This window comes from Lissotriton helveticus, chromosome 1_1 (assembly GCF_964261635.1).
Source record: "Lissotriton helveticus chromosome 1_1, aLisHel1.1, whole genome shotgun sequence".
NCBI lineage: Eukaryota > Metazoa > Chordata > Amphibia > Caudata > Salamandridae > Lissotriton > Lissotriton helveticus.
This window is the reverse complement of record NC_136057.1, coordinates 90091927-90229080: the sequence shown is the minus strand read 5'-3', so window position 1 is coordinate 90229080 and position 137154 is coordinate 90091927. Positions and strand designations below refer to the sequence as shown.

The following is a 137154-nucleotide window of genomic DNA, read 5'->3' as shown; positions in this document are numbered from 1 at the left end:
TTAATTAAATGTATGAGAATATGTGTTAGTGGTGCAATTAAACTGGACAGCTTATACATTTTTCATGTCATTTTTTTAACGCTTCATTTATCGTTTTTTTTTAGATACACAGCAAACTAAATAGAGAAAAATACCATGCAATTTCATACACCAGACCAATTACAGTGTGGCATAAGTCATCAGTGGTGTAACGAAACTTGAGGGGGTCCCCCTGCAAAGTATGTGTAGGGGCCCCCTCCAGACTCAATTGGGAGCTCTTCAGGCAGAGTACTCCTGCTGAGGTGACCCCCTGGAGCTTGGGGGTTGCGGGGGTCTGCACTACACCACTGCAAACACCCACAGAGACCAACAAACACTATCACACAATGACTAAACCCACTATCAATCACCCGAAGTTAAGATACCCTACCAGCTACCCAGAGAGCAACAAAGAATATCACACAATGACTAAACCCACCATCAAACACCCAAAGGTAATATATGCTACCAGCTACCCAGAGACCAACAAACACTATCCCACAATGACTAAACCCACTATCAAACACCCAAAGGTAATATATGCTACCAGCTACCCAGAGACCAACAAACATTATCACATAATAACTAAACCTACCATCAAACACCTCCAGAGACTAACAAACACTATCATACAATGACTAAGCCCACAATCAAACATCTGAAGGTAATATACGCTACCAGCTACCCAGAGACCAACAAACACTATCCCATAATGACTAAACCCACTATCAAACACCCAAAGGTAATATACGCTACCAGCGACTCAGAGACCAACAAACATTATCCCACAATGACTAAACCCACTATCAAACACCCAAAGGTAATATACGCTACCAGCGACTCAGAGACCAACAAACATTATCCCACAATGACTAAACCCACTATCAAACACCCAAAGGTAATATACGCTACCAGCGACTCAGAGACCAACAAACATTATCACACAATAACTAAACCTACCATCAAACACCTCCAGAGACTAACAAACACTATCATACAATGACTAAGCCCACAATCAAACATCTGAAGGTAATATACGCTACCAGCTACCCAGAGACCAACAAACACTATCCCATAATGACTAAATCCACTATCAAACACCCAAAGGTAATATACGCTACCAGCGACTCAGAGACCAACAAACATCACACAATGACTAAACCCACCATTAAACACCTCCAGAGACTAACAAACACTATCATACAATGACTAAGCCCACAATCAAACATCTGAAGGTAATATATGCTTCCAGCTACGCAGAGACCAACAAACAGTATCCCACAATGACTAAACCCACTATCAAACACCCAAAGGTAATATACGCTACCAATGACTCAGAGACCAACAAACACTATCAAAGAATGACTAAATCCACCATCAAACGCCAAAAGTTAACATACGCTACCATCTACCCAGAGACCAATAAACACTAAAGCACAATCGCATCATGCGTTTAGCCATTGATATTAGAAACCAGCAGTAATGTCAGACATCCAAATTGCAATGTATGTATTCTACAAGGCACTCAGTCAATAATACACACTGTCATACACCTAGACATGACTGAGACTATCAAACACAAACAAGCCAATCAACAAACAGTATTAGACAATGCAAAGAATAACATACATACTTAGAGACAAAGATCGAATTAGACACAGACCACTAGAAACTATCAGACAGTCGGAGTTTAACCTTCAGCAAAGACAAACATTCAGGCATCCATCAAACACACAGCCTGAAAAACACAGCACTCAGGCAGCAAGGACCCAGCAGACACAATCAAGTTCAAAGAGACCCAAACACACCATCAGACACTCTGAAAACAAGGCATGCTTTCAGTTACCCAGAGAGGAGTCAACACTAACAAACACCCATTGGAAAACAGACACTGTCAGAGACAAACCAACACTGTCAACTAACCATAAAAAACAGACACTGTCAGACACCCAGAGACAAACCAACACTGTCAACTAACCATAGACAAACAGACTCTATCAGACACCCAGAGACGAACCAACACTGTCAACTAACCAAAGACAAACAGACACTGTCAGACACCCAGAGACGAACCTAAACTGTCAATTAACCATAGACAAACACACTGTCAGACACCCAGAGACGAACCAACACTGTCAACTAATCAAAGAAACGGTTGCTATCAAATACCCATTGACAAACAATCGCTGTCAGACACCCAGAGATAAACTGTCACTAATAACTACGCATAGACAGACACTGTCAGCCTTCCGGAGATGAACGGTCACTACCAAATACCCATAGACAGACAAGGTAAGACACCCAGAGATGGTCTGTACTATCAACTACCCATAAACAAACGAGACATTGTCAGACACCCAGAGATAAACTGTCACTAATAACTACCCATACACAAACAGACACTGTCAGCCATCCAGAGATGAACTGTCACTATCAAATACCCATAGACAGACAAGGTCTGACACCCAGAGAAGAACCGTCACTATCAACTATCCGTAAACAAACAGCTACTGTCAGACACCCAGAGATAAACTGTCACTAATAACTACCCATACACAAACAGACATTGTCAGCCATCCAGAGATGAACCGTCACTATCAAATACCCATAGACAGACAAGGTCAGACACCCAGAGATGAACCGTCACTATCAACTATCCGTAAACAAACAGACATTGTCAGACATTGTCAGACACCCAGGGATGAACCAACACTATCAAAAGCTCTAAATATTGTGCAGAGGAGGGTTGATGCTTCGGGGATAGTGGAGGAGAAGGGAAATGGTGGATGGCGGTGTGTAGAGGGGTTGGTAGACCAGAGGGTTGACACAGGTCCTTGTAGTGAGGAACTGAAATCTGAATTAGGCCCTGTGAGCAAACCAAAGACACATAGTGATAGCTAGAAATTAGCGTGATGTACCTATTTAGTTCAGTGAGAGTGCTTGGGCATTAATAAACTTGCACACATAGTAACTTGGAGATTGACACACACCTTATATTACTTTTCGTCTTTTGTCGAGCAATATAGATTAGCCCGAACAGCGCCATTTTGTGGCCTAATCTGTTCGTGGCATAAGTAGAAACCTACCATTGCATTTAGCGAGAGGCGTTCTCTTGAGAAAGTCTGACAAATGTAACAAGCTGCCGCTTCTGCGTGTTAGGCCTGTCAAGGTTATAGGTGGGGGTAGCTTGGATAAGCACATTCCAGGGGGTGCTGTACGGACTCTCCTAAAGCTAGCAGAAGGGAGTCACCCTCATCGACCTTGCTATAACGAGCTGAGCTAAACTGAGGATGCTTTGTGTCCCATATATGGTCTTTCCTTTGCAACAACCTGTACCAACTTGTATTTTTCCTTCTTAGGTAACGGTTTCGAAATGTAACAGTATATATGTGATCTCCTGATAATGTGCCCACAGTCTTCTCGGCGGACCTCGAGGGGTTAGGTCACGAGAGGCTCCTCTGGCAGAGTTGTTGTTTAATAAACGATTGAACCTTCTACACTGCCAACTGACTGGTTATTGGTAATTGGTATTGGGGGCTATTAGTAAGTATAGCTCTATATGGTTTTATTTATTTTTCGGTACTTCAGCTGGCGACTCCGCCGGGACTCCGCGTTGGGGTCGGCCCTCCATAAACGGAAGCAAGCAGGACATTGGGAAGGATAATCTTGGTCAAGGGGGAGGACTGACCGAAGTTTGAGGGTTACTCCGCTCTCCCGATCAGGAGAGCCCCAGCTGCTAGTGACCCCATGCCGAAGTCCTACGGGTGTAACCCGGAAGCAGACCGTGTTGGTCTTCAGGAGTTGGCAGTGGAGAAACTTGCAATCGAACCGGAGTGCACCAGGTGAGTGATTCGTCTTGTTTTGTATTGGATATCCCTTTGGTTTTGGTTTGGAGTATTTGGTGGTTTAAGACCACAGGGAACTCGAAGGGGGTCTGACGGGGCAGTACTGAGACTGCACGGGCAGACGCTCCTGTTTTGGGCAAACTTGGTGAATAATAGAGATCTGAACCAGACGCCTTGGTGTGACTTGTGGAAGAAGTTTACATCCGGCCGGACTGCTCTCGGGAATGCTGGCAGTCACGATTGGGTAGCCCCTGGACAGATCTGGAGCAACGCTTGAAAAAGCGGGCTGAACCAGAATAGTCCGGGAGGTGAACCATGAAGGCTGCCGGATGGCCCATAGGTCGGTCTGTGGTTTGAAAACCTGTGTGGCTATCTCTAGGTAGTCTAAGGACAAGACTACTTGATTTTGGGCTTTTGAAAAACTTGGAAAGGTACACGAGTTCTCCATAGGCAGGAGTCGACGTGCTCTGCTTTTTGCTTAAGTACAAAACTTGTTTTGTTTTTTATGTTGTTCAAAAGATTGTTGTTTGCATTATTGTATGTGTGTAATTGAAGTTGATTTGAACATGGCCATGTGTATGAAAGTATTGTAAACAACCTTTTTCCTTTGCAGCTAGAGAAATTAGACTATAGAAAAGACAATGCAGTGCTTTAGCAAGCTATGTTTCGGCTGTATTTGCTGGAGGGGTACGAGACTGGACGAAAGCCAGCCGGCCCCTCCGGAGGGGAGCCCCAGCCATGATATGTATTGTAAGCATGGGATTGCACCACTCTTATTTAATACTTTATGGCATAAATACACCAAAAAGAAAAACACAGGAGGCCCCCTTAGGTAGCAATAAAGGGACCAGGGGAAATAATGCTGTAAAAATCTAGAATGTCCCTACCGCATATATCTAATGGACAGCTGCTCTAGTCCAGAAGAATCTATGCTTCCAAGATTGAAGTAGTGAATAACTCTATTCTTAAGGGTAACCAACCAACCACTAATATCGTAAACTTACTCATAAACAGGGGAAATGACAATACCATGTCTAACTTACTAATGTTGGCGAATTATCAACACCATTCACAGAACACAAGGTATGCAGATAAACAGCAAGTCTTTACAACAATAAATTTAAAAAATGAATTAAAAAATTATATTTAAAAACTTTTATATTTATTCTGCTTCATGCAAATATATTCATACACAGTTAAAAATACATACATTGATCAATTTCAATACATCATTATAGTTATACAAGATATTTTAAAAAATGTACACAACCATGTTTTTAAATTGTTCAAGAGAAGCAGAATAAAACTTAAATCTTGCAAGCATAGATTCTTCTGGACTAGAGCAGTTGTCCATTAGATATATGCGGTAGGGACATTCTAGATTTTTACAGCATAAATACACCAAAGACAATGTTGAATTGCAGTGGCCGCTGACAGGGTCCTTTGATGAGAAAAAGATCCAGTATTTACAGGACCTTCTGTTTGCTAAACGAAGCAGACAGGCCATGTTTGACTCTCTCAATACATGGCAGAAAGAAGCAAAGCGGAGACGGATTAGAGCAGAGAAATTAATAAAGATAAAATAAGGACAGACTGTGACGCAGAAAGCCATTGCCTATGATAAACATCAGACTGAGCAGAATATTGATTGTTCGGATAGACAGTTTAGGTTACAGGTAGACAAAAGGTATGTTACTCGAAATGAAGCTGAAGATGAAATAGAGGATTTATTAAACGTTCGACCTCCCCCTCCATATGCGCCACAACGTATATACCCCGCTGTACCTCTCCACCCGGCCACTACCCCCTTGGCTTCAGCCCCGGAGGTAGATGTGTCTCTAGCCCCTACAGGTATGTCTCGTGCCACACCTACCTCATTGAGAGACACGGCTACCCTTATCCCTGATACACAGCAGCCCCTGGGAAATTCTCGTGTAATTCTGGCAACTCCGAGTCCCATATGGACATCTCAATCGGCTGGTGCGACCCCTGAAATGGGGGATCGTACCCCGTTAGGAGATCCAAGCGGGCTGAACGCTAGGCGATTATTTACAAGATCATCATTGGGTTATGGTGAAAAGGAAGCTATTGCTGAACAAGCAGTTGAATGGATGCGGAAAGATATATATACAGTGGCTGACTTATGGGGTACTATAAGAGACCTTGAACCAGTTATGCAACAGCATGCTTTGCACCAAATGTCTCGCTACCTCATTGAAATTTGGGAGAAATGTTTTCGGGATGGGTTGGCTCCTCAGATACTGTATGATATCTTGGATCGAACTCACAAGTTTGATTTGAGTCCGGCAGAAGTGTATAAGAACGTAGAAATGGTGGTAAAGTATTGAGGTAGAATGTTTGTGAAATGTCCCAACCTGGATTCTCAACATCCCATGAGGGAAGTGCATCCCATTTTTCACCGTAATGATCAAAATATAGTTACAAGAGACCGAGTAGAGGCGTGGTTTCAGGAACAGTGGGTATACACGCCATGGAAGAGAAGTGAAGTCTTGGCTTTAAAATCACAGCTTCCTGACCCTCGTAAGAATCCCACAGCTTACTGTAAGGAATTAACTGAAGCTGCAGCCTCAGCTGTAATGACTTTGGCTGACGTTGAATTATTTTTCGGATTGTTGGTTCATGTAGATATATGGCGACAGGTTCACGACACTGATCATGCAGCGGAGTTAGGGGGGACCTGGGAACAGCTGAAAGAATGGGATCAGGATTGCAAGCCCAGGGACAAGCCGAAAAATGAAATAACTACCCTTCCAGCCAAAATAATTGCTTATATACACACCTTGATTACCCCGCGAAAGGTGGACTGGGATAAGCTGACCGCATGTAAACAGAAGAAAGACGAAAGTGTTTCTGATTTCTTCACTCGATTTGAAGGCACATTTATTGATTTTAGCGGACAGGACCTTGCCACGGAAGGCGGGATCCGGTTGTTTGTGAATCGTTTTGTGACAAATTTATTACCTGAAGTCTCTACCCGGCTACAGGCCGCCGAGAGCACCTGGACTACCTCCACTCCTTCGGTAATATTGAGTATGGCTCAATACTATGAACACCGGGAAAATGAGAGTAAGGATAAAATGGAAAAGAAGGCTAAGGACCTTAAGACTCAGGTGTTATTACAGCAAGTTGTTAGAGGACAGGGAGGAGGAAGAGGAGCCCGGGGCCAGTATCCAGAGGGGTGGGGACAGGAAGAGGTGGAGGCCCGGCCCCGTCATTGGGAATAAACCAGTGTGCCTATTGTAAACAGGAAGGACATTGGAGGGCTCAGTGTCCATTACTGTTAGCACAAAACGGGGCTGTTCGAGGCCGGGGACGTGGTCGAGGTGGCCCAGACCGAAGTGATATGCCTAGAGAAGAGGCAGCGCAAGGCAAGTCTGAACGGAATCATTTTGACAACCCTCAAGGTAGGCAATATTTTAATGAGGACTATGCATTTGGAGAGCAAGATGGGTATGTTTATACATAGGACAGCCAAGGACAGAGTAGTGGCCAAGTGTCGATACCAGTCAATCAACAAGGACCCTATGTGAAGGGGGAATTGATGGGGACTTCCGAGAATTTTCTAATTGACACAGCAGCAATGAATAGTTCCGTTGCTCGATCATTGGTTCCAGGGGCGGCTCTGTCCGGGCAAAATAATGTTTCAGTGGGATTTTCAGGAGTTCCGGTGGTAAGCCCCATTTCTAAACCACTCCCATTCACTATTGGTCCAGCGACTATTGACTCCCCCTTCTTGTTGACTTCACATTGTGGTAAAAATCTATTAGTTTTAGATATGTTGAAGAGATTGAATGCGAAAATGTACTGTTCCCCTGATGGTGTTTACTTGACGATACAACCCCCTAATGAAAATATGAAATAGTACTTTGCTAAAAATGAACTTCTTCCACCTGAATTTGATGCCATTCCTACTACGTTGCAGGAAACAGGGGATGCGGATGTCGGCAAGTTAGACATCCCTCCCGTCCATTTTACGTTGAAGTCTAGTGTAAAATTGCCTCGGATACCACAATATAAAATTTCACCGGCTGGTGAGCGAGCTTTACTCTCTATTATACAGGATTTGATGGATAAAGGGGTGGTTGAGGAAACAGCTGCAAATATTTGTAACAGCCCTATTCTCACGATTTTGAAAAATACTCCTGATTCTGGAACTTCTGGAAATGTTGATACGTATCGCTTTGTAATCGACCTGCGGGAGGTTAATAAGATTGTAGTACCTCAGTACCCTGTGGTGTCTGATATCACTACTATACTTACAATGATCCCACCAACTGCTAAGTATTTCTCGGTCATTGACCTGAAGAATGCTTTCTTCAGCATCCCAGTCCATCCTGATAGCCGTCAGATCTTCGGCTTCTCGTTATCTGGCCGAAGCTTTAGATTTTGTCGTGCACCTCAAGGCTATACTGAGAGACCGAGCATCTATAGCCAAGCCCTAAAGCGATTTTGGACGACTTGGTTTTGCCCAATGGTAATGTACTCCTGCAAAATGTGGATTATTTGTTGATTGCGTCAGACACCGAAGAAGGATGTCGAGACGTCACTGTTAAGCTATTACACCATCTGGCTGCGAAGGGTAATAAGGTGTCCCTGTCCAAGTTTCACTATTGTCGACAGGAGGTGACCTACTTAGGTCATCAGCTGTCGAAGGAGGGGAGGCGCCTGACTCCAGAACGTATTACTACTATTTCTAACATGTCTGTGCCTTGCACCCAGCATGAAGTTCGTGCTTTTCTTGGCATTAACTGGTACTATCGCCAATGGATTCCTATTTTTTCTCTTCTTGCTAAACCTTTGCTACATCTAACTACTAAAGACGTGCATGAACCTCTTCCATGGACTGATGAATGTCAGCATTCTTTTGACTCTTTGAAATCTGCTCTTTGTTCTGCACCCGTCTTGGGAACTCCTGATTACTGTAAACATTTTGTACTCTATGTGCATGAGGTCGACGGTTGCTCGCTTTCAGTGTTAACGCAAGGATTTGGTGGTTGTGCTTATTTCTCGGCCACATTGGATAATGTTGCCAGAGCGCTTCCTAGCTGTCTGAGGGCCACTGCAGCTGTAGCGGTGGCCATCCGACAGTCGGAGGGCCTCGTTCTAAATTCTAGTCTAACGGTGATGGTGCCTCATGCTGTGGATGCATTGCTAAATAAAACAAAAACACAGCATCTCACAAGTGCACGCCTTACTGGTTATGAATTGACTTTGTTTGCCTCGCATATTACAATTAAGCGATGTGCCACTTTAAACCCTGCCACATTGCTACCTCTCCCTTCAGGTGGAACTAAAAATGATGTACACGATTGCATATTTCGGACTGAAGAAGAAACGAAGGGGAGAATGGACCTCACCGACATTCCTCTATCTGACCCCCAAGGGGAATTGTATGTGGATGGGTCTTGTTTCAAGTTAGCAGATGGCACAACAACAGCTGCATATGCAATCACCACGCTGAAAACGATAGTTGAGACTTCTCGAGTTCCCTATCGATCAGCTCAGGCTGCTGAGCTAGTGGCATTATTACGAGCCTGTGAATTGAGCGAGGGGCTCGAGGTTAACATCTATACAGACAGCCAATACGCCTATGGCGTGGCCCATAGCCTTGGGCGGCTGTGGAGAGAACGAGGTTTTCTCACCTCTCATGGTCAGAAAATACAGAATGGTCCCTTAGTGGTGCAATTACTTGCTGCTTTGACTTTACCCAAGAAAGTAGCCATAATAAAATGCAGTGCCCATAAGGCAGTGGTGGATGAAGTGGCTAAACAGACAGCCCAGTCCACACTGTCGACTATGTTTGTAACCTCTTCTGCAAGATGGGTGCATAGAAAGCATGCAAGAAATACAGAAAGAGGCTACCCCAGTTGAGTTGGTACGATGGGAGCAGGAGGTGGGAAGATTGGATGAGAATAATTGTTGGGTTGATTTGACGGAAAAACGAAGATGGCTGCTGCCCAATGCTCTGGTACAGGCCGTTATAACTATGGACCATGGTCCAGCTCATATTGGAGCTAAAGGTATTTGTGCTTTGCTGGACCCGGTATGGAATAACCCCAATATCCAAAGGACGGCTGTCCATTTAGTCCAATACTGTATGGTCTGTTTACAACATAATCCAGGGAAAGGGGAAACTGTTTTGAGTGGGAACTTTGCGCCCCCGACCTTGCCGTTTGAAGTGCTCCAGATAGATTACATCCACATGGAGCGCGTCAACAATTTGAAATACGTCTTAGTGGTGGTTTGTGCCTTTAGCAAATGGGTTGAGGCCTACCCAACTAAGGAGAACACTGCTTTGGCTACATCAAAGGCCCTCATCAAGGAGTTTATCCCGGGGTATGGATTTCCCCGTTTGATTTGGTCGGACAATGGGGGACATTTCCATGGGGCCCTTGTGAGACACATCTGTAATGGTCTGCAAATACGACAGAAATTCCATGCAGCTCGACATCCCCAATCGGCAGGATTAGTGGAAAAGTATAATGGAATTTTGAAACTTAAGATGGCTAAGATTCAAGAGAGTACTGGATTAAAGTGGCCTGACACCCTACCTTTGGCCCTTATGTCTTTACGAGTTACCCCCCATTCACGTTCGGGACTCTCACCTTATGAAGTAATTTTTGGGCGGCCCGCTAATGTGTGGGGAGTACCCAGACCAAGATCGTTTACCGATGTTGAATATCCTTTGTTGATCGATTACCTGTATACGTTGACTAAAGATCTCCGTTCTATTCACCAGCAGGTAGCATCGGTATTGCAGCCCCTGCCAGAGGGCCCCGGACATCGATTGGAACCTGGCCTATGGGTACTGGTCAAGAAGCACGAGCGAGACACCAGCCTGGCTCCGAGATGGTCTAAACCATGTCAGATCCTTCTGGCCACGCAGACGGCAGTAAAGGTGGACGGAGAGAGACACTGGATCCATGTGTCTCATCTGAAAAAATCGCCACTTCCGCTTCCTTATGAACGGCAGCATCCTGATGGAATTCTGACACAGGAAAGTGAGAGAGTCACTGCATTTGTTCCTTTTTCCGACTCCTGTGAAGTAGAGCAAAGGCAAGAAGAAGGAGTGACAGGATCGGGCGATGCGGCCACAGAAGAATACGCAATTGCCCTTAACCCTGTCACTGACACTCCGGTTGACGGGGCTCTGATGAAGGAAACACACCTTCCCCTGTGTTATTTGTTGATCAGGAAGTCCCGGGTCATGTTCGTTACAACCTGCGGCCAAGAAAACATCACGGTACCTCACACGACACAGTTAGGAGATAAGGAAAGACTTGAATAAACAGGGTTTGTTAGATTCTTGTCTGAGGTACTGAGCGAGACACTGGACTGAACTCGTTGAGAGCTAGAACTTTGATATTGGGCTCTGTTCAGAAAGAAAGACTTTTGCATACGAAAAGGCCAGGTTGTACATCTGATTTCTGAAAAGGCATTTTGTTTTCTTGAGATGAACGATAGGAGTCTGCCTGTGAGACTCTAGACGGACACAGGAAGAACAACCCTCTGGCAGGACGGTCTGGTCTGGCCCAGTATAGTTGTGGACTTTTAGTTAGGAATGTACCCTTTTGGTCGTATTGTACCTGAAGAAGATCGCCCTTTTGCTCCACGATATTTACCTTTTTATGAGCCAATGTTTTCTGCTTGGACCATGCGTGTGAAAGTAGCTTTTGTTTTAGTGATCACAGTTATATTAGCAATTTTTATGAGTATATTCATATATTTAGAGTACAAACATCCAATGCAAGCAATGACGACATCTACTGTTTCCCCTCCAGAGCATTTGATGTTTTCCTTAGCCCTCCATAAAGAAAGACATCGCCAGACTCATGCTAAGAATGTATTTGTAGAAATGCTTCATCAAAAGCATAGCACTACCAATATGACAGATTGTTGGGTTAGCGGGCTTTTGCCATCAGTCATGCATAAACATGATCTATTCCTCTCTCTGCCTTTATCATATTTAGGAAGCTGTGAAGCCTGGTTCCAAATGTTATCAGCTATGTATAACCATTATGTGGAGAACCCCAAACAGTACTCAGAGAAAGATTATAACATGATCTTGGCCTATATAGAAACCCACCAGGGCTTTGACCCAGCAGGAAATGAGGGGGAGGGATCGTTGGACCCAAATGCCTGTATGAATTTATATACTACTAACGAAAACAGTACTTGGTTGCAAGATGAACTTTATGACTTCACAAACTTCAATCATTCACAGTACTTCCAGCAGTTTATCACAAGGAACGTCACTAGTGAACGCATTATGCCCATCCCTATTTTAAATACCTCCTCTGCTTTCTGTGTGCAAGGAATGGGCATGTGCAAGTTGGGAATAGTATCTGTAATTATACTTATAGAATGAACATTTTTAGCAGTCCCCCCTTGTTAACTCCTCCAAATGTATATTTTATATGTGGGAAAAAATGCTTACACCTGGTTACCGCGGGGATGGGCAGGCCAATGTTATTTGTCTTTCTTGTACCCCCCTGTATATATAGCACCTTCAGACTATCACAAAACTCATCAGCTATATGACACTAAAGTGGTTCCCAAGAGACAACGGAGGCAGCTCGGAATGACTGAAGTGGACCAGACTGATACCTCCTTACAACAGTTCACTGATTTTGCTAAAGGATTGGTCCCATTCTGGGGTCCGATATTCACAAGTAGAGAAGTTAGACGATTGTCCATGGTAGTGGAAAATTTCATTAATATCACCACTGATATTATGACAAATATAACGGAAGAGCTTCAGGCCACGTGTCTCGTTTCCCTCCAAAATCGAAAGGTTTTAGACGTTATCTTAGCTGATCGGGGAGGAGCATGCCGGGTGATCGGCAGCTCCTGTTGTGTTTACATCCCAGACTCCGTCCCCACAGTCCATTTAGCTATTCAGAAGCTACATCGCATTGCTGCTGAAATGCATACTGACAATGGGTCCTGGTCACTCTCTAGCTGGTTCTGGGGCGTTCTATCTACTTGGGGGTGGAAAATATTGATGATAGTGGCTGGAGCTGCAGGCATTCTCTTTACCTGTTGCCTTTGTATGCAATGTGGTCCAGCCTGTTGCTCTTATTGTGCTACCAAAATGACAGCTATGATCGTCCCTTCTCCTACCTCTTCCAAGTCTCAGATGCTCCAACAGGAGATTCGTGAGTTAATGGCCATTGATGAGGAAGTTTTCCAGGATTAGTTCTTCTTTAGTTAGCTACATCACGCTAAAAGGAGGGTTTGAGGAACTGAAATCTGAATTAGGCCCTGTGAGCAAACCAAAAGACACATAGTGGTAGTTAGAAATTAGCGTGGTGTACCTATTTAGTTCAGTGAGAGTGCTTTGGCATTAATAAACTTGCACACATAGTAACTTGGATATTGACACACACCTTATATTACTTTTCGTCTTTTGTCGAGCAATATAGATTAGCCCGACCAGCGCCATTTTGTGGCCTAATCTTTTCGTGGCATAGGTAGAAACCTACCATTGCATTTAGCGAGAGCCGTTCTCTTGAGAAAGTCTGACAAATGTAACAAGCTGCTGCTTCTGCGTGTTAGGCCTGTCAAGGTTATAGGTGGGGGTAGCTTGGATAAGCACATTCCAGGAGGCGCTGTACGGACTCTCCTAAAGCTAGCAGAAGGGCGTCACCCTCATTGACCTTGCTATAACGAGCTGAGCTACACTGAGGATGCTTTGTGTCCCATATATGGTCTTTCCTTTGCAACAACCTGTACCAACTTGTATTTTTCCTTCTTAGGTAACGGTTTCGAAATGTAACAGTATATATGTGATCTCCTGATAATGTGCCAACAGTCTTCTCAGCGGACCTCAAGGGGTTAGGTCACGAGAGGCTCCTCTGGCAGAGTTGTTGTTTAATAAACTATTGAACCTTCTACACTGCCAACTGACTGGTTATTGGTAATTGGTATTGGGGGCTATTAGTAAGTATAGCTCTATATGGTTTTATTTATTTTTCGGTACTTCAGTAGCTCCTTTGGTGCAGAGAGGGGGGCCTTCAAGTGCCCTATTCAGCCCAAAGCCGATGTGTGTTTGTGAGACATTAGTGAACCAAGTCCCTTATCACATTCAGGAGGGGGGGGAGGGGTGCATCATTCTGCATTGTGGCCCTGGGGCAGAGGAAGGTGGTGAGGAGCAGAGATGAGGACAGATGCAAGGTGTTGAGGAACAGATGTCAGGGGCTGGAACCAGGGCTCTGTGAAGAAGAAACTGTGAAAAGGACTAACAGAGGCCCTTGGCTGCTTGTCTACAGCAGGGGGGGGGGCTTTAGGAATGGCAGGTCGTCAGGTGTCATTTGCTTGCGACCAGCTGTTGATAATTACTTAAACCCTGTTTACTTTTGCTGACTCCAAGGGAAGCCATCTTGTGACGTGACCCCGGTGACGCTAGTCACGCTCTTCCTGGTGCACAGGAGAGGATGAAGGGAGAGGCAGCAGTCAGTCTGTGTTTTGCAGCACACTCGTGTATGGAAACATCTGCTTCACTTACAGTGCAAAACATTTTTTTTTTAAACAGCAACATTGAAAGAAATGGTGTGAGGGAGAGGAGGTGGAAAAGTGAGGTGGTGGAAGGGGCGGCCAGAAGATGAAGTTTGGGTTGTGGAGGGCAGAGGATGAAGAGTGAGTGACCCGGGGACTGAGGGAGAGGGCAAGGTGTCCCTCGCAGCTCACTCATCATCTCCTCTGGTGCCTTGAGGCCCGGGAGTGCGGGTAGGGTGTCCCTCGCAGTTCATTCACCATCTACTCTGGTGCCCTGAGTCTCAGGAGTGAGGGCAGGGTGTCCCTCACAACTCACGCACCTTCTCCTCTGGTTCCCTGAGTCTCAGGAGTGAGGGCAGGGTGTCCCTCACAGCTCATTCACCTTCTCCTCTGGTGCCCTGAGTCTCAGGAGTGAGGGCAGGGTGTCCCTCACAGCTCACGCACCTTCTCCTCTGGTGCCTTGAGGCCCGGGAGTGAGGGAAGGGTGTCCCTCACAGCTCACTCATCTTCTCCTCTGGTGCCTTGAGACCCGGGAGTGAGGGCAGGTTGTCCCTCACAGCTCACACACCTTCTCCTCTGGTGCCTTGAGGCCTGGAAGTGAGGGCAGGGTGTCCCTCACAGCTCACTTACCTTCTCCTCTGGTGCCTTGAGTCCCAGGAGTGAGGGCAGGGTGTCCCTCACAGTTCACTCACCTTCTCCTCTGGCGCCGGGAGTCCCAGGAGTGAGGGCAGGCTGTCCCTCACAGCTCACTCACCGTCTCCTCTGGTGCCCTGAGTCTCAGGAGTGAGGGCAGGGTGTCCCTCACAACTCACTCACTGTCTCCACTGGTGCCCTGAGTCTCAGGAGTGAGGGCAGGGTGTCCCTCACAGCTCACGCAGCTTCTCCTCTGGTGCCTTGAGGCCCGGGAGTGAGGGCAGGGTGTCCCTCACAGCTCACTCACCTTCTCCTCTGGTGCCTTGAGTCTCTGGAGAGACGGCAGAGTGTCCCTCACAGCTCACTCACTGTCCCCTCTGCTGCCCTGAGTCTCAGGAGTGAGGGCAGGGTGTACCTCGCAGCTCACTCACCTTCTCCTCTGGTGCCTTGAGTCCCAGGAGTGAGGGCAAGGTATCCCTCGCAGCTCACTCATCGTCTCCTCTGGTGCCTTTAGGCCCAGGAGTGAGGGCAGGGTGTCCCTCACAGCTCACGCACCTTCTCCTCTGGTGCCTTGAGGCCCAGGAGTGAGGGCAGGGTGTCCCTCACAGCTCACTCATCTTCTCCTCTGGTGCCTTGAGGGCAGGAGAGAGGGCAGAGTATCCCTCACAGCTCACGCACCTTCTCCTCTGGTGCCTTGAGGCCCAGGAATGAGGGCAGGGTGTCCCTCACAGCTCACTCACCTTCTCCTTTGGTACCTTGAGGCCTGGGAGTGAGGGCAGGGTGTCCCTCACAGCTCACTCACTGTCTCCTCTGGTGTCCTGAGGCCCGGGAGTGAGGGAAGGGTGTCCCTCACAGCCCACTCACCCTCTCCTCTGGTGCCCTGAGTCTCATGAGTGAGGGCAGGGTGTCCTTTGCAGCTCACTCACCTTCTCCTCTGGTACCTTGAGGCCTGGGAGTGAGGGCAGGGTATCCCTCACAGCTCACTCACCGTCTCCTCTGGTGGCCTGAGGCCCGGGAGTGAGGGCAGGGTGTCCCTCACAGCTCACTCACCCTCTCCTCTGGTGCCCTGAGTCTCAGGAGTGAGGGAAGGGTGTCCCTCACAGCTCACTCACTATCTCCTCTGGTGTCCTGAGTCTCAGGAGTGATGGCAGGGTGTCCCTCGGAGCTCACTCACCTTCTCTGGTGCTGCGCTCAGTAGCTGGTGATGTCCGCAGAGTGAGACCCTCAGAGGTCTGCACAGAGCATCCTTCGGCTCTGAGGGTCCGGAGGCTGAGAGTCCACTCTGGTGAGTGCAGCTCACAGTTCAAACCTGTCCTCAGAACAGGGGTCTGTGTGGCTCAGGGGTCCTCAGTTAACCCTTGACCCCTCACCCCACTTACTGGAATCCGTAGAGCTATCTGGTGTTGCAGTCCCAGCGGTCTGGCCGGGACCCGCACCTGCGCAGCAGTTGCACGCCAAAAAATAAACTAATACAAGTTTTGCACACTACTTGGAACCAGGGACATCCTTTACAGTGAACGTTAGGTCCCCAGAGGGCTCATCTCTGTTGCTGGAGGCCAGTGCACTCTTTGTTTTCCTGGCACAAACTTCTTACCTTTGTTGCATCTATCACAATTCATCGTTTGTGGGCATATCCTGTAGACCATGTTCTTCTGGGTTGCATGGTGGGATTCTCCATGCCCTCTCTCGATGCCGCGTGCATTGCTCCGGCTGCAGGGGGACATAGCGGGACACCACAAGCAGACAAGGCAACATATTTGCTCCCTTTGATTTCTAGAGCAGTGATCTGGGCCTACAGTGCAGTAGTAGTACAATAACATAATGTGAACGTGGGAGAAAGGCTGGTGACACAAAAGGGACAGTATGAAGTGCAGCTTACAGAGAGGGCAAGTGTACAGGAATATTAACGGTCCAACAAGCAGTTTCCCGCAACCTGGGACAGGAGCGCGCTAGTGGCCATGCCCTGATTTCCTTACTACATTCTAGCTGGACATCAATACTGCACATATACAGAACTAAACATCACTACTCACCTGCGTCTGGAAAACAGCATCTCTACTCAACTGGAATCATTTAGGTGAGTTGCAACATCACAACAAGGCCGCTTAGGCCGTCCATCGGTCAGTGCCAGGGGGCAGTGGCAAACATGGTTCTCAGGGCAGAACTAGAACCGCGCCTTCAACCATGAACCGGAACGCTGCGACTGAAGGCATTAGGGCATGAAGAGCGAGCCTCTGAGGCCAGGCCGGGGCAAAGGCGTGCGCGTGCGTGCCATGCGCACCATTTAACTTAATAAGAGGCAGGGCGTGGCGTGCGCAGTTGCGCAACAAATTAATTTATGATGAATTGAGGGGGCCCCTGGAGGGCGGGGGTCCCCCGCAACGCGGGTGCTGCGGAGGCCTGTGTTACGCCCCTGTAAGTCATAAGTCATAAGTCAAAGGGAAAATTAAAAGAACAGATTTTTTCTAATCTTCCTGTGTTTTTGGGTTATTCCTTATCAAAGCTGCCAAGGTTTCAGATTGCTATGAGTGACATTTCAATGACAATGAGTGACACTTTCTGGCCAGCATAATAAGGCGAAGAAGAAGAGGAAAGCATATAAATATCAGAAATCACACCCATCTGAGCAACAAGAAACTAAAACGTTAAGTGCTTCAAAGCACCAGAAATGGAAGGGTACTAACCTAGTGCCCTTGTGAAGTCAGATGCACAACACTACTGTTAACTGCTGAAACCAGTTAAAATATCTAAACACTCCTAAAACAATTCATAAGCAATAGCTGTGTCACCTATGGTTTAACCATTCATTTTCGCCATGCGTGCCATGATGTAAAGCAGTTTCTGTGATATCGAGTGATGGAGCTAAATCTGTTTGTCTATTTCTGCATTACACATGCAGCACAAATGGTGTATTTCATAAGGATTCATGCAGACTGCTGTGATTTCTGTCTCCAATCAGGAGGCACGCGGGACGTGAGAGGAGCTCTCGGAACTGGTGGATGTCACCAGCTGCAAAGTACTAGTGTGTGTTGCCAGGCGACAGCAACAATTCCAGGGGCCCGGGCAGGTAGGAAATTGAACTAGGGACATGTTGCCACCGCCTTAGATGGAGGATGGGCCGGTGTTCTATGGGCACAAAAGACAGGGAGCTCATATCAATGTTACACCCGCAGAAAAGCAATTAGTCATTTCAGCTTTCACCAGCCTTAGTACACCCACTGCGCCCTAGGCTTTTTGCTGGCAATCAAGCGAGGCAAAGGAGAAACATCACTGGCCAGGCGGCTCTCTCTGTCCCACGCGGGACCTGGGTCCAGTCTTGCCGGATGTGAGATGCCCGAAACAGATTTCCGCTGCCTCACCCTTCATAATCATAGTCAGCTAACAGTAGTCAGGTCACAGCCTGGCCGGCTGCTGAATTTAAAAAAACACACTCACTGACAACTCACAGAAGCAAAATAAATATCATTCATTATAGCTGAAATTCAGACTTGCACGTGAGCCGGCACACCACACCCATAACCTCAGTTTAGTTGCATCAGTATTATCAGCCCTGCCACGTACAACGCATTTGAGTGTGGTGGTCCGCGTCACCGCACGGAAATGCGAAGTGACGCATTATAGCGCCTGCTCATCTGCTATAATGCACCATGACCAAGTGGCAATGCATGTTGTGCGCTGTTCCTGCTAGGTTTCAGGGGCGTGCTCATGATCTGCTCATCGCAGCTCTCTACTTTGTTACAATGTATTGGGACTGGACACACCACGGGCCGATACGATGCGGCATCACTGAGGAGTCACTACCCAATCGATTGGCTACTTAGATACTTAAAATATAAATGTGAAGCCTTGAGACATTTTAATAAGTGGGGGTTGAGTCACGGGATCAGTCCTGCAGTGCTGCCGGCCCGCGCTACCCGCAGCATTGCGAGTGCGTGGCATTTCAGGAAGTGTTCACTGTCACTTGTCAGTGTGTTGGACAAATTAATGGTAGCTCAGGTCCTCTTTGCCGCTCGCACCACGGCATTGTGGATGAGGATCGATACCCAGGCCCAGAGTTGGCCCGCTTGACTTGCCATTTTGGTGAAGCTGGTCAGCACTGCCATATGCTCCCCAGCCCAGCGGTATGCATTCCGTGAGTTACCATGTCACACACAGGCTGAGCCCACCAGCGCCAGCAATAGAGCTGATGCTAGTCCGAGTCAGCAGCCTGCCCCCTGCCAGAGTGAATACTGTCACCGCAACAAACACAAAGAAATAGGAAAGTGGATAATAAAAGTTGGCATGCACTCAGTGAGAAAAAACTGCCCTCACTCACAAAATTGTGACATGCTTCATCATTGGGCTTGCTTACTAACAACCTTGTGTTCCATGATGCCACCTTGCCCCATGAGCATCTATCTGTGAATAAAACTAAATAAAATATGAGAAATACAAACAAATGAACATGCTGTGTGGCTATGGAAAAAAGTTGATGAACTAAAACGTAGGAGAGACACGAGTTAATGCGAACCTTAGTTGTAACCACACAGAAGTACCATTAGATGCCAGAATTCCAATACAAAGTTTACTACACACTACCTAGAGGAACACCACACTGTAAATGACCTATCCTGGACGGTGTTGGACTAACCGAGAATCAGACCATGTACAAGAGATAAAAAGAGATGACTCCTGATGAGGGAACAGAAGTGGGTGTACAGATTAAAAAGCCAGGTGGTGGGATTGAATGATGATATCCCTTGGAACACCCTGAATATATAAAGTTGACAACTATATAGATTCCAGTTTTGATTAGTGGGCCCCTTGCCCCATGAGCATCTATCTGTGAATAAATTAAATAAAGTATAAGAAATACAAACAACTGAACATGCTAGGCGGCAATAGAAAAAACTTGATTAAGGAAAACGTAGGAGAGATACGCGTTAATGCGAACCTTAGGTGTAACAAGGTTCCCTACATTTAACATTATCTATGTATTATATCGGTTTAAACATGTATAGGAATTATCCCCTTGTTAGTTCGACTAATAGACTTAATTACACATCAGGTACTGTTCTTATAATTTATAACACTACAATGGGTCACCCCCAGCCAGAAACAACATTCCTCCCGAAGGGAATCTGTATATTACATTCACGCTTCCAGCTGATCATAATTTATCGGCAATGAGCTGGGGTACATATATGTTTTATACCGCCATGCAACCTTGAGGAATAGACAAGCATTCAATATAGTTATCTTTCCAACAACCTGTAAAAAAAAATCACAGTATAGATCTGAAGATCGGACGCATAACGCCATAAACGTTGAGATCATTTGACGCCTACGTCCCCCACGTAACCGGAACTTCTCCCGTCTTAGGGTAGGAAGAGGACAGCAACTCGCCACCTACATGGAAAGAGTTGGAGAATGTCCAGGAAGTGTACCCACCTTGACGAAGTAAGGAGCTAGGGGTAGGATTCTGTGGGATGGAACATCTACAAGATGTGGACATAGATTACGGTACTGGGTGTGCAGATACACAGACAAAGTAAATACGTGATATTAATTATGACTATGTGTGGTGGTATACACATGTATATCATGAACTGGAGCATTTCCAATGTAATCTAGGCATTTTTTCAGCATCATGACCCTTACGACTGTGTGAAATGACACTATTAGTTGCTTCCGAATTAATTTATTTTCCACATTTATACTGGGTGTGCAGTTACACGACAAAGTATAAAAGTGATTGCTTACTTTAACTTTGACTATGTATGGTGGTATACACATTTATATTGTGAACTGTAGCATTTCCACTCTAATTCGGCCGCATGGTGAAACCCAGTAAGTGAGATTTTCTTGCTCAGCGTTAGTAGGTGCATTTGATTGAAAAAGATTTTGGTGATGGTAAAAGCATTTTCCTGAGTGTTATGTGGTGTGGACACTGTTCCACGATGAATGTTTAGACTGATTTGGACGCGATGCTTGAAATATTATTCCAGTAGGGTATTGTGAGCTTTGAGGGAAGAAGCACCCAGGGGTTTGGATTTTCCACTCCCTTATACTTTGTGGAGGATCAAATGAAATCTAGTAATAATTCTCTCCCCTCCGTGTGCTTTTACCACAGATTACGAAGTGTGCGTGAAATAGGGAACCCCATGTTGAAAGGAGTGCATTCCATGGATACCTAAGCCAGGATCAGAGGGTACTGCGTTTTGGGATCCGGAGGGTACTGATGAATGCCGGAGTGACCTGACCGTGTGGGCACGATTTAAATGGCAGAAACATGTAGACGCCTTGGCAGTAAGGAGGGGTGAAGGAATCTTAATCTTCTCCTGTCACCACCATCCTTCACGTTTTAAAAACTAGCCAGACGACCCAGGAATAAAGTTTTGAGTGGGAACCCATCCAAGCTAGTTTTAACTTTCACTAGCTGCACTTTTCTTCGGTGAGCCCAAATTTTCATTGTTTTCCCCTCCCCTTTGCTCCACCCCAGGCTTTGGTGTGCGCAGGGGTGTTATTAGCAACCCAATGATGAAGCATGTCACAATTTTGTGACTGAGCACAGTTTTTTCTCTACCTGAGCACGTGCCACCTTTTACTATCCACTTCCCTACTCCTTTGTGTGTTGCAGTCATAAATTGGGGAGGTCGGAATAGGGATTTCACCTCTCCCCCCTTCAGGTTGTGTTAAAGTGAGTGCTGTCACCATCGGTGTGTGTACAGTGGCACATGACCATGAATCATGCAGGGGTGGTGTTGGTTGCACCACAGTCCCGGGAGTCCACGACGAGTTGTTGCAGGCTAGCCATGCAGGGGGTCCGTCTGTTGCAGCAGCAACAATGTTCCGTTGTAGAAGTTAGTAACTGAGAGCGAGCCAGCATTCATCCGTCTTCATGTAAACTTGTGCCATATCTGGTATTTGCTTTTAAAAGACTATTCATCCATAGCTACCAAGGTTTCAGGTTGCTATATGTGACATATTTCATATTTTCTGTGTAATTATGAGTGACATTTCAATGACTATGAGTGACACTATCTCCGTCACCACTGACCAGAGTCACCCTACGTCACCCCTGCAGCCAAAGACACTTCTGATGCAGAGAGACAAAAAATGAGCATTTGAACATGGCATTTCTTGAGACCAGTTGTGAGTAGCCCTGTAGCTTGTCCCATTTCTCCTCAGTGAATTGTTTGCTCTATATTTCCTCCTATGTTCTGCATTTGAATCACCTGGTATAATTCGGTCACAGCCTTACATCCAGTGACCAACATACAGGTGGGCTTACTGGTGGGCTTTAAGTAGGGTATTTGTCACACATTAAATAAAGGCATTTTTTGCTTAAAAAATCATTAGTATTCCACCAGAATCAGAACTGTCGATAGGTATGTGTCTGTTCATTGGTCAGCGCATTCTGCCCTGTCGTCTTCCGTTAATTTCGACCTTCCTTGAAGCATGCCATGGTACTTGTGTGTCCTTCCACTGTTTGAGTTGTGGGATCTACTTTTCCCTGCTATCTTGAAGTCTGCTTACAAACACTTTTAGCCTCACAGGGATACTCTGTGTGAATGTATTTAGTTACCAGAGGCTTTATTTCTCTTTTTAATAATTCACTTTATAGTTTTCTTTTAATGATATTCATGTATATATTTTAATCTTGCCTTGTAACTAGCCATTAGCAGATGCACATCCAGACCGCATACTTTAAATACTTTGCTCAAAATTCTTTGTTTAAGTCTTAATTTCAATCAGACGTACACTTTAAACTCTCCCTGTGAATGTATGTCATTGACAGATGCACATCCTAGACACATACATTTCTGTCAACCATTTAAAATAAATGTTCATATTATATATTTTTACGGACTTGAATTGCAACAGATTTTTACTTTTAAATATATCTACTTACACAGCTAACCAGACTTATAATGCTACATCTTACCCCAGCACCCGTACTACCAACCTGCTGTAAGAAAATAAAGAGCTATGACGCAGCCAGTGCTTGCCACGTCAGAGCTCTTTTTTCCTAACTGTACTATTTGGTTTAGTTTTTCATGAAATCGGTGGATGTTTTCACACTTTCGAGACAACAGTGTTGCGTAATAAAAGTGTTTTTCATAAACTGATATATGGTTTCTTTGCTGCTATATGATAACTTAAGTTTGTTTGACAAACTCAATATATTTTCAAAAGCTCACAAAGTATTGCAATCTGTTCTTTCACAAACTTTTCCTTTCATTATTTTAACTGACCTTACTGCTGCAAAGAACCTGAAATATAAGTAAGGGCACTCGTGACAGGCCCCTGCGGTGAGCGGGCCTGAGCCAGCTTTATGAAACTGAACAGAAGTCAACTAGTTGTGCAGACAGTCCATGACTGTAGAGCTCTGAGCTGTGTCACTTTCACAATTGCTTTAGGATCTCCCAGCTGTGAAGTTACTTTGTGCAGCTGCCTGCATACAAGATAATGCAGAGGAGCCTCTCAGTTAAACTAACACTTGCAGGCGGAATAACTAAGTGGATTTGGCATCCCGTGCTGCAGGAGACAGTACGGGCTACAAATCAGGTTGAAGATGCAGTCCCTCCTCCAGCAGACAACAGGTCTCCTGGGATTTGTAGTCACTTTAACAGGCAGCTACAGTGGTTTGGCGTCCTGCGCTGTGGGACATAGTCCAGCGCTATATCGCGCATTGAAGATATGGTCCCTTCTCCTCCCCCAGCAGACAACAGGTCTCCTGGGATTTGTACCCTTTACCAAGCAGCTGCAGTGGTGTGGCGTCCAGCACTGCATTTGTTAGTCCTGCCCTATATAGCGTGTAGAAGATGTGACCCATCTTCCTCCAACAGCAGACAAACAGTTCTCCTGGGACTAATAGTCACTTTAGCAGGCAGTCTGTTGACAGTGTGCATGGCTCTTTGTCGATAATTAATGCTTGCCACAGTGGGGTGCTCTCCAGACCAGGCCGAATGGGGCTTTACGGGTGGTCAGTCATAGCTCAGATCCTGTGCTTTCCTGTCTCCTCTGATTCTGTACTCTTGCATGGACACATACTGACTGGGTTACTACTTTGTCCCTTTACCATAGTACAGCAGAGCCACAGAAAGCACAGTCCCTAGAGACTGCCTGTGCCTAGGGGCGATAGCCAGGCTAAGGTGTCAAGCACAGGAAATACATGCCTATAAGAAACACTTTGCTTCGGGGGTCGTTCCCACCACTGGCCCAAGGGTTCCTTTGCTAACAGTCCACTCTCTCAAACTCAGATGCCTTTTTCAGCACCTTATGTACTACAGCTGCCTCCAGGCCTCCTTCCTGTCATGCGGGTTCTCTCTCTTTTCCCACAATGTAGGATACAGACTTGGTATACATAATAACCTACCAAGTGTCTTTTCTGACACTGAAAGTCTCAGTCTTATTAAAGACAGCATTACTATTCCACTAACGTGACTTATAGTGGTAATGCGGTCCTTGTTGTTCAGAAATAAAGACTTGATAATAATTCTGTGTTCGTCGGAAGACTGCGGACGTTATCCTGACAATAAATGCGTACATTAAATAACGGTACACTTATCTACACTAATCGTAGGCTGAGACATAATGCAATAATTAATTATACACAATATAAGTTGGAGACTCTTACATTAATTCAGCACAAGTCCGTCTCCAATAAGAGTAGGAGTATTGTCAATTAAAATAACCTATAAGAAACAGGTATAGGATTTTTCTTTTAGCAGAGTTTACATTTTTTCTCTAGAAGTTAGGAGTAGGAATTCAGAAAACTCCCAAAATCTTCGATCACTGAATTCTTTATTATTTCAATCTTTAAAAAAGCCTCAGCCAACGCGTTTTGTTCCACTGGAACTTCGTCAGGGCTCGATAATCACTTGAAGTTTAGTACATGAGATCCCAGGTCAGTCTTTTTCTGAGTTCCCGATACGATAGTTCGCATCTTCAGGTTGAGATTGGATGGTCACATGACTGGGGGGCCTTCCGGGTGTACACATCTTTGGGGATTATAAATACTTCTACTCTTATTGAAGACGGACCCTATTTACTATTTCCTTGAGGGCTTACTATTGCTCTTGGAGGACCACGGGCCGAATTGAACACTATAGCCCATCAGAGTCTTTTTCTTGAATTATAACACCTCATCAGTTCTCACAAGATTGCCAAAGGTCTATGTGCGAGAACTTGTGGTACCTATGATACTTGCTGATGAAATAGATGCAACCTTCCTTGTTTACTAGTAACAAGACTTGAGAGAATATGAATATGTATGGTCTAATCTGACCTGGGATCTCATGTACTAAACTTCAAGTGATTATCGAGCCCTGATGAAGTTTCAGTAGAACGAAACGCGTTGGCTGAGGCTTTTTTAAAGATTGAAATAATAAAGAATTCAGTGATCGAAGATTTTGGGAGTTTTCTGAATTTTGCGTCTTGGTGCACCGTCCTTTTTGGAAAACGTCTGGTATCTGTTGATCAGTGGAGCATATGTGTGGCAAGCTCCGGACGTGCTTTGCACATAACAAGGACTAATTTGGTGACTGTAAAATTGAGGAGCCTAACCAGGGTCAGCCATACGGTTTGTTTTTTGAGGAGTAGGAATTCTTAATTATTCATAAATTCTTTATTTCGGCTAGTTTCGCCATAAAAGAGTACAAGATAAAAACATTGATTAAAAGGAGATTATGCATAGAGTTCATTCAAGTTGGCACAATAAGTTATAAATTTCATACAACGTATAATACACGTATTCACAGTACAATAATCTTATAAATATTTAGTCATTAACATTCATTTGCGGTTAAGTGCCGTCGCTTAAACCACATGGCTAACAAGTACTTAGAAAGTGCAAATACAATGTGTCCAGAAGTATTAGTTTTAAGAATTATAAAAGCATATATACAATGTAGAAAACCCAGATTTTTACATAAAGGTACTAGCCAATGCTTCTTGGATTTACTGTACGCTGGACAAAAGAAGAGGACATGGAGTTCATCCTCTACGTCACAGCTACATCCTGGGCAAGACTTATTTATAGAGGCTGACCATTAGCTTGTAAAAGCTCTTAAGGGTAAAGTACCGTATCTCCATTGTTTAAAAAGTTTCCTGGCTAAAATCGGATAAACAACATCCATAAAATCCTCAAAAAAGTAGGAAACCTTGAATAATAAAAGGAATTGGTCAAAGTGCCAGCATGGGAGTCGTACAAAACAGAATTACGTTTTTTGTCCATAAAAATCCTAGTAAGGGACTTACCCGAAACCTCGCAACAGCCTCTTTCCGGATCATGCAACAGGGCAGGTAATCCCAATCTCTCAAATTCATGTTTAAGGAACATCAACCAGGGAATTTTTGCTGCACTATTATAACTTAGTATTTGCTTAAGCTCTAGCCTTTAATTCAGCAGATCTGGCGTTGTCCAGAGGCTGCGCCAGAACCTAAGAGGTTTGAGTGCCAGCTCATCTTCTATGGGACTCAGCCCTAGATCTAGCCTTAGGGGGAGAAGCGGGGTGCTTTGCGGAAGTGTTAATAACTGTCTTATGAATTTAGTTTCCGTTTTAGGGATTTCAGACCTGCATGAGTGCCCCCATAACTCCCCACCATAGAGAACCGCAGCCCTCGCTTGAGTCTTATAAATCTCCAGTGCGGGGTTCACTGGTTTAAAGGTCGAAGTGTTGGAGACTCTAAGAATGCCCCCCGCCAGCTGGGACAGTTTCATTTGCGATTTTACTTGTTGGGGTCCCCAGGACAAATTTTCATGCAGTGTAACCCCTAAGTACTGGAAAGTCGTAACCCTTTCCAATCTCGCAGAACCCAGAATAGGATTAGGACGGGAGGATGCCGGAGGATTAAATATCATAAATTTTGTTTTGTCAACATTTATCTCCAATCCACGGCATTGACGGAAATCCCCAAAGCCGTCCAATATTCGTTGGATCCCCATAGGGACTTGGAAAGCAGGAGGGTGTCATCAGCTAACATAATCGCCGGCACCCTCCTGCCTGCCAACCTTGGCGCATCATTATTAGGGACATCATCCAGATGTGAGATTACGCCATTTACGTAGAGGCAAAACAGGGTTGGGGCCAAAACGCACCCCTGCCTCACCCCCCTGTCAACTGGGAACCTAGATGACAGCGCCCCATTCCTCCCACATCTTACCTGTGCATAGTTCCCCGTATGTAACCTCATCAAGACATTCAGGAGTTGGGACGGAGTCCGTGTCTGCCCACAGGAGCGGGCAGACCAGAATGACAGGCCGGCTCCCGCGGCAGCACGGAAACGTGCAGGCCAGTTGGGAAGCTGTGATTGACTTGCATTGATCATGTTACCAAATATGATATGTACCTGTCATTCCAAGTGATGCTTAGGCATGTATTCTTGCTAATGCGTTAGTTGAACAACCAGACTGTCAGCCACTGTGATTTAAATATGTATACTGTATGGTCAGTATGAGATGCTCCTCTGAAGACCCAGGGATAGCCAGGTTGGTGGAGATCACTAAATATGGTGGATGGTAGTCCAACGGGGTAGTGGAAGTTGTTACGCCTGCTCCTCTGGCAGACCGTGGGCTACCTGTCAAACTATAAATGAGGGGGACAGTCTTCAAATGTAACTCAAAATAGACCGGCTGGATTCAGGGTGTGGTGCACAGGGCACTCTATCAAAAACGCAACTAAGCATTATATCAGCCAAACCAATGGTCCACCCACCAGCCCTGTTTAGAGGTGGACGGATTGTCAGCCTTTAATCAGAAATCCCATTGGGTATGTCGATGGAAAACTTCTTCCGAAGGAGAAAGGGCTTTCGAAGAAAACCCATCAGACATTAGATACATAACCTTAAAAAAAATGTTTTAAATGTATTTGACAAATTCATGTTTAAAGCCCTTGTATGGCAGACTGCTTTCAAGTACTAAACATTCTGTGGTATTTTTATGGATTATTAACAAGAGAAGTGACAGACATATTTTCAGCACCTCTCACTCTGAGAGAAGGCACACTGGCGAGAATAGTCCCCTCTAATGCCACCTGTGGCAGACTCCTGCTGAAAGCAGTCATGCTATTAAGACTAGGCCCCTCTAATGCCACCTGTGGCAGACTCCTGCTGAAAGCCGTGATGCTATTGAGACTAGGGTCCTCTAATGCCACGTGTGGCAGACTCCTGCTGAGAGCAGTCACGCTATCGAGATCAGTTGACCACTCTAGGGCCAAATAAACTAGGCTCTTTGCTGACATCACAAATTATCTTTATAGTTTAGGAACTAAATCACATTTAAGTTTTCCTATACAATCAACAGTCAAATACCATGAATTTAAATAAATGTGTTGTTTTATTACATATCAAAAAACATACATTTCTTATTAACATGTAAAATCTAGTCATGATTGTGTACATTCCATAGCATCATGATTGTTCTTGTTGTATCATAATTTAGTTCATGTTAATGTTAAAGTAAATCCTGGTTCACACCTCTGTAGTGTGTTTTTTAAAGGCTCTTGGATGTCCATACATGGGTGGTGTTTGGATGTTTGGTTATGTATCAGTAATACAGATCTTTAAATTACTGGGTTTCAAATGTATTATGCCACTAATGGCCGTACAAACCACTTGTTCTTGAATATAAATTGTCCAGTTTAGAACTTGTTGCTGTTGACATGAAAGTAAAGTGAGTTTGACCCTGGAGAAAACCCCTGTAGCGTGTTATGTATAAGGATGGGTGTGCTGAAGAGCAGTCTTGGTGCTGTTCCTCAATGGCTGGGTGGTGGTGATGATGGTCGGCAGCAGAAAGAACTTCCCGGACTCAGCACTTTGTTAAAATGAACTCAGTGTAAAGCATTCGTTTCTACTATCTTTGGCTACTGAAGATGTATCCTTTCTTCTGATGTGCATATTATATCGGTGAACTCCTTCCTCTACACAAGGCTGGGCTACGAGAGCACTGTATTTGGCAGCTACAGCAACACAAAAGCACCTTACAGATGATTCAGAATGCTACGATCTATCTTATTTGTGGTCCGAGGACGTCCCAACTGCATTACAAAGTTTCACTGCTTACTCACGAGGCAGCACATACTTTTTATGTCCATTCATTCACCGGCAGTTTATAAAATGAGGGTATCTTTTTGCTTGTTATGTTATGTTAATGGGTTTTATAAAGCACGCAGTTGCCCCAACAACGGACATAACAGCGCTAAAATGTCACTGCCATAAGCAAGCCAAGAACACCCAGGAGGCAATTATGCAGGGAAGAGGTGAGTTTTTATGTTTTACGGAAAAGAGAACGTTTTTGAATGTTTCTAATATGTGCAGGGAGGGAGTTCCAAAGCTTAACCGAGGAACAACTGCTAGATGCTGGTCCTTAGAGCGCAGCTGACGGGTAGGTCTATAGGACGCCATGAGGCTAGCCAGAATAGCAGGAGATTGGAGAATCATGAGTCTGTGGGCAATACAGAGAGTCTCGGGTGCATTTCTCCACCGGCAGCCAATGTAGTTTGCGGATGGAACAAGCAATGGAACGGATTCTCGGCAGACCAAGGAGGGCCCGGGCTGCTACATTTTGTGCCTTTTGTAAACACAGTATCTCTGCCCTATTGGTCCTGATATATAGGGAGATCGCATAGTTCAGTCTAGAGAGTACTGTGGCCTGAATGATTACCTGATGGATTGTAGGGTCGAAGAAACCCAGCAAAGGATTAAGCCCACGTAGGAGCCTGAAACAAACTCCGGCTACTACCTTAGTCTGGGTTTGAAAAGAAGGTCTATCCAGACTCCTAGATTTTTTACTGCCGTTTTAAGAGCCGGCGGAGGGCCCAAAGAGGACAGTTACCAGAGGTCACTCCACAGATGGATATCTTTGCCCACCACCAAGATCTACGATTTGTTGCCATTGAGCTGAAGACAATTTGCCGTTATCCAATCTGCAATAGCTGCACAGAGTCGTCAGATAATGCCACCACCAGCTGTGAGTCATCCGCGTAAGATACCACAGCTAATCCTCTGCTCCTGGCCACTGTTGCCAGAGATTGGATATAGATGTTAAAAAGAGTTGGGCTTAAAGCTTGTAAATGAAAACCTGAATATCATTTGTGTCAAAACTCAGTATCTTTTGTGTTCCTTTACTTATGAATCCAGATTTCTTTTCCAGTGCAAAGGATCAAGAAATGTAAAGCAGCAAGTCAATATTTCTGGATTCCAAGAGCTGAATTATTTACTGCTAAAGATTCAATCTTTACCTAATCGTCAAGCTTTCAGAAACCTATTAAGAACTAAACTTTTCAAATGCTTTCTCTCTGATCAATAATGTTGCCATCATGCAAGGATTTTGTCCTTTCACCAGTTAGGTGTTGGTTGGGTGATTCTCTGTAAATAAGAAAGGTCTAAAATATAATCAGATACAATTAATCTGGCCGTGAATCATTTACAGTCAGCGGTGAGCCAGCGAATTTCCCAAGGCTCCAGCTTGATATTGGACACCTCTGGGGAAGTGCCACTATGGTGGGCGCATTAACAGATGGATTTGATGATCGTAATGAGCATCTTTTGCACTGCGTCAGGGCTTCAGAGGTAAATGTTGTGTACTACAAGTACTGTTTCTCACAGTTAAAGGTCACAATTTACTTTTACTTCTTCTGCCTTTGAACGTTGTTCTCTAGCAGCTGTCATTGAACCGGTTGTTGCACAAAATGAACTAACACCAAAATCAGCTAGAAATATTCTCCAGTCTGTGCTTGTTAAACTTGTTCAAGTGTGTTGTGTTTATAGGTTTTATCACTAATCCCTGTAGTTTGTTGAAAATCCTTCCCACAACTACTTCCAAATCCACTGCAATGGTATGGTTTCTCCCCTCTATGTGTTTGCTTATGTCTTCGTAGAATTGATAATCGACTAAAGCACTTTGCACATTCACCTCACTTGAATGGCTTTTCCCCAGTGTGTGTTCGCTGATGTCTTTGGAGATTTGATAACCGACTGAAGCTCTTCACACATTCACTGCACTTGAACGGTTTTTCCCCTGTGTGTGTTCGCTGATGTCTCCTGAGATGTGAGGAATCGGTAAAACTACTTCCACATTCACTGCACTTGTATGGTTTTTCCCCAGTGTGTGTTCGCTGGTGGCTCCGGAGGGTTGATAAATGACTGAATTTCTTCACACATTCAGTGCAATGGTATGGTTTTTCCCCTGTGTGTGTACGCTGGTGGCTCCGGAGGGTTGATAACAGACTGAATTTCTTCACACATTCATTGCAATGGTATAGTTTTTCCCCAGTGTGTGTTCGATTATGTATTTGTAGGTCTAATAACCGACTGAAGCTCTTCACACATTCACTGCACTGGAATGGTTTTCCCACTGTGTGTGTTCGGTGATGAATCCTGAGATTTGAGGAATCACTAAAACTACTTCCACAATCATTGCAATGGTATGGTTTTTCCCCAGTGTGTGTTCGGTGATGTGATTGGAGATGTGATAACCGACTGAAGCTCTTCACACATTCACTGCACTGGAATGGCTTTTCCCCTGTGTGTGTTCGGTGATGAATCCTGAGATTTGAGGAATCACTAAAACTACTTCCACATTCATTGCAATGGTATGGTTTTTCCCCTGTGTGTGTTTGCTGATGTCTTTGGAGTTGTGATAAACGACTGAAGCTCTTCACACATTCAGTGCAATGGTATGGTTTTTCCCCTGTGTGTGTTCGCTGATGTCTTTGGAGTTCTGATAACCGACTGAAGCACTTCACACATTCAGTGCAATGGTATGGTTTTTCCCCTATGTGTGTTTGCTGATGATCTTTTAGGTGTGTTAACTGACTAAAGTTCTTCATACATTCATTGCAATTGCATGTTGCTTCTCCTGTGTGTGTTTGCTTATGGTTCTTTAGTAGTGATGACAAACTAAAGCTTTTGCTGCATGTGTATGATTTTCCTTTCTTGGTCAGTGTCTCTGGGTCGGGTTTATATTTGTCTGCATCCCATGACTGGGTTTCCTGAAGAGCTAACATAGTTTATAAAGCACATGTGTTATTCTCACAATCCTTGTATGTGTGTGGTATTTTGGATGCTTGATTTCAGATTTCACAATGAAATACAAAACTCACCAACTACATATATTATAATTGTGGCAAGTACATTTCTTTGTAGGTGGTTATGTCTTTAGATTGTGGAATGGTTTTGCATGTTTACGGGTAAAGATTAGTCTTCCTTCAGGTCGATGCAAATTGGGACAGTCTGTTGTAGATCAGAGACCCTCTCTTTCCTTTACCCTTCAGTTGTCTGGCTCCACTCCCTTGTGTTTTTCTCGTGCTCATGTGGTTTGGACAGAAAGAGTTTATAATACACCTAGCGTGCTGAATGGTGGTCTGCCATCATTACAGGAAGCATAGCAATGCTGTATCCACCTCATACCGAACACATGATCAAAGCTGATGGTGGAGGCCTGTTTATACAGGAAGTGGTTTGTCAGTGGTGTTGCCTTAATTTTCTAGAGATCATTTCTTAGTCCTGTTGCGTGGAGCTTCACAGCTCAGGCTCTTAGATCCACTGAATTGCTCTGGACTGCTTCTTCCAGGATGTATCAGTTCATGTTCAGGTTCCTCAGTCTCTGACTGTGCAGATCTTTTCCTGAATATTGGATCTCATTTTTTCTAACCGTTTTTTTTAGATTTGCACGATTACTGTCATTATTCACGATCATTTGTGAATTCAAGGCTGGTTTCCTATTGGATGTAAAGAGATATAAAATCACTAAATGGAAATGTAAGAGAATGTGAATACACAATATTTAACTAGTTGTAAAATACATCTCTTTTTTACCATTTTTTAAAGTTACCAAGGGCTATTTCACCATACACAGATATTTAACTAAATCTTCCATTGAACATGTCACTCTTACCTAATTCAGAAAAAGAGGTGATTTTCAGAGTAACTTAGTACAGAAAGAGCACTCATGGAGTGCCCGCTTGCTAGAGGTACAGCTTTAGGAAGATGCCAAGATTTCATTTAAACAAGAAGGGATTGTGGAAAAAGAGATGGATCAGGATGTGCTGCCGTCACTTCAGTTTCAGGAAGTGTATAACAGCAGTAACGCTTTCAAGACTACATGACAAAGAAAACTCTTCATGAAGTATATAATAATGGTAACGCTTCAGGAAGTATATAAGAAATGTAGCTCCTTTCACACTCTTCTTGACAATACTTTCCAGTTCACACTGGAGCAGCTGAAGTTCCAACTCCTATCTTTACTTTTCTGTTTGTTAAGTTATCTTTGCCACATTCCTAGGGATGGTTCAAGCATTTGTTGGAAGATTGCAGCATTTTTTATAGAGATTCCACCACAACCAGTAATATACCTGCGATATCTCTGCTGCCAATACATGTCTGCTTTTTGTCTTTTTCTACCTTACCAGGGTATCTGACAATTTTTTGCATTTGGTGCCATCATGCTTCTCTGTCGGTGGATAGAGCATTGGCAGAGTGGGACAAGATGTCCGTTGCTTGAGGGTGAGTGCAGCATTTACACCCCTGCACATTTCTTACATTCAGCTTTACCATACTCCCTGTTCATCACCTTCCATACTCCCTTATGTCTGTGTACTCGCTCATCAGGGTTCATTGACAGCTAAAGCAGGGGAGTGACTCGATGCACACAGCAGACATAAGGTAATGGTCTGATAGTCAAATGCCATGGTTGGCAGTACAAGGATCACAAGCGTAATTAGAGAAGCTCGCCCGGGGCATACAAACGGAGGAAGTACACAGGTAGATACTTATGAGGTACAAACAGAAGAGGCGAACATGTAGGTACACGCTCCTTTATTTGGGTCTGTTTCAGGCCTTTACTGGGCTGGGAATTGGTGTGCACTGTCTCTTATTTCCTCTGCTGATAATGGCACTTAATGCATGGGTGTTAGCACTTTGACCCTTTACAAGAGGGGAGCAGAGCCTTAGAATGCACAACACCTGGAGACCTCCTGCCTTGAGGGGAAGGTGTGTGTCTAGGTGTCAGACAATATCAGCAAGGGACATAAAAGGATCCTAAGAAAAAAAGCGGCAGAAAGGCGAAATCATCAGCCCAGATGGAGAAGAGCCGGGTCTTCCACTGTTTCCGAATCAGTAAGTGATATTGAATCTTTCTAAGGTTAAGGGCATAGAATTCCATCTGGTCAGAGCTAAGACATGAAAGGAGCAACCTCTCATTCTGGCTCTGCTATCATGAGGGATGTGGGCCAGGTTTAGATTAGCGAAGCGCAGTGTAGTGTTCTGGAGGGCATGTAAAATTGCATCTAGGCAGCTAGGCTGGGTACTCCTTGGATCTCAGTTTTTTTGGAGTTAAGTTTTAAACCGTTGGTATACATCCATCTGGCCACCACTGTGTTAGACTTGGCATCTTTTGGTGTGTTTCCCCCGAGTTTTTGCTTTCTGCCCTCTTGGTTTTGACTTTGTTTTTGCTGGTATAACGTTTCTGTGCGCTTTTCGCACTGCTGATCAGTGGTAAAGCGCAGGTGGTCCTGTGGTAAATTGTGTTATGATTGGATGTGTGACTTACTTGTCAGTCCCCAGTAACGAGCACTGCGGTTGCTGGGGCTTGTGAGCCCACCGCTACTCGTAGGCCTGCAGCACGGATTGTGCCACTCGCGTACGTAGCCCGAGAAAGGTATAAGTGAAGGAAGTTTGGTATGCCTGAACTCAGCCTCTAAAGACACAGCCTTTAGCGAGGGTACCCTTTTCCTTCTGAGTTCATAAAGGCCACTTTTACAAAGTGGGTATTATTTTGCTCGGTCATCCCATGTGCCTCTGCTGGAATGTGCATTGCCTGTCTGGTTTTTGGACGACAGATGGCTAGGGAGCAGGGGGGCTCCCGATAGTTTAGGTAGGTCAGGAAAAGGCAAAATAGCCCTGGGTTACGACGGGGGAAGAGGGAGGAGATTTCCTTACACCTCAAAGGGCCTGGTCTGCCTCTGACAAAGCCGTCTCCACTCCTGCCAGGAATTCACGCACAAGAAGGCCCAATTGGTTCTGGCTGGACACCAACACCCGCTGCCTTGCAGGTCAAAGGATTTTTGTGTACAAATGCTGGGTCCCAGACCCCTGAACTTTAGAACTCATTTGGATCAAGAAGACTGCACAGAAGGAGAGCCGAAGAAACTGTGAAAGGACAGACCGCTTTGCTGCGTGCTTTGCTGGGCTGACCTGCAGTGGCTCCTTCTGTCTTGGGCAGTGAAACGCCTAGACTGGATTTCTGCAACCAAATTGGTGAGACTCTCCAAGGGCTTGAGTAGAGCTTGCCCCCTGTTCACGAAGTCTCAGGAACAGCAAAGACTTCATGTTCTTCGACCCGCAGCAATGGGGACAGTGTGTTTTGTGCTGCCACCCAAAGAACGCCACCCGACGACGTCTACCAAGATCCTACTGAACCCGTGTCCTGAAGGCAACGCAAAAGGCACCGTTGCAATGCCACACCACAACTCTGCTCTCACCGACGACGCCTGCTGATGCCATCACCGAGCCGCTGCTCGCACCTCGACCTTTGGGCCCGCACTCTGCACCAACTCGCTACAAGAGGACATCGTGCCCTTCCTGACGCCGCCACTTCCAGCCGAAATCAACGCCACTGCCTGCACCGTGGTTTGGGGGCACCACTTGTAAGTTACACGACGCACCACCCTCATCCCACACCGCAGCCTTGGCCTACCGACGCCGGCGCCATCGACTCCACTTCGTCAGCCGACGACAGTGCTTCAGCAACAACAATGCCGCTGCTTGCACCATGACCTGCTAGCACCGTGACGAGCACCGTCTATATAATCCACATATAATATATAATCCACATTTGTAAAGCGCACAATCACCCGTTAGGGTCTCTAGGGGCTGGGGGCTGTCAGGAAGATTAAGTAAGCTATTGCCCAGAGTCACATGGTGCTGGGCTAATCTGCCGCCGGTGCCGGGGATCGAACCATGATCCCCAGATTCCGGAGTCAGTTCCCTAGCCGCGGCACCACACCTCTTCCTCCGCCTCCATCTTGCACCGCGACCCTGGTCTCACAGACGACACCATCTGAAGCAGCCACCTAGCCGCTGCTCGCACTGCGACCTGAGAGCACCACACGCTGCCCTCCCCTGCTTCGCTTCACACCACAGCACCCAACGCCTGTTGGCGCCAGCGCTCCGGATCTCATCTGAAAGGAGCTCAATCTGCAACACGAGTGACTTCAAGGGCCCCATCGCCCTGCATCTCTGAAAGGCACTGTTTGAGGGTCTTCCCAACCCCGTAGTTGGCCTGCGACCCAGCGGTCAGCCAGAACTGTTTTTGGATTTGTTGTTCATGACGTCGTGATAGCCCCGGATGGAGCTATCGACAACAAGGAACTATTTTGAAAGCATATTTTGAAAAGTGGCGATTTTGAAGTATAGAATTGTGGATTTTTATCGTATTTGGTCTTGTCTTAAGTATATCAACATTGAATATTTTTCTAAACTGGTGTGGCGTCCTTCTGTAGTGAGTACACTGCTTTACCGTTGGTTATGTGCAAATGCTTTACACACTGCCTCTAAGATAAGCCTCTTTGCTCGTGCCAAGCTACCAAGGGGGTGAGCAGGGGTTATTTTAGAAGGGTAACTCCCTTATCCTGACTAGAGTGGTGGTTTCTGTCTCGCTTTGGCGCAGGTCTGATCTAGCCATGAATCCCATTTCTATCACTAGTTGTCAGCGGTGAGGATCGGACTTGCATTTGCACTTGACTTACAGTGATTGGTGTGCACTACTGCCATATCACAGACCATTACGTGCCACATACTAACCTGTTTTCTTATTGCCCAATTTTTGTTATCTTGCCAGGTGAACTTTCTGCTTCATCATGCCGGAATCAATAGCATCATCCGTTGCATCCATGGACATTGCCTATGAGGAGGATAGGTTGGAGCTCTACTCAGTGAGAGAATTGAAGCCTTTGTGCAAAAACCTCAAAGTCCAAGTCAGAGGTCTCACTAGGAAGGACGAGCGACAAAAGGCGCTGAGGGCCTGGGTAGCAGCCAGAGATGCAAGTGGGCAATCTGGTGACCTTAGTGGAGAGGTGGGGGAGTCTGGTTCTAGGATGGATGTGCTTTTGGGAGGGGGGAACCCTTCCGGCCAGGCAGCAGTGGCCTGTCCCCAGAGGAACTGGAGGACAGGTAGGAGGCAAGGAAGTTTGAGTTGGAAAAACTCAGGATGGCAAGTGAGAGGGAAAACAAAAGACTAGCCATGGAAGAAAAGAAAATAATGTTAGACCATGAGCAAGGTCTTATGGCGCTGGAATTAAAGAGTAGACCCGGCTCAGATGGTGGCGGCAACTCGTCAAGACAGGCAGACAGAATCAGGCACATCTTTAAGAATGTGGGCAAGTAATTCAAGAAAGGGGATTACATACAAAGGTGGTTTCAGGGGTACGAGGCAGCAATCCACATGAATGGGGTCCCTGAGGAGAATTGGGGAGCAGGATTGTGACCTCGCTTCCCTGAAGAAGCGAGGGACACTTTAATAGCTTTGGGTAAGGGGTATCACCTCACCTATCCAGACATGAAGGACGCCTTCCTCAATATGGTCTTAATCCTGAAAAGAACAGGGACCAGTTTAGGTCCAGTAAGAAGTCCGATGCCAACACATGGTTGGAGTGTGTGGATGTGTTTTGCCGATCATTGGATGGCTGGGTAAAAGACAGTAATGTGACAGATTATCAGAGGCTCTATAATTTGATTGCATGGGAGCACCTGTCCAGTCTATGTTTTGCAGATCTACCCCAGCACCTAGTTGATAGTAAGCTGACTGTCTTCAGGAAGCTTGCTATGAAGGCGGACTGCTGGGTGAGTACCAGGGTCCACAAGAAAGCGTTTGGGAGAGACTCAGCCAAAGGGGGGGCCGGGTCCCCAGCAGAAAGGTGGGGGGACAAGGGTAAAATGCAGGAGTTCTCTAAAGGGCCCCAAAATAACACCCAGAGTAAAGGTTCCCATCTCCCCGGAGATAAGAAGCAAGTGGTCTCAACCGGAAAGCCGGCTGAGACCGGCCTCGCAGATTTTTTGCTTGTGACCATGTAGGGCACATGAAGGGGGACCTCAGGTGCTCAAAGGAGACGCAGCCACCCACTGGTGGACAGTCCAAAGTGTTGGCTAGCGTAGTGCTTGGGGAGGAGGAGTACCCACAGGAGGGTGGGGACCCCGCAGAAATGACTCTCGTCTCACTAGGGGACAGTGAGATGGTCCCAGGAGCCCAGGTGCCCCCTAACACAAAGAAATACAGCACCTGGGTGACCATCAACGGGAAAAGGGTGGAGGCTCTCAGGGAAAATGGAGCCAGTGTAACCTCAGTCCGGTGTCACCTGGTCGCTAAGACGCAGGTAGTCCCCGGGGCATTCAACCAGCTTATCGCAGTCGACAATTCAGAGCGCCAGTGTCTAGCAGCGCAGGTTCCCTTTGAGTGTGGGGGGTCTCAGGTCCCTTGAGGGTAGTTGTGTGAGCCCTTCAATGCCTGTCGATTGTCTGCTCAGTAACGACCTGGAGCAGTCCTTATAGAAGGATATTGAGCTCAGGTCCCACTTGGAGATGTTGGGGTTGCCAAAGTGGACATGCGTGTCCACTGGGTAGATGGTGGCCTGAGAGGGGGATCACAGGGACCCGGAGCCTGATACAGTGGCCCAGGTCCCTACCAAGAGAAAGGGCAAGGGGCACAGGAAAATGGCCCCCCCTGAGGTTCTCACGGGAGGAGGCGGACCTCAAAGGGGAAGCCCAGGTGCCTACAGAGGAGCAGGTAGCCGTACTGAGGGACATCTCTGAGCTGACCCATTGGCAGCAAGAAGGGGGCTCCACCAAGGAGGAGTTCTGCCGGGAGCAGAAAGAGTGCCCGTCTCTGGAGGGCCTGCGGTGGCAGGCCGCAGCTCAGGCGACTGGTGATCAGTCCGGATCACATTGGATCTATTGAGAGAATGATCTCCTGTACAGCGACCCTAAGGTCGTGGAAAATGGATCAGCCCGTGTGCTGGTGGTACCCCAGCGCTACCGGACCTTTCTACTGGGTCTGGCTCACGACGTGCCTTTGGCAGGACAAGACTGTTGACCGGCTTGTCACCCACTTTTTCTGAACTCAAGTACGAAGGCAGTCGGATGTGCATTGTCGGTCTTGCCAAACTTGCCAGGCGAATGGTAAGAGTAGGAGGAAGGTCAAAGCGCCTCTCCAACAGTTCCCTGTGGTGGGGACACCCTTTGAAAGGGTGGGGATGGAAATCCTGGGGCCACTGGATCTCAAGACAGCCATGGGCAGAAAGTACATCCTTGTCTTGATGGACCATGCCACCAGTACCCGGAGGCAATCCCTCTCAGGACAACGACGGCGCCAGTGGTGAGCCGAGCGCTAATGGGGATCTTTTCCCACGTGCGGTTTCCCAGAGAGGTAGTTTCCGAGAGGGGGACCAATTTCATATCAAACTATATTACATCCGTGTGGAAGGAGTGTGGTTTTTAGTACAAGTTCACCACCCTGTACCGCTCCCAAGGTAACAGTCTGGTGGAAAGGTTAAACAGGACCTTAAATAGCATGATCAAGTGTCTCACTGAACCCATGAGGCGTAAGTGAGACGTCCTCTTACCATGCCTGCTCTTCGCATACAGGGAGGTACCCCAGAAGTCTCTCAGGTTCAGCCCCTTCGAGCTTTTGTACTGTCACCCCGTGCGAGGACCGCTCACTTTGGTGAAGGAGGGCTGGGAGGCCGCTCCCAAGAAGACAACCCAGGATGTGTTCAGCTACGTGCAGACCTTCCGCAACCAAACGGCCCGCTTCAGGAAACACGCTCAGACGAAACTCAAGGCCAGCCAGGAAGAAATGAGGCAGTGGTATGAACAGAATGCCACTCTGGTAGAGGTTCAATCTGGACAGAAAGTGTGGGTTGTGGCCTCTGTGGAACCTTGTGCCTTGGAGAACAAGTGGACAGGGCCCTTTGAGGTGTGGAGCACAAAAGTTAGGTCACCTACCTGGTGGATTTTCAGAATCCTTGGAACCCGTTGCAGGTCCTCCACGTGAACCACCTCAAGCCCCACTTCAAAATGTCCGAAGTGAGCATACTCTTGGTGACAGAGAGAGAGAGAGTGAGCCTCTCCCAGACCTCCTTCTGCCAAAGAGGGGGATGGTCCGGTGGATGGTGTTACCCTCTCCCTGGCCCTGACCGCGGAGCAACAGAGCGAGTGTCACCAGTTGTTGGAGCAGTTTGCCTCCCTGTTTTCCTTGACCCCCGGTGTTACTCACTGGTGTACCCACGACGTGGATACCGGTGACAGCCCCCCGGTGGAACATAAGATTTACCGGTTGGCTGACCAGGTCAAGGCTAGCATCAAAGAGGAGGTCTGGAAGATGTTGGCGTTAGGGGTGGTTGAGCCGTCCAGCAGCCCCCTGGGCCAGTCCCATGGTCTTGGTCCCGAAGGACACGGCACCCGGCGCCGCCCCGGAACTGCGGTGAATGCCGGACTATCGGGGCCTCAATGTCGTCACGCGGACTCAAGTAACCCCATCCCCGAGCCGATGAGCTCATCGACCGGTTGGGAACGGCTAGATTCCGGAGTACGTCCTAACCGAGGGGGCCAAAGAAAGATTCGCATTCTCGACCTCACACAGGCATTACCAGTTCTGCGTGATGCCCTTCGGCTTGAAGAATACCCCTGCCACGTTTCAGAGGTTGGTCAACCAGGTGTTGGCCGGGTTGGAGGAATTCAGCGCCACATACCTGGATGACATTGCGGTGTCTAGTTCCAGATAGGACGAACACCTACAACACCTCGGGGAAGTGTTGAGGACACTGCAGACGGCAGGCCTCACGATTAAGGCCAGTAAGGGCCAAATCGGGCAGGGGTCAGTGGTGTACTTGGGACACCAGGTAGGGAGCGGCCAGGTGGCACCCCTACAGCCCAAGATCAACACCATTCTGGCTTGGGAGCCCCCCCAAGACCCAGACCGAGGTGAGGGCCTTCTTAGTACTCACCGGATACTACCGGAGTATTGTTAAGGGATATGGCATAAGGATATAACTGAGCTGACTTCCAAGAAGCAGCCGAAAAAGGTGATCTGGACTGAGTCCTGCCAGAAGGGGTTTGATACCCTGAAGGCCGCCATGTGCACGGCCCCCATGCTCAAGGCCCCCAACTTCTCCAAAGAAATTGCTGTGCAGACCGACGCGTCAGAGCATGGAGTGGGAGCGGTGCTCTCACAACTGAACGAAAAGGGCCTAGACCAGCCAGAAGTCTTCCTTAGCAGAAGACTACTCCCCAGGGAGCAAAGGTGGAGTGCCAAGAAAGGGAAGCTTTCACAGTGGTCTGGTCACTGAAGAAGCTGAGGCCCTACCTGTTTGGTACTCACTTCTAAGATCAGAACGACCACAGACCCTCAGATGGTTAATGCAGATGAGGGGGAGAATCCAAAATTGCTGAGGTGCTCCCCTTAAGGGGAAGAACTTCATGGTGGAACACCGTCCTGGGACAGAATACGCCAACGCAGATGGCCTGTCCCTGTTTTTCCGCCTTAATGAGGAAAACTCCCAGGAGTGTGGGTAGTTCCCCCTACATTCAACTGGAGGGGTCGTGTGTTAGACTTGGCATCTTTTGACGTGTTCCCCCGAGGTTTTGCTTTCTGCTCTCCCGGTTTTGACTCAGTTTTTGCTGGTATAACGTTTCTGCATGCTTTTCGCACTGCTGATCCGTGGGAAAGTGCTGGTGCTCCTGTGGTAAATTGTGTTATGATTGGATGTGTGACTTGCTCGTCAGCCCCCAGTAACGAGCACTGCGGGTATCGGGGCTTGTGAGTCCACCGCTACTCGTGGGCTTGCAGCACGGATTGTGCCACCCACGTACGTAGCCCGAGAAAGGTATAGGTGAAGGAAGTTTGGTATGCCTGAACTCGGCGTCTAAAGACGCAGCTTTTAGCGAGGGTGCCCTTTTCATTCTGAGTTCATCAAGGCCACTTTTAGAAAGTGGGTATTATTTTACTTGGTCATCCGGCTTGCCTCTGCTGGAATGTGGATTGCCTGCCTGGTTTTTGGACGACAAATTGCTAGGGAGCAGGATGTCTCCTGATAGTCTTGGTAGGTCAGGAAAGGGCTAAATAGACCTGGGCTGCGATAGGGGAATAGGGAGGAGATTTCCTTGCACCTCAAAGGCCCTCGTCTGCCTCTGACAAAGCCGTCTCCATCTCCTGCCAGGAATTCACGCCAGAGAAGGCCCAACTGGTTCTGGCCGGACACAAAGACCCTCTGCCTGGAAGATCAAAGGATTTTTGAGTACAAATGCTGGGTCCCAGAACCCTGAACTTTAGAACTCAACCGGATCAAGAAGACTGCACAGAAGGAGAGCCAGAGAAATTGCTGAAAGGACCGACCACTTTGCTGCGGGCTTTGCTGGGCTGACCTGCAGTGGCTGCTTCTGTCTTGGGCAGTGAAAGGCCTGGACTGGACTTTCTGCAACCGAATTGGTGAGACTCTCCAAGGGCTTGACGTAGAGCTTGACCCCCTCTTCACGAAGTCTCAGGAACAGCAAAGACTTCAGGTTCTTCGACCCGCAGCACTGGGGACTGTGTGTTTTATGATGCCACCCAAAGACTGCCACCTGACGACGTCTATGATGACCCTGACGAACCCGTGTCCTGAAGGCACCGCAGAGGGCACCGCTGCAACGGCACACTGCGACCCTGGTCTCACTGACAAGGCCTGATGACGCCATCACCGAACCGCTGCTCGCACTGTGACCTGTGGGCACCGCACTCTGCACTGCCTTACTTCATGCGAAGCTTTGGCACCTCAGAGGGCACTGCCACCACGCCCCTGGTCTCACCGACGACACCTGCTGACGCCATCACCGAGCTGCTGCTCGCACCACGACCTGTGGGCCCACACTCTGCACCACCTCACTACACGACAACGCCGTGGCCTTCCTGATGTCGCCACTTCCCGCCAAAACTGATTCCACTGCCTGCACCACAGTTCGGGGGCACTGCTCGTAAGTTACACAACGCACCGCCATCATCCCACACCACAGCCTTGGCCTACCGACGTCGGCGCCATTGACTCCAGTTCATCAGCCGAAGACAGCACTTCAGCAACGACAAAACCGCTGCTTGCACCGTGACCTACTAGCACAGTGACGAGCACCACCTCCATCCCGCACCGCGACCGTGGTCTCACCGACAACACCATCTGATACCACCACCGGGCCGCTGTGTGCACCGAGACCTGGGGACACCGCACGCCATACCGCAGCGCTTCACACCGCAGCACCTGATGCCTGTTGGCGCCAGCGCTCCGGATTCCATCAGAAAGGAGTTCGACCTGCAACACGAGTGACTTCAAGGACCCCATCACCCTGCATCTCTGAAAGGTACTGTTTGCGGGTCTTACCGACCCCGTAGTTGGCCTGCGACCCCACTGTCAGCCAGAACAGTTTTTGGATTTGTTGTTCACGACATCGTGATAGGCCCGGATGGAGCTATCGACATCAAGGAACTTTTTTTAAGGAAGATTTGGATAAGTGACAATTTTGAAGTATAGTATTGTGGATTTTTATCGTATTTGGTCTAGTCTTTAGTATATAAAAATTGGATATTTTTCTAAACTGTGTGTGGTGTCCTTCTGTAGTGGGTACACTGTTTTACTGTTGGTTATGTGCAAATGCTTTACACACTGCCTCTAAGATAAGCATCACTGCTCATGCCAAGCTACCAAGGGGGTGAGCAGGGGTTATTTTAGAAGTGTAACTCCATTATCCTGACTAGAGTGGTGGTTTCTGCCTCGCTTTGGAGCAAGTCTGAGCTAGCCAGAAATCCCATTTCTAACACAAAGTTTTTAGATACGCACAAAAGCCAGTCGACTGCTGACAGGGAAATAATTACACAATACTTACACTAATCGATCCTTAGCCATAGCTACACTTGGGAGAATGCATTTAGCTCAGTGAGAAGTGAGTGGTATTTCTTCACATACTGAACCACTGATAATTCACTGTATCAGTCGGGTGGGTGTGGTTAACCTTAAATCTCACCTTTCATTCTCCTACGCCCATGGCAATTAATTAATTAATATTGCTGAGTTTAGCGCCTTCTAGTGCGCTATTTAACTTTTGTAATATATTATCTATTGATTCAATTTCCTCTCTTATAGAATCACTTGCCCCACTTCACTCTCTGCGTCCTGATGAAGACCCCGTTTTAAGCTCTCATGTGTACCTAACCTGCTAATTGGGGGTCGAAACGTCGACGGATACCACCTTCAACCAGCTTGCGCTCCCAGCATTGAATATATTAATATATGTGCTGCCGGCATGGTTATTTGACATTGTATTGAGCATTGATTGCTTCAACTGCGCTACTGGCTATTCTTCCTTAACCAGACTGATCTGTTGTATATTTCATGATGCATTAATTGTTTATTTTGCACAATTGACCAATTCTGCACATTCCTTTTCTCACATCACTTTCCCTCTCACCCTTCCCACCCCTGGGGCACCATTACGATAGTATGATTATAAATGATTTATCCTCCGCTAGAGGTCTGAAAGAAATATTAAAAAGGGCAGGACTGAGGTCCGAACCCAGAGGGATGCCAGGAGCCAGTCCTCTTTGGGATGAGGCAAAGGGAGGGGTGTGGGGCATAAATTGAAAGGACCGCTCCTTTAAAAAGGAGGTAAACCAGGCCAGACCTTTGCCCTGTACCCCCAGGTCGGTGAGAGAAGTTAATATTATTGCATGTGAGACAGTGTCGAAGGCCGCACTTAAATCCAGGAGGTGCAGAGCCTGGGATTTGCCAGCATCTGCTGTACAGCAAAGGCATTCAATAACTGTGAAAAGAGCAATTTCGGAGCTGTATGATCTAAATCCATTTTGCGAACAATCTAATATTTCATTATGTTAAAAAAATTTGGTAAGAGATTGTTTACATGTTTCTCCACAACCTTGGACAGAAACAACAGAACAGAAATGGGTCGATAGTTTTCTGGCTGAGTGGCATCTAGCGAAGACTTTTTTAGAAAAGGGATAACCTTGACATGTTTCCATGATATTGATACTTCTTCTGTGCTCAGCAAGAGTTTGGCTAATTCTAGAAATATGGGTGTGACGCTCTACTGAAATTGAAAAATATAATCAGGTTTAAATGGGTTATCCGGAGATCCAGATTTCACTTGACGAATTAAAGTGGAAATAGAATCTGTGTCAAGTAGAGCCAATTGCTCCAAGGTAGCCCATTGCGAGTGGTAGGTCCCTGTCTCAAGAGAGACAGGTTTGACTGTTTTTCCACCCCTGTTAAAGTAAAGATAAAGATCATTGACCAAGCTTGTTGCAGTGGCTGTTAGAAGTGTCCGCTAATCCAGGACTGGAGGTGGGTTTAATCAGATTGTTCACAATACAGAAGATTTCCTTAGAAGGCTTACAGTTGTTTTTGATTTGTTTGCAAATAATTCGACATGCGCTCTTTCAATCAGATTCTTGTAGCATTTATTAGCTCTCATGTATTGCATTCATGCTGCCGCATCATAGGATTTATGCCAAGGGCGCTCTCGTACTTTGAATCCTAAGGGCGTAGCCACAACATTCTCTCAAACTCAGATTCCCTTTCCAGTGCCTCTGGGACTGCAGCTGCTTCTAGGCCCCCATCCTTTATTGCTGGTTGTTATTAGATTTGGGGGTGTCTAGTTGGCAGAGGTAGGTACCTTTGATCAAATAGGGACCCTTGCGTCTAGTCAGGGTAAGGGGCTACATGCCCAAAATAACCCCTGCTCACCTCCTTGGTAGCTTGGCACGAGCAGGCAGGCTTATCTCAGAGGCAGTGTGTAAAGCATCTGTGAACACATACAGTAGTACAGTGACAACACTACAGATGGACACCACACAGGTTGTATATCAAAAATAAGTATCTTTATATAGACTTAACACAAGACCAAAAACGACAAACATCCACAATACTGTACTTTAGAATGGTAGAAATAGCTTAGTTCTCTTTAGATGGTAAATGCAACACTTTACGTTACCTTCAATGTACCTTTGGATGCGTAATGCTATACAACAAAAGAGTTGCAGGGAAGGTGATGCGTCTGTTCCTTACATGCAAGAACAGTGATGCGTCAGTTCCCTACTGCTGCGTAGGGGACGGTGATGCGTTGGTTCTTATCTGCTTGGGGAGGTGATGCGTCGGTTTCTTACTGCGCTTCTGTGGCGATGCGACCCGCAATGCCGTGCTGCGATGAGGATCCGATGCAATGAAACAAAATGCGTCTTCTACTTGATGCAACAACAATGAGGCGATGCGTGCACGCCTGACGGCCGTGCGGCAACTCAGTGAATCTTCTGAGCCGCGACAGGCCCTGTGACATGCTTCTCTGGTGATCGACGGAATCTGTTGCAACGGCGATACTCTTCTCCGTTGATGCGAGGCACTTCGGTGATGCAATGAGACAACGGCAGCTGCGGCACCCTTCTTCAGTGATGCGAAGACAGCGGCTGTGGCGGCATCATGCTTCTTCTCCAGAAGTCGTGCTTCCAGCTCCCAGCGACACACAGTCTCTCAGAAGGCCCAGCACAACAGCAGGCACTTCAAATTCCCAGCAAGGGAACTCAGGGGAGCTGGTTGGTGAAGTCTGTTTTCCCAGAGACTTCAGCAGGAGACAAGATCAATTTCCAAGCCCTTGGAGATCCTTTACAAGTTGAAGAAAGCAGCACAAATTTCCTTTCTACTTTATTTGGTAGTCAGGCAACCACTGCATACCAATCCACCAAACAGCACTCAGCTTAGGGATAGTCTCCTCCTTCAGGTTCTCTCTGGTTCCCCTCCTCAGCAAAGGTTCTTCCTGTTTCACAAAAGTGATCTACATTTCTAGGCTCTGAGTCCCCTCTTTTATACACCTATTTTCTTTGTTCTCTGAAGGCAGAGAGTGTCTGTACCTAGTCCAAACGAGTTCTGGTCAGTCCTGAAGCACTTCGTTGACAGTGTGGGCCAGGGACATCAGACGCACCACAGGAGGTGGAGCCAGCATTGTGGAAGGCAGGCACAGCCCTATTCAGGTCCCAGGTACTCGCCTTTCCTCACTCTACATGCAGATGGGTCTATTCAGCACTGTGCTGACTCACCCTGTCACTCAAACTCCAGACAAGGAATACACAACCTAGCAGAGGCAGGCTTGGATAGTTAGGCAAGAAAATACCTACTTTCTAAAAGAGGTATTTTCAAACACAGAATATTAAAACCAACTTCACTAAAAGATGTATTTTATCATTCTGAGTTCAGTCATACGAAACTCGAATTTCTACCTAGTTCCCTGAGTCAGGTAGGATTACAAAATGTTATAATCAAACTGCCCATTCTGGCCTATGGGGAACAGGTAGCCTTGCAATAGTGAAATACGAAAACGGCTGTAATTCACTATTAGGACATGCCACACACATCAGGGCATGGCCTACCTTTTACCTACAATCGACCCTGCCCTAAGGCCTACCAAAAGGGTGACTAATATGCAGAAAAGAAAAGGTTTAGGGGCTGGCAAGTGGGTGCACTTGCCAGTCAACACGGCAGTACCACACTGCACCCAGGTTCTGCAATGGCAGGCCCGAGACACACTTTACAGGCTGCTTCTGTGGGTGGCACAACCATTGCTGCAAGCCCACCAGCAGCCCTGGGCACACACAGTGCACTGTACTAGGGTCTGGCAAGTAAACCAAGTAGGCCAATCATGGAGTAACTAATCCATACATTAATTTATAATAGGGAGAGCATATGCACTTTAGCACTGATCAGTAGTGGTAAAGTGCCCAGAGTCATATAACCAACAAAAACAGGTCAGACAGAATACAGGAGGAAGGAAAAAAGTTCAGGTATGACCCTGCAAAAAGGGCCAAGTCAAACACTGGTTCTCTCTGCTACAACATTGGTTGCAGACTTGAAGATTGATTTGAATTTTGGCAGCCTGGTTATTGCATCACAAATGTGACAGATATCCCAGTCCATCTTACTACAATTGTCACTGGATTAAATGCACTTCTAATGTGGCGGGCGGGATACTCGTCATGCTTGTGATGGAGTAACCTGTCCACCAAAATCTAAATGAGACCCTTGGTGTACATCATGTCCAGTGTCATTTAAGTGTCAGACCAAGCAGAGACCACCATCTAACCGTCCCCCTTTCAGCTAGTCACTGGTAGATCAATTCCGAAGCCAATACCTTAGAGCAGAACCAAACTAAGCGCAGAGTCCAGCTCCGAGGCCTAAGGTAATGAAATGTATCTATATCTCTCTGAACTGACCAAAACTTGCAGACTCCTCTCTAAACAGGTTACCCAAAGGAAGGCGGTGCGCACCTCCGTGGGTCTACTCTACACCATACCGCTGCCCGGGGACCGAGTCCTGATCCACAACTTTCATCGCCAGGGGAAAGAACGCAAGTTTGAACAGCTCTTCAAAGTAGTGTTTTCAACTCCCAAAGCTGTCAAGGTCAAAGTGAAAGAGTCATGGTACCACTTGCCAGATATTCGCTTGTACTCATCACTACAACAACCATCAAAGGAGTCATCATTCCAAACTTTTTCTAATATAAACTATTTACACTTTGGGGACAGAAGCGCCTGTGGGGCTTCCACTGGACTTTGCGAACACTTTTCAGATAGGAGCGCCCCAAGGGCTACCCCCGGACATTACATCGACTCTTTCATATCCCGACTAAAAATATTCACTGTAGGAGAGTAGGATCTGCTTACTATGGTTACCCCCATTTTTTGCTGGTGTTTCACTGTTTCTCGACTTTAGTCTGGCTGGGGCCCTGCTATTCAGGACCCCAGCCTAGCTGCTTCATCTCTAAAATTATTGCATGTACTTTAGGTACACTCCAGATTGGTTACTGGGATACCCTTGTGAGTCCCTAGTATATGGTACCTTAGGTACCAAGGGCATAGGTACGCCAGAGGCCTACCAGGGGCTGAAGCATGTATTATTCCACCCCTGGGAAGCCTTCCAAAATGGCAGCATAGGTCTGCTACTGCAGCCTGGGTAAGGTGGTGCATGCACCCATTACTAAGATATATGCTACCTATATCTACATTTAATCACTGACACATATAAACCTATCAGTCACTCCTATGGCAGGCCTTATGAATCCTGAAGGCAGAGTGCTTGGTTTTGTGTGAGAGGGTGCCCATGCATGAGCTGGACCCCTCTGCAGCTTTCGGAGCCTATTCTCTGAGGCCGTTCTGTGATGCAGCCAGACCATATACTCTTAAGTGCATTATAACCTCGCGGTAAATGCTAACTTTTGAATGGCTGCATGGTAACATGTCATATTTGGTGTCAAACATTTTGGAATCCTACCGCCCCCCCCCCCCACCCCCGCCAGTCCTGGCAGCAGGGGATAGAATTCTAGAGGGAGAGACATGTATCCACTGACCTAACCGGTAATAATTTAAAAGAACCCTAGCATCACAAAACGGATGCTGCAGCCACAGACACAGGTCTGACCTCCTGCGGCTTGACGAAACTCCGGCAGGGGAGGCCTTGACAATATGTTTTCTGTCACAGGGAGGTATAACCACTTCCCAGGCAGGTTTTAGTGTATTGGGGTTGGGTGGGTGCATTCAGAGAATGCTTTTCAGACAGTGCTGGGGGCACACTTGGTGTCCATGTGCATACCCCTGTTCAAACCGGTTGCAGGGGCACTCAGCCCCTGCTCTGGTGCGAAACTGGACAAAGGGAAAGGGGTGTAACTACCCCTCTTCCTAGACCCTCCCATAGGTGGGTCCCCAGAGTATGTCCAACCCCTTTCTTTAGTATAAGTAAGGGACCCCTGGCAACAGGACTTTAGATTACACCTGGATGAAACTCTGATACATATATCCTGGAATTTCTACATTCTACACGACTAGAAGACGGAAGAATCTCCCTTCGGGTCAAGGAGTGACTCCCCTGTTCAAACAGGCACCAAAGAAGCATCTTGCCGGTCTGCATTTTCGAAGCTCCTGCCGGAATCCGAAGTATTTGCGACTCAGGACATAGACTTCCAGACTTCTCTGAGGCCGACACGAGATCCCAGCAAAGCTGGGACCTCCAGCCCTCACAAGTGACGTGGGACCGGAACTCCTAGACACTGTGCACATTTGCTAGTACATCGACTTCCCGAGCTTTCCTGAAGTTGTGCATTGGGCTACCTGTAGTCCTAGCACAGAGTACCATCTGCACCGAAGATTGTGGGCCTACACTCCAAAAGTGTTCCGTGCCCGCTTCTAGCATTTCTGCTCGAGGCCAATTCGCGATCCCTGGTCCGTTGACTATTGGGTCCCCATGAAGGTAACTCTACTTTCCTTTGGGCTTCCCAGGTTGCTCCAGACATGCCCTGACTCCCCACCGACCCATGCTGGTCTGCACCAAAGCCAATCTCTGCTTTTAGCATGGGTTGCTGTTGCCAAGGCTTGTTGGGTCCAATCCGGAAACCGACACCACAGCACTCGACATTCTTCGTGGGACAGCTCGAATCCAGTACCTGGTTGTTGTTGACGCCTCCTGATCCTCGTGGCTGAAGACGCAGCTTTACCTTGTTCACTTCCAAGTACCCGACATCGGTGGGCGTACGCTCATTGCCTTCCTGGTCACTGGCAAGTGACCCAGACTCTGTCCCCTCTGCTTTCAAGTTCTTCACATCTCCGATCCAGCATTGGATTCACCTGGACACTTTCCACTTGGACGCCAGCAGCACTTTGCAGCAGATCGCCATTGAAATCGACGACGAAACCCAACACGAAAAGACACCCAAGCACCCGGCTTCCCTGGGTGAGCTAACTCGAGTACGCCGGTGCTCCTGTGGGTGTTGACTCTAGAACCTCCTATTTCTAAGGGGTTTGCTCTAAGTCCTCTTCTAAGTGTCCATTATCTCTAAAACTCCAACAGCGACTTTCCCCATAGAAATTAATGGTGATTCGCTGCTGTGTTCAGACACTGCACACGTCCCCCGTGGGTCCCCTGTGTCACTACCTTGGGTGGTTCCTGGTGGCCCCAGGAGTTCTACAGGCTCTAGGCCTGGTCTCCATGTCAGTCATGGTTCTTATACCACTTTCTTAATATATGGTTTGGTACGCCCCTAGGGCTCAACGTATATTATGGTAATTTACTGTGTGCTAATTAATTTTACTGAATGTACTTTTGCCTCTAGCCTCATAAAGAGACTGGAGGGATGTGTTTAGAATAAATACATATATTTTATATATATATACACATGGTGTGGTTCTCCTTTCATTTGGTCATTCACAAGATTATAGACTGGTAAAACAAGCTGTTTTACATTCCTTCAGGATTTAGCCTGAAGGCTGCTCTCCACAGCTACCACTAGGATAGCTTTCTATAAAGGTTGTTTTAAACCTACCATTAATAAGGGTCGTTTGGACTGGTGCAAGGTGCCCACTAGAATAGTGGACAGCATATGCCAGGCCAACTTCTCACATTCACTTGTGTATTGTTTTTTGCCCTATGTGCTTTTATGTTTCTTCAGCTATGAGTCACAGTACAGGAACAGGACAAGTTTCAGCAAAGGAAACCAGGTAAAGTGGTCCAGCTTGTGCCACGGGATCTAAACCGTTTAATATAGAACTTCACGTCATACAACGATTACATAGCGCACTACTACAGCACACCTGGTATCAACACATGATCTCAGTGGGGAGCAAAGCATCCCCCCAACTCTTGCTATGTTTGCTCATTCACACCCCATGCAGTGGGTTCAGACTATACCTGTCCCAGGAGGTACCCCCAACACAGCCTCATGCTGAATAAAAGCCAAACTCTAGCCCAACACTATAGCACCACAGGAAGTCACAGTGAACCTAGCCAAGTACGATATCATACCTGAACTCCTTTACATCCTGACACATTAGGATGAGATCCAATCCAATGTAGACAAACTCAAGAAAAAGGGACAGACATGGTCTTAGAACACAGGGCCTAAACCCAGCCCCTACAAGGGTTTCTTGGGGTTCACAAGCCCTCAGCCCGGTGCAATAACAGATCTGCACAAGTACCAACCTGTGGACCAAGGCTAGCCCTTAGTGTAAATGGAAGTGTATTTATGAACAACATGTGGAATCCCAATGTTGAGTTTATCTGCAGATCCTGTGGAGTCAGTTTGAATGACACTTTCCTGACCTCATGCCAAGACTCTTGGAAATCAGAGGTAGGAGTTACACATGGATAGAAGGTTAGAAGAAACCCAGTATAGTCAGGAAGCTACCAGTGTATTCCTTGTGTTTTCGGGGAAGGGGGCAATACCTGTCGGGGTGAAAGAGCAAAATGCAAGAGTATAACCAATAATAATGATATGCAGTGGGGCACCTCCACCTTGATGGATTCCCAATGGTAATGCAGCGACCACGCCTACACCCAGCTGGGCCCAGACTGGAGAGGGGTCTGCTCACTGGTCACCGTCTACATGCCAAAATTAGTCATACCCGGAGAAGATATTTCTGCACTGCATCACCACCCCATCAGCAAAGGCACCACGCTTCTACACCAAGTATGCAAAAAAAGGTCAGCAGAATACTTTGGATTAGGATTAGGATTAAATCCTAGATCCAAAGCTATAAAGTTGGTTCAAGTATTGGTACCACTAAACAGCACATTTCACCTATAACACTTGAAGACTCACATTCACGTCAAACTTAAATCAAATTTATAGCTCCTAAAATATAATTCAACTTTTGGCAATCTACAAATAATGTTCATCACATTTCTTTTCCTGGCCATCTTTTAGAACTCTCGTTCCCTCCCGTACAATTTTCTTTCTTTCATATTTTGTCCGATATCTATTAATTACTTTTCTCCACCCTTTGTGTTTTTTCTCTCTGTATCACTCTTATTTCTCTTCTTTGGCCTCTTCTTGCTTTTTCTGCTCGTTCATCTTGTTCGCCCCTTCCTGCTGAAGTGACAACTAGAGCAGAATGACTTCAAGAGTCTCTTGTACTCCTTCATGTAGGCTTCACACCATAGCAGAATCCTCATCAACACACTGTTGATGAGAGCGTGAAGCAACCCCTTGTAGCATTGTCATACAAGTAGCCTTGGGTGCTTGTGGGCACTCACACATTTGGAAGTCGGGCTGAAGTCTCACTCAAAGCTGGCTGATTCTTCCAAACTATGGGGAAGAACTAGAACTTCACATGTGACTTTGCTCAGACGTCTGCCGTGTGCCGAGTAGCTCCTGACTATTCTGCACAGAGCAGACCCTCTTACAGCAAGTGATCCTAAAGATTCCCGTACAGAGAGGAGAGGCCAAGAAGAGTGACTGATAGACCCGCCACCATCTGCTAAGACAGACGCCCTGCAAAAAGACTCACTGTAGACGCACCTCATAGACACACACACAAACACACACAGCCTGCAAAGACAACTCTACCCTGTTCAAATGCACACACATCCAACCTGCATATGTACATTAAAAATACAGACATGTATGTTCCACTGCTTGAAAGGCCTCCGACCTGGCAAACCCAAGGTTAGTGCACACACACCCACAATCACTGCAGCAGACACATAACCTCTGCAGCAGATAATGCTATAAGCCAACCTATGCCGCTGGAAACTAATGCAGTGACTGAGGTTTTACCTAGACTGAGATATGAAAACAGGGGCAAAGGGGCATGGGGCAGCACAGAAACCTTAACGTTCAGCTGCCTGGGGAACAAGCTTCTGGCACAGGGGTACAGGTGGGTAAGTCAACAAACTAACAGCGAGAGCCGAGCAGAGAGTGTGGACAGATTTCTCATTGAGAGCTAAGATGCAGTGCAATGTGAACAGATTTTTCACAATGCAGTAAGATGCAGTGCAGTGGCACAAATTCCTCATAGTGCATTAAAGTGCAGTGTGCACAGATCTGTCACAGTGCATTAAGATGCAGTGCAGCGTGCACAGATTCCTCTTAGTGCAGCAAGATGCAGTGCACAGATTCCTCACAGTGCAGTAAGATGCAATGCAGCATGCACAGATTTCTCATAGTGCAGTGAAATGCAGTGCAGTGTGCACATATTTCTCACAGTGCATTAAGATGCAGTGCACAGATCCACTCTTTAAAACAAATGATAACCACAAACACCCCCAGGGCCGGACGGAAAGGCCCCCAGAGGTCCCTGGATAGAAGAGCCCGGCTCCTGGCAGAGAGTTCTTTCAGGATCATTCAGTCTATTTCTACAAACACAGCACAAGGTGCTGAAAATCTCCTACCTGAGCAGAAACCAGTGAAGACATTTCCAGGCTCTTTCCTCCTCCTATGGCTGGGGTGGTGCAAGTACAGACTTGGGGTCTGGGGTAGGAGGGGGGTCTACGAGGGCGTCCTGCCTCCACTGCAACAGGCTGGACAGAGGGAGAGGCCGGAAATGATGTCAACATCTGCTGCTGGTGCTGTCTCTGCCACCGCTGACCTGGAACAGGATACCCTTCACCATTTTACACAATGTGCTCAGTATATTCGTCCCAGGAGGCGCGCCCTCTGCTGGCCACTTAAAGAACCTTCACATCCAGTCCCTAGGAGTGAATATACGCAAATAAGCATTTTGTGGCAAGAAATGTCTAGATTTTTAGATGTCACAGAAATAAATGGTTTTAAGAAACACCCAGTCCACGTCCTTGGTTGCTGCTTTAAAAAACAATTTACAGCTTCACTTCACATGAGCATCTTCAAAACACTGATGCAGTGGACTAAAGAGTATTTACAGAAAGTTGTCAACTGGAAGCGAGTTTATATTTCATTAAATATATGAGAATATGTGTTAGTGGTGCAATTAAACTGGGCAGCTTATTCATTTTTTCATTTTATTATTTAAAACGCTTTATTTATTGGGTTTTTCAAATGCACTTCATGATACATAGCAAAGTAAATAGAGAAAAATACCATTCAATTTTATGCACCAGACCAAATACAGCATGGCATAAGTCATATGTCAAAGCAAAAATTAAAAGAACAGACTTTTTCTAATCTTCCTGTGTTTTTGGGTTATTCCTTATCATAGCTGCCAAGATCAAAAAGAAACTAAAACGTTAAGTGCTGCAAAGTACCAGAAATGGAAGGGCACTAACCTAGTGCCCTTGTAAAGTCAGAGGCAAAACACTACTGTTAACTGCTGCAACTAGTTAAAATATCTAAAACACTCCTAAAACCAATTATAAGCAATAGCTGTGTCACCTATGGTTTCACCATTCCTTTTCGCCATGCTTGCCATGATGTAAAGCTGTTTCTGTGATATCGACTGATGGAGCTAAATCTGTTTGTCTATTTCTGTATTACACATGCAGCACCAATGGTGTAATTGATAAGGATTCATGCGGACTGCTGTGATTTCTGTTTCGAATCAGGAGGCACGCTGGACGTGAGAGGAGTTCTCTGAAGTGGAGGATGTCACCAGATTCAAAGTACTAGTGTAGCCAGGCGACAGCAATAGTTCTAGGGGCCCGGGCAGGTAGGAAATTGAACTAGGGACATGTTGCCACAGCCTCGGATATCTGTTGGGAGGACGGGCCGGTGTTCTACGGGCACAAAAAGATGGGGAGCTCAAAACAACGTTATAACAGCAGAAAAGCAATTAGTCATTCTAACGTTCATCAGCCGTAGTATACCCACTGCGCCCTAGGCTTTTTGCTGGCAATCAATCGAGGCAAAGGAGGAACATCACTGGCCAGGGGGCTCTCTCCCAGGTCCAGTCTTGTAGGATGTGAGAGGCCCCGATACAGATTTCCGCTGCCTCACCCTTCATAATTATTGTCATCTAACAGTAGTCTAGGTCACAGCCTGGCAGGCTGCTGTATTTCAAAACACACTCACTGACAACTCACAGTAGGAAAATATAAATCACTCATTACAGCTGAGATTCCGACTGCACCGTGAGCCGGCACCCCACGTGCCCATGACCTCATTTTAGTTGCATCAGTATGGCAAGCCCTGCCACGTGCCACGTACCACGCATTAGACTAACTCATATCAGTGTGGTGGTCCGCATTACCGCACTGAAATCCGAAGTCACACATTATAGCGCCTCCTCAGCTGCTATAATGCACCACGACTAAGTGGCAATGCATGTTGCGCACTGTTCCCGTTAGGTTTCAGGGGCGTGCTCATGATCTGTTCCTCGCAGCTCTCTACTTTGTTACAATGGATTGGGTTTGGACACACCACAGGCTGATACAACACGGCATCACTGAGGAGTCACTACCCAATGACTTGGCTACTTAGATACTTAAAATATAATTGTGAACCCTTGATACATTTTAATAAGTGGGGGGTGAGTCACGGGGTAACCCTGCAGTGCTGCCGGCCCGCGCTACCCGCAGCATTGCGAGTGCGTGGCATTTCAGGAAGTGTTCACTGACTCTTGTCAGTGTGTTGGGCAAATTAATGCTAGCACAGGTCCTCTTCGCTGCTCGCACCACGGCATTGTGGATGGGGATCGATTCCCGGACCCAGAGTTGTCCAGGCCTGACTTGCCATTTTGGTGAAGCTGGCCAGCAATGCCATATGCTCCCAAACCCAGCTGTATGGATTCCGTGAGTTACCATGTCATACACAGGCTGAGCCCACCAGCAATAGAGCTGATGCCAGTCCGAGTCAGAAGCCTGCCCCCCTACCAGAGTGAGTACTGTCCCCGCAACACACACAAAGGAGTAGGAAAATGGATAATAAAAGTTGGCACGCACTCAGTGAGAAAAAACTGCCCTCACTCACAAAAAAGTGACATGCTTCATCATTGGGCTTGCTTACTAACAACCTTGTGTTCCATGATGCCCCCTTGCCCCATGAGCATCTATCTGTGAATAAAACTAAATAAAAAAAATTAGAAATACAAACAACTGAACATGCTGTGTGGCTATAGATAAAACTTGATGAACGGAAACGTAGGAGAGACACAAGTTAATGCGAACCTTAGGTGTAAGAACACAGAAGTACCATTAGGTGTCAGAAATCCAATACAAAGTTTACAACACACTACCTAGAGGAACACCACACAGTAAATGACCCATCCTGGATGGTGCTGGAGTAACCCAGAATCAGACCATCTACAAGAGATAAAAAAGAGATTACTCCTGATGAGGGAACAGAAGTGGGTGTACAGACTAAAAAGCCACATGTTGGGATTGAATGATGAGATTCCTTGGAACACCCTGAATATATAAAGTTGACCACTATATAGACTCCAGTTTTGATAAGTGGCCCCCATGCCCCCTGAACATTTATCTGTGAATAAAACTAAATAAAATATAGGAAATACAAACAACTGAACATGCTAGGCGGCAATAGAAAAAACTTGATGAAGGAAAATGTAGGAGAGATACAGGTTAATGCGAACCTTAGGTGTTAGAAGGTTCCCTACATTTAACATCTATATCTATACTAATATAATAAAGAGAGAGCCCAAACCTTTGAGGCGGGTAATCTCAGGAACCACAGCACCAATCACAACACCCAATAAGGCGTTGGAAAGGGCAGTTGCAGCAGAAGGACATAGGCTATGCAGACGCCCACCATATACATTTAAAAGGTAAAAGAACCGTGCCGGCAAAGTAGTCCCTTGTGGGCGTGTCTGCGTTGTGCTGTGGGCGTGACAAACACAGGGGGCGTGTGGTACGTTCCGCCCTTCATGCCATGTCTCATATCGTGTGCTAATCCCACCCTGCTCCCTTTAAATACCACTGCACCCCATAATCATAACCCACCCTTACTCCTTAAAATACCTCAACAACCTTAACCCCTTCGGGGCTGATGACGAGCTGGGCTCGTCATGGCGTAGCCTCCTCGCACGCTCATGACGAGCCCAGCTCGTCATGAGCCCCACCCTCGGGGGAAGCGCCAGCGCTCCCCCCGAGTCAGCCCGATTTTTTTAGTTTCTGCGGGGATGGCAGGGGAAGACCTTCCCCTGCCTCCCCCCGCCCTCCCCGCCCGCGTCATCAATGACGTCAGCGCGCGAGGCGCGCTGACGTCACCGGAGGCTCCATTTGTTTACCGACGCGCAGGGAAGCCATTTGCTTCCTGCGCGTCGGATGGTAAACAGGTTAGTTTTGCGGCTGGGGCGGGGGAGATTTCAGTATTACTTCTAAGGAGGGAAAGGAAAGGCTTTTCCTTTCCCTCGGTGGCATTTAGAGGTTTCCTGCTGCACGATCGTGCGATCGTGCAGCAGGAATGTTAGGGATTTTTTTTTTTTTTCATTGATGATCAATTTCGTAGTTCGGGGAGCGGCCCCTTGGGGAAGGGTCGCTCCCCTTGTTGGGGGAACATTATCTATGAAGTCTTCTCTTGGCTGCAATGTTGTTGAAAGGCCGTTTTTTCTACAAAAATGCTGATGGGGGTCATTTATAAAGTAAAATAATAGTGCTCATTGTAATGAAGGATGCAAGTGCCTCTGTCCTTCATTACTTATACTGATGTGTGTTTCTGAAGTGGCTAAAAAACACACCTGTGCTGCCTAGGCAAAGCTCACTAGTGTTTTTGGCCTGATGAATGTTTTTTTTTGTGTGCTGCTTTTCAAACACATGCTTTGTCTCCAGTGACCATGTGTGTGTTACTATGCCATGTGCGAAGGGGTCCCTTGAGTGAGCTGTCCATCATAGTGGGAAGCTCACAAATGTTTTTGGGCTGTTGATTGTTACCTGAATTTGTGCTGCAACTCTAGCGCCATCTTTGTCTCCATTGACCATGGGTGCGTTACTATGCAACTGCACAAATGTGCGCAGGGGTCCCTTGAGTGAGCTGTCCATCATAGTGGGAAGCTCACAAATTTTATTGTGTTGATGATTGTTTTCCTGAGTTTGTGCCGCAACTCGAGCGCCATCTTTGTCTCCAGTGTCCATGTGTGCGTTACTATGCAATTGCACAGATGTGCGCAGGGGTCCCTTGTGTGAGCTGTCCATCATAGTGTTTGGGGTATGCACGAAACATGTCGACGATAGGAGTTGATAGGTACATCTGGACACATTACGTTTAGGGCAGCCTATCTTTGCACCCCGTTTATTACCACCTAGAGGCAAGAATAAAGTTTATTGTAAACCTACTGGGCAGGTATTTCACACATCACATAGTCCACTCCTCAAATACACATGCACCACACATAGTCTAATAAAGTGCTCCTACGTAACTTTCGCAAGTCGCAGCACGCCCCAGCCCGTAGAGGACTGGGATGGCCCCAATGATGAAGCATGTCACCGTGGGGCAACCCTGGTGAGTGAGGGGACACCTAAAAGAGGAGCATTTCTCCCCTTTTTTGTACACAATACCATATTTTCACAATCGACCCCAGTGTGTGTTGGTTGTTATCTGAATAAACTAGCAAGGCTCTTAGGTATCTGGAAGCAGAGACCATTTGTTCATCATAGTGGGAAGTTCACAAATGTTTTTGGGCTGATGATTGCTTTCCTGAGTTTGTGCTGCAACTCGAGCCCCATCTTTGTCTCCAGTGTCCATGTGTGCGTTACTATGCAATCGCACAGATGTGCGCAGGGGTCCCTTGTGTGAGCTGTCCATCATAGTGGGAAGGTCACAAATGATTTTGGGCTGATGATTGCTTTCCTGAGTTTGTGCTGCTACTCGAGCGCCATCTTTGTCTCCAGTGTCCATGTGTGCGTTACTATGCAATTGCACAGATGTGCGCAGGGGTCCCTTGTGTGAGCTGTGAATCATAGTGGGAAGGTCACAAATGTTTTTGGGCTGATGAATGTTTTCCTGAATTTGTGCTGCAACTCGAGCGCTTGCTTTGTCTCCAGTGTCCGTGTGTGTTACTATGCCATCGCACCAATGTGTGCACAGGTCCCTTGAGTGAGCTGTCCATCATAGTGGGTAAATTTAGGAAAGATGGTGCACTCCGCTAGTTGGTGGGCGTTGCCAAACGGGGATCTTCTGTGTGAGTTCACATGCCTCTTATGTGTATAAATGGTCAGAGACTGTTGAGAGCAGCAGATGGGGAGAAAGAAGCTCCTGGTTATAGGAACTGTTTTAGGATTGCGCTTGTGAAAATCAAGGATGCAAGTGCCTCTGTCCAGCATCGCAGTGAACCACAGTAATTCTGTTGTCCCCCTCCCCATGAGAATCCCTGATGATGTCAGCGCGCACAGCACGCGCCAACATCTTCAGGGATTCCCAGGCGGTCGGGAAGCCATTTGCTTCCTGCGCCTGGAGGTGTTAGGTTGGTTTTGAGATATTTGGGGGGGTTTGCAAAGAGGCATCAGGGGAGAGGTAAGTGATTTTCCTCTCTTCTGATGTCTCTTTGCAGGGCATTTCTGGCTCACGGTCGCGCACAGCATTGCGATTGTGCGGTGGAAATGCCCCCACTAGCACCAGGGATTTTATTTTAGATTGTAGGAAGTGACCCATTGTGCAAGGGTCGCTTTCAGGTGGGTCGGATTTTAAATTTAGATTTTCTGGCCTCCCCCCCGGTGGGCAAATCAACCCGTACTTTTGTCCGTTTTGCCCTTTTTGATGGCCCATCTGTGTGGATGTGATTTTGGGGGTAAATTTGTGTATTGTTTATTCATTTGTTATGTTGTTTGTGAAATGTAGTATTAAATTATTTTTTTTCTTCTTTGTTTTTGATCCAGGCTTTTGCTGTTTGTATTGGTGTAGGTTGTGGTTCGGTTAATGCTGGTTTTGCAGCTTGTGTAGTTGCATGTGCTTGGTAAGTAAATGTTTTTTTATTTTTTTTCCTAGATAAATGTGTTGTTATGAAAAGTGAAGTTATTGCTGTGTGTGTGGCTTTGTGTTTCTTGATTGTTAACTTTTTTTTTTGTATTGCTGCTTGATGTGTACTTTGTCTAATCTATACTTTTTTTTTTCTTTCCAGTGGGATTTCCTTTCTTTTTGCTGTGTTTCAGCAGAGTAGGTGCTGGTGAGTCTTCTTATATTTGGTTAGATTTGAATTGTTTTTGAGTGTATTGATTTTTGTGTGAAGACTCTACCTTGTTTACTTCTTCCTTTGCACAGTGTAGGTTGTTGTTCACTTGTGTGTGTAGTCTTCTTGATTTGTAAGGATAATGGCTGCTCGCAGGATTACTGCTAAGCAGGTTGTTAGTTTGCTTTTTGAGTCTTCCTCTGACCATGGTCCAGACACTGACTCCGATTCGGAGCATGAGGTAGGTGCAGAAGATTCAGGCAGTGAGTTTTCTCTTCGCATGGTATCATCGGATGATGATTCTTCTTCTAGTGCTGATGAAGTGCCTGTGGTAGAGAGGGACATTGATGTGCCGGTAGAGAGGCAAGAGCCATGTGAGCGGCAGCCTAGGTCCTCAAGGTTTCCCTTTTTTCACGTCAGGAACAGGCAAGTGTGGTAAAGGCTGCGCCCAAAAGGTTTCACATTGCTGTGGTGCGCCAAAGGTTATCTGGTGCTGCTAGTCTTCCTGTTGTAGAGCAGCATGAGGCATCTGGTGCTGCTAGTCTTTCTGTTGTTGTTGAGCAGCAAGTGGCATCTGGGGATGCGAGTTCTTCTGTTGATGTTGAGATGCAAGAGGCAGCTGGGGATGTGAGTTCTCCTGTTGGTGAAGAGATGCAAAATGTATCTGGGGATGCTAGTATTCCTGTTGGTGTAGTGAGGCAAGAGGCATCTGGGGATGCTAGTGTTCCCGTTGATGTAGTGCAGCAAGAGGCATCTGGCCTGCAGGCTAGGGTGGCTTCTTCTCCTCATGTTAGTGATGACGTCTGGGTTGCCCCTGGCATGGTGCAGCCGGAATTGCCAGACTTCACTGGTGTTCCAGGGTGTAGAGTGGATACTGACAATTTTTTGCCAATTCAATATTTTCAGTTGTTTTTTGACGATGAGTTTTTGCAGGAGATTGTGGAGCAAACTAATTTGTATGCAGAGCAGTATTTGAGGGACCACAGTGCCAGCCTTAAGCCCCATTCCAGAGCTACCCATTGGTCTCCCACATATGTTGAAGAGATGAAGAAGTTTTTGGGATTAACTTTTTTGATGGGCTTGCTAAGGAAGCCATCAATGTCTTCTTATTGGTCCACTAGTCCCTTGATGGCAACATCTATATTTCCAGCAGTTATGACTCGTGATCGATATATGCTTCTTCTTCGCATGATGCATTTTGTTGATAATGATTTAGCGTTGCCACGCGATCACCCTGATTGTGACCGTCTTTTTAAGATTCGGCCTGTCCTTGATCACTTTGTTGATCGTTTTCCTGAGATGTTTGCACCTGGAAGAGAAATAGCTGTGGACGAGTCTTTGGTATTGTTCAAGGGCCGCTTGGTTTTTAGGCAATACATTCCTAGTAAGAGGGCACGCTATGGCATCAAACTGTATATGCTGTGTGACAGTGAGACTGGCTATGTTTATAATTTCAGGGTGTACACCGGTAAGGATTCCAGCATTAACACTTCTGCTTGTCCGTCCACTTTTGGAGTGACTGAGAAAATTGTGTGGGAACTAGGTAGACGATTATTTAACAAAGGCCACCATTTATATGTAGATAACTTCTACACTAGTGTGCGTTTGTTCAAGGAGTTGGCCAAAGTGGGCACTGTTGCATGTGGCACGATGCGCAGTAACCGGAAAGGTTTTCCAATAGAACTTGTTTGCAAAAGGCTTGTGCGGGGACAGTCTACTGCATTGCGATGTGGGAAGCTTCTAGCTGTGAAGTTTTCAGACAGGAGAGATGTTTACATGCTGACTACTATCCATGACGAAAGCACTGAAGCTCTGCCAGTTCGGGGTGAGACTGCTGAAGTGCGTAAACCTGTGTGCATTTTAGACTATAATAGGCACATGGGTGGTGTTGACAGAGTAGATCAGAGGTTGGAACCTTATGCTGCTCTTCGAAAGGCTTACGTTTGGTACAAGAAGTTGGCTATCCATCTTTTCCACTTGGCATCCTTTAATGCTTTTGTTGTTTTCCAGAAATCTTGTCCTGAGTCAAAGATGCCTTTTGTTAAGTTTCAGGAGACTATAATAGGCAGCCTTGTACTAGTGGAACAGGCAAGTGTGCCAAGATTTGGAGTGGTGGAGGAAGTGGCTAGACTGAAAGATCGCCACTTTCCAGAATACATTCCTCCCACAACTGCAAAAGACAAACCCACTAAAAGATGTAGAGTCTGTTGGCGAAGAGAAGTGCGGAGGGAGTCTCGTATGCACTGTCCTGACTGTCCTTCAAATCCTGGATTGTGTGTGCCAGCTTGTTTTAAATCGTACCACACACAAAAGAAGTTTTGGGAGTTTCATTGAGCTTGTAAGTGTACTGTCTGGTCTTTTTTCTGTAATATTTTTTTGTTTGCTTTTAGGTTTCCATTAGTGCAAAGCATTTAGGTTTTGAATTTGTGTTAGCAGATTTGTAGGTTTCTACATTTGATTTGCGGTATTTCTTTAAAAATTTTTAATTTCGATGGTGGTGTGTGCAGGATTGTGCTTGGATTGTTGGTGTGCGTGGACTGGCGCTTGGCTGGTGGTGTGCGTGGTCTGATGCTTGGCTGGCATAGTGCATGGATTGGAGTTGTGCTGGGGGGGTGAGTGGATTTTTGCTTGGCTGGCTGAGTGCATGGTTAGGTGCTTGGCTGGTGGTGTGAGTGGATGGCGCTTGGCTGGTGGTGTGCGTGGTCTGGTGCTTGGCTGGCATAGTGCATGGATTGGAGTTGTGCTGGGGGGGTGCGTGGATTTTTGCTTGGCTGGCGGAGTGCATGGTTAGGTGCTTGGCTGGTGGTGTGAGTGGATGGCGCTTGGCTGGTGGTGTGCGTGGTCTGGTGCTTGGCTGGCATAGTGCATGGATTGGAGTTGTGCTGGGGGGGTGCGTGGATTTTTGCTTGGCTGGCGGAGTGTATGGTTAGGTGCTTGGCTGGCGGTGTGAGTGGAGTGGTGCTTGGCTGGCGGTGTGTGTGGAGTGGTGCTTGGCTGGCGGCGTGTGTGGAGTGGTGCTTGGATGGTGTTGTGTTTGTGGAGTGGCGCTTGGCTGGTGGTGTGCGTGGAGTGATGCTTGGCTGGTGGTGTGTGTGAAGTGGTAGTTGGCTGTCGGTGTGCGCTGAGTGGTGTTTGGCTGGCAGTGTGCATGGTCTGGTGCTTGGATGGTGGTGTGGGTGGACTGGCGCTCGGCAGGCGGTGTGTGAGTAGTTACTTTCTGTTGGTCAATACACACACTGCTAGTTGAGTGACACTCCACACAGTCCATCATTTTGTGTAGTTGCAGTGTCAGAAATGTGGGCGTGTGAAAGTGATGGGCCCTTGAATGGCGCTGTTTGCTGGTGTGAGTGTTGAAATGTGATGGGTCCGCGGCTGGCGGTGTGAATGTTTTGTATGTGTCACGCGTACGAAAGGTGTATGAATGGCCTGTAAAGAGGTTGGTGCCTTGACGTGGCTTTACAGCTCACGAGCTGCGAGTCAGTGGTTCAGTTTATCATACTTTCAATTATACGCAGTGTATTTCATTTTTGATGAAATTACTTGCGTATCCAATTGTATGTACTGAATCATCACTCACCCTCGTGCCAAATCCAACCAGTATGTGTGTGTGCTTGCGGATTAGATGGGTGTGCAGTAATAATTGTTTTTTTTCTCTTTCTGCAGTAGGGTGTACATTGCCCCTTATTGTGATTGTTCTTATGTGTTGCTTTTCCATTCGGATGGTGTCAATGGTCTGGTTTGTATCAGGTATGAAAGGTGCGTGAATGGCCTGTAAAACGGTTGGTGCCTTGTCGTGGCTTTACAGCTCACGAGTTGCGAGTCACTGGTTCAGTTTTTATGCATTTATTTATTGACAGAGTATTTCATTTTTTTGAAATATCTTGTTAATAAAATTTTATGTACTGAACCATCACTCGCCCTCGTGCCAAATCCAACCTGTATGTGTGTGTCTTTGAGGAATAGATAGCCGTGCTTGAATGTTTGACTTTTGAGTAACTCTGTTAAGGTGTGGTATCCTTTTACTCGGGAGAACAAGGGGAGCGCAGGGTGGTAGGACTTTTTTGCCGGCACGGCGATCCCACGCCAAAATGTTTGGAAAATTGCTATTTTTACCTATTTTTAAGGTTTGCAAGGAGTTCTGGGTAGGAAAACATTGGTGGACCCACACATGCCATACCTCCCTGGACTCTCCCGGGTGTCTAGTTTTCAGAACTGTTTGGGTTTGCTACTTTCCAAAGAATACCACCCACCCCGGCCCAAAAACTCAGGTGCCTCCCCCCAAAAAAATCAAAGTTATATTGCTTCAGGGTATTTTATATTCACCACTGTTAGATTTGGACCTTTTCCTGTTGCAGCCACTATGGCTACCCACGCAAGTGAGGTACCGTTTTTATCGGGAGACCTGGGGGAATGCTGGGTGGGAGGTCATTTGTGTGAGCCCAGTGATGCCACGCTTTCCCAGACTACAACGTGTGAAAAAAATTAATTTTTTTCTGCTAAAATTGAGGTTTGCAAGTGATTCTGGGTAAAGGAACGTTGGCGGATCCACGCAAGCCATACCTCCTTGGAAGCGCCCGGGTGTCTACTTTTCAGAAATGTGTGGGTTTGGTAGGTTTCCATAGATGGCTGTCTCGCACGGGGCCAGAAACCCAGGTAACCCCTAAGTCCACCAGCTTTTGCAAGAGGGGTTACCTGGGTTTTTGGCCCCGTGCGAGACAGCCATCTAGGGAAACCTACCAATCCCACACATTTCTGAAAAGTAGACAACCGGGGGCTTCCAAGGAGGTATGGCTTGCGTGGATCCTCCAACGTTCCTTTACCCAGAATCCCTTGCAAACCTCATTTTTTGCATGGAAAAAATCAGTTTTTTCACACGTTTTAGTGTGGGAAAGCGTGGCATCACTGGGCACACACAAATTACCTCCCACCCAGCGTTCCCCAAGGTCTCCCAATAAAAATGGTACCTCACTTGCGTGGGTAGGCATAGCGGCTGCTTTATGAAAAGGCCCAATTCATACTGTGGAGACGAAAACATTACCTTTAGCCAAATAATCTGATTTTTTGAGGGGGTCACCTGAGCTTTTGGCCCGGGGCTTGGCAGGCATCTTTGGAAACTACCAAACCCAAACAGTTCTGAGAACTAGACACCCGGGGGAGTCCAGGGTGGTATGGCATGCGTGGGTCCCCCAATGTTTTCCTACCCAGAAACCCCTGCAAACCTGAAATTTTGGTCAAAAAACCCACTTTTCCATACTTTTTTGGGTGGGATCTCGCTGCCGGAACAAATGTCCTACCACCCAGTGTTTCCCTTGTTCTCCCAAGTAAAATGATACCTCACTTGTGTGGGTGGGCCAAAGGCATGTGACTTAGGCTGGGGTGCTTAATTTGTAAAACGTAAATATGAGTAAAAACTACTTTTTTCAAAATTCATTTTTGCCGTATTCTGCTTTGGGGCACCCACACAAGTGAGGTATCCTTTTACTCGGGAGAACAAGGGGAACGCAGGGTGGTATGACTTTTTTGCCGGCCCGGCGATCCCACGCCAAAAAGTTTGGAAAAGTGCAATTTTTACCTAATTTTAAGGTTTGCAGAGAGTTCTGGGTAGGAAAACATTGGGGGACCCATGCATGACATACCTCCCTGGACTCCCCCGGGTGTCTAGTTTTCAGAACTGTTTGGGTTTGCTACTTTGCAAAGAATACCACCGAGCCCCGGGCCACAAACTCAGATGCCCCCCCCCAAAATCAAGGTAGTTTTGCAATAAGGTAATGTAAATTCACCACCGTACGATTTGAACCGTTTCCTGTTGCAGCCACTATGTCTACCCACGCAAGTGAGGTACCATTTGTTTCGGGAGACCTGGGGGCACGCTGGGTGGGTGGAAATTTGTTGATCCACGCAGATTCCAGAACTTTCCACCACAGAAATGTGAGGAAAATGTGTTTTTTTGGTCAAATTTTTATGTTTTCAAGGGATTCTGGGTAACAAAACCTGGGGGTAGGCAGGCGAGTCACCCCATCCTGAATTTCCCTGGGTGTCTAGCTTTCAAAAATGTATAGGTTTGCTAGGTTTCCCTAGGTGATGGCAGAGCTACGGCGCAAAAACAAAAGGTAGTCTTTTTGTCCGAATCGTGCTAAATTTCACTGGGAAATTGAGGTGTGACCATGCTGCGTTTTGCGCTGTTTCATGTCGCAGCCACTATGCCTACCCACGCAAGTGAGGTACCATTTTTTTTGGGAGACCTGGGGGCACGCTGGGTGGGTGGAAATTTGTTGATCCACGCAGATTCCAGAACTTTCCACCACAGAAATGTGAGGAAAATGTGTTTTTTTGGTCAAATTTTTATGTTTGCAAGGGATTCTGGGTAACAAAACCTGGGGGTGGGCAGGCGAGTCACCCCATCCTGAATTGCCCTGGGTGTCTAGTTTTCAAAAATGTATAGGTTTGCTAGGTTTCCCTAGGTGCTGGCAGAGCTACGGCGCAAAAACAAAAGGTAGTCCTTTTGTCCAAATCGTGCTAAATTTCACTGGGAAATTGAGGTGCGACCATGCTGCGTTTTGCGCTGTTTCATGTCGCAGCCACTATGCCTACCCACGCAAGTGAGGTACCATTTTTTTCGGGAGACCTGGGGGCACGCTGGGTGGGTGGAAATTTGTTGATCCACGCAGATTCCAGAACTTTCCACCACAGAAATGTGAGGAAAATGTGTTTTTTTGGTCAAATTTTTATGTTTTCAAGGGATTCTGGGTAACAAAACCTGGGGGTAGGCAGGCGAGTCACCCCATCCTGAATTCCCCTGGGTGTCTAGTTTTCAAAAATGTATAGGTTTGCTAGGTTTCCCTAGGTGCTGGCAGAGCTACGGCGCAAAAACAAAAGGTAGTCTTTTTGTCCGAATCGTGCTAAATTTCACTGGGAAATTGAGGTGTGACCATGCTGCGTTTTGCGCTGTTTCATGTCGCAGCCACTATGCCTACCCACGCAAGTGAGGTACCATTTTTTTTGGGAGACCTGGGGGCACGCTGGGTGGGTGGAAATTTGTTGATCCACGCAGATTCCAGAACTTTCCACCACAGAAATGTGAGGAAAATGTGTTTTTTTGGTCAAATTTTTATGTTTGCAAGGGATTCTGGGTAACAAAACCTGGGGGTGGGCAGGCGAGTCACCCCATCCTGAATTGCCCTGGGTGTCTAGTTTTCAAAAATGTATAGGTTTGCTAGGTTTCCCTAGGTGCTGGCAGAGCTACGGCGCAAAAACAAAAGGTAGTCCTTTTGTCCAAATCGTGCTAAATTTCACTGGGAAATTGAGGTGCGACCATGCTGCGTTTTGCGCTGTTTCATGTCGCAGCCACTATGCCTACCCACGCAAGTGAGGTACCATTTTTTTCGGGAGACCTGGGGGCACGCTGGGTGGGTGGAAATTTGTTGATCCACGCAGATTCCAGAACTTTCCACCACAGAAATGTGAGGAAAATGTGTTTTTTTGGTCAAATTTTTATGTTTTCAAGGGATTCTGGGTAACAAAACCTGGGGGTAGGCAGGCGAGTCACCCCATCCTGAATTCCCCTGGGTGTCTAGTTTTCAAAAATGTATAGGTTTGCTAGGTTTCCCTAGGTGCTGGCAGAGCTACGGCGCAAAAACAAAAGGTAGTCTTTTTGTCCGAATCGTGCTAAATTTCACTGGGAAATTGAGGTGCGACCATGCTGCGTTTTGCGCTGTTTCATGTCGCAGCCACTATGCCTACCCACGCAAGTGAGGTACCATTTTTTTCGGGAGACCTGGGGGCACGCTGGGTGGGTGGAAATTTGTTGATCCACACAGATTCCAGAACTTTCCACCACAGAAATGTGAGGAAAATGTGTTTTTTTGGTCAAATTTTTATGTTTGCAAGGGATTCTGGGTAACAAAACCTGGGGGTGGGCAGGCGAGTCACCCCATCCTGAATTGCCCTGGGTGTCTAGTTTTCAAAAATGTATAGGTTTGCTAGGTTTCCCTAGGTGCTGGCAGAGCTACGGCGCAAAAACAAAAGGTAGTCTTTTTGTCCGAATCGTGCTAAATTTCACTGGGAAATTGAGGTGCGACCATGCTGCGTTTTGCGCTGTTTCATGTCGCAGCCACTATGCCTACCCACGCAAGTGAGGTACCATTTTTTTCGGGAGACCTGGGGGCACGCTGGGTGGGTGGAAATTTGTTGATCCACGCAGATTCCAGAACTTTCCACCACAGAAATGTGAGGAAAATGTGTTTTTTTTGGTCAAATGTTTATGTTTTCAAGGGATTCTGGGTAACAAAACCTGGGGGTAGGCAGGCGAGTCACCCCATCCTGAATTCCCCTGGGTGTCTAGTTTTCAAAAATGTATAGGTTTGCTAGGTTTCCCTAGGTGCTGGCAGAGCTACGGCGCAAAAACAAAAGGTAGTCTTTTTGTCCGAATCGTGCTAAATTTCACTGGGAAATTGAGGTGCGACCATGCTGCGTTTTGCGCTGTTTCATGTCGCAGCCACTATGCCTACCCACGCAAGTGAGGTACCATTTTTTTTGGGAGACCTGGAGGCACGCTGGGTGGGTGGAAATTTGTTGATCCACGCAGATTCCAGAACTTTCCACCACAGAAATGTGAGGAAAATGTGTTTTTTTGGTCAAATTTTTATGTTTTCAAGGGATTCTGGGTAACAAAACCTGGGGGTGGGCAGGCGAGTCACCCCATCCTGAATTGCCCTGGGTGTCTAGTTTTCAAAAATGTATAGGTTTGCTATGTTTCCCTAGGTGCTGGCAGAGCTACGGCGCAAAAACAAAAGGTAGTCTTTTTGTCCAAATCGTGCTAAATTTCACTGGGAAATTGAGGTGCGACCATGCTGCGTTTTGCGCTGTTTCATGTCTCAGCCACTATGCCTACCCACGCAAGTGAGGTACCATTTTTTTGGGGAGACCTGGGGGCACGCTGGGTGGGTGGAAATTTGTTGATCCACGCAGATTCCAGAACTTTCCACCACAGAAATGTGAGGAAAATGTGTTTTTTTGGTCAAATGTTTATGTTTGCAAGGGATTCTGGGTAACAAAACCTGGGGGTGGGCAGGCGAGTCACCCCATCCTGAATTGCCCTGGGTGTCTAGTTTTCAAAAATGTATAGGTTTGCTAGGTTTCCCTAGGTGCTGGCAGAGCTACGGCGCAAAAACAAAAGGTAGTCTTTTTGTCCAAATCGTGCTAAATTTCACTGGGAAATTGAGGTGCGACCATGCTGCGTTTTGCACTGTTTCATGTCGCAGCCACTATGCCTACCCACGCAAGTGAGGTACCATTTTTTTCGGGAGACCTGGGGGCACGCTGGGTGGGTGGAAATTTGTTGATCCACGCAGATTCCAGAACTTTCCACCACAGAAATGTGAGGAAAATGTGTTTTTTTGGTCAAATTTTTATGTTTTCAAGGGATTCTGGGTAACAAAACCTGGGGGTAGGCAGGCGAGTCACCCCATCCTGAATTCCCCTGGGTGTCTAGTTTTCAAAAATGTATAGGTTTGCTAGGTTTCCCTAGGTGCTGGCAGAGCTACGGCGCAAAAACAAAAGGTAGTCTTTTTGTCCGAATCGTGCTAAATTTCACTGGGAAATTGAGGTGCGACCATGCTGCGTTTTGCGCTGTTTCATGTCGCAGCCACTATGCCTACCCACGCAAGTGAGGTATCATTTTTTTCGGGAGACCTGGGGGCACGCTGGGTGGGTGGAAATTTGTTGATCCACGCAGATTCCAGAACTTTCCACCACAGAAATGTGAGGAAAATGTGTTTTTTTGGTCAAATTTTTATGTTTGCAAGGGATTCTGGGTAACAAAACCTGGGGGTGGGCAGGCGAGTCACCCCATCCTGAATTGCCCTGGGTGTCTAGTTTTCAAAAATGTATAGGTTTGCTAGGTTTCCCTAGGTGCTGGCAGAGCTACGGCGCAAAAACAAAAGGTAGTCTTTTTGTCCAAATCGTGCTAAATTTCACTGGGAAATTGAGGTGCGACCATGCTGCGTTTTGCACTGTTTCATGTCGCAGCCACTATGCCTACTCACGCAAGTGAGGTACCATTTTTTTTGGGAGACCTGGGGGCACGCTGGGTGGGTGGAAATTTGTTGATCCACGCAGATTCCAGAACTTTCCACCACAGAAATGTGAGGAAAATGTGTTTTTTTGGTCAACTTTTTATGTTTTCAAGGGATTCTGGGTAACAAAACCTGGGGGTGGGCAGGCGAGTCACCCCATCCTGAATTGCCCTGGGTGTCTAGGTTTCAAAAATGTATAGGTTTGCTAGGTTTCCCTAGGTGCTGGCAGAGCTACGGCGCAAAAACAAAAGGTAGTCTTTTTGTCCGAATCGTGCTAAATTTCACTGGGAAATTGAGGTGCGACCATGCTGCGTTTTGCGCTGTTTCATGTCGCAGCCACTATGCCTACCCACACAAGTGAGGTACCATTGTTTTTGGGAGACCTGGGGGCACGCTGGGTGGGTGGAAATTTGTTGATCCACGCAGATTCCAGAACTTTCCACCACAGAAATGTGAGGAAAATGTGTTTTTTTGGTCAAATTTTTATGTTTGCAAGGGATTCTGGGTAACAAAACCTGGGGGTGGGCAGGCGAGTCACCCCATCCTGAATTGCCCTGGGTGTCTAGTTTTCAAAAATGTATAGGTTTGCTAGGTTTCCCTAGGTGCTGGCAGAGCTACGGCGCAAAAACAAAAGGTAGTCTTTTTGTCCAAATCGTGCTAAATTTCACTGGGAAATTGAGGTGCGACCATGCTGCGTTTTGCGCTGTTTCATGTCGCAGCCACTATGCCTACCCACGCAAGTGAGGTACCATTTTTTAACGGGAGACCTGGGGCCACGCTGGGTGAGTGGAAATTTGTTGATCCACGCAGATTCCAGAACTTTCCACCACAGAAATGTGAGGAAAATGTGTTTTTTTGGTCAAATTTTTATGTTTTCAAGGGATTCTGGGTAACAAACCCTGGGGGTAGGCAGGCGAGTCACCCCATCCTGAATTCCCCTGGGTGTCTAGTTTTCAAAAATGTATAGGTTTCCTAGGTTTCCCTAGGTGCCGGCAGAGCTAGGGTGCAAAAACGACAGGTAGGCACTTTGCCAAAAAAGGGTCAATTTGTAACTGCTAAATTTAGGTGTGACCACGTTGCATTTTGCGCCGTTTCCTGTCGCAGGCACAAGGCCGACCCACACAAGTGAGGTACCGTTTTTATCGGGACACTTGGGGTAATTCAGATTTGTAAATCAACTGTTATTACCAAATGAGCTTTCATGGATTTCTCCCTTTGAATGAAAGACATTGTGTAAAAAAAAAATCTTTATGAAAAATGACCAATAATTCTCATGCTAGTATGAGTATTCCCAACTTTGAAAATGTGCAATTATATACTGTTTCTGAACTCTATAATTTGTACCCAATTCAGAAATACATAGGTGTCTTTCATACAGATTATTCCATGTATACATTTTCCAAGACAAAGTGCACTATACCCAGTAAATGAAAAAATACCATTGCAAGTTGCTGCTCAGTTTTTGGATCTGGGTTCGTCGGGTTCTTGGTGAAACTACAAGTCCTATATATCCCCACAACCAGGAAGGTCTAACGGATGTAACGGTATATTGCTTTCCAAGAGCTGTCAAAATTAGAAAAAGTTATAGGTGAAAACGTTGAGACAAAAGGCTGTTTTTTTCAACAAAATTTCAAATATTCCAATATCTAACTGTTAGTTTCTATAACGAAACCTTCATGGATTTAGACAAATGACCCCTTTCTGAATTCAGAATTTTGTCTCCTTTTCGAAAATGTAAAGCTTTCCAGGATCCATTATTGCTTTCAAACTCATTTCTACCATTAACTGGAAGGAGGTGGAAAGCTCTAAAAATAGCAAAAATAGGCTATGTCCCAGAAAAATGCCAAAACTGAGTGAAAAATTTCGGTTCTCTGACAAAAGTCTGTCATTCCCTGAAAGCTGAGAAAATGGAGATTTCAGCCCCACAAACCCTTTTGTGATACCATTTTCAGGGAAACACCCAGAGGCTTTCATTTGCAGCCCGTTTTTCCCATTTTTCTGAAAAAAACCAAAAAATCACTATATTTTGGTTAATTTCTGGGCCCCCTCCAAGGGAATCCACAAACCCTGGGCGCCTTTAGAATCCACATGATGTTGGAAGAAAAGGACGCAAATTTGGCGTGGATACCTTATGTGGTCAAAAAGTTACAAGGGCCTAAGCGCGCACTACTCCAAAACGCCAAAAAAAGCCTCAGCACAGGAGGGGAAAAGGCCTAGCAGCGAAGGGGTTAAACACTAAACCATTTTAACCCTATAAATATACCCTGTACTCCAAAACCCAAACCTATCTCTAAACCCTGAAATATCCCTGTACCCCAAAACTAGCCCTGAACCCTTAAAATACCCCTGTACCCCAAAATCCAAACCTACCCCTGAACCCTAAAAATACCCCTGTACCCCAAAACCCAAACTTGGCCCTGAACCCTAAAAATACCCCTGTACCCCAAAACCCAAACCTAGCCCTGAACCTTAAAATACCCCTGTACCCCAAAACCCAAACCTACGTCTGAACCCTAAAAATACCCCTATACCCCAAAACCCAAACCTAGCCCTGAACACTAAAAATACCCCTGTACCCTAAAACCCATACCTATCCCTAAACCCTAAAACTACCCCTGTACCCCATAACCCAAAACTATATCTGAACACTTAAAATACCCAAACACCCCAAAACATATACCTCAGTACCACAAAACATATACCCCTATACCCATACTTACCTTATCCAAACATTTTTAAAAAAACGTGTTTACCATTCATGCATTTACAACGAATTTCGTTGTAAATGTATGCGTGGTAAAAGCATATAAAATGTAATGCCATGTGTTAAAATGGCATTGCGGAGTCATGGTACTTTCGTAATGAAAGTATGCGGAGTGATGGTATGCGGAAAGAAAGTTGCGGAATAATGGGTGTTTACCCTCCCCCGGTAAGTACATTGGTGGCACGGTGGCCCACATCTCCAGCAACATACTCATATTTTTTCTCCACCCATTTGAAAAATGCAGAGGTCTCTCTCATTGATGGCCAGCACCGACATACACTTTTAGACACACCTCCCGCCACAAGTTCTAGAACTGCGAACTTTAGAACTGGGGAGCTCCGTTCGAATCTCGGCATCAGCTCAACATCCTGTGATTCCAGGCAAATCGCTTTGTCTCCCCGTGCTTACCATAAATTAATGTGTTCTTCTGTAATGTAAATTGTGCTCATGCCATGTTGTCGAGTTCGCGCTATATAATATTGCAAGGAAAAATAAAGTAGGGAAACTCGAGTTCACACACTACTGAATGCGCACTCTTAAGTGCATCACCAGTGCACTGTGAATTGGAGCGTTTCACAGGCCTGTCACAGATAAGAAATGCTATCAAAACGAAATCCTACAAAACAATATACTACTGGCCGGCAGCAATTCATACCCGGACAACGTTGGGACGGGCGGCTAGTTATCTATATATTGTATCAGTTGTAGGAGAGTAGTATCTGTTTCTTATAGTTACCCCCACTTTTTGCTGATTTTTCACTGTTTTCGACTTAGTCTGGCTGGGATCCTGCTATCCAGGACCCCTGCCTAGCTGCTTTCTCCTCTAAATTGATTGCATGTACTTTAGATACACTCCAGATTGGATGGAGGCCTTTCAGGGGCTGCAGGATGTATTGTGCCACCCCTGAGAGACCACTCAAACTCACACTGTCCATTTGCTACAGCAAACTGTGTAAGCTGGCGCTTGTACCACTTACTGCAATATAGTATCCCTATATTGCTACTCATATCACTACACCTATAAACCTATCAGTCACCCCTATAGCAAGCCTCATCAATCCTGACGGCAGGGTGTTTGTTTTTTTACGTGAGAGGGTGCTCCTGCATGAGCAGAGCCCCTCTGCAGTGCTCGAAGTCCATTTCCTGGTGCTGTCTGTGATGCAGCCTGGCATATAGGTTTAAACGCATTGGGCCTCATTTATGAAAAGTGACGCATCGCTGCGTGAAAACAGCGATGCGTCACTTTTCACTGCGTCCTCCTTGTGACACCAATGATGCGTCATATTTACAGTATGACGCATCATGTCGCAAGGAGTTACAGATACGTCAGTATTTCTGATGTATCTGTAAGCGCAAAAGTCACGCATTGCTGGGGTGTGTCACAAAAGTCACGCAACTCCAGCAATGCATCCTTTCACATGGGGAAAGTCCCATGTGAAAGGGTTTGCGTCAGTCTTACGCCTGCTGTGAGGCAGGCGCAAGATTTTGACGCAACAGTGTCCTAAAAGTGATGCAGTGAAATCTAATAGATTTCACTGCGTCACTATTACGAGGCTTTTTGCGGGGGAACGCCCCCTCTGCATACATTATACCTGACACAGGTATAATGTAGCGCAGGGGTTTACAAAGTGAGGCATCTGATTAGATGCGTCACTTTGTAAAAAGTGTCCAACAGGAGGCATGTTTTACGCCGCCGATGCGTCACAAAAAGTGACGCATCAGAAGCGCAAAACTGACGCAAGGCCTCATAAATGAGGCCCATTATATCTCTATGGTAAAATGCAACTTTGGAATGGCTGCTCAGAAACATGCCGTGTTTGGTGTCAAACACCTTTGAATCATGCCTCCACCCTACAACTGGGATGGGAGGCATGATTCCTCCATTCCACTGAGACATGCGTGGGCCACTGGTACACCCAGTACCAGCTTTCCAGAACCATGCATCACAAAATGGATGCTGCCAGCCACAGACACGCGTCAGCCATCCTGCTGCTGGACAAAACTCCAGCAGGGGAGACTGGACAATAGGTCTCCTGGCACAGGGAGGTGTAACCACCTCCCAGACAGGCTTTAGTGTATTGGAAATGGGTGGGTGCACTCTGATAGTGCTTTGATGTCTGCACTAAGGATACATTTGGTGTCCCTCTGAATAGTCCAGCTCAAACAGGTTCAGGAGCCATTTGGCTGCTGCTCTGGCGCGAAACTGGATGAAGGATATGGGTATATCCACCCCTCTGTCGTGATCCTCCCATAGGTGGGTCCCCAGAGTTTGTCCAACCCATTCCTTGGGTATAAAGTAGGAACCCTGACTACAGGACTTTGGATATTACCTGGACTAAACTCTGACTACAGAAACCAAGTACTTTGATGATCTGTACATCGCTGGATGACTGAAGAATCTACCTTGGAGTAAAGGAGTTACTCTCCTGCAAAGCAGGCACCACAAATGCATCTGACTTGTTTGCATCTCCTAAGCTCATGAGGAATCTGAAGAACTTTGCAACACAGGAGGTGGGTTTCCGAGGTCCCTAAGGTTGATCTGCACTCTTAGCAATTCTGAGGCCCGTATCCCTCGTGGGGACCGTGCAACCCGTATCCCTGGACACAATGTTCTTTTGCAGAAGCACCCGCTGTCTGGCAACACCTGAAGCTGTGCTTTGGGCTACTTGGAGTCCAAGCCCTAAGCAGTGATTCTCCTGAGGATTTCTGGCCTACATTCCATGAGTGTTCAGTGGGCTGGTACTTCGTGATTACTCTCGAGGCCCCTTCCCGATCCCTGGTCCTTTGGCCTGTGGGTCCCTGAGAAGTCAACAATACTTTACTGTGGTCTTACCTGGTTGTTCCAAACATGCCCTGACTCTCCATTGCTTGGGGAGTCACCAGGACCTTTCTGTTTCTCACTTAAGCTGATTTCATCTGACCGCGTGGATTACAGTTGCCAAGGCTTGTTGGTGTTCCATCAGCTCTCGGCATCCATCATGGGACAGCTTACCTCCAGACTTTGGTCATCCTTGACATCTAAAGGTCCCCTTGGCTGCAGAGTCAAGCTTCACCTCTTCGAAACTGAAACACCCAACATCGGTGGGCATTTGTCTACTGTGCCCCTGGTCACTGGCTAGTGACCCAGACTCTGTTCCCTCTGCTTTCAGGTTCTTCACAGCTCCGATCCAGGCTTGGATCACCCCAGACACTTTTCCTCTTCACAGCAGCAGAACTTTTCCACAGCACGCCATTGATAACGACGAAGATTTCCGACAACGTTTGACGCCTATGCACCCGGCTTCCCTGGGTGAGGTAACACGAGTACTCCGATGCTCACATGGTTGCTGGCCTTAGAACCTTCTAAATCTAAAAGGGATTGCTCCAAGTCCTCTTCTAAGTGTCCTTAAACTTTAAAATTGCAACTGCGACTTTCTCATAGAGTTGCACGGAGCTCACGCCTGTCTTCTCACACTGCACCCGTCCTCAGTGGGTCCCCTGTGTCACTACCTTGGGTGGTTCCTTGGGGCCCAGCGATTCTACGTGCTCTAGGCACTGTATCTAGTTAAGACAGGGTTGTTATACCACTTATTTAGTATATGATTCGGTCTCCCCTTGGAGCCCTCTGTGTATTATGCTATTTACTGTTGTTCTAGTGATTTTCCTTTGTGTATCTTGTGCTCTAATTCCATGAAGGAATTAGTAGAGAGTGTTCAGTAATAAATACATATTTTTATAATAACACTGGTGTGGTTCTCCTTTCATTTAGCCATTCAGGAGGTTACAATCTGGTAAAACAAGATGCTTTGCATTCCTTCAAGACTTAGCCTGAAGGCTGCTCTCCATAGCTACCACTATGATAGCTTTCAATGTAGGTTGTCTTAACTAATCATCAATTAATAATCGTTTGGACAGGTGCAAGGTGCCCACTTTAATTAGTGGACAGCATATACAAGGCCAATTTCTCATATCGGTTTAAACATGTATAGGAATTATCCCCTTGTTAGTTCGAGTAATAGACTTAATTAAACATCAGGTACTGTTCTTATAATTTATATAACACTACGATGGCTGACCCCCAAGCCATAAACAACATTCCCCCGAAGGGAATCTGTATATTACATTCACGCTTCCAGCCAATTATTTGTATTTTTATTTGTAATTTTTTTGTATAGCGCTAGAATCGACCCCCTGCGCTTCAGCGGAGCCGTGAAAGAATAGCAATACATTTAACAGAAATCAATCAATGTTGGCAAAAAGGAAGGTCTTGAGCATTTTCCTAAATTCAGATGTTCAGAGCACTGTCTTAAGGGGAGTGGGAGTTTGTTCCATAACTGTGGTCCCCGATATGAGAGAGCTCTATCTCCTAAGCTGGCCCTTTTTACTTGTGGAACCACCAGAAGATGTTGAACACCTGAACGTTGGAGGAACATAAGGCAGGAATTTCTCAACAAGATAGGGAGGGCCCAGATTGACTAAAGTCTTGTGGCTAATTTCCCAACATAAATCCAGACTCAGGAACCGGGTTGAGACTGCACCATTGGTCAACCATTGGAATAGAATGTCCCATGAGATTAAGGATCTAAAATGGACTATCATTTCCAAGGTGGAGCGTGACCCCCGAGGAGGCGACTGGGATGCCAGACTCTCCAAAAGGGAAGCACTCCTTATTGTGAAATTTAACACTGCTGTCACTGGTCTCAATGAACTATCAGAAATTTATAAACTCTAATCCATTCTGACTCCGGCCGCCTGCACCCTCTTGTTTTGACAAGGGAGAGATCATGATGTCTGATTTCACCGTGCGTTTAAGCCAGGTCTCCTCTATATAATTAATGGCTATATAACCCGGCGTTTTAACACCATAAAACGACGTGTGCGTGCGCAAGAGAATAGTACCTCCTGGGCCGCTCACAGACATCCGTCTAAATCTGCCCCGATAGCCTAATAATAATGTCATAGAATCCGGCCAAACCCGAGCTTACACACGCAATGGATTAGCTTCCCCCGCTGACCTCACCACTTGTTTTACAGGCAGGTGACTTTTTTGGCGAAAACCACAGGGCGCATGCGCAAGGGAATAGCATCCCCCGCGCGCCTGACTACATTTACAGGCAGTCGACTCCGGACGACTTTCATCCGGCGCATGCGCGAATGATTAGCGCTTCGTAGACGCCAGAACGGGCACCCAGGAAATCCTCGACACTAGGTAAGCCCAGTCTAAACAGGGACGTTTTGTTTATCCTCGGCCTTTTAAAATTCCGGCAATAACCCCCAGACTCCCGTTGCAGGAGTCAATTACCTGACGGCTGAATTTTGACCTACACTCCGGCGACGTTCTTCAACTGAGCGAAGATACCGCCTTACTGCAGGTAATTACTTGTACCATCTGTCTGTGAATTTTGCTACCGGCCTAACTTCCCTTACCAGCCGGCCCTGTGAATTGCATCTCTGGGCATACCGCCCCTGATACATACCTCGTTCTCCCTAGGCTAAAAAACCCTGGATGCCGCCCGCCTGAACTTTCCTACAGAGCATTGAAAACATCTTTTTTTCGCATTTGTGGGTCCGCTCGGACACAGTGAGGTAAGAGCCAGTCTAAAACCTCCCTTGATGTGCACGCCTTGTGTATGAGAGGAATGGAAGGTAATGTGTAAATCCCCTTGCCTTCCAGTGAGACCACGTCCATCCAAAGGTAGAGCGCCCCTGGTTGCGCCTCAATATTATACATACCTCTACACCCGTCAAGTGGCCTAGGAGACCTGCAGGGTAAGCTGTTTGAGGGAATGGTCGTTTTACTCTTTAGTTCCTTAAAAAAAGGTCTTGAATGAAGTGTTTACATAGAGATATTTCTCTCTTTTTCCAGATACTTCTTTGGCCCTGATGAGAGTCCCCCCCAACCACTGATTGGGACTCGAAACGCGTAGGCCTTTGTACATAGTGTTGCTCACATTAACTTCTAGAATTGAGAAACCCAGTGCTTTAATTTATGTATATACAGTGTGTTCCACCAATCAAGTCAATTGAGATTTATTTCCAAGTGTATATATATATATATATATATATATATATAGAGTATATTACAGATGTTTACTGTTTGAGCAACCTCTGTTTCTTCTGCCTTCTCTCACTTTTTCCCTCTCCCACCACTATAAGTTGTTTTTTCCTCCCTGGTAATTCTCCAAATCCGTATGTATTAGTTTTGTGTACATATGTATGTCTGATGTTGAATGATTGTGACATGTCTGATAAGGCGAATGAGTTTTGAATAATGGTGTAGTATTTGTATATGAAATGTAAAAAAATGTTGAAAAATAATCATTTAAATTTGTTGAATAAATCGCTATCGATTAGCAATGTCTCAGGTTGAAATGAGTTTTTCTTCCTTATAGAGTAAATTTGTTGTTAAATTTTTTTTCCATCAGTTAAGGCATTTCTTTCTGGTCTAGTGTTGTGGCTAATACAGCATGTTTTAAACTCAATCCATTGACTGATTGGAAGCCAATGCAGTTCTGCAAGAAGAGGTAGTGAGGGGGTCCAAGGTGAAGCGTTGAGGACCAGCCAAGCTGCCGTGTTCTGCACCACCTGTAGTCTACAGAGTGGGGCATCATTTGCCGAGATCAATAGGCCACTACAATAGTCCAGGCGACTTATAACCATCGCCTGGACTAATGTTTTTCGTGCAGAGTCTGGGAATAGAGGAAAGACTTGACGTAGCAAACTGATTACGTGAAACCACGCGCCTGCTGTCTGGGTGACATGTTCCTTCAAGCTAAGATCGTGGTCAAGACGGATCCCTAGATTTTTGACTATAAGTTTGGGAGATGGAGGGGAGCCCAGATCCGTTGGACACCAATCTGGGGTCCAGAGGAGAGGAGCTTCTCCCAGCAGCATAATCTTGATTTTTCCCACATTGCACTGGAGGAAGTTATTCCGCATCCAGTGCGATATGGCCCTCATCCCATTGGAGAATGCTAGTTGTACCAAGGAAGAGAAGGTGTCAAAAGTAAAGAGAAGCTGAGTATCATCGGCATACGATACGGGGATGAACCCATACATCCTCACAAGGTCGGCCAAGGGAGCAATATAGATGTTGAAAAGAGTAGGGCTCTAACATGAGCCCTGTGGTACTCCCTTGGTCATGCCCACCAGAGCCGACTGATACGAGCCCAGGTTAACAGCCTGAAAGCAATCCAATAAGAAACTTTCCATCCAGGATAGAGCTGAGTCTCTTAACCCAACTTCCTCCAGTCTTTTGAGCAGGACACTATGGGAGACCGTGTCAAACGCCGCGGATAGGTCCAAAAGCACCAGAATCATAGAGTGGCCCTCACCAAGGGTCATTCTGATGTTATCTGTTACTGTAAGTAACGCAGATTCGGTGCTATGTTTGGGCCTAAATCCGGACTGGGAATGTTCTAAACTTCCAGACAATTCGACATGGTTAGATAGATGGGTGTTCACGTGTTTCTCCATTATCTTGCTCCAGAATGGAAGAAGAGAGACGGGACGAAGGTTAGAGAAGTCAGTCCACAGGATGTTGGTTTTCTTGCGGATAGGTCTAACCTGGGCAACCTTCCATTCTCGTGGGACATATCCCTCTGAAAGAGAGAGGTTGATGATATCCTGCACCACTGGGGACAATTGATTCTCCAAAGGAAGAATGAATTTAGCTGGGATGAGATCCGCAGGGGATCCAGATTTAATTCTTTGAATTAAAGTTTCAACCTCAGCTAAAGTAATGGGTGGGGAAAAGCTCTAGCTTATGCTGATTCCTCATTTCTAAATGGGCCAAAGCCATTGGGGGCTGTGATGGATTACCAGCAGCTATTATTTTCTCATATATGGATTCAATTTTCTGGGAGAAGTATGAAGCAATATCATCCCACAATTTTATTATAATTATAATAATAATTTAGCGGCAATGAGAAAGTAAAATACACCGCCTTATGCCGTGGTCTAATTGAAAAAGCAAGTAAGGGACAGAAGTTTTGAATTCCTTTTGTTCAACGAACCGTTTTTAGTGCTTCAATTGACAACAGTGATCTTTATCAGATTCAAAACTGATTCTAGGGGCAAAATGTTTTAAAAACAATTGCAGATGTGCTGGAGACCACTCCTGTAAAATTGCAACCGTGCATTGTGAGACCTCAAAGGCTTTTACCATATTCTTATTAAAGGTGTACCCAGACGCTTCCTCTCTAAAAATCTCCAATTTTAACAAATGTCTTGAGGTTTCTGGGGCTGCATGTAGCAGATTGTATGCCCACCTAATAATATTACACATTACTCTGGCAAAAATTCCCGTAACCGATAGCTCAAGACGTAGGGCTTGAACTGGGACCGACTGTGCCACTTTTATCAGTTTTCGAAAATGGTCCCTTCTTTTACTTTTAAAGATTGCCATGTTTTGATTTGTGAATATTCCATGACATATGATAAGATTGGGGGGATTTACATATTGTAGACTTCCAGCATTGAATTAAAGTGTCTGTTTCCTGTGGAAAGATTCAATCTCTGTAGAGCCCCAACATGGGAATCTGCCTTCCGGTACAGATACACGTACTCACTTACAGTCTCTATTAGCTTGTCTCCTAAAGACCAAGTATAAGGTAAAGGCTTCCTTCTGCCACTAAAGGGGAGTGCTTTAGTTTTATTGATATTTGGCATCAGGAAGTTTTCGGTTGCATAGAGATGTAGTTCATTCAAAGATCTTTGTAGACCTATCGGGGTCTGGTCAAGAATTACGATGTCACTCATCTGCATACATTAAACACAGTATATCTACTTGAGCTAATTTTGGAGGAAAATTATTTGAGAGAGACGCCCTGGGAGATCGCTGATATAAATAGAAAATTATAGGAGCTAGTAAGCATCCTTGTTTTAGCCCATTCTGCGAAGGGATGGGTTTGGTTAGGCCTTTTTCGCCCCCCATTTGAACTCTACACCATGTAGATGTATGAAGGGTGATTATTATTGTTAAGAGATCTTTGGGTATACCTAATTTAGCCAATTTTCCCATAGTGTCGGACGGTCTACACTATCGAACGCCGTCGATAAAAGCACAATATAAAATGTGGCCGTTTGACTTCACAAACTTATCTAGCACAGTTTGGAACACAGCAATATTGTCCAATGTAGAATGCTTTGGGCGAAACCCAGCCTGATACATGGGAATTACTTTCTTGGAAAAAGCCCAGTCTTTTAAGTGTTCCAAAATACAAGCAGCAAAGATCTTGCTGGAGGCGTCTAGGAGAGCTATTTGCCTATAATTTGCAGAGTTTGTTCTGACGCCTTTTTTAAGGGGACGACCACGCTCCCTCGTCAAGATTCAGAAATGTCACCACTTTCCAGGCAATATTGAAAAAGAGGGGCTAAAAATGTTCCCCAGTCATCAGAGTTTTTTTGTAAAACTTTTTTAGGAATCTTATCTGGGCCCATTGCCGCTGAAGACCTGGCAGAAGAAATCAGAGTAGAGATCTGAGCGGCTGAGATTTCCATTGTATTCTGTTCGGGGAGTTTCATCGATGCCTGATCCAGTCCGGGGGATAAAAGGTCTTGATGGTTGGATTTATAGAACCTTAAGATATACTTTTCCCAATCTGATGATGATACAGGAGTTTCTTCAACCGATTTTCGAATCCCCGTCTGCGCTGAGATTATTTTCCAGAATGCTTTATTATTATTGTGCTTTACTGCTTGTTGGAGGTCTAACCAGACACAATCTCTCAGAGCTTGTCTTTCTTTTGCCTTTTTCTGTTGGTGTTGTTTTTTCAGTTTCCTTATTTCTCCTTGTCTGAGGACGCTAAAAGAACGAAATTGCGTTCTAATCAATTTATTTAATTGTCGAGAAATATTGTTCTCCAGAGTTTTTCCTATCTGGCATGTTTTAACACATTCTTGTCTAGAAATACTACCTTGGAGAGTGGCGACTACCGTCTGCAGGGTTACCTCGAATCTGTTTATTGGGTTACCGGTATTGCTTACTGATGTTAGCAATTCTTGTGAGATCAAATGATTTATTTTACTAATAGCTTTAGAATTCCAATGGATCCTTCCTGTTTTCTGATTTACGACTGCCTGGCCTTCATAGGAGACACAGTGGTTTTGCACAAGCCCGGTGTAGGGTAAGAGAGCTGCAAACTACTTTTAAACATCATCCGATTCAACAGCACAGCCTCGGAGGGTGGTGCATGATTTTACACAACATTTGATGCAACAAAGCTGCCTTGGAGAATGTCACACTAGTTTTACACAACAGCTGACACAAGGCTGCAAGCTTCCAACCAAGGTCTCTAAGGAGAATCTTCACATATAACAGTTTTTACAATTTAGGAGAAACTGCGCAAATAAGGCTCTTTCATGAACCAACTGGAATTCTTGAAGAATAAATTGTTGGTAGAGGTTATCTCAGAAGGATTGCAAAGCAGGCGAATAAGAGGCCAAGAATAAGAGAAGAAAGCTTGGCTGTTATTCTCATTTATATTCCATTAGCAAATTGTATTTTAACGGAACATAAAAATAAATAGGAGCATGTTGGAGGTTGGTGAGAAGAAGCCATCAACGTTCCCTTCTACTTGAAGTGAGGTCAGAACCTCAGGAACCCTCACAACAAAGACCGACATATCTGGGGCCGTTGGTGTACATACATCAGACCATCCGCCCTACTTATGGTAGGCATTCTGACCGGCTTGCTTCTCTTCAGGAACATTATGAAAAGACAGGCAGTCTCAAACTAAAAAGAACCTACGAAATATGACCCAGACTCCCTTGTGGAAAGCTCTCAGTGTAGCAAGCACATTTTATTTTGTTTTCCAAAAAGCAACCTCTCACTTTAGGAGTAAAACAAAAAAGTCTGCTGGGCACCCGTGTGAAACATGGCAGCCTCTCAGCAAACTTTAGGTGCTTTTAGAAGAGCTCCTGTCGCTCCTCTGAAGACACAGGGATAGCCAGGTTGGTGGAGATCGCTAAACATGGGAGGCGCTAGTCCAATGGTGTAGTGGAAATTGGTACACCTGCTCCTCTGTCAGACTGTGGACCCCAGTCAAATTATACATGAAGGAGACAGTCTTCAAATATAACTCGAAATAGAACAAGTATTTGCAATGCAATAGGTATCGCATTAGGAAAGTTTGAGCTATTGGTATTGTAAATGACAATTTTTTTTTATGTGTTGGGTTTGAAAATAGCGAAATTAATAGCTTTGTCATTTACAATGCCAATAGTTGTAACTTTTGCAAATGTGACACCTGTAGCATTTGTAATGCAATATGTGTTGTATTTACGTGACTTAGATGTATTGATATTATGTTATGTTATAGGCATTTTGTATCGCGCACAATTACTCAAGAGTATCCTGGCGCGCAAAGTTACCAAGTCCTGGCAGGGCAAAGGAGTTTAAACTGAAAAGTTGAAGAAGAAGGTTTTGAGTTGTTTTTTAAATAACCTAAAGTCGTGGATGTTGCATAAATCCAGGGGAAGGGAATTCCACGCTTTAGCTGTTTTCACAGAAAGGGACTGACCGCCAAGCCGCATTCTCCGGAATCTAGGAATCACCATCCTGCGTTGCGAGGCTGAGCGCAGGACCCTACTTGGAGCATAACGCTTCATCAGGTACAATGGACCCAGGCCATGCAGGCCTCTGTGGGCCAGAGTGAGAGCTTTAAATTGCACTCTATATGCCACAGGGAGCCAATACAGATCACAAAGGGGCTGTCTAACACTCGATCTTCTGGAGATGTTAAACAGAAGTGTGGAGGCGGCATTCTGTGTGGTCTGCATTTATTTAACCAGGTAGCCTGGGATGCTAAAGTACAGAGCATTGGCGTAATCAATGCGGTAGAGGATAAGCGCTCGGGTGACCGTTTCCTTAACAGACCTAGAGCAGAGGAAAGAATCGTCTTAGAGATGTAAGAGTGCCAGAGCACAACCCGGTTAGTTTCTTAATTTGCGTCGAAAAACGCAGGTCTTCTCCAAACCATATTCCCAAGTTCTTAACTGGGGTGCCCACAGAGTTTGGTTGGGGAAAGTCAGGAGGCCACAAACATTCTCTAAAGGCAGGGCGGAATTGGCCGTACAAGAGGACCTCCGACTTGTCCTCATTGCACTTCAGTTGAGCGAGTGCAAGCCATTTAAACACCGATGCAAGACATCTCTGGGGCCCTTCAGTCGACAGTTCAGAGTCTTTCCAGGTGAAAAGCAGCTGGGTGTCATCGGCATATGCAATTATTTTTGCTCCTAGCTCCTCCGCCAGAAAGATCAAGGGAGTCAGAAAAATATTAAAGAGCAGAGGGCTTAAAGTGGAGCCCTGTGGGACTCCCGTAGCTACTATCTTGGCAGCTGATGAAAAGGGTGGCATCCAGACCTGCTGGGAACGTTCTTTCAGAAAAGATTTCAGCCAGTCCCAAGCCGAACCGAAGATGCCAATGTCACAGAGCTGTGCGAGAAGTAATTGGTGGGGCACCGTATCGAAGGCGGCAGAGAGATCGAGTAGCACCAAAGCTGCTCTGCCGCCCGCATTCAGACATTCCCTTATCGCCTCAGCCATTTCCACCAGAGTAGTCTCCATGCTATAAGATGCCCTGAAGCCAGATTGCGCCGGGTGTAGAACACCGGATGCTTCCACATATGCCTCACGCTGTCGGAAGACCGCTTTTTCGCAAACCTTGGACAATGCCGAGAAGAGAGAAATGGGGCGATGGCTAGTGGGTTTCAGCGGATCCAAGGAGGGATTTTTTTAAAAGTGGCAAGAGCTTAGCCTGTTTCCGAGTCAAAGGTACCGTGGCAGTCTGTAAGGAAAAATTAATAATCGAGGTAACCTCAGGACAGACCACCTCGGCCACCTCAGCCAAAACTCTAGCTGGGCAGGGATCAGTGGGGGAACCCGATTTGAGAGATCCAAGAATGGCCAATATATCAGATTCAGCTATGGGCAAAAACTTGGTAAAAGGAGGCGCTGAGAGGGTGGGGACTAAGGGGAGCAGAGGGAAAGAGTCCCTTGGCTCCTGAAGCCCGGCCCCCAGGCTGTCTTGAATAGTCCATATTTTATCAATAAAAAAGGAAGACAGCACCTCACACCATTGTGATGAAGTTGGAAGGGCTTATTGTTTGGCGCTAGAAGTTAGAAAGCTTCTAACAATGGAGAAAATCTCCTTACTATTGTTATTGGCCATGGCGATCCGCTCTGCGTAAAAGCTACTCTTTGCCTCCCTAATGGCTGCATAGTAGTTGCTCTGGGCTTCACGGAGAGCAGATTTTGCTAGGGGGCAGTACTCACGACGCCATCGAAATTCAAGTTTTTTACAACCCAATTTTAGGACCCTAAGAGAGTACGAGTACCGAGGTTTAGAAGGAGTTTGTCTCCGACATTTGTTTGATCGAAATTTGGAGGCAGCATCAGCCCCTTGGCTAATCCAGGACCCCTCCTTCAAGACTCGAGACTGCCAGCGGGCGCGAGAGTGAGAGGGCCTTAGAAAAGGCTGGGATATCAATCTTCTGAATGGGCTTGCTTTGGACCGTACCTAACGGGTCTGTAAATTTCCCTATGGACCAGGAGAACTGGATCAGATAATGATTGGACCAGGTGACCTGAAGGGGGTCAGTAACCGACAGGGCAAAGTTGGAGCACACTAAATTCAGCCTATGACCACCCTTGTGGGAAGGAGACTTAATCCACTGGGTCAGCTGTGCCAGATCAAACAGATCCATAAGTTCTCCTGAATCAGGGGCCACTGGGCAGTCGAAATTAATTTTAAAGTCGCCCAGGAGAAGGGAACATGGAAAGCGGAGGGCGCGGGGAACAATAACATCGTCCAGGGATTTCAGTAAGGGGCCAGAAGGACCAGGTGGGCGGTAAACTAGAGTGCCAACCAGTGTGTAATGCTGGGACATAACGATAGAAAAGTCCAGGCCCTCCCCATCCACCAGTCCCATAGAAGGCTCGCTCGAGAAAGCCCAAATGTCCCTGAACATCACCGCAATCCCACCCCCCTTCCCAGTTCTGCCGTCTACTCTTACAATTTTGAAGCCATCTGGAATGGCCAGCTCAACCACTGGGGCACAGTGATCGTTCATCCAGGTTTCAGTTATGAAAATAATATCTAAATTGCCATCAGAGACAAGCTCATGGATGTCCGGAGCATGTTTCACCATAGAGCGAGAGTTAATAAGTGCAGCTCGGATCCTGTTCTCCCTCTGAGTACAACGAGCGGAAGCTAGCGTTTTAATATGAAAACAGAATCGGCAGGTGGGACAGGTCCTATGAAGACTCTGGAGGACAGCCCACTGATCCCCCCCTTACACTTGGAGTTATCGAACGCTAAGAGTTCCTTACGACTTATGCTGCCTTCGTTTTCTTCGTTTTTTTATTTCCTTTCCTAGCGTTTTTCAAAGGGCGACCCAGCCGCCGCTGAGCCGCCCTCTGCCCTCCTTTCCCACCGCTGCCTCCCTGCGGCCCCGCCCCCCTCCTGCCCATTCGCCGCCCCGCTCCCGCCACCCAGCTGCTCCTCCCTCCCGGCTCCTTCTTAAGGAGACAGCACAGAGGTGCAGGGAGCGACCGCTGAGCCCGTCCTCTGCCCTCCTTTTCCGCCGCTGCCTCCCTGCGGCCCCGCCTCCCTCCTGCCCATTCGCCGCCCCGCTCCCGCCACCCAGCTGCTCCTCCCTCCCGGCTCCTTCTTATGTCGTCCCCACGTACGCGCAGCGTTGACACGCAGCGGGCGCGCCAAAGGCAAGCCCGTCTGCGCCCGTCCGCGCCTGGACCGCGCCCAGCGCCAGGACCCCTGGCCCTCCCCGCCGATGCAAGACGACCCGACTGACCTACGACACCGCCGCCCTCAACGCACTCAATGCCGGCCGGAACCCCGCCTGCTGTCGGGCCAGCCCGAAACGCATCCACGGACCCTTCACCTGCAAAACCTCCAAGTTCACCGGCCTCCGAACCTGCACCGCACCCGCCAAGCCTAACACCAGCAGCAACCACCTGAAGTACATCCTGCTCAACACCCGCTCCGTCCACAGACACGCCGTGGAACTCTGGAACCTCCTCGACACATCATCACCGGACATCGCCTTCCTCACGGAAACCTGGATGAACGTCTCCTCAGCCCCCAACATCGCCATCGCCATCCCGGACGGATACAAGATCATCAGGAGGGACCGCGTCAACCAGACCGGAGGAGGCATCGCCATCGTCCACAAGAACACCATCCGCATCACGACCGACCCCGACGACACCTTCTCCGCCGCCGAGCACCTCCACTTCCAGATACACACCGACCCAAAGACGACGCTCAGAGGCACCCTCGTCTACAGACCCCCGGGACCGCGCACACAATTCAGCGAAGACATCGCCGACTTCATCAGCCCGCACGCCTTCCCCTCCGCAGAATACATTCTCCTAGGGGACCTCAACTTCCACCTGGAGAACAACAAGGACCGCAACACCGCCGCCCTGCTGGACAACCTCGCCAACCTCAGACTCAAGCAACTGGTCAACACCCCCACCCACTACGCCGGCCACACGCTTGATCCCGTCTTCTCATCCAGCAAGCACATCACCTTCAGCCACTCCACCGGACTCCATTGGACCGACCACAGCTGCGTCCACTTCAGCTTCAGAAGAACCACGACCCACCACCACCCGCAACAGGTTCCTCACAGGAGCTGGAGCAAGATCACCGCCGACCAGCTCCCCACCTCCCTCAGCCAGAACCCACCCGCCAGCACAACGGACCCCAATGAAGCAGCCCGCAACTTCACGCAGTGGTTGACCTCCTGCGCCGACGACCTCGCACCACTGAAGAACCCTCCCAGCAGACCCAGAAGCAAGAAGGCCTCCTGGTTCACCGACGAACTCAAGGACTCCAAGAAGACCTGCCGCACCCTCGAGAAAGCCTGGCTCCTCGACCAGACCACTGACAATATGACCGCCCTCAAACACGCCACCCGCAAGCACCACCAGCTTATCCGCACCACCAAGAAGAAATCACTGAAGGAACGACTGGACAACAACGCCCACGACAGCAAGGAACTCTTCAGCATCGTCAAGGAGTTCTCCAACCCCAGCACCGGCAACAACGACATCTCTCCTTCACAAGATCTCTGCAACTCTCTCGCCTCGTTCTTCCACCGTAAGATCGCCGACATCCACAACAGCTTCGGCGCACCATCCACGCACCCAACCGCAGAACCTACGCCCCCCCACCGCCACCCTCCGCACCTGGACCACGGTGACCACCGAAGACACAGCCCGCACGATGAACACCATCCACTCCGGATCTCCAACCGACCCCTGCCCCCACCACATCTTCAACAAGGCCGACTCCACCATCGCACCCCACCTCCTTCAACACCGCCACCTTCCCGGAGAGCTGGCAGCATGCCGAGCTCAGCGCCCTACTGAAGAAACCAACAGCGGACCCCACCGACCTCAAGAACTTCCGCCCCATCTCGCTCCTCCCGTTCCCTGCTAAAGTCATCGAGAAGATCATCAACAGACAGCTTGCCGCCTTCCTCGAGACGAACGGATCCCTCGACCCCTCACAGTCCGGTTTCAGAGCCAACCACAGCACCGAGACCGCCCTCATTGCAGCCACCGACGACATCCGAGCCCTGCTCGACAATGGGGAAACAGCGGCACTCATCCTCCTGGGCCTCTCTGCAGCGTTCGACACTGTCTGCCACCGCACCCTAGTTCAACGCCTCAACAACATCGGCATCCAAGAGAAGGCACTGGAGTGGATCATCTCGTTCCTCGCCGGAAGAACACAGAGAGTCCGCCTCCCTCCGTTTCGATCCGAGGCCACCGAAGTCATCTGCGGCGTTCCGCAAGGATCATCACTCAGCCCCACCCTCTTCAACGTCTACATGAGACCTCTTGCAACCATCGCACGCCAACACAACCTCAACATCATCACCTACGCCGATGACACCCAGCTGATCCTCTCCCTCACCAGAGACCCCAACACCGCCAGAACCAGCCTACACGAAGGGATGAAAGACGTCGCCGAGTGGATGAAGAACAGCCGCCTGAAACTGAACTCGGACAAGACGGAAGTCCTCATCCTGGGACCATCACCCTCCGCCTGGGACGACTCCTGGTGGCCCCCCGCCCTAGGCAGCGCACCCAAGCCAACAGACCACGCACGCAAACTGGGCTTCATCCTGGATTCCTCCCTCTCGATGACCAGACAAGTCAACGCCGTCTCCTCATCATGCTTTCACACCCTTCGCATGCTCCGCAAGATCTTCCGATGGATCCCGACCGAAACCAGGAAGACGGTCACCCAGGCACTCGTCACCAGCCGACTGGACTACGGAACACCCTCTACGCCGGAACCACAGCCAAGCTACAGAAAAGACTCCAACGCATCCAGAACGCCTCCGCCTGACTCATCCTGGACATCCCCCGACGCAGCCACATCTCCGGCCACCTGAGGGACCTGCACTGGCTCCCCATCAACAAGAGGATCACGTTCAGGCTCCTCACCCACGCACACAAGTCTCTCCACGACCTGGGCCCCAAGTACCTCAACGACCGCCTGACATTCTACACGCCCACCCGTCAGCTACGTTCTACTAGCCTCGCCCTCGCTGCCGTGCCACGCATCTGAGGAGCCACCACCGGAGGCAGATCCTTCTCCTACCTGGCGGCCAAGACATGGAACTCCCTCCCCATCCACCTTCGGTGACCCAGGACCATCTCGCCTTTAGGAGACAACTCAAGACCTGGCTGTTCGAGCAGTAACGGACCCCCTCCCCCAAGCGCCTTGAGACCCTTCCGGGTGAGTAGTGCGCTATACAAGTGATATGATTGATTGATTGACCAGTCTGGGGCTCCCAGGAGTGACGGACAGCGTGGCAGGTGCTAGGCGCTTCCGGTGCGCGGACGGGCGCAGACGGGCTTGTCTTTGGCACGCCCTCTGTGCGCTCGCTCCAGCCTCATGATTTATACAATGAGGGAGCCAACCGGGAACCAGGTGAGAGAGAGCAGGAAAAGCCTGGACTGCTCACCTTGACTCACCCAAGATGGCGGATCGGCACCACGGAGCTAGAACCGGCCTCCAGGACTCACAACAGCCAGTATCAGTGCAAGAAATAATCCAAATAGGGTCACAGTCATTTAATAAACAATTTCCATATCATGGGCTAAAACGGTACAAATATATAAAACACAGTTTAAAAAGGTAGTGTGTGCAAAAAGAAGCTGGGGAATAATGAGAGCAGTTCGCAATTTAAAAGTCAGCAAGAAAAACGCTCGACTAACTCCCGGCTCAAGCCTCAGGAGATGTAACAAAGGCTTTTATTTTATTTTAATAATTAATACTTAAATCAAAGTTATTGTCATTTATAATGGCAATAGCTTAAACTTTTGTGAATAACTTTTGTGAAGATTATGTTCAGTGTATTTTATTGTGACGAAAATCCAAGAACAGAAGTGAAATATTAACATCTGTTTGTGACATTTGTAATAAAGCTGGAAACATTGAGAGAACATATTTGAACCAGCTGTTGTTGAATGGTTGCACAGATTGATGCTGTGGTGGCGCTGAGTGATGTTGTGGTGGCGACTAGAGATGCTGTGGCGTTCAGTGATGCTGTGATAGCGGATAGTAATTTTGTGGTGCACCTGAGTGATGCTGTGGTGATGAGATAGCTAGAGTGTGATAGATAGAGTGAGGGCGATAGATAGAGTGAGGGCGATAGATAGATAGATAGAGTGAGGGCGATAGATAGAGTGAGGGCAATCGAAAGATTGAGTGAGGGAGAAAGATAGATAGAGTGAGGGCGATAGATAGAGTGAGGACGAAAGATGGATAGAGTGAGGGCGATAGAGAGGGCGATAGATAGAGATGGCGATAGATAGAGAGGGCGATAGAGAGGGCGATAGATAGAGTGAGGGCGATAGATAGAGTGAGGGCGATAGATAGATAGATAGAGTGAGGGCGATAGATAGAGTGAGGGCAATCGAAAGATTGAGTGAGGGAGAAAGATAGATAGAGTGAGGGCGATAGATAGAGTGAGGGCGATAGATAGAGTGAGGGCGATAGATAGAGTGAGGGCGATAGATAGAGTGAGGGCGATAGATAGATAGATAGATAGATAGATAGATAGATAGATAGATAGATAGATAGATAGATAGATAGATAGATAGAGTGAGGGCGATGGATAGATAGTGTAATTATGTGGCGTGTAATTATGTGGCACTGAGTGGTATTTGGAGTGTATGTTGCATTGTAATTATGTAGCATATAATTATGTGGCACTGAGTGGTATTGTCTGGAGTGTATGTTGTATTCAGTATAGTGTAATTATGTGGCATGTAATTATGTGGCACTGAGTGGTATTTGGAGTGTATGTTGCATTTAGTGCAGTGTAATTATGTGACGTGTAATTATGTGGCACTGAGACATATTTGGAGTGTATGTTGCATTGAGTGCAGTGTAATTATGTCACGTGTAATTATGTGGCGCTGAGTTGTATTTGGAGTGTATGTTGCATTGAGCGCAGTGTAATTATGTAGCATATAATTATGTGGCACTGAGTGGTATTGTGTGGAGTGTGTGTTGCATTCAGTAGAGTGTAATTATGTGGCATGTAATTATGTGGCACTGAGTGGTATTTGGAGTGTATGTTGCATTGAGTGTAGTGTAATTATGTGGCGTGTAATTATGTGGCACTGAGTGGTATTTGGAGTGTATGTTGCATTGAGTGCAGTGTAATTATGGGGTTGTAATTATGTGGAACTGTGTGGTATTTGGAGTGTATGTTGCGTTGAGCGCAGTGTAATTATGTAGCATATAATTATGTGGCACTGAGTGGTATTGTCTGTAGTGTATGTTGTATTCAGTATAGTGTAATTATGTGGCATGTAATTATGTGGCACTGAGTGGTATTTGGAGTGTATGTTGCATTGAGTGCAGTGTAATTATGTGCCGTGTAATTATGTTGCACTGAGTGGTATTTGGAGTGTATGTTACATTGAGTGCAGTGTAATTATGTGGCGTGTAACTATGTGGCACTGAGTGGTATTTGGAGTGTATGTTGCATTGAGGGCAGTGTAATTATGTGGCACTGAGTGGTATTTGGAGTGTATGTTGCATTGAGTGCAGTGTAATTATGTGGCACTGAGTGGTATTTGGAGTGTATGTTGCATAGAGTGCAGTGTAATTGCTCATTGACAATTGTGTGTACTTGAGGAGAGATGGGAGAGGAGAGGGGAGAGGGGAGAGAAGGGAGATTGAGGAGAGAGGAGAGAGATGGGAGAGGAGAGGGGAGAGAAGGAAGAGTGAGGAGAGAGGGGAGAGGGGAGAGAGAAGAGTGAGGAGAGGGGAGAGTAAGGAGGGAGAGTAAGGAGAGGAGAACACAGGGGAAAGTTGTAAGAGAGGAGAGTGGTGAGAGGGAAGAGTGGTGAGAGGGGAGAGTTGTGAAAGGGGAGAGTGGTGAGAGGGGAGAGTGGTGAGAGGGGAGAGTGTAGAGGGGAGAATGTAGAGGGGAGAGTGGTGAGAGGGGGTAGAGAGGTGAGAGTGGAAAGTGATGAGAGTGGAGAGTGGTGAGAGGGGAGAGTGTTGAAAGGGGAGAGTGGTGAGAGTGGTGATAGTGTAAAGGGGAGAGTGGTGAGAGGGGGGTGGGGAGAGTGGTAAGAGGGGGTATAGTGGGGAGAGGGGAGAGGGGGGAGAGGGGAGAGGGGTTAGAGGGTAGAGTGTTGAGAGGGTAGAGTGGTGAGAGGGTAGAGTGGGTAGAGGGTAGAGTGGTGAGAGGAGAGTGGTGAGAGGAGAGTGGTGAGAGGGGAGAGTGGGGAGAGGGGAGAGTGGTGAGAGGGGAGAGTTGTGAGAGGGGAGAGTGGTGAGGGGAGAGTTGTGAGGGGAGAGTGGTGAGGGGAGAGTGGTGAGAGGGCCGAGTGGTGAGAGAGGCGAGTGGTGAGAGAGGCAAGTGGTGAGAGAGGTGAGGGGTGAGAGGGGAGAGGGGAGGGTGGTGAGTGGGGAGAGTGGTGTGAGTAGGGAGAGCGTTGAGAGTGGGGAGAGCAGTGAGAGTGGGGAGAGTGGAGAGTCAGGAGAGTGGTGAGTGGTGAGAGTGGTTAGAGGGGAGAGTCCGGAGAGTGGGGAGAGTGAAGAGAGGAGAGGGAGGAGAGAGGAGAGAGAGGAGAGGGGACAGAGAAGAGAGAGGGGAGAGTGGTGAGAGGGAAGAGTGGTGAAAGGGGAGAGTGGTGAAAGGGGAGAGTGGTGAGAGAGGTGATTGGTGAGAGGGGAGAGTGGTGTCGAAGGGGAGAGTGGTGTGAGAGGGGATACAGTTTTGTGAGAGGGGAGAGAGTGGTGTGAGAGGGGAGAGGGGAGAGTGTAGAGGGGAGAGTGTAGAGGGGAGAGGGGTGAGAGTGGGGACAGTGGTGAGAGGGGTGAGAGTGGAGAGTGGTGAGAGGGGAGAGTGGTGAGAGGGGAAAATGGTGAAAGGGGAGAGTGGTGAAAGGGGAGAGTGGTGAAAGGGGAAAGTGGTGAGAGGGTAGAGTGGTGATAGTGTAGAGGGGAGAGTGGTGAGAGGGGAGAGTGGGGAGAGTAGTGTTGAGAGGGTAGAGTGGGGAGAGGGTTGAGTGGTGAGAGGATAGAGTGGGTAGAGGGTAGAGTGGGTAGAGGGTAGAGTGGTGAGAGGGTAGAGTGGGTAGAGGGTAGAGTGGCGAGAGGAGAGTGGTGAGAGGGGAGAATGGTGAGAGGGGAGAGTGGGGAGAGTGGTGAGAGGGGAAAGTTGTGAGAGGGGTGAGGAAGGAGAGGGGTGAGAGGGGAGAGTGGTGAGAGGGGAGAGTGGTGAGAGGGGAGAGTGGTGAGGGGAGAGTGGTGAGAGGGGAGAGTGGTGAGAGGGGCGAGTGGTGAGAGGGGGGAGGGGAGGGTGATGAGTGGGGAGAGCGGTGAGAGTGGGGAGAGCGGTGAGAGTGGGGAGAGCGGTGAGAGCGGTGTGAGTGGGGAGAGTGGTGAGAGTGGGGAGAGTGGGGAGAGTGGTGAGTGGGGAGTGGGGAGAGGGGAGAGGGGAGAGTCAGGAGAGTGGTGGGAGGGGAGAGTCCGGAGAGTGGGGAGAGTGAAGAGAGGGGAGAGAGGAGAGAGGGGACAGAAAAGAGAGTGGTGAGAGGGGCGAGAAGGAAGAGTGGTGAAAGGGGAGAGTGGTGAGAGGGGAAGAGTGGTGAGAGGGGAGAGTGGTGTGAGAGGGGAGAGTGGTGTGAGAGGAGAGAGTGGTGAGAGAGGAGAGAGTGAGGAGAGAGGTGAGAGGGGAGAGTGGTGAGAGGGGAGAGTGGTGAGAGGGGAGAGTGGTAAGAGGCATTGAGACCTCATCCCGTTTAAATTTCACTTGATTGGTTCTAAGAAGAATTTGCATCATATGTTTGGAGGGCATATTCTCAGTGTGGAAGGAAAACAAGTACTCTAGGATAAGCAACAATGAAGAAAAAAAGGGGATTCTGACATGGAATAATGAGTGAAGCGCGTCCATTTCCTTCCCTTTGATCTGAGAGTACAAAGAGGTACCTCTGACAAAAGCCCGGCTAATCAGTGGAAAAGAGAGAAAACGTTTGGGAGGATGTACCGTAAATAATGACACAGAGTAACAGCTTGCTGAATAGAAAGCACATGCCTGCGTGTGTGTGCGTGTGAACTGCCATATGTGTTAGTTAAATAAACTGCTCTGGAAATTTAAGTGGGAATCTCAACGTTTAATGCATGATAAAGCATGTAAGCGGTAAATATAGATCTGTAAACTGAGCGCAAGAGAACTCAACATAACACTCAACAAGCTTTGGCAAAGCAGGCAAGTCTTGCCTTTCAATGGCATTAGAGCGGCTGCTGTAAGGGGGTGGTGGTTAGAGGGGAGAGCTGAGACCGGCACAGCGCAGCTGAGCAGTGTGGCGCATTATTTAAAGGCTGAGCCTGCAGTGGAGGAGGGGGAGACGAAGAGAGATACAAGCACAAAACAAATAGACACACTCGTGGTGAAGTGTGAAACACGCAAAGGCGTGAGTTGACGCCGCCGTTACCCAGCTAGCCAGAGAGAAGAATCATCTATTTATAATAAGATGAACAGAGGAGCAAATACGGAGAGTGATACAAAATCAGAGAGAAGCTTTACAAAGCAGGCAAGTCTTCCGTGCGCCGTACTGAAAGTGAAACAAGGAAGAGAAGAACGTGAGAGGTGGGGGACAAAGGGACAGCGGAAAACAAGCTCTCGACATTGCTGTGGCGGGGGTGGGCGGGGGAGGTGTAGCCTTTGAAGTCTGATGCGAGGAACAGACAAATAGTGGTGCGCGATGTGCACGCGGGGGGCGGCAGCCTTTAAAGTCTGATGCGAGGCACAGACAATTGGTGGTGTGACGTGGCTGGCGATGGTGCGCACGCGCATAGCTCACATGAACTGGACGCGATCCGCAAGTTTAGTAGAGTTTTTGAACTGCCGACTATAATCTCGCCTATCTACCCCTGCAGGATATAATAGTCGAGACCTAAAAATCACTAAAGAAAGACAAGCAGGATTCAGGGTGTGGCAGACAGAGCACTCTCTGAAAAATGCAACACAGCGTTGTACCAGCCAAACCACCGGACCTCCCACCAGCCCGGTTTAGACTTGGAGAGACTTTCATCTTTCCATTGGAGATCACATTGGGTCTGTCAATGAAAAACTTCTTCCGAAGGAGAAGAGGCTCTCGGAGAAAACCCATCAAGCATTATTAGATAAAGAAGCTTCAATTAAAAATGTAAGTCAATTTTGCACGTGACAAATGCATATTTAAATCCCTCGTATGGGAGTATGCTTTCAAGTACTCATCATTCGGTAGCATTTTTATGGATTATTAACAAGAGGAATGCCACTATACACACATTTTTCGTTTTCCAAAATAAATCTGGTATTTATTGGGTAAAAACGACTGACTTAAGTTCCTAACACAGGAGTGAAGCCCAGATCTCAGTATTACAGATAGCACTTCTCTCTTCATTAACACAGATGCAGAGGTGTTACCGTCTCAAGCAAAGAACCGCCTCTCCCTCTGAGAGAAGGCCCACTGGGGAGAATAGTCCACTCTGATACCACCTGCGCTAGACTCCCTGCTGAAAGCAGTCATGCTATCGAGATTTGACCCCTCTATTGCCAAATAAACTAGGCTCCTTGCTGACATCACAAACGATCTTTATAGTTTAGGGAAGAAATCACATTTAACATCTCTTTCCATACAATCAGCACTCAAATACCATGAATTAAAATAATTTTTTTGTTTTTATTACAAATCAAAACATACATTTGTTAGTAATATTTAAAATCTAGTCATCATTGTGTACATTTCATAGTCTCATGATTGTTCATGCTGTATCATAATTTAGTTCCTGTTAACATTAAAGTAAATTGAATTTGCTCCTGGTACACACGTCTGTAGTGTGGTTTTTAAAGGCTCTTAGAGGTCCCTACATGGGTGGTGTTTGGATGTTTGGTTATGTATCATTAATACAGATTAATAACCTATTGGGTTTCAAATGTATTATGCCACTAATGGCTGTACAAACCACTTGTTCCTAAATAAAATTTGTTCAGTTTAAAACTTGTTGCTGATAACGATAAACTAAAGTGAGTTTGACCCTGGAGCAAACACCTGTAGTGTGTTATGTATAGGATGGGTGTGCTGAAGAGCAGTCTCGTTCCTGTTCTTGACTGGCAGTGTGGTTGGGTGGTGGTAGTGATGATGATGGTCGGCAGCAGGAAGAACTTCCCGGACTAAGCACTTTGTTAAAATGACCTCGGTGGAAATTATTTCTTCTACTATCTTTGGCTACTGAAGATGTATCCTTTCTTCTGATATGGATATTATATTGGTGAACTCCTTCCTCTAAGCAAGGCTGGGCTATGAGAACACTGTGTATTTGGCAGCTCCAGCAACATAAAAGCACATTTCAGATGATTCAGAATGCTACGATCTATCTTATTTGTGGTCTGAGGACGTCCCAACTGCATCACAAAGTTTCACTGTTTTCTCACGAGGCAGCACTTTTTATGTCTATTCATTCACCGGCAGAATTTATAGAACGCAAGTTTCTTTTTGCTTGTAAATACAAACCTCATTATCATTTGTGTCAAAATTCGGTATCTTTTGAGTTCCTTTACTTCTGAATCCAGATTTATTTTCCAGTGACAAGGTTAAAAAAATGTAAAGCAGGGAGTCAATAGTTCTGGACTCTAAGAGCTGGAACTTTTTACTGCTCAAGATTCAATCTTTACCTAACACTCAAACTTTTTGTCAGCTCTCTCTCCCATCAATAATTTCGCCATCATGCACGGATTCTGTCCTTTCACCAGTTAGGAGATGTTTGGGTGATTCTCTGTAAATAAGAAACATCTAAAATATATTCATTTACAATTAATCTGGCTGTGAATCATTTACATAGTTAGTGGTAAGCCAGCAAATATCCCAAGGGTCCAGCTTGATATTGGACACCTCTGGGGAAGTGCGACTATGGTGGGTGCATTAACAGATGCATGTGATGAGTGAAATGAGGATCATTTTTTCCCGTGTCAGGGCTTCGGAGCTAAACGTTGTGCACTGCAAGCATTAACTCTCAGAGTTACAGGTCACATTTTCCTACTTTGACTTCTTGTGCCTTTGGACGTTGTTCTCTAGCTGCTGTCATTGAACCTGTTGTTGTACAAAATGGCCGGACACCAAAACCAGCTACAAATATTCTCCAGTCTGTGCTTGTTAAACTTATTCAAGTGTGTTGTGTTTATAGGTTTTATCACTAATCCCTGTAGTTAGCTGAAAATCATTTCCAAAACTACTTCCAAATCCACTGCAATAGTATGGTTTCTCCCCTGTATGTGTTTGCTGATGTCTTCGTAGTATTGATAATCGAATAAAGCTCTTCGCACCTTCAGTGTACTTGAATGACCCCCCCCCAAGTGTGTTCGCTGCTGGTTTCTTAATGTTGAATGGTCACTAAAACGACTTCCACATTTACTGCAGTGGTATGGTTTTTCCCCTTTGTGTGTTTGCTGATGATTTCTTAATGTTGAAGAGTCACTAATACTACTTCCACATTCACTGCAGTGGTAGGGTCTTTCACCTGTGTGTATTCGTTGAGATCTTTGTAGGTCTGATAATTGACTAAAGCACTTCACACACTCACTGCACTTGAATGGCTTTTCCACATTGTGTATTCGCTGATGATTCCTTAATTTTGAAGATTCCTTAAAACTACTTCCACATTCACTACAATGGAATGGTTTCTCCCCTGTGTGTACTCGCTGATGTATTTTGAGGTGTGATAAACGACTGAAGTTCTTCACACATTCACTGGTTTCTCCACTGTGTGTGTTCGCTGATGTTTTCGTAGGATTGAGAATTGACTAAAGCTCTTCATGCATTCATTGCAATGGTATGGTTTTTCCCCTGTGTGTGTTCGCTGATGCATTTGGAGGTGCGATATCTGACTGAATCTCTTCACACATTCACTGCATTGGAATGGCTTTTCTCCTGTGTGTCTTCGCTGATGAATCCTGAGAGTTGAGGAACAACTAAAACTACTTCCACATTCATTGCAATGGTATGGTTTTTCCCCAGTGTGTGTTCTCTGATGTCCTTTTAGATGTGATAACCGACTGAAGCTCTTCACACATTTATTGCAATGGTATGGTTTTTCCCCTGTGTGTATTCGCTGATGTATTCGGAGCTTCGATAACTGACTAAATGTCTTCACACATTCGCTGCATTGGAATGGCTTTTCTCCTGTGTGTCTTCGCTGATGAATCCTGAGAGTTGAGGAACAACTAAAACTACTTCCACATTCATTGCAATGGTATGGTTTTTCCCCAGTGTGTGTTCGAATATGTTTTTGTAGGTCTGATGACCCACTGAAGCTCTTCACACATTCACTGCATTGGAATGGTTTTACTCCTGTGTGTGTTTGGTAATGAATCCGTAAAGCTGAGGAATCACTAAAACTACTTCCACATTCATTGCAATGGTATGGTTTTTCCCCAGTGTGTGTTCGAAAATGTTTTTTTAGGTTAGATGACCCACTAAAGCTCCTCACACATTCACTGCAATGGTATGGTTTTTCCCCAGTGTGTGTTCGATTATGATTTTGTAAGTCTGATGACCGACTAAAGCTCTTCCCACATTCACTGCAATGGTATGGTTTTTCCCCAGTGTGTGTTCGCAAATGTGTTCGTAGATTTGATAACTGACTGAATTTCTTCACACATTCATTGCAATGGTACGGTTTTTCCCCTGTGTGTGCTCGCTGATGCATTTGGAGTTGTGATAACCAACTGAATTTCTTCACACATTCATTGCAATGGTATGGTTTTTCCGCCTTGTGTGTTCGCTGATGATCTTTTAGGAGTGCTAACTGACTAAATTTCTTCACACATTCATTGCAATTGCATGTTGCTTCTCCTGTGTGCGTTTGCTGATGGCTCTTTAGTAGTGATGACAAACCAAAGCTATTGCTGCTTGTGTATGATTTTTCTTTCTTGGTTGGTGTCTCTGGGTCCGGTTTATAATTGTCTGCATCCCATGAGTGCGTTTCCTGAGGAGCTAGCATGGTTGATAAAGCACTTGTGTTAATCTCACATTCCCGGTGTGTGTGGTATTTTGGATGCTTGATTTCAGATTTCACAACAAAATACAAGACTCACCAACTACATATATTATAATTGTGGCAAGTAAAGCTTCTTTGTATGTGGTTATGTCTTTAGATTGTATAAGGGTTGTGCATGCTTACGGGTAAAGATTAGTCTTCCTTCAGGTCGATGCAAATTGGGACAGTCTTGTAGATCAGAGACCCTCTCTTTCCTTTACCCTTCAGTTGTCTGGCTCCACCCCATTGTGCTTTTCTCTTGCTGTGGTTTAGCCAGAAATCGTTTACAATACACCTAGTGCACTAAATGGTTGTCGGCTATCATTACAGGAAACAGAGCAATGCTGTATCCACCTCACACCTATCCAATGATCAAAGCTTGGAGACTTGTTTGTACAGGCAGTGGTTAGTTATTGTTATTGTGTTAATTTTCTAGAGGTCATTTCTTCATCTTGTAGCATGGAGGTGCACAGCTCAGACTCTTACATCCACTGAATTGCTCTTGACGGCTTCTTTCAGGATCTATCCGTTTATGTTCAGGTTCCTCAGTCTCTGGCTGTGCAGCTCTTTTCCTGAATATTGAAGCTCATAGTTTGACAGCTTTTTGCAAATTTACACGATTATTGTCATTATTCAGAATCATTTGTGCATTCAAGGCTGGTTTCCTGTTGGATTTAAAGAGATTTATCACTAAATAGAAATGTAAGAGAATGTAAATACACCATATTTTACTATTTGTTAAAGACATCTCTTCTTTACCATTTTTGAAAGTAACCAAGAGATGTTTCACCATGCACAGATATTTAACTAAATGTTCTATTGAACTTGCCGCATCTTAATTCAGAAAAGGAGATGATAACTTAGTAAAGAAAGGGCACTCACGGAGCACCCATTCGCTAGAGGTAGAGCTTTAGGAAGACACACATGGTCAAGATTTCATTTAAACAAGAAGACATTGAGGAAAAAGAGATGGATCAGGAGATGCTGCTGTCACTTCAGTTTTACGAAGTGTATAACAACAGTAACTCTTCAGGAAGTACATGACAAAGGAAACTCTTCAAGATGTATGCAATAAAGATAACACTTTTTTCTTCCTTTTTTCATGTCACCAATGTATTTGTCATGTATAAAGTGTACTGTTCACTTCACTATTCACTCTATGTCACTCTCTCCCCAAGGTCACTCATTGTATTTAATTTGTATTTGTGACAGCCAGCGGTATTCAATACCCTTTACAATATATGATTGAATCTATTTCTCTTGTTGGTGTGTTCATTTCTTTGTATGTGCTATAAATACTCTTTGGTTCGTTAAAGCAAATGTATTACAATTTGCATGAGGAGATTCTCTCTAGTGCCAGTTGGCACAGGCTGCCTGTCCAGCGGGGATGACCTTGAGTGCCCATTGCCCGAGATGACGTAGAAATTAATGTCCCGTCTACCATGGCCAATGAAGGGTTGAGCGAGAAGCAAGGTGTAATGATGTGATTGACCCTGGTTAAGTACCATGAACAGAAGCCTTCTCATGGATACATCTACGGTTGCTTGGACAATCAGATCAAGCTTGATGTTTTGTCATTAGATTAGGCTGAGATTGTCTTTGTGACAGAATCTCTGCAAATGTTCAAAATCTTGAAGTACGAGTCCTGCAGAAACATTGCGCTCACTAGTCCTGAGTCTGACTGGGGTATACTTTGGCTGTTGGTAAAGAGTATGGTATCACAGGAGCCTGGATGTGTATTTCACGTAGTATTCTAGACATCAAGTAAACAACCAGAGAGGATACAACAGGTTCCCATCTGAAGAAAGTGACCTTCACAAGGACCGAGTACATTGTGGAAATGAAGAAAAAATGTATTTTCCCCCTCAGATGTTCACAAACTAAATGAGCTTCTAATTGGGTCAGAGATTGAAGCATTCAGCACTGGGTATCCTCAAAATATTTGGAAGCATTAAAGTGAACTAGCCGACCTATGTCTTTTCATGTTAACGACAAAGTGATTTATCAGAAGCCAGTAGTCCCTAAGAAAAATGCAGGAGAAAGATTGGAAAAGGCTTGTCTTGACTTTGATAATATAGAGATATAGGTCTCTGTAACAGAAAGAATGGACATCAGAAAAAATCTAGACTTGAGATTATCATGGACTCCAGCACTTTCAACCTCCATGGAGACCTGCACTTTCATCTAGAGGACCGTAATGACTCCTTTGTTATGTTAATGTTATTGTTAATTCAAATACCCTCCTCAAATGCCTTGGGAACCTCGACCTTACTCAGCCCATCACCAGACCCACCCACACAGCTGAACACTTCCTGGACCCTCTCTTCTCCACGCTAAACAGCATCAATCTACAAATCAACGCCTATCACCTGAACTGACAACACCCTTTTAAGTTTCAAGCTCACCATCCTGAATCACAGGTGAGCCACCACCTCTGGACAGGCAGCCGCTGCTAGAAGAACATCTCAGAGAAGGACTGGGCTTCTGTCCCCAACACAAGTTACCTCAAGCACACCAGCAACCTAACGGAAGACATCAAGAACTTCAACGACTGGATCACCACCTGCACCGACCCCCTGGACCCCTCAAGCACACCAGCAACCTAATGGAAGATATCAAGAACTTCAATGAATGGATCACCACCTGCACCCTCTCAAGCATAGCAACAATAACAAAATTAAGGTCACAAAACCAAGCCAGCTGGTACACGAAGAACTCAGGGTGGTGATGCAGCACTATAAGCAACTCTAAAGCAAGTTGAGAATGAGCATAGACAGTGCAGACAACAAAGTCTTCAAATCTGCCCTGACATGCGTCCACCAGCATGTCTGAAATGCCAAGTGAACAGCCAATATCAACCGCATCGAAGCCAGCAACACCAGCACCAAATAAATCTTCTCCATAATCTGAGAATTTACAGTGCTGCAGCCACCAGCAGCAACACCCCCCTTACAAAACCCATTGCAACAATCTCCAACTTCTTTTGGAGGAAGATCATCCACATACGGCAACTTCAACCTGACTCCAGCAACCTCGCAGCCAGTCTTCCAATCCCAGCTGAAGAATGGACCTTGACCATGTGGAACGGCATCACCACAAACGAGAATGCCGCAACCATGAAGACCATCCACTATGGAGCCCCATGAGACCCATGCCCTCACCACACTTTCATTAAAGGTCTAACCACCATCAGTGAAGTCCTCCCTCCCATCCTGTATGACTCCATCAATGCGGCCCTCTTCCCAGAAACCTAGAAGCAGGCAGCTGTCACAGCCCTGCAGAGGAAACCCTCTGAGGACCTCACCAAACTCTCCAACTACTGAACAATCACCCTCCAATCATACATAGCTAAAGTCCAAGAGAAAAATATCCAATCTCGATGCAGACCCAACCCGAGTATGGAAACAGAGCTCATTGAACCTACCTACGTCATGCGCATGATCCTAGACAGAGGAAAGAGTAAGGCTGTCATTCTATTGAACCTCTTGGCGGTGTGTCACATGGTTCCACATCTCATCCTCATCAGGCGCCTTCACAAGATCAAAATTCAAGAATCTCCGATGTTGATCGTTGAGCACCCTCATCGCTCCTTGGCTCCAAGACCAGTTCCTGGGGCGATGCCCCGTCCCATCATTGCCAGTCTCCTAAATTATAGGGACTGAGATGCCATATTGCGAATGGCAAGAGAAAAAGGCACAATTGAAGTTATGGGGAACATACTTGTATTCTTCCCAGACTTTACAGTTGCAGTCCGTAGGGAATTTGGTACAGTGAAGAAGCTATTGCAATCAGAGGGCATTCCATACGCCATGCTGTACCCGGCCGGTCTGAGACTCGGCCAGGAGGGAGACTTTAAAATCTACACCAACTCAAAGGCAGTGCTCGAACACGCAAAAAAGCTGAAAAGTAAAAGGAGTGTACCCTCCAATGACCCAGCCAAAGAGGACTTGCAACGTCTGCGATTTAGGCCTGATATGCGCTGTGGCCAATACTTATAAGAGGGCATGCGTGTGGATGGTTGAAAAATGTGTAGTCTATTCCCGCTGCAGCTCTAGGATTGCAAGTGGAATGAAAAAACTAGCTAGATGTCTCAAAATGCACGAATACGTTTGTGATATTATTGCATTGGTAGTAGATCTGATCAGCCACCTCCTACTTCTGAGGGAGGCTAGTAGCACTCTGACGCTCCCCTCATGGAAGGACTCCTTATGACTCAATTGTTTTTCTATGTTCGGGAGGGGTTATTTACTCTAAATAGGGATGGCTTTAGCAAGTTGAGGGTGCTGCAGTGGGTGGGGGATGGTTGGGTGGGAAGGGGACGCTTGAACGTGTGCAAAGGCACAGCCTCAGTAACACTGCAGCTCACTTACTTTGAAGGGCCTTTACCATGTAAATGTTGTCATGATGTGCAGCAAGTATGGGTAGTGAAATGAAATTCCTTACCTGGAATGTCTACGGCTTAAACAGCCCCAAGAAAATCTGCTCAGTTTTAGCGTATCTGGACAGGTTTGATGTCCAGGTTGCTTACCTACAGGAAACCCACCTAACTAAGATTTTGGAGAAGAATGTGGGAGTAAGCTGGGCTGGGGTGTGTGTAGCTGCATCCTACTTCTCCTACTCCAGGGGTCTTGTCAAAAAAAGGTGTGCCGTTTACTATGATCAGCTCAGAGACGGATGAGCAGGGCAGGGTAGCAATTATCCTGGGTAAGATAGGAGGTGCGATGGTACTGTTGGTAAACATATACGGCTCCAATCTAGAAGACCCTGCTTTTTTCACTGATGTTTGGCATCGAATCTCTATGTATCCTCCTGTGGAGATATTGAAGGGTTGGGGGGATTTTAACATCTGTTTAGATATGCACATGGACAGGTCGGATAGTGCAGCAGCAAGAGGCAAGTAGGCATCAGACACACTGCTAGGATCGATGGAAGCAGGGGACATTCGGGTTGTATGGAGACTGACATCAAGGGTCACGAGAAAGAACCTTTATTTCCTCAGTGAATAGATCGTGGTCCAGATTGGACTATTGGCTTGCAACCCAGATGACATGCACTTGGGCAGTTCATGTAGGTCACTTGGCCAAGGCACTTTCGGATCATTCCCCAGTTCTCCTTGAGCTACAAATCCCAGTTTGTGCGTGACCACCTTTCATGTGGAGATTACAGCAGGCTTCCCTGGCAGACCCTGTCTTTAAGAGCACTATGGGAAATGCAATAAGAAACAACCACATAGAAAATAAGGGCTCAGTAGATAGTGCTGGGCTGTTATGGGAGGCATTCAAAGTTACGCAACGGGGAGAAAGCATAAGTGCACAGACCGGTGTCTTGAAGGCCTTAAGGCGCAGCATCAGCAAGCTGGCAACGGAGATCTCAGCATTGGAAGGGTAGTACGAGCAGAACCCTGTATCAGACATTCTTGCCAAAATAAAGGACTGTGTGACTAGCACAACCAAACAAGAATTGGTGCAGAGATCTAGATGTTCGTTGGCCCACAAGATATATGTCAAGGAGCCAGGAAAACATCAGAGGGATGGGGTGGCGAAACTCACTACGCCAGAGATTAGCAGGATGGTGCTAGACTTTTACGCTCAACTGTATGGTAATAGGGCACAGATGTCTGAAGATGATATATGAGCAAACCTTGACAATGTCGCACTTTGGTGGCTCTCAGAAGGCCAGAGGGGGTACCTTACGCAACCCTTTTTTGTGGTTGAAGATGTAAAAACCGCAATACTGTCCCTCCCCACATGTAAGTCAGCTGGCCTTGAAGGGCCTCCCAGCAAGTTCTATAAGGCACATATAGAAGAACTGGCCGCTAGATTATTGGATGTCTTTGTGGAAGCGTACGAGACTGGGAGACTGCCCCTTCTCTTAACGAAGCCCTTATTGTTACATTGCTGAAACCTGATAAGGTTGCAAACAGGTGCGAATCATATAGATAGACCTATCTCCCTTATTAATATAGATGCCAAGATTTTAGCAAAAATGATCACCAATAGGCTACAGACTTTGGTACCCACATTAATCCCCCCGGACAAGTCAGGGTATGTCCCCAAGAGATCAACGACACACAACCTGCGTACTACCTTTGCAGCATTGCACTTCTTTCAGCCTGATTTTCAAGCAGTGGCTGTAATGCTAGATGCAGCACAGGCATTCGACTCCCTGCGGTGGGAGTATATGTTTACTCTTTTACTTAGAATGGGTATGCCACAGTTTTTCCTTAAATGGGTCAAATTATTATATATTGAGCCGGAGGTCCGAGTGCGAGTGAATGGCTGGGTCTCAAATGCGTTCTCAATTATAAAAGGCACAAGGCAGGGATGTCCTTTGTCGCCGATTTTCTTTTCACTTGCATTCGAGCCCTTAGATGGTAAAATTAATCAAAAACATGCTCATGCAGCATTGCGATTCTGGCAGAGACCTCTTGGGGTCTCGCTCTACGCAGATGATATGATGCTATATGAACATGAACCTGCCGAATCTCCTGGCACTACTGAAGGAATATGTACAATTTGAGAGATATTCCAGATTAGGGATAAATCAACAGTCTTTCCACTGACGGCGGAAACAAAAAGAGGTAGAGCTGGCGTGGTCTACTGACCCGGTGAAATATTTAGGGATATGGCTGCATAGAGACCCTGATACGGTACTCTCAATGGATTATGGCCGAGTCATTACCCGAATCACTGAGCAAACACCACGATGGGCTAAGCTGCCTCTTGGTGGACAGGATCGCGGTCACAAAAATGACAATATTGCCCAAACTCCTTTGATGAATATCCCCATCAGGCTCAATATTGCACTGTTCAATATGCTTCAGACAGCTCTACTTACCCTTGTGTGGGGCGGTAAGAAACCAAGATGCAGCTGGGACTTACTTTCACAGCCATTCGATCGGGGAGGATTTGAAGCGCCTGACATGCGACTATACTATCTATGAGCCCAGGCACAATTTGTCCATTATTGGTACTTCCCACAGCGGTTCCTGCTACATGTTGCGATCAGAAGACACACAATTGATAGACGGAATGCAGAACAAATCAAAACATTCTCCCCCAGTCAAGAGACCTGGGTGAAACCCCGAAACCGGTCATAGGATGCTTGTTTCCAGTCCAGAATGGACCTGGCTTGGCAGTTCGGGCTGGACTGTTCCCATGAGGCACAGGGTCAGGACTGATTGGCATATGGCTGAGTTAAAACTGGAATGGCATGGTGAGCAAAAAAATGATATACTTAGACCCAGATCTCTCTACTGGTGTGAATGTATGACATTGTACAGCATTCTGTCCATCAACTGTTGTTTTTGCATTTGTCAGCCCGAGTGGGACGGGTATGCCAAGATGTAGGTCCCGTGCTCTCCATGCCACTGGAATCAAGCTATCCTGGCTGAAGAGGGGACACCCCAAAACCGTTCCTAGGATGCTGGTTTCCAGTCCAGGGAGGACCTGGCTTGGCAGTTCGGGCTGGACTGTTTCCATGAGGCACAGGGTCAAGACCGATTTGCATATTGCTGGGTTCAAACTGGAATAGCGAGCAAAAAAAACAATGGATTTAGGCCCAGATCTCTGTACTGGGGTGAATGTATGACATTGTTCTGCATTGTGTCCATCAACTGTTGCTTTTAGGTCTCGCCTTCGCAACGTGCATGCGTTGCAAAGGCAAAAAGACATTTTGCGATCGCTCTGGCTTTTCAGCCAAGCACATGCACGCGTTCCATTGCCTTCAATGGCAACGCGTGCACGTCGGGAGATTCAGTCGCGGGAGCGCGCGCCACCATCTGGCAGCAATTATCGCTCCCGCGAGTGAATCGCGCCCACCTCCCTCCTCTCCCCCCCACCGCGCGAGTCGCTAGTGTTTGTTGCTTATTTAACAAAGCTTCTCACATTCTGCTTTGACATCTATAGCCTTCGTCACAGGCGCAGTCTTCCCAGCTCTCACTCCTCCGCTCTCCCCAGACCCTCTAAAACACGGGTACTCATAGTATGACCCGCGGGTCGCCAGCGGCCCGCGGACCTTGAGACATCGTACCTGTGTGTTAAAAGCCATTTTTAAAGTGTCTGCAAACACTGCTGGTTGCAGCAGAGACACTCTGAGAGACTCTGCTGCTCTGTAGGGGCCGGGCGATTCATTCCAGCGAACGTCAGAGTAGAGCTGCTGGGGCACTAAGAGGAGGAGAAATACAGCAAGGCCCCATTAACATGCAAATGGTCTTTTAAAGACCTGTGAAGTACTCGGGTGCTGCTGTGAGCTCTCGCCGGGGAAGCTGTCTCAGCCCGGGCTGACACAGAGGCAGTGTGAGATGACAGAGGGTGACAGAGGGAGGGAGAGAGGCAGAGGTAGAGGAAGGGAGGGGAAGGTAGGGAGACAGAGGGAGAGAAAGGGAGACCGAGAAATGGAGACAGAGAAAGGGAGACAGGCAGAGGGAGGGAGACAGATAGAGGGAGAAGGGCGACAGAGGGAGGAGGGCGACAGAGGGAGGAGGGCGAAAAAAGGAGGAGGGCGAAAGAAGGAGGGAGATAGAGTTAGGAAAGGTGAGTGAGTGAGGGAGGGGGTGAGGGAGGGAGTGAGGGAAGGAAGGGGAGTGAAGGAAGGGGAGTGAGGGAGGGAGAGAGGGAAGGGGGAAGGGGGAAGGGAGGGGAGGGAGGGTGTGAGGGAAGAGGAGTCAGGGAGGGAGAGAGGGAAGGGGGAAGGGAGGGGAGGGAGTGAGGGAAGGGGAGTGAGGGAGTTAGAGAAGGGGAGTGAGGGAAGGGGGATGAGGGAAGGGGGATGAGGGAGGGAGTGAGGAAAGGGAGTGAGGTGAGGGAGTGAGGGAGGGGTGAGGCAGAGAGGAAGGGGAGTGAGGGAGGGAGTGAGGGGGAGTGAGGGAAGGGGAGTGAGCGAGGGAGTGAGGGAAGGGGAGTGAGGGAGGGAGGGAGGGAAATGAGAGGGAGGGAGTGAGGGAAGGGGAGTGAGGGAGGGAGGGAGGGAAGGGGAGTGAGGGAGTGAGGGGAGGGAGTGAGGGAAGGGGAGTGAGGGAGGGAGTGAGGGGAGGGAGTGAGGGAGGGGGTGAGGGAGGGAGTGAGTGAGGGAGGGAGTGAGGGAAAGGGAGTGAGGGAAGGGGAGTGAGGGAAGGAGAGTGGGGGAAGAAGAGTGGGAGAAGGGGAGTGAGGGAGGGAGTGAGTGAGGGAGTGAGGGAAATGGAGGGAGTGAGGGAGTTAGGAAAGGGGAGTGAGGGAAGGGGAGTGAGGGAGACAGAGAGAGACAGGGAGGGAGAGAGAGGGGGAGATGTGTATATGCCGGGTCTGGTAGCTTAGTGGACGAAGGCGTCCGCTGCAGGGACCTGTGTTCAACCTCATGGTCACAGTTTTTTTTGTTGCTCTAGCCCCGCCCCCACCGGTGCGGTTCTCGGTCACAAACCACACTGTAAAGTTGGCCCCCGAGAGAAAGTTTGTGAGTACCAGCGTTAGAAGTGGGCGGGAACGGAAGGGCACGGCGTGCCCCTACTTCTAAAAATTATGTTAGTCCGTTCCCCTACTTCTTAGTTTTGAAAGAGCGTACCGGGACTGTAGGAATAGCCATACTTTAAAAGCACACCTTTTTTTTCCCGCATGAGTGGTGCAAAGTGAATATTGAGGAAGGCCTCTGCAGTGCGCCCGACCTCCTCCCCTTCCCCGCTGTGTCTAATGGGCCTGCAAAGTGAGACTGAAAGGGCCATCAGTGTAGCATAGCGCGAAACCGGCTCCTCTGATGGCCCTGCTGCTGCCGTGAGCCCGTGATTCACACCTCATTTGTGAGGACGCTGCCGGCCCCCACTGTGACCTGTGACAATGATTCTTTGGTGTCAAGCAGACTGACGGACGCCACCTGGGGGACTTTGTGAATCTGCTCTCCAGTCAGCCACTGAAAAGCTGACCCAGCCCCACCAGCCTCTCCTGGAAATGACTCTCTGTGCCTGCCCAGAGGTCCCGCCCCCTCCTTTACAGCTCTGCCCTTTCTCTGAACTGGGGCCTGCATGGGGAGCCTGGACTGCCTCTGAAGCCGAACTCCACAAACATCAATTAAGTGGGGGGAATAAAATACCTGGTGCATTTTGTTTAACAAACGGAAAATGTCAAATTTCTTACCTGCTGTTTTTTTGTGTTATTTTTTTTCAATGTGTAGTGCCCTGCTCAGAAGCCAGTGCAGTTGGTGGCACCACCCATGCCAGGCTCACTGCGGGCATTTAAAATTCATGCATGTTGTCAATATGTCCGATTCAGGCAGGAGACGCCCAACCTTTAAAGCCAAAACCAGCTTTTTTTCAGCCAGTGCCTAATTTGTGCTGCTTTTTTCCGGTGCTCAGCACCGGCACATATTTCACAGGGCCAGTGCTATACATTTCTTTCCCACAGCAGTGGAGGTGAACATAACTTTTCAAAAATACATGCATGTGGCTTGGCAGCTGTACTTTTCCTACGTCGCCTATGCTGCTCTCACTCTCATCCATTCGTGAATGCGTGTACCCTACCTGAGCCTCTCATTGGATGATGTCAGAGTACCTACTTTTTCATTGCGAAAATATGCCTCAACGTTCGACCTCTTGCTGTTGCTGCCTCTGTCCACTGTGTGCATTCCAACACCATGGACATCATTTGGCCCTCTGTTGCTGAGTGCTGCTGCTGGACGAGATTGTTGGGACGGACTTCAGAGTGGACCTGCCACTGACTGCCTCTCTCTCTGCTTCCCCCAGTACAGGGCTTCATTCAACATGCTCGGGTAGGCAGAGAGGGAGAAGCCCTGGCAGGGGGGCATGACCCAGGGCAGCATGTTCCCCACTCAGCACATGCTCGCCAGACCCCTTTCATCGCAGTGCGATCAAAACAATGTCAATAAAGTAGAAATGACAGGCAGAGAGGCTAAACACGTAGGAACGCACCCTCCTCTTTAGTATACTCAACAAGTATGACATCATTGGTGTGATTATAGATGCTCAATCAGAAACATATGCGTTGAGGTTGTTAATCTGAGCTCTGCAGGGGTGAGGCCTACAACAGAGCTCAGCAGTGCGTATAAGCACCAGAAAAGCAGCTTTGTTGTACACGTTCCGTACCCTGATTCACTGTCTCAAGTTCCTGCAGCACGTACTCTGTTCCTAACCCAGCAGGCTCCCTATCTCCAGACTTAGCAACAGGACTTAAAGTTCCTAAAGGCTCGTGCAGCTATATAAACTTCTAATAGATACAGGTTCAGCTCCTCAGTCTCTCTAGGACCCTGCTTAAGATGAGCAGATTCCATGTTACCGGGACACCTCTTTTCCATTCATACATTTTGCTTTTTACATGTCATTGTTATCAGGTGTGTTTTTCCAATTGGCTCAATTGAAATCAACAATGACTACAACCCCAGAATGCACTGACATGTCAAAGCAAAGCCCATGAGCTGAAAAGTAGTGTGCCGGTGACAAGAAGCAATCACATCACTCTAATTCTGTTATCCTCAAGCGGGCGTGGAAGGGTTCTAGAAATGCTCGTCTCCAACTGATTCAATTATTTGTGCTGCATAGGGCCTATTTAACACCGGGGAAGATCCGAAAGTACTTTCAGGCTCAGAATGCGGCGTGCCCACGATGTAGGGAGGAAAGTGCTGAGCTAGACCACGTTATGGTTCTGTCCGCGCATGGGCGGTTACTGGGAGGAAGTAGGGGAACTCCTGAACACGATCACAGACAGACAACTGGATTATGACATGGCCACCTGCCTGCTACACTGGTTTCCGCATACGGCCAAGACCAAGGTCACCAGCAAATTTATCGACTTAGGGCTTCTGCTGGCTAAACGTGAAATTACCTGGCATTGGAAGGCAACAGTGGGGCCATCGTTTGGGCGCTGGAGGAGGGAACTCTGTAAATGGGCCAGCTGCGAGAGCGTAGTGAGGCTCCGACAGGCTACCCGATTGGGTAATGATAAAGCGTTGGAAGCAGCTCGATCCTGGGAAGCACTGGTCCAGTCGATTCGATTTCGATTCAAAATCTTTATTCGGATTTCAACGAATCCATAAAAGCACAATTAAAATACAATTCAACATTTTTAGAAATTACAATAAATGTAATAAAGTGCGTATCAATACAGTTACAAAATATCATTTTTCTTATTATATATAAAGTACAAAAGAGGTCAACAGTCATAGAAAGTACAGATAGATCAGGGGCATTCCATAGTTTTACGTACATTAAAAATAACTTTTAAGAAAGTGCTTGTGTGGAAAATAAGTTCATCATCCTCTAGTTTTAGGAGCATTAGATATGATTGATTCAAGGAGAGCGGTCTATGTTTTTTAAAATATGGGGCTAAAAACCATTTGATATATTTCATATAAAACTTGCAATTAAAAAAGAAATGTAAGTCATTTTGTTTACTGACTCCATCGCAGGGACACGGAGTATTTCCAAATGTGCTATGTCCCAAAGGGAAACAAAGTGAGAACTTAATAGTTCCGGCTCTCATTCGAAAAAGTAAGGATCTTTCCCAATTACACATTGGCAATTTCAGATACAATGGGAGTTGTTGTATAAATAAGCCATTGTTAATATAGGACACAACAGTTTGTTTCCGCATCTCATCTGACAGTCTCTTTTCATTATAAGTGGCATATAGTTCAATTTGGACTTCCTTTTTGTCAGTACTCTTGATATGAGATGGATTATCAAAGAGATTGCCTCTGCCTATGCTAGTCAAACTTTCCTGTACAACACGAAGCCATGGGATCCTATTCCATTTATCACAGGCCAGGCACTCCCTCAGGATATCCTGTGTTAAACTAGCATAATCATTAGCCCAAATGGCCAGCCAGAATAATACAGGCCTTGCAGCAATAAAGTCACTGATATTCAGTATGTTCAACTCGGAGTGACAAATGTACCCCGATGATGAGATGGGGGCCCCCAGCAGTTTCCTACATAGCCGATTCTCTTCTCTTTGTAGTGTAGGGGTTTTTACTAACCCCCAGATTTCGGCACCGTAGGTTGCCACGGGAGTGCACTGTAGTCTGTATATCTTTAGGATTGCTTTAGTTGCTCCAATTCTCTTCGGTCTTGGAAGGGAGAGAATTGAATTTATGGCCTTTGAGAACTTGCCTGTGGCGTGGGCAATGTGCCCACGCCACAGGCCGTTCGCAGCAAAGACCATACCTAAATATGGAAAGGTCTTAGTTGAAAGCAACTTATCAGCTCCTACCGTGATAGAATTTAGTTGTCTGGCACCCGGCCCACAGGACATAATAAATGATTTATTAAAATTTACCTTAAGATCCAAGTTCCCCATATAATAAGAAAAATCCCTGACTAGTGCGCGTAGGGCATTAGGTGTTAATCCCATGAGCACAGCGTCATCCGCATACAAAAGACAGGGTATTAAACCTCCTTTAATTTTGGGAACATCTGTGGTGGCCCTCTTCAGGGAGTTGCTCAGGCCATTAATGTAGATAATAAACAACAGGGGTGCTAAAACGCACCCCTGCCTCACACCTCTTTCAACATTAATTGGCCCGGAAACTGTGCCCTCCATATCGATCCGCACCTGCGCCTTTGTATCTTTATGCAGGTAGGCGAGAAAATGTACCAAGGGGGCATCTAGGCCGTAGGACAAAAGAGTCGACCACAGTTTTGACCTGTTTACCAGGTCAAATGCGGACGATAAATCCATGAATGCAAGGTAAATGGGCGATGCCTTGGCTATGTTATATTTACTTATTAAAAGATTTAAATTTAGGCATTGTTCAATAGTCCCAACCTTACATCTAAAACCCATTTGACAACGGTCCAGTACCCCCATTTCCTCAGCCCAATCGTTGACTCTATTATACAATACCCTACCCAAGATTTTCAGCGTATTGTCCAGGAGCGAGATGGGCCTATAGTTTGCAGGGTCAGATCTTTCGCCCTTTTAATAAATAGGCACAATTATGCTCATAGACCAGGTCGCAGGTATTGGGACAAACGGGAGACTATTAAAAGTATTTACAAAAATCGGTCCCCAGAGATCCGGCTTATACTTGATTATGTGTATTGGGAAACCATCAGGCCCGGGTGCCTTATTACCAAGGCTCTGGTTGATGGCCACGGTGACTTCCCCCAAGGTAATTTCTAGTGATTCCAGTGTTCCAGGGGAATAGTCTCCTATGGCAGCTCCCGGGCTAGCATATATTTTGGAAAAATGTGATTCCCATTGCTCGCTTGCTATAGTGCAGCTTATCGGGGTTAGCTGCTTACCTATATCCCGCATCTTTTTAACAGCAGGCCAAAACGTCGTGCTGCTCCCTATTGCAGCAGCAGTTGTTAGAGCCTCCCATTGCTCAGCTAATAAAGCCGCCTTCCTTAATCCTATGGCTGTCTTATAATTTTGTCTAACAACCCGTACATCCCTTATACTTCTCGGTTTACAGTTTAGAGCACTTCGAAGGGCTTTGTTAGCTGCTGAACAGGTACAATCGAACCACCTTGGCTCAGAAACAGTCAATTTAATGGGGACACTTAAGAGAGTTTTTAAAATGTAGGTGAGTTTTGCAAAATCTTTTACTATCCTCTGATGATTCCCATCAACAAGAGAACAGGAGTCAACTAGCGGGCCATGACTACTCATAATTGTATTTATTATTTGACTACTATCTACCCCCCGCCATTTTAGTCTTAAATTATTAGTCGCGGCCATAATATCCCTGGCTCCCAAAGTGCGAGCAAAGGCATTGGAGGAACCTAGATCAATATTTACCTCCAAAGCATTATGGTCCCCGAAGGCGGTCTCGAGAACCCCAGCCATCGTGACTCTATCTATTAGGTCAGAAGACATAAAGATGTAGTCCACTGTGCTAGAGAAATCTCGACCTCTGAAGGTTGGGATATAAGTAGGTGGCTCGTTTTTATTGACATCCATTATATCTGTTAGGATGTGTTCGTTAATAAAACATTCTAATTCTTCGCCACGTTTAAATGCCCTGTCCATTTGTGTGTTCTCCATTTTAGATTTTAAAAACTTTGCATTAAAATCTCCTGCAAGAATTGTCCTAGTGCTCACCTGATTATGACAGTTTTCCGCTATTTTAGATAATTCTCCGAAAAGTTCTATATAGTTCTTATTCGGAGTTGAATTAAAATCATTATTATAAAAATTAATTAAGTAATATGGAAGCCTACGGGTGTACTCAATTATCTGAATATTTGTACTTTTGGTCGGAATCAAGTTTATAGACCCTCCTATACTTATCTTAAACCCGATTAGTAGACCTCAAATCGGGCGGCAAAAAACAGGCTTTTGGGCCTTAATACAATAACAGTGAAAACCCTCTATATGCACCGCAGTTGTCGCCCAAGTTTCCTGCAACAGTATTATATCCTTATCCGAGATAACCTTTAACCATTCCAAGTCAGAGACCCTTTGCTGGAGTCCTGCAACATTCCAGCTTATGATTCTGAGTTCCTTATTTAACGCATGTGAGTGTTGTCTACCCATATTTGGGTTAGCGTCCTGAATGCTGATATGGCAACCCGGGTCTTGAGTCCTCTGTGCCACCGACTCAAAGGGGGTGGCATATTCTTCTTTTTCTGGGTGCAACCTATTGTCCAATACGCTAATTAAGCCCCGAACTAATCCGAGGTGTGCCTCATCAATTTGTATACTTACAGGCTCAACCTCGCTACTCTCTTTTCCCCCAGCACTAACATCTGATGTAGTGTTTTGTGGTTCAATTAGTGGTGGGAGTCAGTCAACCATATCCAGGCTGTTGAATCTATTAGATGTAGGGAACCCCCAAGTGGCATCCCTCGCTGGAACACATCTCTGATAATTTCTATAGTTATTATTCCTGTGGTCGTTTCTCCCCCATTCTCCCCAGTTGTTTCCTAGATCCCTCCGCCCCACCCGGCACCATCCTTCATCCAATCCGTGGTCATAACGTTCTTGTCTATCATTTCCCCTTGGTGGGTAGAAATATGAAAGATGCCTTGTCTCGATTCCCTCGTTATATCCCTCACTAACCCAGGAGCAGATATAGTCCACTGTGCGGGGGTCATCGAAATTGATGATTACACAATCACCTTGTGCTTTCTTTTTCTCATGGCCTACCCAGGGTACTCTCCGTACGGTCAGGATTTTACTTGCACAATATGGAGGTAAGGGCCTATTGTTGCTCAGCCAATGAGTAACTCTGTTTAATAGGGACCATGATGGCTCGTCTATATTATCTGGGGTCTCTGGGACTCCGGTCATTACTACCACATAGGGGCTTGAGCCTGGGGGGAGGTTGGCGGCGAATCGTCCTTTCTTCCCTTTCCTTATTCCCCTCATTAACTTTGTCTTTTCCTTTTGTAGAGCTTTCCCCCGGGGTTTTTGGGTTATCACCTTGCAATTTTACAGATGGGGTGGGTACTATTGGTTTTGTTACCAAATCCTTAGCTGTTGAAACTGCCTTAGGTTTGGTAATGGTCGCGGGAGCTGGCCTAGTTTTTATTGCTGGCTGAGCAGTTTTTTGAGGAGGGGGACAATGTTTTGCTACATTCGATGAGGATGATGCTTTTGCAGGGGGGCCTCTAACTGTAATACTTAGTTCAGTTAGTTGCTTTTCTATCAGCCCCAATCGTACTTCTATGGTGGCTAGGTGGGCGCTCACAAGTTCTCCAACCTTCATTATTAGTTGACTATTAGAGGTACAATCTTTACATATCAAACCCAGACTAGACATTTCCCCTAAACATGCAGAATCTGTGGTCCCTTTCTTATTCCCTTTCTTAAAACTATTTGTTGAACCTTTCCCCTGCTTTTTCTGTACCTGGGGATTTTTCCTAGGGGTTGTTGTATCTGTATTTAAACTTTGGGGCAGTCGCTTCTGTATGGCCCCCTCCCTTAAGCCTCTCAAAGTTCTTAAAATGGGGGTTGAATCATCCAGTGTATTATTAACGGCAATCGGTGTATAAGGGATGGGGTTTGCAACTACCTGGTCCAGGTTTGTAGACGGGGTCTGATTGACAATAAAACTACTTGCAATGTCAGTATTAGAAATAACTTGAGATGCCTCTACCATGATAAAGTTCGGGACTATTGCAGAACTTGCTGTAGGAATTGACTCAGTCACCTTACCCAGTTCTGTGTTAAAATAAGCTGACAAGTCTAAATTTGGTGATTTTTCCAGGCTCAACTGTAATTCCGACAGTGACTGGGTTGCGGATAAGTCTACAATATTTGGCATACTATGTATTTCTACTATTACACCAGGCGTGACAAGTATTTCAGAATCTCGATGAGGTGTTTTGGCTGAGGCAATCAGACCCAATGACGACCTTTTCGCCTCTGCCAATTCTAGAGAGACTCGTCGTTCCAATAAAAATATTCCATGATCTATAGCTTCATTTGCTTTCGTGATGAAATTGTCAATAGGACCGGTAACCTTAGCCTTAGCTCCTCCAGCTACAGTTTTACTCCGGGTACCCCTTGTGGACATAGTAGCAGGTATTTGTGAAGCGGAGGATGATATATTACAATGTATTGAGGGAGATACCTTATCTACAGATGGGGATCACGTAGTTGAGAGTCACGAAATCCAGACAAAAGGGGGGTGGCCCGACCCGTCCTCGATCGGCCCCGGACGGCCACAGACGGTCCCGCCCTTGTCCCGGGCTTCTCCCGGCTCGCTTCCGCACGCTTCCGCGTAGCGGATGCACGCCGTCCTAATATAGCATGGGACGTGATGGGCGGGTGGGTGTTGCCAGCAGGGAGAGCAGCCCAGCTGACGGTGATCGGGCGCGCAGGGACTCCTGGTCCACGGAGTCCCTGCCTGATGCTCGCAGCCCTGCCGGTTTGGATGTAACAGCCACTTACACAGCAGCGGCTCCCTCTGATACTGCCGCGCTGCAGGACCCGCGAAGCCGGTCCGGCGAGTTGTGGGCGTGGGCTCCAAAAAAGAAAGTCTCCAACAATGGTTTCCCTCAGCGTGTCTCCGTGCAAGAGGAAGTATCAAGACTGGTCCAGTCTTTTAAGGATCAACAGTTGACGGAAGAAGGGGAGTGAGCTCCACGTCCATGTGACTACTACATATAACGCGTAATTACGTTAGCCCATTGTTATTACCGTTACGAATATTGAGTGCTTATATAAACACCCACACCACCATTCAAGTAAGGGGGGAGGGATTAGGAGGGTGGGGGGAGCTGACCACCGGGTAAGGAGATCCCTGCTATCAAGGACTGGCTGGGAGGATGAATGCACCTGAAATCAAGCTGATTACTGTAACTGTGGAGGTACGTTGTCTTGGACTGATACAAGGGACACAGGACACGGGAGCTGGAGACTCGGGACGGGTGGTGCTTGCTCACGTATTGGCTCCCAGGGGTTGTTGGGGTTTGTATGTTGGGTAAATGGGTGCAAAAGAAAAGCAGATACGATTATTCTTTGTGGGCAGGACATGTTCATGATTCTGTGACATACACACGCATACTATATATCTGATTTACACCGCCCAACCCCCGGGTTGTGAGCTAAATGGCTGTGTATTATGAATATTATTGTTTCATCGCTCACAAACGATGTTTATATAATTGATAACTGGCTTGAATATGTGACTGATTTCTGCAATAAAAATATATTTTCCAAAAAAAATCACTCTAATTCTGTTATTATCCCCATCTACAGGCTCCTGTAGCACTATACGTTCTTTTATTTAGTAACATCACTTCCATCCCTTATGAGACCGAGAGAGCTCACTCCAACTCTTCGGATGCCTGCACATTCATATTTCTCATTCTTATTTTACCTCAATACAGGGATCTTGACCAATGTCTCGCTCTTATCATTCCTGCACCACTCTTTTAGGCGCTTGCAACACTCTCTCCTTTCAGTTTCCTGCGTGATCCCACCCCCTGGGCACCTGCCGCAGCAGTAACTTCTACCCTGATCCTCCTGTGATCTCTCCACTATTTCAGTCTCTTGTATCACTTTCTCCCTCCTTTTAGGTCCTTGAAATGCTCTACCCGTCTCCTTGAATCCTGTAGCTCTCCCCCTTACAGGCTTTTGTAGTTCTCCACAGCATCCATGATGCTGTGGTTCCTTCTGACTGCTGAAGCCTTCCTGATCTCAGTTCAGGGTCAGAGTGGCCTTACTAGCACAATGTGATGAGGGTGACTTTCAACCAGTAACTAGTTATCCCTAATCTCGAATCTCACTGTTTTGTGTAGGCCCATAAGTAAAATGGCAAAAGCGACACTACAATTCCCAGGATGATTTGTGCTTTGTCCTGTCGGATAAAAATGAGACATGCCTAGTAACCCTAGTAGTAAACGGATAGTGCCTTCTCTGCCTGTGTCCCATCCGCCACTTATAAGCGTATTTTGAATATTCTGTGATTGGAAACATGTCCCACATTGTAAATGAATTAATTATAAACAACTTATATATTAAACCTCAAATAAACATGTGTATCGATTGTTTGAATTAAATAACGTTATAAGCTGTAACTGGTCAGTGAAATGTCAAAAGCACAAAAAATTGGTATGCTTTCCTATTTTTAGCCACACCTCCGACTCCGCCCACTAATTCAATCCTCTGCTTATTCCCGCCCCCTGAGTCTCCGCCCACAGTTCCCCATCTTTTTTGTCCCCACTTCGACCACTGGTGAGTACCCTGCTCTAAAGAATCCATCGCTCATAATCCAGCAAAGAATAGAGCAGCTTCCCTGGCATGAAAGCGCTATCCGCTGCATTTGAGCAAGGGCATGCTGCATCCGTTTGCACAGGCGCCCAGAAGCAGCATTGGCAGCATTCAGCGCTACACAACATCCTTCACGTTAACACACAGGAAGTAGAAAGGTCACACTTACTCCGGTAGTCTCGCGTTCCGCCTCCTGCGTCCTCAGGATCACGGGCGAGCAGGATTCCAGGGGGTACAGCGCCTCGAAGAACCTCAGAGGCCTCTCGGCGCCTAGAAGAACATCAGAGGCCTCTCGGCGCTGTGGGACTCTAGGCGGAACTCTAGCTATGCCAATGACTTCTGTGTCGTTTTGGGGCGGGTGGAGCTGGGAGGGGCCCAGTGAAGGGAGGGCGGAGGGAGCCGCGCAGGTGAGACCAGCTCCTCCGGTCGGACGGGTTTCTGAAACCGGACTCCGCCGCCAGGTGAAAGGCCCCCCTGGAGCATCCATGCCCTTTGACCTATTTCCACCTCATTGCTTGACTATAGCTCCAGGGAGAGAGAGAGGGAGGGGGGCAGGGCACCCGGGACAGGCAGCTCTTTGAGCGTCAAAGTCTGGTTTTGTGAGCCCTGCCTGTCTCTTTGGTCTTCAGCCCCCCCCCCTCCTGTCTCGGCCTTTCATCCTCTAGCGCCTCACTACAGCGCCCTGAGTCCTGCCGTCTGACTCTTCCCGGGCCTCCTGGGCTGCTCTGTCCCCGCTGCCCTGTCTGACTCTCGTGTCCTCTTCCAGCAGTGACTGGCTGTCTGCTCCTCTCTGTCTCTCAGTCAGTGCCCCCCCCCCCCCCCCTGGGGACCTGCTGTCTACTTGCCATCAGACCAGGCCCGGTTCTAGAGGGTGGGCCGGGTGGGCCAGGTTCACCCAAACATCAGGCTGGCCCACCCAAACATGATGTGAGCCGTTTTTTTACCCCCATCAGTGTTCGGGCTGGCTCTCCTGATCCGATTCAAGAGGCTGCTGCAGCCTCTGCGCAGCCCAGCACAGATTATCGCGGCCCATTGTCACATATAAATGACAATGGGCCAAACCTAGCAGTCACAGCATGTGGTGGGAGCTCCTGCCCTGGCCTTAGGGCGGAGGTCTTCAAACTGTGGGTCAGTGGCGACAGTCCCAGGAGGGCGCAAATCATGCCTCTTTAAGTACTGAAGAATGAAGATGGCCTGGAAGAACAACTTTTTTTTTTTTTTATTTCTAGGCTGTCTTCATTTAAAGTCAACAGCTTTGCTAAAAACAACACAATATTTTGTTGTATTTACACGTTCAGCAACTGCACTTAAAATAATGCTCCCGCCTACAAGTGAGTAATGAGGTGTTAAATAAATGCACATTAAACTAATTGATGGGACACGCACATCATGAAACTTGGTTAATGTGATCCCCGAAGATGTCTGTATGAGAACAGTCACAAAATTGAATCCAGGATTGTGCAGTGCATAATAGTGACATGTGTATTTATATAGTTTTGCGGTCCCAGCATGTAACAGAAAGCAATGTGAATATGTAGGGCATTATTCTAAAATTGTAATAAACACTGTATAACATAGGTGGCCACACAATGATTATGTGATCAGGGCCAATGGAATTATGTGGAAGGGGAGCACCATAGACACATGGGCGTAGGAACTGTGGGGGACGCGGGGGACATATCCCCCCCAGATTTTGGAGTGGGGGGGACACAGGGGACAAGGGTGGGGGGGACGAGGGGTCAAACAAATTTCCCCTCTACCTCCTGAGAGGGAGATTGGCAGGCCATTAGCGCGCGAAAAAAAGTGCGAAGTGCGAGAGGTGATGTGTGTCCTAATGGCCCTGCATTTGACCTGGCGCCTCTCAAATGATCCGATAGTCACAGCATAAGGTGACGTCATAGGCCACTCGCCCCCCTGCCTCTGCTCTTTTGAAGTCTCTGTGTGGCGCAGAACCCCTGAGGCTCAGGGAATTATTTAGTTCTCACCTCAGCTGCCTGTAGCCAGTGCTCTTGTTGATTTGCTGGCTGACCTGACCTCGTCGTCGGACTTCTCTGTTGCCGGCTTGAAGACTGAAGGGCTGCAGGCAGCAGCACGCTCTGACGCTCAGTTAACTTGTAAGTAGGGGCAAGGGCTGTTACACTGCATTGCCAGGGGCGCCTGGTGACATTTGAAAGTGGTGGGGGTGTGGGATTTACAAGGTGTGACTGAGTGGAGTCTGGAGTGCAGCCTGAGCCTCGGCTCAGCAGCCTCGCCCTCACCTCTGCTGCCAGTGCTGCTTTTTAATTTTTTTTATTTACAGTGCGTGAAAGCCCTCTCCTCGTAGCATTTTGTTTAAATTGTGCCCACGTATGTTCTGTCTTAATTCCGCACTTTGAATAACTCCCGATAACAAAGGGCCCTTTCACGCCGTGTTTCTGTAATTATAGATTGGAATTGTGTAAATGTCACCGCGGACTAGTGTTTGCAGGCCTGTCTCTAAATTCGGCTATTCACGGGCATTGTGGCTCAATATTCTTGCTTAAATGTGATACTTTTCTAATTATCTGAATGAGGCTTACAAAGTAGATTTAGTTTTATGAGCACGGACGTGAGAAATCTAACCTCATACGGACTGGGAATTAATCAGACGGCCGCTTACAAGGCTTTCAAGGGGCGAATGAAATATCTGCGAGGTACGAAGATGGGAAAAGATTTTGGAGATTGTTGTGCGAAAATGGACATTCGTGTGTTTTTAACGCATAGGCTAGGGTTGCTAGCGCTACCTTCTGTTCTGTCATTCTTGTCACTGTCCATTTGTGAGCAGCGTCCTGCACCATCGTTCTTGGCATGCAGTCAGTGCAGTGAGTGTATACATCGCAGCCCCAGGTCACCCCACACAGCCGCAGCTCCGCACACACCTTTGGTTCTCTGGGCACACCAGGTGCAGGTCTCTTCTCGGGCCCGGCGCGGCGCAGCCCAGCCGCAGCTTGGACACTTATATAATGCTCTGTGTTGACGTGCTGTAGTGTTCTTTAAGAACTCTGAGGAAGCCTTTTGGAAATGTTCAAGACTTTCTTCCTTAAACTACTGTGATACTTAAGACTGTCAATGTTTTCAGTATAACTAGATTCGTACTGACACATCTGACATTAGGTCAAAGTTTTTTTTTTAATATTCATTTAGGGGATGGTGCTAGACATTGCTGTATTACATTGTGTATTCAGATTTGTCAGTGTGTGAAATGATATGTGATCACCTTATGCCTACACTGTAATTTTAATTTAAAAGGCAGGGGCGGCTGGTGACATTTGAAAGTGGTGAGGCGTAAATATTGCACTGTGAAGAGCGCGCGCAGCGAGCGAGGCCCAACCACCTATGGGGGATTCGGGGGTTCTCCCACGAGAACATTTTGAAAAAAGAGTGGGCAAATGGTGCATTCTTAAGCACATTTGAGAAAGAGGTATCTTGGCCAATACATCTCTGGGAGTAGCCAGACAAGTCTCTTTGCACTTGCACAGATACATCTCTCTCCCTGCATTCGCATAGGCACAGTCACCCTGCACGCATAGACCCATTACTCACCCTTCCCTGACACATCTCTAAGCCAACATTCACTCATCCGCATCACTCACTCTGGACTCACACAGGCACACTGCTCAACCTGCACTCACACAGACATCACTCGCCCTGGACTCACACAGGCACACTGCTCACCATGCACTCACACAGACATCACTCACCCTGGACTCACACAGGCACACTGCTCACCATGCACTCACACAGACATCACTCACCCTGGACTCACACAGGCACACTGCTCACCATGCACTCACACAGACATCACTCACCCTGGACTCACACAGGCACACTGCTCACCATGCAATGCACTCACACAGACATCACTCACCCTGGACTCACACAGGCACACTGCTCACCCTGCGCTCACACAGACATCACTCGCCCTGGACTCACACAGGCACACTGCTCACCATGCACTCACACAGACATCACTCGCCCTGGACTCACACAGGCACACTGCTCACCATGCACTCACACAAACATCACTCACCCTGGACTCACACAGGCACACTGCTCACCCTATACTCACACAGACATCACTCACCCTGGACTCACACAGGCACACTGCTCACCCTGCACTCACACAGACATCACTCACCCTGGACTCACACAGGCACACTGCTCACCCTGTGCTTACACAGACATCACCAACCCTGCACTGTCACAGACATCACTCACCCTGGACTCACACAGGCACACTGCTCACCTATACTCACACAGACATCACTCACCCAGGACTCACACAGGCACACTGCTCACCCTATACTCACACAGACATCACTCACCCAGGACTCACACAGGCACACTGCTCACCCTATACTCACACAGACATCACTCACCCAGGACTCACACAGGCACACTGCTCACCCTATACTCACACAGACATCACTCACCCTGGACTCACACAGGCACACTGCTCACCCTATACTCACACAGACATCACTCACCCAGGACCCACACAGGCACACTGCTCACCCTGCGCTCATACAGACATCACCAACCCTGCACTGTCACAGACATCACTCACACAGGCACACTGCTGACCCTGCGCTCACACAGACATCACTCACCAAGGACTCACACAGGCACACTGCTCACCCTATACTCACACAGACATCACTCTCCCTGGACTCACCCTGGACTCACACAGGCATACTACTCAACCTGCACTCACACTTACATCACTCACCCTGGACTCACACAGGCACACTGCTCACCCTGCGCTCACACAGACATCACCGACCCTGCACTGTCACAGACATCACTCACACAGGCACACTGCTGACCCTGCGCTCACACAGACATCACTCACCAAGGACTCACACAGGCACACTGCTCACCCTATACTCACACAGACATCACTCACCCTGGACTCACACAGGCACACTGCTCACCCTGCGCTCACACAGACATCACTCACCCTTCAATGCACTGCACTCAATAGGTTTCATGTCTTTCAGCCTGTCTAGGCCCGACATTGCCTAGTGACAGACTCCAGTACATAACACCACGTCAGCTGGGGCCTCTGAGCAGCTGGGGGTGCTCAGCACAGACCCAAGAATGCAAGCAGCCCCCCACAGACACTGGTGTTATTGTAGGCTGTTCGTCACTGCAACACCCTACACTGTGACTACTTGCCTGCCTTTCTCAATATTTCTCTTCATAACTATGCGATTGTATACGTTTAACGCGCGTACGGTCTCGCACAATGGGCGATTTGTATAGGGTCACTGGAAAGTCCACAAGGTTGTCCCTGTCCCCTCCAGAAATTTAGTGTCTCCTACGCCCATGCATAGACAAATTATGCAGTGTAATGCAGCACATTGTTTACTAGTATAAGTTAATTATTTTGAAATTTTTTTACTTGGTAGAACTGTCTGGGTAAAGATTTCACCCTATTAGTACCAATTTAACAGCCAAATACAGAAATAAGCTACTGAAAGTTGGCAAGTTATCCTTTGAAAAGGGCTTCCAATGCGCGCAAACACGTCACCATGTTTTGTAGTAACTTTTGATCCATTTCAGCTTCAATTGTTTTTAAAATCTGCATGTTATACTGCATGTGATGGATTATGTGGCGAATACATAATTATGTGAAAAATGTCACGGATGCAGAATCGCATAATTCCAGCAGCCCTGTATCAGATAAAACAAGTGCTTTCAAAGAATACATAGCAGTAATAGCTAACCAGACTGTACCTATTGCAGACATTTTTTATGACCATTAAAAGTACACATTTTAAAACTCAACAACCTTACATTGCCTCTAATTTAAAAAAAATTTTTTGTCATCATGATGCTTCAAGTTATTCCATAAATTAAATCACATTAGACCCCCTCCTTGAACTCACACACAGAGGTACCTCCAGGTACCCATTAAAACATCTGGGATGGTTGTTTTTACCAAAGGGTATGGGAAGTCTTTGCAAAATGGGCACCTTAGTCCCCATACCTCAGCCAACTTGGCCTCTGTTTACATGCAGATGTCCTTTCAGGTGAGTTGAGAGGGTACACGGAAAGAGACCCTGCATTCAGAAGTTTGTGGGTTGAGTGGTGCTGTACGCGGTGGGGATTGAGTGGCGCTGTGGGCATTGCGAGTTGAGTGGTGATGTAGGCGTTGCAGGTTGAGTGGTGCTGTAGACGGTGAGGATTGAGTGACGCTGTAGGCATTGCGGGTTGAGTGGTGATGTAGGCGTTGCAGGTTGAGTGATGCTGTAAGCGGTGGGGGTTGAGCAGTGCTGTAGGCGTTGGGAGTTGAGCGGTGCTGTACGCGGTGGGGATTGAGTGGTGATGTAGGCGTTGGGGGTTGAGTGGTGCTGTAAGAGGTGCACGTTTTCAGCAGGCACACTCCTCCAGCCGTCAGTGCACACTTTCACCAGGCACACACCACTATCCGTCACTGCACGCTATCACCAGGCACACACACACACTACCAGCCATCAGTGCACAATTTCTACAGGCACACACACCACCAGCCGTCAGTGCACACATCATTTGTTAACGCAATTAACTATTGTAGCAATCGCAGTATGGCGCACTTTACTTTTAAACATATTCATCTAAAGCGCAGCATGCCACCATTGCTGCAAAAATACATACACATTTTTTTGGCCTACAATTTATAGACTTTTGTTGCAGTTGGTGCTCAAATTTAATTATCCCGAGACCTATTGCATTCTAAATGCTTGTTATCATTATATTGACCATGGATGCACGGCAACAATAAAAATGTCCAGATAACTGATGATTACTGATCCTGCTGGAGAGCAATCCTTTGTTGGTAGTTTTGAAATGCAGATAAACTGTATTTTATGTGGATAGCTCAGTGGGTTACTGTCTTTGTCACAGTGATTCTTGTTTTATTTGCAGCTCAGAAGTTACAATCCTAACATAGAACAGTGACCTATGAACTGTCATCAAAGAGCTGCATACAAACCTGAATGGTTTAGTTAGAACTTCACATTTTGTTTGTGTTGCGATATAGTTAGAACTTCCTCAGTCTTTCATTTTTCTAATGCTGCTAAAAAGAGTTAGCTTGGGCAGATATACATTTTTATTAGTATAGCCAACCCACCAACCATTAGGGTATGCTTTAAAGCCTGAGTTCATGCTTCTCCAGACCATACCCTCTTAGAATATACTGCCCACCAGTATGGATGACATGAGTCCTACACTTTCTAATCCTCATTGGCTTATGCGACATTCCCTATAGACTGGTTTACCTACTTGCATCATTCATTATCTCTGTATAATGTGTGTGTGATGTGAAGTACTGTGACACCCTACACAGATATGAGTAGCGCTATACAACAAATTAAATGCATATGAGAGAGGGGCTACAGAGGGATGAAGGGCACTGTTGGAGGGTGGTAGTAATTGTATCTACGGATGAAGAGGTCATTGGTGGGGCGCCAAACAAGACTTTTGCATTAGTGCTAAAGCCGGCCCTGTCATGCCCTTTCGTTTTTTGTTTATTTAATTAGCTGTCAGGTCATGAGTGCACAAAGATTGTTTGGTCGGCCCTCTGGGGCTGCCCAAACTAGTCATGCCCACTCTGTCTTTCTCCATACAGGCTGCATTGGCTGCAATGCAGCCTGCATAGAGAACATGGCCTCCACATAAGGCCCTGGCTGGGCGGTGTCCCGACCAATCACAACACTGCTTGCAGCGTTGTGATTGGTTTCGGGGAGGGAGCCAGGCTGCCTGCATCTTGTTCCTGCCAGAGGCAGGAGAGCAGGAGCCGAGAAGACGTGGGTCCCAGCCAACGGAAAGGTAAGCTATATTTTTTAATAATAATAATTATTAAATTAAACACCACCCCGCGTGAACCCACCCCGCGTGAACCCTCTGCCTCATCTCCCTTGCCCCGCGAGTCATGCCGGCCGCGAGTGCCGCAGTGGCCCACCCTAATGCACCATTGGCCCACCCAAATAAAAATTCCTGGAGCCGGGCCTGCATCAGACCCTGGAGTGCACACCAAAACGAGGGGCGGGGGGGTGGGGGGGGGGGAGGGCATTTGGGCGCTGTCTCTATGGTTCAAGCGCAGCCAGCTGCGCAGGGGGGTCTGAGTGGCCTCTCTGGGGGCCGGTGGGGGCTGTCTCTGCTGCTAGGGGGTGTCTAAGTGGCCTCTCTGTGGGCAGGTGGGCTTTGTCTCAGCTGCCAGGGGGGTCTGAGTGACCTCCTTGGGGGCAGGTGGGCGCTGTCTCAGCTGCCCAGGGGGGGGTCTGAGTGGCCTCTCTGGGGGCCGGTGGGCGCTGTCTCAGCTGCCAGGGGGGGTCTGAGTGGCCTCTCTGGGGGCCGGTGGGCGCTGTCTCAGCTGCCCAGGGGGGTTCTAAGTGGCCTCTCTAGGGGCAGGTGGGCGCTGTCTCAGCTGCCAGGGGGGTCTGAGTGGCCTCTCTGGGGGCCGGTGGGCGCTGTCTCAGCTGCCCAGGGGGGTTCTAAGTGGCCTCTCTAGGGGCAGGTGGGCGCTGTCTCAGCTGCCCAGGGGGGTCTGAGTGCCCTCTCTTGGCGCAGGTGGGCTTTGTCTCAGCTGCCAGGGGGGGTCTGAGTGGCCTCTCTGGGGGCCGGTGGGCGCTGTCTCAGCTGCCCAGGGGGGTTCTGAGTGGCCTCTCTGGGGGCCGGTGGGGGCTGTCTCAGCTGCCCAGGGGGGTCTGAGTGCCCTCTCTGGGGGCCGGTGGGCGCTGTCTCAGCTGCCAGGGGGGTCTGAGTGGCCTCTCTGGGGGCCGGTGGGTGCAGTCTCAGCTGCCAGGGGGGTCTGAGTGGCCTCTCTGGGGGCCGGTGGGCGCTGTCTCAGCTGCCAGGGGGGTCTGAGTGGCCTCTCTGGGGGCCGGTGGGCGCTGTCTCAGCTGCCAGGGGGGGTCTGTGTGGCCTCTCTGGGGGCAGGTGGGCGCTGTCTCAGCTGCCAGGGGGGGTCTGAGTGGCCTCTCTGGGGGCCGGTGGGCTTTATCTCAGCTGCCGGGGGGGGTCTGAGTGGCCTCTCTGGGGGCAGGTGGGCGCTGTCTCTGCTGCTAGGGGGGGTCTAAGTGGCCTCTCTGGGGGCAAGTGGGCGCTGTCTCTGCTGCTAGGGGGGGTCTAAGTGGCCTCTCTGGGTGCCAGTGGGCTTTGTCTCAGCTGCCGGGGGGGGGGGGGGGGGTCTGAGTGGCCTCTCTGGGGGCCGGTGGGCACTGTCTCAGCTGCCAGGGGGTTCTGAGTGGCCTCTCTGGGGGCAGGTGGGCTTTGTCTCAGCTGCCCGGGGGGTCTGAGTGACCTCTCAGGGGGCAGCTGGGCGCTGTCTCAGCTGCCAGGGGGGTCTGAGTGGCCTCTCTGGGGGCAGGTGGGCTTTGTCTCAGCTGCCGGGGGGGGGGGGGTCTGAGTGGCCTCTCTGGGGGCAGGTGGGCGCTGTCTCAGCTGCCAGGGGGGGTCTGAGTGGCCTCTCTTGGCGCAGGTGGGCTTTGTCTCAGCTGCCAGGGGGGGTCTGAGTGGCCTCTCTGGGGGCCGGTGGGCGCTGTCTCAGCTGCCCAGGGGGGTCTGAGTGCCCTCTCTGGGTGCAGGTGGGCGCTGTCTCAGCTGCCAGGGGGGTCTGAGAGTCCTCTCTGGGGGCCGGTGGGTGCAGTCTCAGCTGCCAGGGGGGTCTGAGTGGCCTCTCTGGGGGCCGGTGGGCGCTGTCTCAGCTGCCAGGGGGGTCTGAGTGGCCTCTCTGGGGGCCGGTGGGCGCTGTCTCTGCTGCCAGGGGGGGGTCTGTGTGGCCTCTCTGGGGGCAGGTGGGCGCTGTCTCGGCTGCCAGGGGGGTCTGAGTGGCCTCTCTGGGGGCAGGTGGGCTTTATCTCAGCTGCCAGGGGGGTCTGAGTGGCCTCTCTGGGGGCAGGTGGGCGCTGTCTCAGCTGCCAGGTGGGGTCTGAGTCGCCTCTCTGGGGGCAGGTGGGCGCTGTCTCAGCTACCAGGGGGGGTTGAGTGGCTTCTCTGGCGGCCGGTAGGCACTGTCTCAGCTGCCAGGGGGGTCTGAGTGGCCTCTCTGGGGGCCGGTGGGCGCTGTCTCAGCTGCCAGCGGGGCCCTGAGTGGTCTCTCTGGGGGCCGGTGGGCGCTGTCTCAGCTGCCCAGGGGGGTCTGCGTGGCCTCTCTGGGGGCAGGTGGGCGCTGTCTCAGCTGCCAGGGGGTGTCTGAGTGGCCTCTCTGGGGGCCGGTGGGCGCTGTCTCAGCTGCCAGGGGGGTCTGTGTGGCCTCTCTGGGGGCAGGTGGGCGCTGTCTCAGCTGCCCAGGGGGGTCTGCGTGGCCTCTCTGGGGGCAGGTGGGCGCTGTCTCAGCTGCCAGGGGGACTCTGAGTGGCCTCTCTGGGGGCCTGTGGGCGCTGTCTCAGCTGCCCAGGGGGGTCTGAGTGCCCTCTCTGGGTGCAGGTGGGCGCTGTCTCAGCTGCCAGGGGGGGTCTGAGTGGCCTCTCTGGGGTCCGGTGGGCACTGTCTCAGCTGCCATGGGGGTCTGAGTGACCTCTCTGGGGGCCGGTGGGTGCAGTCTCAGCTGCCAGGGGGGTCTGAGTGGCCTCTCTGGGGGCAGGTGGGTGCTGTCTCAGCTGCCAGGGGGGGTCTGTGTGGCCTCTCTGGGGGCAGATGGGCGCTGTCTCAGCTGCCAGGGGGGGTCTGAGTGGCCTCTCTGGGGCCGGTGGGCGCTGTCTCAGCTGCCAGGGGGGTCTGAATGGCCTCTCTGGGGGCAGGTGGGTGCTGTCTCAGCTGCACAGGGGGGTCTGAGTGGCCTCTCTGGGGGCCGGTGGGCGCTGTCTCAGCTGCCAGGGGTGTCTGAGTGGCCTCTCTGGCGGCCGGTAGGCACTGTCTCAGCTGCCAGGGGGGTCTGAGTGGCCTCTCTGGCGGCGGATGGGCGCTGTCTCAGCTGCCCAGGGGGGTCTGAGTGGCCTCTCTGGGGGCCGGTGGGCGCTGTCTCAGCTGCCAGGGGGGTCTGTGTGGCCTCTCTGGGGGCAGGTGGGGGCAGTCTCAGCTGCCAGGGGGGTCTGAGTGGCCTCTCTGGGGGCAGGTGGGCGCTGTCTCAGCTGCCCAGGGGGGGTCTGAGTGGCCTCTCTGGGGGCAGGTGGATGCTGTCCCACCTGCCCGGGGGGGGTCTGAGTGGCCTCTCTGGGGGCAGGTGGGCGCTGTCTCAGCTGCCAGGGGGGTCTGAGTGGCCTCTCTGGGGGCAGGTGGGCGCTGTCTCAGCTGCCCGGGGGGGGGGTGTGAGTGGCCTCTCTGGGGGCAGGTGGGTGCTGTCTCAGCTGCACGGGGGGTCTGAGTGGCCTCTCTGGGGGCCGGTGGGCGCTGTCTCAGCTGCCAGGGGGGTCTGAGTGGCCTCTCTGGGGGCAGGTGGGCGCTGTCTCAGCTGCCAGGGGGGGGGGTCTGAGTGGCCTCTCTGGGGGCAGGCGGGCACTGTCTCAGCTGCCCGGGGGGGTCTGAGTGGCCTCCCTGGGGGCAGGTGGGTGCTGTCTCAGCTGCCCGGGGGGGGGTCTGAGTGGCCTCTCTGGGGGCAGGTGGGCACTGTCTCAGCTGCCCGGGGGGGTCTGAGTGGCCTCTCTGGGGGCAGGTGGGCACTGTCTCAGCTGCCCGGGGGGGGGATCTGAGTGGCCTCTCTGGGGGCTGGTGGGCGCTGTCTCAGCTGCCAGGGGGACCTGAGTGGCCTCTCTGAGGGCAGGTGGGCGCTGTCTCAGCTGCCGGGGGGGTCTGAGTGGCCTCTCTGGGGGCAGGTGGGCGCTGTCTCAGCTGCCCAGGGGGGTCTGAGTGGCCTCTCTGGTGGCAGGTGGGCGCTGTCTCAGCTGCCGGGAGGTCTGAGTGGCCTCTCCGGGGGCAGGTGGGCGCTGTCTCAGCTGCCCGGGGGGTCTGAGTGGCCTCTCTGGGGGCAGATGGGCGCTGTCTCAGCTGCCAGGGGGGGTCTGAGTGGCCTCTCTGGGGGCAGGCGGGCGCTGTCTCAGCTGCAAGGGGAGGTCTGGGTGGCCTCTCTGGGGGCAGGTGGGCGCTGTCTCAGCTGCCAGGGGGGGTCTGAGTGGCCTCTCTGGGGGCAGGTGGGCGCTGTCTCAGCTGCCAGGGGGGGTCTGAGTGGCCTCTCTTGGCGCAGGTGGGCTTTGTCTCAGCTGCCAGGGGGGGTCTGAGTGGCCTCTCTGGGGGCCGGTGGGCGCTGTCTCAGCTGCCCAGGGGGGTCTGAGTGCCCTCTCTGGGTGCAGGTGGGCGCTGTCTCAGCTGCCAGGGGGGGTCTGAGTGGCCTCTCTGGGGGCCGGTGGGGGCTGTCTCAGCTGCCCAGGGGGGTCTGAGTGCCCTCTCTGGGTGCAGGTGGGCGCTGTCTCAGCTGCCAGGGGGGTCTGAGAGTCCTCTCTGGGGGCCGGTGGGTGCAGTCTCAGCTGCCAGGGGGGTCTGAGTGGCCTCTCTGGGGGCCGGTGGGCGCTGTCTCAGCTGCCAGGGGGGTCTGAGTGGCCTCTCTGGGGGCCGGTGGGCGCTGTCTCTGCTGCCAGGGGGGGGTCTGTGTGGCCTCTCTGGGGGCAGGTGGGCGCTGTCTCGGCTGCCAGGGGGGTCTGAGTGGCCTCTCTGGGGGCAGGTGGGCTTTATCTCAGCTGCCAGGGGGGGTCTGAGTGGCCTCTCTGGGGGCAGGTGGGCGCTGTCTCAGCTGCCAGGTGGGGTCTGAGTCGCCTCTCTGGGGGCAGGTGGGCGCTGTCTCAGCTACCAGGGGGGGTTGAGTGGCTTCTCTGGCGGCCGGTAGGCACTGTCTCAGCTGCCAGGGGGGTCTGAGTGGCCTCTCTGACGGCCGGTGGGCGCTGTCTCAGCTGCCCAGGGGGGTCTGAGTGGCCTCTCTGGCGGCCGGTGGGCGCTGTGTCAGCTGCCAGGGGGGGTCTGTGTGGCCTCTCTGGGGGCCGGTGGGCGCTGTCTCAGCTGCACAGGGGGGTCTGAGTGGCCTCTCTGGGGGCCGGTGGGCGCTGTCTCAGCTGCCAGCGGGGCCCTGAGTGGTCTCTCTGGGGGCCGGTGGGCGCTGTCTCAGCTGCCCAGGGGGGTCTGCGTGGCCTCTCTGGGGGCCGGTGGGCGCTGTCTCAGCTGCCAGGGGGGGTCTGAGTGGCCTCTCTGGGGTCCGGTGGGCACTGTCTCAGCTGCCAGGGGGGTCTGAGTGACCTCTCTGGGGGCCGGTGGGTGCAGTCTCAGCTGCCAGGGGGGTCTGAGTGGCCTCTCTGGGGGCAGGTGGGCGCTGTCTCAGCTGCCAGGGGGGGTCTGTGTGGCCTCTCTGGGGGCAGATGGGCGCTGTCTCAGCTGCCAGGGGGGGTCTGAGTGGCCTCTCTGGGGCCGGTGGGCGCTGTCTCAGCTGCCAGGGGGGTCTGAATGGCCTCTCTGGGGGCAGGTGGGTGCTGTCTCAGCTGCACAGGGGGGTCTGAGTGGCCTCTCTGGGGGCCGGTGGGCGCTGTCTCAGCTGCCAGGGGTGTCTGAGTGGCCTCTCTGGGGGCAGGTGGATGCTGTCCCACCTGCCCGGGGGGGGGTCTGAGTGGCCTCTCTGGGGGCAGGTGGATGCTGTCCCACCTGCCCGGGGGGGGTCTGAGTGGCCTCTCTGGGGGCAGGTGGGCGCTGTCTCAGCTGCCAGGGGGGTCTGAGTGGCCTCTCTGGGGGCAGGTGGGTGCTGTCTCAGCTGCCAGGGGGGGTCTGAGTGGCCTCTCTGGGGGCAGGTGGGCGCTGTCTCAGCTGCCAGGGGGGTCTGAGTGGCCTCTCTGGGGGCAGGTGGGCGCTGTCTCAGCTGCCCGGGGGGGGGGGGGGGGGTGTGAGTGGCCTCTCTGGGGGCAGGTGGGTGCTGTCTCAGCTGCCCGGGGGTCTGAGTGGCCTCTCTGGGGGCCGGTGGGCGCTGTCTCAGCTGCCAGGGGGGTCTGAGTGGCCTCTCTGGGGGCAGGTGGGCGCTGTCTCAGCTGCCAGGGGGGGGGTCTGAGTGGCCTCTCTGGGGGCAGGCGGGCACTGTCTCAGCTGCCCGGGGGGGTCTGAGTGGCCTCCCTGGGGGCAGGTGGGTGCTGTCTCAGCTGCCCGGGGGGGGGGGTCTGAGTGGCCTCTCTGGGGGCAGGTGGGCACTGTCTCAGCTGCCCGGGGGGGTCTGAGTGGCCTCTCTGGGGGCAGGTGGGCACTGTCTCAGCTGCCAGGGGGGGGATCTGAGTGGCCTCTCTGGGGGCTGGTGGGCGCTGTCTCAGCTGCCAGGGGGACCTGAGTGGCCTCTCTGAGGGCAGGTGGGCGCTGTCTCAGCTGCCAGGGGGCGTCTGAGTGGCCTCTCTGGGGGCAGGTGGGCGCTGTCTCAGCTGCCCAGGGGGGTCTGAGTGGCCTCTCTGGTGGCAGGTGGGCGCTGTCTCAGCTGCCGGGAGGTCTGAGTGGCCTCTCCGGGGGCAGGTGGGCGCTGTCTCAGCTGCCCGGGGGGTCTGAGTGGCCTCTCTGGGGGCAGATGGGCGCTGTCTCAGCTGCCAGGGGGGGTCTGAGTGGCCTCTCTGGGGGCAGGCGGGCGCTGTCTCAGCTGCAAGGGGAGGTCTGGGTGGCCTCTCTGGGGGCAGGTGGGCGCTGTCTCAGCTGCCAGGGGGGGTCTGAGTGGCCTCTCTGGGGGCAGGTGGGCGCTGTCTCAGCTGCCATGGGGGTCTGAGTGGCCTCTCTGGGAGCAGGTGGGCGCTGTCTCAGCTGCCCAGGGGGGGTCTGAGTGGCCTCTCAGGGGGCAGGTGAGCGCTGTCTCAGCTGCCAGGGGGGTCTGAGTGGCCTCTCTAGGGGCAGGTGGGTGCTGTCTCAGCTGCCAGCGGGGGTCTGAGTGGCCTCTCTGGGGGCAGGTGGGCGCTGTCTCAGCTGCCAGGGGGGGTCTGAGTGGCCTCTCTGGGGGCAGGTGGGCGCTGTCTCAGCTGCCAGGGGCGGTCTGAGTGGCCTCTCTGGGGGCAGGTGGGCGCTGCCTCAGCTGCCCAGGGGGGTCTGAGTGGCCTCTCTGGGGCCGGTGGGCGCTGTCACAGCAGCCCGGGGGGCGGGGTCTGAGTGGCCTCTCTAGGGGCAGGTGGGCGCTGTCTCAGCTGCCCAGGGGGGGGGGTCTGAGTGGCCTCTCTGGGGGCAGGTGGGCGCTGTCTCAGCTGCCCAGGGGGGGGGGTCTGAGTGGCCTCTCTGGGGGCAGGTGGGCGTTGTCTCAGCTGCCAGGGGCGGTCTGAGTGGCCTCTCTGGGGGCAGGTGGGCGCTGTCTCAGCTGCCCGGGGGGGGGGGTGTCTGAGTGGCCTCTCTGTGGGCAGGTGGGCGCTGTCTCAGCTGCCAGGGAGGTCTGAGTGGCCTCTCTGGGGGCAGGTGGGCGCTGTCTCAGCTGCCAGGGGGAGTCTGAGTGGCCTCTCTGGGGGCAGGTGGGCGCTGTCTCAGCTGCCAGGGGGGTCTGAGTGGCCTCTCTGGGGGCAGGTGGGCGCTGTCTCAGCTGCCCAGGGGGGGGGGTGTGAGTGGCCTCTCTGGGGGCAGGTGGGTGCTGTCTCAGCTGCCCGGGGGGTCTGAGTGGCCTCTCTGGGGGCCGGTGGGCGCTGTCTCAGCTGCCAGGGGGGTCTGAGTGGCCTCTCTGGGGGCAGGTGGGCGCTGTCTCAGCTGCCAGGGGGGGGGGGTCTGAGTGGCCTCTCTGGGGGCAGGCGGGCACTGTCTCAGCTGCCCGGGGGGGTCTGAGTGGCCTCCCTGGGGGCAGGTGGGTGCTGTCTCAGCTGCCCGGGGGGGGTCTGGGTGGCCTCTCTGGGGGCAGGTGGGCACTGTCTCAGCTGCCCGGGGGGGTCTGAGTGGCCTCTCTGGGGGCAGGTGGGCACTGTCTCAGCTGCCCGGGGGGGGGATCTGAGTGGCCTCTCTGGGGGCTGGTGGGCGCTGTCTCAGCTGCCAGGGGGACCTGAGTGGCCTCTCTGAGGGCAGGTGGGCGCTGTCTCAGCTGCCAGGGGGGGTCTGAGTGGCCTCTCCGGGGGCAGGTGGGCGCTATCTCAGCTGCCCGGGGGGTCTGAGTGGCCTCTCTGGGGGCAGATGGGCGCTGTCTCAGCTGCCAGGGGGGGTCTGAGTGGCCTCTCTGGGGGCAGGCGGGCGCTGTCTCAGCTGCAAGGGGAGGTCTGGGTGGCCTCTCTGGGGGCAGGTGGGCGCTGTCTCAGCTGCCAGGGGGGGTCTGAGTGGCCTCTCTGGGGGCAGGTGGGCGCTGTCTCAGCTGCCATGGGGGTCTGAGTGGCCTCTCTGGGAGC

The 137154-nt window shown here is 48.3% G+C and overlaps 1 protein-coding gene across 1 annotated transcript; it reads right to left on the bottom strand.

Annotated features, from left to right (window-relative positions):
- Positions 1-28502: 28502 nt before the first annotated feature.
- On the bottom strand, positions 28503-102055 carry LOC144754699 (uncharacterized). The gene is made up of 3 exons (XM_078642875.1): positions 100109-102055; positions 99699-99950; positions 28503-31707 (listed from the first exon to the last, which is right to left on the bottom strand). Exons 1-3 carry the CDS (start codon positions 101244-101246, stop codon positions 30914-30916), a joined length of 2184 nt encoding a protein of 727 aa, XP_078499001.1. The 5' UTR covers positions 101247-102055; the 3' UTR covers positions 28503-30913.
- Positions 102056-137154: the final 35099 nt, after the last annotated feature.

What these genes read in the sequence shown, in the direction of transcription:
- LOC144754699 (XM_078642875.1), bottom strand. Translation starts at nt 101,246, where the DNA reads ATGCTAGCTCCTCAGGAAACGCACTCATGGGATGCAGACAATTATAAA. An exon ending in GATATCGCACCTCCAAATGC is followed by an intron (nt 99,951 to 100,108) that starts ATCAGCGAACAC and finishes ACCTCAAAATAC; the next exon opens with ATCAGCGAGTACACACAGGG. An exon ending in CTCTTCAACATTAAGAAATC is followed by an intron (nt 31,708 to 99,698) that starts ATCAGCAAACAC and finishes AACTCCAAAGAC; the next exon opens with ATCAGCGAACACACACAGGG.